Here is a 144,179-nt window from a genome sequence, read left to right as displayed (position 1 = left end):
TAAAAAGGGATAAAGAAAGATAATGGCGAAAGCTCCACAATTTTTTATTTGGAGGAATACTCTACAAAATAGGATATCTTAGACCATGTCTAAGGTTCAGCGGTCAAACAGAGGTGGAAAACAATCTAATTGAAACACACTTCGGAACAAGTAGAGCACACCCGATAGGTAAAATTCATAGTGTTTGCGTTTGATTACTTCACAAGATTGATAGAAACATAACTCGTTAGTAACTATAGACGAAGAAACATATATAAATTTATGTGGAAACACATTGTCACCCAATTTGAAGTACCACCCACCTTAATCTGAGACAATGAAACCTAATTTACTAAAAATCATATGAGAGACCGGTGCGAAGAAATGGGAATTACACAAAATTTTACCTCTATAGTGTTACATCCCTCTTTTCACGGCCCGAAAAAAAAACTTTTTTCTTAATACTTATTTAAATCAGAGTATATTTTTATTGTGGAGTTTGTTCGCAAAATATGTAGATAAGTACTTCAGAGGAAATATTTTTCATTAATATATAAAACCTTAGGATGTCGTCATCGATACAGACAGCATAACAATAAACTATTCATTACATGCCTTATAACATCTAATCATATTTATGGCCTACAAACTCCTCAAATCTTTCATTAGATTTAAACTCGTCATCCTTATGTTCTCGTACCCCTACCTGTGACACAAAGAAAACTGAGTGGGTCAAGCTTGGGAGCCTGGTGAGCACATAGGGTTTTCAACCCACAATAATTAATTCTTATAATATTATATATATATATATATATATATATATATATACACACACACACATAGACACACACATCAAATAATTAATCAGATTACTCATTTCGGGTTATCTCACTTTCTGATAAAAAAATATTGATCTCAAGGGACCTATCCTAAGGATCATCATAAGTAACGAGTAAACAATATTGCTTCATGGATTCCGTAACAATTCATGTGAATAAGGCAACCATGGGGGTGATAAAGTACATCAATTAAACAAATTGTTTATTAACACCTACAGGTTGCGAGTGTGCAACGTTCCACTGGACTGTTTAGTGTTGGAATAGTGTCTAAGGCTGCAACTATATTAGGCAAGTATTTGACCCGGTTGTGCATGGTCCTTTTGGGTTGCCTTCACCATAGCAACTTGACAGGATGATTTATTAAGAGAGAATAAATATTATTAATATATTATGAGAATAATATAAAGAATAATAATATTGTTATTTGATTAATATAAGTCATAAATTAATTGGTATTAATTTGGTGACTTAAAAAGATTAATTAAATAAGAGGGTATAAACTGTCAATTGTTTGATAGTTAAACTTTAGACTGTAAATCCATATTGGATAGATGGTGGATAGATTCTAGAAGCTATGGATAGCTTCAAATCGTCCAAGGCTATCTAAGGAATGGATTTGGATTGCTTTAAGAGAAGATTATCTAACTAGGGTTTAACTTGTAACCCTTAAGGAGTCTACATGTATAAATAGACCCTATGGCAAAGGGAAATCGGCACTTCATCTAAAGTAGAGAACCCCTGGCCGAATTCCCTCCCTTCTCCTCTCTCCCAAATCATCCTCCTTGCTATTTGGTGTTTGTAAGCCATTAGAGGAGTGACAATTGTGACTCTAGAGCTCCAAGACAACAAGATCAAACAAGAGATTCAAAGGTATGATTCTAGATCTGATTTAGTATTGTTATTACACCTAATTAGTCATTAGAAGTCTTGGATTCAAAGCATGTTTAATTAGAAAGCCTAGATCCAAGCATTAGGGTTTTGCATGCGCACATAGGAAAGTTCTTATGGCTAAAATCCATCAGTGGTATCAGAGCCTAGCTTGGTTTTCATTAAATTGTTGCTTAATTGTTTGAAACTTAACTGCAAAATTCGATTTTTGTGTTTCTGAGTCATGGACTCGGCGAGTCCCTTTGGTGCACTCGGCGAGTCCAAGCGTCAGGAATGGCCAGATTCGGGATTTCTTCATGATTATCTTATGGAAACTTACCTTAATCATATTAGATCAACCCTAATCCGATTTTTTGATATATATGACTATTATCTTGATCTAATTAAAGATATTTATCAACTAATAAAATATTTAATTTCCTTATATGATAATTAATTAATTATTTTGATTAATTTGGTAATTATCTTGCATGAAATCTTGAATAAATCAAATATAGATAATTAGGGAATTAATTGTTAACTAAAATTATTTGTTATTTGATCCTCCATGTTTTAAATGTTTAAAACTTGTCCTCAAGTTTTGAAATTTACATTTTGTGATTAAAAGTTTTAATTTAGACAATTTAAATTTCAAACCCTAGATTTTAAAAGGTTTAAAATACAACCCTATACTAATATAATATTACAAGAATAATATATATATATATATATATATATATATATGTATGTATGACTAAATATGCTAGTCTTACCGTTAGTAGGCCTCATTCACGAAGCCGATCTATAAGGTGGGTATAAGGTTGCGGCCTATAAAATGGCGCTAAATGGGTGTACACTCACACCCACCGCTTACTTGATCGGTGGAGGGTCGTTAGCCGAACGGGTAGGATAGGGCAACATCATCCTTTCATTAAAAGTATAATAAGTAATACAAAGTAACTACACATTTTTAAAATTTCCCAATCTTATTTACTTTTGGAAAAGTGAATTGATGCAATCCCATGAAATTACACTTTGCACCCTTGCTAAGAAGTTAGTGGAGCGTGTGTGGTTTACCGGCACACTAATTGGTTCTAAGAAAAGGTGGCAAAGGGTGATTCATTGTTTATCATAGTTCGATGGAGCGTGTTGTAACGCCCGGGTGTCAGGGCTAAGCATTTTTGTCAATGTAATAGTCTAGGTCAACTCTTGTAACTCTTTTTGAAGTAATAAAGATGAAATATTTGAGTATTATGTGAATTATGTGTGTTTATGTGTTTATTATTTAATTATAAGTGTATAATTAATAAATAATAAAAATAAGCGTCAAAATTAAAGTGTGAGATAAGCCCGATATCTCTACATAAAGTTGTAGACTATGTCTCAAGGTTTCCGTACATATAAAGAACGCCGAAATCCGAGTTATAACGAAGAAGTTATGGCCCGTCGAAGTTTTACGGCAAAACCGGCACGGCACCGGGAAGCGTAAATAGTGAATTTACGATAGAGTGAGATTTAGCCTTAGCAATCTAAGCAAAAGTTGTAGAATATGTTGAACTAAGAACTTCGGTAAAAAGAACGCCCAAATCTGACTTCGTATGAGGAAGTTATGATTTTTCTAAGATTCGGCTTAGCAGTGCACGACCCGAAACTCGAATTTTAGTTCGAGTGGTTTTTGGCTTACGCGACCTAAATGAGAGTTGAAGATCTCATTAATAGGAACTCAACGGCAAAAAGATGGACGAAAACGGAGTTCGTATGAAGGAGTTACGAATTCTTCGCGGTCATTTAACAGTCTAAAGGCCTCCTACTGTTAAATTTGAGATCGGTCGAGAATTAGCCGACGGAGTCTAAATGAAAATTGTAGATCTTGATTTTACCTACGCGTAGATATAAAGAACGTCGAAAACGGAGCTCGTATGCGAGAGTTATGATTTTTCTAAGTTCGAAGGCTGACACGCGATAGGGGGTGACGTGGCACCACCAGAATTGGACACGTGGCACCACCAGAAGGCCACCACATGGACCAACTCGGCGAGTAGGTCCCCCCTACTCGGCGAGTAGACCAGTCAGCACCCCTATAAATAGAGGTGCCGGGCATTCACTTCTCTTCACACCTCTCCAACATTCTTTCTCTCTCTACATTCTCTCTCTAAGCCTCCTTAAGCCCCCTAAAGCCTAGGTAAACCCCCTAGCACCGGAAGGAAGCCCCGAGGCTCCCGGAGTTTCGAGAAAAGAGCCTTTCGGCTCGGGAACGCTGCTCCAGCGAAGCCCGGTTTTCGAGAAAACCCGCTGTAAGTGAGTTATACCTACCCTAACTTTAGTTTAGCTTATGTTTTAATATATTAACGTTATTAGGAACTTATAATAAGTACTTGGGCTATTATTATGAGTATTATTAACGCTTAATAATACTCGGACTAATTAATTTGTCGTGGTTATCGTTAAACTAAACCCTAGTGGTAACGATACTAGGTTTTATCGAAGGAATATCGTTTTGAGAGTATCGAAGCGCCGTCCGAGTGCTGAGTCACCACCTTTCAGGTGAGTGCATAGTTACTTTCAACTTACACATAGATATGAAGTATTTTATATAAATTACGTGCTATGTGTGCATATTATCTGAATACTTGCTATCTATGCTAGATGAACGTTGTTATACATGTTTTCAATGATTTAAACTGTATATGTATTTTATATCTACGAAAATGTTGGGGTAAAACATGGGTAGATGTAATAGCTGATGTGTGATAAAATGATGAGAGGCCTCGATGTTGATGTTGTTGTTTCTGTCATCTAGCGGAGTATGGATGACGACCACGGACTCTTCTAGACAGTCCAGTGGAATCACTAGCAGGCTCGCAACCTGTAGGTGTTTGTGAACGACGTGTTCACCGGTGTACTCCATCCCCCACATGGTTTCCTTTAGGACATTTATTGCTGAGGAATCCCCTTAGCAGTAGTGTCCGTCCCGATGATGATCCTTAGGCTAGGTCCCTTATGATAGGTGTTTAGGGACGTAAAGTGAGGATAACGGGAACGGGTAATCGGGTTATTGTTGATTGATGAAATTAATAATCTTATTTATTGTGGGTTGAAAACCCTATGTGCTCACCAGGCTCCCAAGCCTGACCCACTCAGTTTTATGTATTACAGGTAGTGGCGCATGAGCATAGGTGTGATGTTTTGGACGAGGGATTACGGATATAGGCCTGTAGATATGAAATAATGTAGTAAGGCTTATATTGTACTGTTTATGCTTTTGATCTGTACGAACATGACATCCCGAGTCTTTTAATGAAATACATTTCTATGGAGATGCTTTTGATAAATCTTTATCATATATTTGTTTTGGGACAAATTCCGCAACACTTTCATTTAAAATGTAACTCTGATTTTTAAACAAAGCATAAACAAACCGGTCTTTTCTGGCCGTGATTTTGGGGATGTCACAGTTGGTATCAGAGCATTAGTTTAAGCGAACTAGGAATTTGTAGGATTTCTAGACTTAAACTTAGAATGCTAAGCGATGATTGTGAGGTGTGAGCACTAGCTTATTTTAGGAATTATGCCTAAAATGCTTTTATGTGCTAAATGCTTTGTGCATAATATGTTGTTAATTGTTCGGATCTATGGTCTGTTGCCGACCGGATCTGGAAACCTTATGTGTTTAGGATTCTAAACGTACGACTACGATATTAGAACTAGTATGTAAACGTTTCGAAGTGATAAGGACGATTTAAACGTCTATCCTAAATAAAGATCTAAATGCACCTTATTCGGTGTATAGATCAAGATGGCAAGGACCCGTAGCGGAAACGTAAACGCAAATGGAGATAGGAACCAACCCCCAGTGGTTCAGCAAATACCTGTTGTAGAAGAAGTTGCACCTGAGCCAGTCACGATGGCCGGAGTGCAAGCGATGATCTAGGCTATGTTGGATCGTCAAATGGAGGAAACTAGACGTTTGCTCCAGCAAAATCGAGAGGAAGGCACTATTCAAATCGAACAGCCCGAGTTGAACGAAGGGCAGACTGAGGAAGGAGACTACAGTGGAACTGTTGGTCAAGTCAACCAACCAATAATTCAAGAAAATAACCAAGATGACGGATTCGAGAGAAATGGATGCAAGTACAAGGATTTTCAGACTTGCAAGCCATCGACTTTCACGGGAAAGGAAGATCCAATCGGAGTCATGGATTGGATCTCGGAGATGGAGTTAGCTTTCATGACATGCGGTTGCAGAGGGAAGCTACAGACCACGTTTGCAGTGCATCAGTTTCGAGGAGGCGCTGACGAAACTGACATGGAACTGACATGGGCAGAATTTCTGGTACAATTCAAACGAAAGTACTGCTCAGCTCAAAACCTGCTCGAGCTAGAGAACCAGTTTCTAACCCTAAAGAAGGGGAGCATGTCAATCGATGAATACACGAACAACTTCACAGAAAAGATGGAATTTGCCTTGCGTCTTGTTCCGGACGAGCTGACGAAAATTGATAAGTACGCAAAAGGATTACCATGGGAGTACGCGGTGCTAGTGCGTCAGGCACCTACTTTGGAGGCAGCTATCTGGGCTGCCAAGTCTGTGGAGGATATCATTAAGGGAAGAGCTGCCAGCAAAGTCGAGGTTGGCGAGAAAAGGAAATTTGACGGATCCTCAAGGTCCGGTAAGAAGGGTAGATTCTCGAAGTTTGGTTCAAGAGGAGGAGGATCAGAAGCGAAGTGGTGTGACAAGTGCAAGAAAAAGCACTCTGGGAAGTGTGACGGAGGGGTCACTTGTTACAAATGCGGAAAGTCTGGGCACTATGCCAATGAATGCACGTTCACTAAGAAGGTCTGTTATGAGTGCAACGAGGAGGGGCACATTTCAAGGGATTGCCCGAAGAAGAAGGAGACAGGAAGACCCAACATACCACCGAAGCCGAAGGCAAGAGCCTTCCAGATGACGCTCGAGGCTGCAAAGGAGGCAGCAGACGTCGCTTCAGGTACCTTTCTTGTAAATGGTTTGCCTGCAAATATACTATTTGATTCCGGAGCCAACTACTCCTTTGTGTCGCATAAATTTGGTGGGAAATTAGTATTGCCTATAGAAAAACTAGATAATGCCCTGATTGTAGAAGTTGCCAGTGGCAAATTCGTACCTGTTAGTAATCGTATTAGGAACATCGTCATTGACCTAAACGGAAACGAATTCCACGAAGAGCTATTACCCATAGAGTTAAACGGTTTCGACATCGTTTTGGGTATGGATTGGCTTAGCGCCAACGATGCTGAGATTCAATGCCGAAAGAAGATAGTAAAGGTAAACCCACCCGGAAAAGAATCATTTATGGTGTATGGGGACAAATGCAGAGTGAATTCTGGAATCATCTCCCTGATGAAAGCCAGGAAATGTTTGTCCAAAGGATGTGCATCATACTTGGCATTCGTAATCGATGCCAAGAAGGAGAAGAAAGAGGTGCAGAATATACCGGTTGTGTGTGATTATCCGGAAGTCTTTCCCGAAGATCTTCCCGGATTACCACCTGATAGACAAGTGGAGTTTCGTATAGACTTGTTACCCGGAACAACACCAATAGCAAAGGCACCTTACCGATTAGCACCGACGGAGATGAAGGAGCTCATGACGCAACTTCAGGAGCTGTTGGACAACGGTTTTATTCGACCTAGTTCATCACCCTGGGGAGCTCCGGTGTTATTCGTAAAGAAGAAGGACGGAAGCATGAGGATGTGCATAGACTACCGAGAGCTGAATAAGGCAACGGTGAAGAACAAGTATCCATTGCCGAGGATTGATGACCTATTCGATCAACTGCAAGGTTCGAGCTACTTCTCAAAGATCGATCTTAGGTCAGGATATCATCAGCTGAAGGTGAGGGAGCAGGATATTGAAAAGACTGCATTCAGAACAAGATATGAACACTACGAGTTCTTGGTTATGTCATTCGGACTAACCAATGCTCCCGCAGCATTCATGGATTTGATGAACAGGGTTTGTAAACCATTCCTCGATAAATCTGTGATAGTGTTCATCGACGACATTCTCATCTACTCGAAAAGCCAAGAGGAGCATGGCAAGCATCTACGGGAAGTATTAGAAGTGTTGAAGAAGGAGAAGCTTTTTGCAAAGTTCTCCAAATGCGACTTTTGGATACGGGAAGTCCAATTCTTGGGTCATGTTGTTAACCAGGAGGGAATAATGGTTGACCCCGCAAAGATCGAGGCTGTAATGAAGTGGGAACGTCCAAAGAGTCCCACGGAGATTCGAAGCTTTCTAGGATTAGCCGGATATTATCGACGATTTATCCAAGGCTTTTCTTCGATAGCCGCTCCATTAACAGCTTTGACTCATAAAGGAGCTACGTATACGTGGAGTGAGAAACACGATGAGGCATTCGAGAAGCTAAAGAAGAAGTTATGTGAAGCACCGATACTTTCTCTACCCGATGGAGTCGAAGATTTCGCGGTTTATAGTGACGCTTCTGGAGTCGGGTTGGGTTGTGTTCTGACCCAAAGAGAAAAGGTGATAGCATACGCATCTCGACAATTGAAAGAGCACGAAAAGAACTACCCCACTCATGATCTGGAGTTGGCAGCGGTAGTTTTTGCCTTAAAGATATGGAGGCATTACCTCTACGGCACGAAGTGCAAGCTCTTCACTGATCATAAGAGTCTCCAGTATCTCTTTAATCAGAAGGAGTTGAACATGAGGCAACGACGCTGGCTAGAACTTCTCAAGGACTACGACTGTGAGATACTTTACCACCCAGGTAAAGCAAATATTGTTGCTGATGCTCTCAGTCGGAAAGTCAATCTGGAAAGGAAAAGGCCAAGAGCGTTAAGAATTGAAGTCGTCTCGACGATTGTGGAAAGTATCAGGAAAGCTCAAGAAGAAGCTTTAGAGAAAAATGACCGAAAGGAAGAACGCTTGGGAAGAACGTTAGTGTTCGGTACAAACAGTCGAGGACTGAAGGTATTCCAAAATCGAATCTGGGTACCTAAGACAGGAGGAATAAGAGATCTTCTGATGGAAGAAGCACACAAGACCATGTACTCGATTCATCCCGGTAGCACTAAAATGTATAGGGACCTAAAACCCTACTACTGGTGGCCGACGATGAAGCTCGATGTTGCGAAGTATGTGGCCGAGTGCGTAACATGTGCGAGGGTTAAGGCACAACATCAGAAACCGTATGGGAGTTTGGAACCTTTACCTGTACCCATGGGTAAATGGGAAGACATCACCATGGATTTTGTGACTAAACTGCCCAGGACGAAGAACGGTCACGACATGATTTGGGTAGTCGTGGATCGTTTCACCAAGAGTGCACACTTCATAGCAGCCAACGAGAAGTGGTCTATGGATATGCTCGCAAATGCTTACGTGAAAGAAATTGTAAGACTTCACGGTGTCCCTCTTACGATTGTATCAGATCGTGATAGTTGTTTCACGTCAAGGTTTTGGAGGAGTCTACAAGAGGAGTTAGGTACAAAGTTGTGTTTGAGTACTGCTTATCATCCGCAAACTGATGGTCAGAGCGAAAGAACGATTCAGACGCTGGAAGATATGTTGAGAGCATGTACCCTCGAATTCCAAGGGAATTGGGACGAGCACTTACCTCTGGCAGAATTCTCCTACAACAATAGTTTTCACTCGAGCATCAAGATGGCACCTTACCAAGCCTTGTATGGACAAAAGTGTCGTACGCCGTCTTGTTGGCTTGAAGCCGGAGAGAAGCAGTTTATGGGCCCCGAGATAGTCCATGAGACTGCTGAGAAGTTGAAGGTGATTAGGGAAAGAATGTTAGCAGCTCAGGATCGTCAGAAGAGCTATGCTGACAAGAAAAGACGACCGATAACCTTCGAAGTTGGGGATTCGGTTTTTCTTAAAGTCTCACCGTGGAAGGGACTTATAATGTTCGGGAAACGAGGAAAGTTAAGTCCAAGGTTTATTGGACCGTTCAAAGTTCTTCAGAAGATAGGGAACCAAGCTTACAAGTTGGAATTGCCCGAAGAACTCAATGGTATTCATAACACTTTCCATGTGTGTTATTTGAGGAAATTCACGGGAGATGTTCCCGACATAATTCCAATCTCAGAGTTAAGGATGGATGAAAATAGAAGGTTGATCGAAGAGCCTGAGGCAATTGTTGACCGTAAGACTAAGAAGTTACGACGCAAGATGGTCGACTTGGTGCTAGTCCGATGGAAACATTCGAATGGGCCGAATCTCACTTGGGAAACAGAGGATGACATGATGAGTCGCTATCCACATCTGTTTGCTGATGCATGATTCCGGGACGGAATCATCCTAAGGGGGAGAGAATTGTAACGCCCGGGTTTCAGGGCTAAGCATTTTTGTCAATGTAATAGTCTAGGTCAACTCTTGTAACTCTTTTTGAAGTAATAAAGATGAAATATTTGAGTATTATGTGAATTATGTGTGTTTATGTGTTTATTATTTAATTATAAGTGTATAATTAATAAATAATAAAAATAAGCGTCAAAATTAAAGTGTGAGATAAGCCCGATATCTCTACATAAAGTTGTAGACTATGTCTCAAGGTTTCCGTACATATAAAGAACGCCGAAATCCGAGTTATAACGAAGAAGTTATGGCCCGTCGAAGTTTTACGGCAAAACCGGCACGGCACCGGGAAGCGTAAATAGTGAATTTACGATAGAGTGAGATTTAGCCTTAGCAATCTAAGCAAAAGTTGTAGAATATGTTGAACTAAGAACTTCGGTAAAAAGAACGCCCAAATCTGACTTCGTATGAGGAAGTTATGATTTTTCTAAGATTCGGCTTAGCAGTGCACGACCCGAAACTCGAATTTTAGTTCGAGTGGTTTTTGGCTTACGCGACCTAAATGAGAGTTGAAGATCTCATTAATAGGAACTCAACGGCAAAAAGATGGACGAAAACGGAGTTCGTATGAAGGAGTTACGAATTCTTCGCGGTCATTTAACAGTCTAAAGGCCTCCTACTGTTAAATTTGAGATCGGTCGAGAATTAACCGACGGAGTCTAAATGAAAGTTGTAGATCTTGATTTTACCTACGCGTAGATATAAAGAACGTCGAAAACGGAGCTCGTATGCGAGAGTTATGATTTTTCTAAGTTCGAAGGCTGACACGCGATAGGGGGTGACGTGGCACCACCAGAATTGGACACGTGGCACCACCAGAAGGCCACCACATGGACCAACTCGGCGAGTAGGTCCCCCCTACTCGGTGAGTAGACCAATCAGCACCCCTATAAATAGAGGTGCCGGGCATTCACTTCTCTTCACACCTCTCCAACATTCTTTCTCTCTCTACACTCTCTCTCTAAGCCTCCTTAAGCCCCCTAAAGCCTAGGTAAACCCCCTAGCACCGGAAGGAAGCCCCGAGGCTCCCGGAGTTTCGAGAAAAGAGCCTTTCGGCTCGGGAACGCTGCTCCAGCGAAGCCCGTTTTTCGAGAAAACCCGCTGTAAGTGAGCTATACCTACCCTAACTTTAGTTTAGCTTATGTTTTAATATATTAACGTTATTAGGAACTTATAATAAGTACTTGGGCTATTATTATGAGTATTATTAACGCTTAATAATACTCGGACTAATTAATTTGTCGTGGTTATCGTTAAACTAAACCCTAGTGGTACCAATACTAGGTTTTATCGAAGGAATATCGTTTTGAGAGTATCGAAGCGCCGTCCGAGTGCTGAGTCACCACCTTTCAGGTGAGTGCATAGTTACTTTCAACTTACACATAGATATGAAGTATTTTATATAAATTACGTGCTATGTGTGCATATTATCTGAATACTTGCTATCTATGCTAGATGAACGTTGTTATACATGTTTTCAATGATTTAAACTGTATATGTATTTTATATCTACGAAAATGTTGGGGTAAAACATGGGTAGATGTAATAGCTGATGTGTGATAAAATGATGAGAGGCCTCGATGTTGATGTTGTTGTTTCTGTCATCTAGCGGAGTATGGATGACGACCACGGACTCTTCTAGACAGTCCAGTGGAATCACTAGCAGGCTCGCAACCTGTAGGTGTTTGTGAACGACGTGTTCACCGGTGTACTCCATCCCCCACATGGTTGCCTTTAGGACATTTATTGCTGAGGAATCCCCTTAGCAGTAGTGTCCGTCCCGATGATGATCCTTAGGCTAGGTCCCTTATGATAGGTGTTTAGGGACGTAAAGTGAGGATAACGGGAACGGGTAATCGGGTTATTGTTGATTGATGAAATTAATAATCTTATTTATTGTGGGTTGAAAACCCTATGTGCTCACCAGGCTCCCAAGCCTGACCCACTCAGTTTTATGTATTACAGGTAGTGGCGCATGAGCATAGGTGTGATGTTTTGGACGAGGGATTACGGATATAGGCCTGTAGATATGAAATAATGTAGTAAGGCTTATATTGTACTGTTTATGCTTTTGATCTGTACGAACATGACATCCCGAGTCTTTTAATGAAATACATTTCTATGGAGATGCTTTTGATAAATCTTTATCATATATTTGTTTTGGGACAAATTCCGCAACACTTTCATTTAAAATGTAACTCTGATTTTTAAACAAAGCATAAACAAACCGGTCTTTTCTGGCCGTGATTTTGGGGATGTCACACGTGTGTGGTTTACCGACACATCGAATAGGTGATCGTTACAATGAAGGCACCATGTGAATTTGCATGGTAATTCACACCCGCTTTGTGATCCTCGGTATCCCAGTCACAAATAAGAGGGGCATATCGAGATTTAAACATGCCATTGAATAGTTTCAATGAATCTCATCTGAACCTAGGAATTCTCAATACATTTAGGACTAATGGTTAGGTTTTATGGTGGAGATTTAGTGAATCGTCATTCACTTACCTTCAATTTATTTGCATGTTGGATTACGGCATCCCTTTTCTAATATGTAAATATTGTTGTTGGATCCTAGCCCTAATTTTTCTTATTGGGTGATAATTAGGGATTCATATTCTAATCTATCTTTGTCCTTTCTATTTGTAGATGTCAAACGCAAACAACGCTGCTGCTAGTTCCTTCACATTGATGAGCCTTTGCCAAAAGGTCACCTTCGATGGAACGAACTTTAGCGAATGGATAAGATACATTTGCACCATTACTCGCTATGAGGATAAGGAGTATGTCCTCGATAAGAAGCTCGAGAAAATCAACCCAGAAATCGCTACTCCGGCTGAAATTACTGCTTTTGAAACCCATGAGCGCGATGCAACGAAGGTACATTGCATCATGATAGCCACCATGAACTCCGAATTCCAAAAGTCCTATGAGGACATGTACCCGTACGAGATGCATCAAGACTTATTGGAGAGATACCACCAGAACGCGAGACAAGAGCGTTATGAGATTTTCACTAACATGATTTCCGCTAAGATGGGTCATGGAGAATCTCTTACCGTGCACCTGCAAAAGATGCAAAGGTATGTCGACCGCCTTCGCAAGTTAAATGTTGACTTTGGGGAAGACTTGGCAATCGACATGGTGCTTCACTCTTTGCCTCCGATGTACAATCAATTTAGGATGACCTACCACATGAACAAAGAGGAGGTCACCCTAAGCAAACTCCAAGGTCTCTTGAGAGTCGCTGAGAGCAACTTCAAAGACAAGTCTGTTGCACCAACTCCAAATCCACCCGCTACTCCTGTCTTGGCTATTGGTCAAGGAAAGGGAAAGAAGAGGAAGGCTTCGTCAAAGAACTATCGCAAGGTTAAAGCCCGAGATGGTGCCTCTTCTAGTGGGACCAAAGTTGATCCCGCTAAGCCCTGCCCTAACCCTAAGGAGGCAGAGTGTCACCACTGCCATAAGATAGGACATTGGAAGAGAAGCTGCCCAGAGTACCTGCAAGCCATCAAGGAAGGAAAGATCAAGCCGTCTTTCGCAGGTATATACACAATTAAATCTAACGATTCTAACCATGCTATTTCTTGGGTTCTTGACACCGGATGTGGTTATCACATTTGTTCTAATGTGCAGGGTGTAACATCCAAAATTTCAAAACAATTAAAACTTTTCAAAATCACCCATTTTATTAACATTGTTGCAAAAAGGTTTTCAATACATTATTAAACAGAGTAATTTCTCAGGTTCATATCATAAAACACCAACGTGTGGAACGGTACGATAACGCCTTTGCCTTGCCACAGACTCTTGAGAACCTGAAACATAAAACCACAACTGTAAGCCCGAAAGCTTAGTGAGATACCCCTAGAATACCAACCACATATACGCCTTTCCAGGACCTGACCTTCCGGTCCATGTGTCTCAGGGGACTTCCGTCCCTGCTGGGTAAACCTTCCGGTCCTACCCACGCCGACCTTCCGGTCCATCACACAACATAATCTCCTTCCGGCCCATAACATATTGCCTTCCGGCCCATAACATATTGCCTTCCGGCCCATAACATATATTGCATATACAACATAACGAATAATCATTTAGCAGTTCATAGACAACAATCGATCAACAGATTACATATCATAGCATTACTCTAACAAGATACCGGTCTAGCCGGTCACTATCATAACATTACCCTATGAATCAGTCAACATACTAAATGCATACATACGCCTTTCCAGGCCATGACCTTCCGGTCCGCATAGTAATGCCTTCCGGCCCATAACATGTATTGCCTTCCGGCCCATAACATATAACAACTGACAACTACCCGGATTTCCATCCGATAAAAGGGTTGGCATTGGTGCCATAAACCCTAGCGATATAGTGAGGATAACTCACCTCGAAACTGCCGACTGAACAGATAGCTCAAGCTGCTCCGATCTCTGATACGATCTCCACCTCTGGACAGTCACCAATGCACTGAACTCAATAATAACAACAATTACCAAAATACCCCTGGAACCACTGGTAAATCCTTGGTCAAAGACAAGGTCAAAGTCAACCCCTGACTGACCCTACTCGCCGAGTCAACCCTATGACTCGCCGAGTCCCCATACTCAGAACTTCACTCAACCCGCGATCTAACTCGCCGAGTCACCCCAAGACTCGCCGAGTTCAACGACTCTGAGTCCACTCGCCCTTAACTCACCGATTCCGTAAGACACCCTTTCTACACGTCGAGTATCCCCTTTTTACTCGACGAGTTCCTCCTGGAAGAATCGCGGGGCCACCCCGACTCAACTCGCCGAGTCTGAAGAACAACTCGACGAGTCCCAGTAAATCTTCAAGCTACTCGCCGAGTCTGTTCATCGGACTCGGCGAGTCCATGCCATGCAACCGCTCAAACTGCATTCTAATGGCAGAACTGCTCCGACCATTCATAGGCCTGGCCTTCCTAGACTGGTCCATCACGTAAGGTCCTCATTTTGGTGCTCATGATACACCCCATGATTCATAACATACATATTGACCTAAGGCATAAGGATTCCAATCCAAAACCTTCCTCAATTCCCGAAATGTACAGGCATGGGACATTCTGGACCTCCAAAGGTCCCAATACAGAGTCACAATCGTTTGGGGGACTAAGGTAGCATCCAATCTAATCACAAAAGGGTTCCACAAACCCTAATTCCATAAACACATCAACATAGCAGAGTATACTCGAATTCTCACCTGGATGATGTATTCTCTGTGTCCCCAATCCTCAGAATGTGACTCCCTTGCTGCTCCTTTAGCCAATTCCTTCTCTTCCTTGCACAACCACTCTTCTATAATCAACAATGGCCTATAATCCTTGCTCCAGGTGCACACAATCGATTTAGGGTTCTTCTCAGAAGGCTAAAATGAACAATGACGGCCAATGAGTCCTTTTTATACGTCCCAAACCTGAACGGTTAGGGTTTTCGCTAGACAGCGTAGACTCGCCGAGTCCATATCTGGACTCGTCGAGTCCAGTCGCGAACCCGCGACCAAGTCTGCGATCTTACTCGGCGAGTCTAGGCTCCAACTCGCCGAGTCCCCTCTTAAAACACCCCAAAAACATAATTATTACAATACTTGGAATTCCGGGCTGTTACAATTCTCCCCCACTAGAACTAGACTTCGCCCTCGAAGTCTCACTCTGAAAATAGCCCCGGATGCTGCTCCCACATATCACGTTCCAGATCACAGTTCATTTCCGATCCCCTCCGGTGCTGCCACTGAACTAACACCAGAGGTATCTCCTTATTCCTCAGAACCTCGATCTTCCGTTCTCTGATGACCACTGGCTTCTCGGCATAATTCAGGCTTGCATCCACCTGAATGTCTTCTAATGGAACCACTGCCGACTCATCGGCTATATACTTCCTCAATTGCGACACATGAAAAATATCGTGGATTTGTCTCAAATCCGTGGGCAACTCCAAACGTTAGGCCACCCGGCCTACCCCCGCAATCACATGAAAAGGCCCAATATACCGGGGCCCCAACTTGCCCCTCTTTCTGAATCGAATCACTCCTCTCCAAGGAGAGGCCTTCAGGAGTACGGGGTCACCGACCTGAAACTCAAGCTCGGACCGGCGTCTGTCTGCATAACTTTCCCTGTCGGCTCTGGGCGGTCAATAACCTCTGTCTAACCTGCTGAATCGGCTCTGCCGACTGAAGCATGATCTCTGTACTGCACATCACTCTCTGTAACCGAAAATTACCCAAGATGCAACTCTGCTCTAAATCTCAACGATCACTCGACCCATAAGGGTTAGGAAACCATGAACCACCAGATCCCCGATCCAAAGCCCGCTTTGTCCATTCCGGACTGACTGAGAGATCCATTCTCACTCTCAGAGCAACTCTCACAAGTTCTCCTCTTGCCATCACATACACATGCTGAACTAGCCCCAACACCCGCAGGTTGGAAGACCCGATACACTGATGATATCCTCGAACATCTCCCAAGATGAACCACTACATCCATCCTACACTCTGATCAGAATCACACTGAGAATTTAAGATTCTCTCTCCCCCTGCATCCCTTCTGAGCCTCAACAGACATCTCCAAACCGGATGGGTTCCTACTTCGCTGCCGCGAACACGATGCTCGAAGCCATACCCGAAATACTCTAACCATAACTCTGCTCTGCAGCTTTCATTCTTGTGAACTTGCACTCCCCTTCGGAGTTACACACCTTTCTCTTTTCCTTCCAAGGGACCCTCTTGGCCATAATGCCACTCCAACCGGTGCCACGGTGCTTGCCCCAAGCGACACCACCCTTTTTGCGTAACCGCTATTCACATACTCTGGTTCTCATTGCAGGGGCTCTCAATCCCATGCACTCTCTCCACTCATCAAAATCACTGCCTCAGCTAAACAAGATCACTAACCCGGGGCCAAACCTTCCAATGCAATCACACTGCAACATACACAATCCGCAATCTCAAACTGATCCAGCAATACCAACAGAGTCTCCAGCATGACTGGACCGACTCTCATAACACATACTAGCCACTCGAGGCTATATCTCTGTGGGTCCGTACACCCAAACTCTGCAAACCCTCAGGTTCTAACTCTGGGAACCTTCCGGTTCCAGCTCTAGAAACATGCACAACATAATCCCGTGGGATTAATGCAGTACAACCCATCACGTACCTCAAACATACAAATACTCTGATCGCATAACCCCGGTTACTTACTCAAGCTTGATCCCGGCCTTCTCTCAGGCCTCCACAATCAAATGCCCTAGGTCTGTATCCCGCCCCGCATACCCGACACTCGCTCTCGTCGTCCTATACTCTGAGCTGACAAACACTGCTGAATCCCAACAGCTAAGCACCCTCACATACTCATCGATCTCCCGGAGAATTCTCCAATTCTCCCCCACTAAAGCACTGACTAACTGCCACCGATCGTCATTAACGACCTTTCAGAACAATCCTGCACAAAGAGAACATTTACCCACTGACTGCTTCCCACAAGCATAAGCAACCCTCAGCAAAACACATCTCCTCCCTGATCAATCCACTCAAAAGAATCCGGCCTTTCAATTGTCCACTCTACGACTGCAGATGCTACCCGACATTCAACCCAGTGCCGCATCTCCACTAACAACCCTCACGAACGATAACCAACGGAATTCCCAACAATAACCCGTAACCAAACCCACCACCTGCCAAAGGATGAATACCGCATCGAAAACCGCACAAGGCTACCGGCACCAAAACACCAAACTATAACCATACCAAACCATCAGGGAACAACGAATGCCAAAGCGAAAACCTGAAGCACCAATCCATAACCATGCCAAATCCGCGAAACAACGAATACCGCATCGAAATCCACACAAGATACCAGCACAAACAATACGCCACAATCAACGCAAGGCAATCAGGACATCAAGAAAGCATCATACCCGCAGCTGCCTCCGGCACTGCTCCGTCTCCCTCTGCCGCAAGCCGATAAGCACGACCCTGAGCCCTTGGGGCTCCGCTCCATCCTGTCCTCCTCCTGAACTCCTCAAGGTGGCCGGTGCTAGAGCCTGCACCGGTCCTGCAGAAAGCTGTGGACAGTTGACCCTCCAATGTCCAACCTGCCGACACTGATAACAAATCCTCAAATCCCGAATTGGCACTGACTGCCGACAATCCCGTGCACCGTGCCCCTCCTTTCCGCACTTGCGGCATGCACCACCAGACCAGCAAGCTCCGGTGTAACCCCTCCCACACTTCCCACAAGTGTGGCCGCTCCGATCCCCCATTCTAACATCTACGGTCCTGGACCGTTTCGGCGCCGACTGCGACTACATCGGGGCCTGCCTCAGCTCACGCAACTGCAACTCAACCTCTAACTCACGCCACATGGCGGCCTCCTGCAACCCCAACAAGGTCTCTCACCTCTGCACAGACACGAACTGTCTGATATCCCCCTTGAGCGTACTCAGATATCGGGACATCTGAGCCTGCTCCGAAGCGAACTCAGGGCAAAAATTCGCCCTCTCAATAAACATCCTGGTGCTCTCAGTCACCGACTCCAAATCCTGCTTCAGCTCAAGGAACTCCTGAGCCAATCTCTCTCTCTCATCTCGTGGAACATAGCGAGTACTGAACATCTCTCTGAACTGATCCCCTGAAACCGCAGCCCTCTGCGCGTCGAAATATGACCCCGTGGTCAATCTCCACCAATCCTTCGCCCCGAGCCTCAATAGGTTCAGAGCACACCTCACCCTCTGATCAACAGGGCATAAACTCGTGGAGAAACACCCCTCCATGTCTGATAACCATCTCATAGCAGCAATCGGGTCCTGAACTCCATCGAATGTGGGAGGCTTCGTATAATAGAAGTCCCGATACTGAAAACCCCGACTAGCTCCTCTCTTGCCGTTGCTACAGCCGCTGTAACCGCCGCGGCAGCCGTCTCTGCGAGAGCCGCATATCGCTCATCAAACTACTCAACCATGGCGGTCCTGATCGACCCAAACCATTATGGCAACTCAGCCCGTAACAATGCAGCAACCTCATCACGCAAGATCTCGCGAATCCTCGCATCCCGCTCGCTCGTGCTCGTCCGATCGATAACCTCCGACGGCACCGATTCACCCGGAACTCGCTCTCCCGCTCCCGATCCTGATCCGGATCCACTATCATCATGCCTCGAAATCTCCATACTGAAGGCACCCTACCAATCTCAGACACTTCCCACAATCGTGGGATCCAACTCTCGCAACCCTACCCTAGAGACCATGGTTTCCCTGATACACATATGGGTCCTGTGCTTTCAGTAGTACGGGCCCATACTACCTTCCACACCTACCCATATTTGTATGAAGTACTACCACAATACCCTAGAGAACATGCATAACAACTATCAACCCTCACCACTAGAGGAACACTGAGAATATCCCATAAGGGACCCTAGGCTACAGGCATCACAAATCAGGCAACATTATCATGAATTCCTGAAGATCCCTAGCCTAACTCTAGCATGTTGTTCTATCAAGCTCAATAAAACAAATATCACGTATGGTATCTTGGGGTTACTTACTGGCTCCGGCTGATCGTACCTCCGCGTCCTCCTTTTACTAAATTTGAAAACCATTTTAATTTCTCTTTTTTAAAATCCTCCTCGATTTGAGACTGGAGTCACACGAATGTTTCCCCAATTCACTCAAACCTGGCTCTGATACCAACGTGTAACATCCAAAATTTCAAAACAATTAAAACTTTTCAAAATCACCCATTTTATTAACATTGTTGCAAAAAGGTTTTCAATACATTATTAAACAGAGTAATTTCCCAGGTTCATATCATAAAACACCAACGTGTGGAACGGTACGATCACGCCTTTGCCTTGCCACAGACTCTTGAGAACCTGAAACATAAAACCACAACTGTAAGCCCGAAAGCTTAGTGGGATACCCCCAGAATACCAACCACATATACGCCTTTCCAGGCCCTGACCTTCCGGTCCATGTGTCTCAGGGGACTTCCGTCCCTGCTGGGTAAACCTTCCGGTCCTACCCACGCCGACCTTCCGGTCCATCACACAACATAATTGCCTTCCGGCCCATAACATATTGCCTTCCGGCCCATAACATATATTGCCTTCCGGCCCATAACATATATTACATATACAACATAACGAATAATCATTTAGCAGTTCATAGACAACAATCGATCAACAGATTACATATCATAGCATTACTCTAACAAGATACCGGTCTAGCCGGTCACTATCATAACATTACCCTATGAATCAGTCAACATACTAAATGCATACATACGCCTTTCCAGGCCATGACCTTCCGGTCCGCATAGTAATGCCTTCCGGCCCATAACATGTATTGCCTTCCGGCCCATAACATATAACAACTGACAACTACCCGGATTTCCATCCGATAAAAGGGTTGGCATTGGTGCCATAAACCCTAGCGATATAGTGAGGATAACTCACCTCGAAACTGCCGACTGAACAGATAGCTCAAGCTGCTCCGATCTCTGATACGATCTCCACCTCTGGACAGTCACCAATGCACTGAACTCAACAATAACAACAATTACCAAAATACCCCTGGAACCACTGGTAAATCCTTGGTCAAAGACAAGGTCAAAGTCAACCCCTGACTGACCCTACTCGCCGAGTCAACCCTATGACTCGCCGAGTCCCCATACTCAGAACTTCACTCAACCCGCGATCTAACTCGTCGAGTCACCCCAAGACTCGCCGAGTTCAACGACTCTGAGTCCACTCGCCCTTAACTCACCGATTCCGTAAGACACCCTTTCTACACGTCGAGTATCCCCTTTTTACTCGACGAGTTCCTCCTGGAAGAATCGCGGGGCCACCCCGACTCAACTCGCCGAGTCTGAAGAACAACTCGACGAGTCCCAGTAAATCTTCAAGCTACTCGCCGAGTCTGTTCATCGGACTCGGCGAGTCCATGCCATGCAACCGCTCAAACTGCTTTCTAATGGCAGAACTGCTCTGACCATTCATAGGCCTGGCCTTCCTAGACTGGTCCATCACGTAAGGTCCTCATTTTGGTGCTCATGATACACCCCATGATTCATAACATACATATTGACCTAAGGCATAAGGATTCCAATCCAAAACCTTCCTCAATTCCCGAAATGTACAGGCATGGGACATTCTGGACCTCCAAAGGTCCCAATACAGAGTCACAATCGTTTGGGGGACTAAGGTAGCATCCAATCTAATCACAAAAGGGTTCCACAAACCCTAATTCCATAAACACATCAACATAGCAGAGTATACTCGAATTCTCACCTGGATGATGTATTCTCTGTGTCCCCAATCCTCAGAATGTGACTCCCTTGCTGCTCCTTTAGCCAATCCCTTCTCTTCCTTGCACAACCACTCTTCTATAATCAACAATGGCCTATAATCCTTGCTCCAGGTGCACACAATCGATTTAGGGTTCTTCTCAGAAGGCTAAAATGAATAATGACGGCCAATGAGTCCTTTTTATACGTCCCAAACCTGAACGGTTAGGGTTTTCGCTAGACAGCGTAGACTCGCCGAGTCCATATCTGGACTCATCGAGTCCAGTCGCGAACCCGCGACCAAGTCTGCGATCCTACTCGGCGAGTCTAGGCTCCAACTCGCCGATTCCCCTCTTAAAACACCCCAAAAACATAATTATTACAATACTTGGAATTCCGGGCTGTTACACAGGGACTAAGAAGAAGTAGGGATGTGGAGCAAGGAAGAATCAATCTAATCATGGGGAACAGAAGATCGTCGCTTGTCACCAAGATTGGAGTGTATTCTTTAGTGCTTAGGAATAATTTATGTTAAGATTTAAACAATTTTTGCTACTCGCCAGAAATGGCTAGAAACATCATTTCATTTCATGGTTTATATAGACAAGGTTTTAGATTTTCTTTTAATAATGAGAATGGTTCTATTTTGGCTTATCTAAATGGTGTCTTTTATTTTGAAGCTATACCATGTAATGGAATTTATGAAACTGTTATGATTGTTGATAACTTAGGAAATGATGTTTTAAACATAGATTCTTCCAATAGTATGGATAGAGCATCCTTGTGGCATTGTCGTCTTGGACATGTCAACAAGAAACGCATAGCCAAACTCCAAAAGGGTGGAGTGTTGGAGTCATTCGACCTTAGGGAAGATGACACGTGCGAGTCTTGTTTACTTGAAAAGATGACTAAATCACCCTTCACGAGTATGTGCGAGAGAGGTGAGGGTCTATTGGACCTAATACATACCGATGTATGTGGACCGTTTAGATCAACCATAAAGGATGGGAACCACTTCTACGTGACCTTTACCGATGATTATAGTAGATATGGGTATATCTATTTAATCAAGAAAAAGTCAGAAACCTTTGAAAAGTTCAGAGAGTTCAAGAATGAAGTGGAGAATCAATTGGGCAGGAAAATCAAGATGCTTCGATCCGATCGAGGAGGAGAGTACCTAAGTCTTGAATTCCACGATTATCTCAAGGAGTGTGGAATAGTTTCACAATTGACGCCACCTAGGACACCACAATTGAATGGTGTGGCAGAAAGGCGTAATCGAACCTTATTGGATATGGTTCGCTCTATGATGAGTCGTGCTTCACTACCTATCTCTTTTTAGGGGTATTCCTTAGAGACTGCCGCCCATATCCTTAACCGATTCCCTACTAAGAAGGTTACCAAAACACCTCACGAGATGTGGATAGGGAAAGCTCCCTCGTTGGCACATATCAAGGTTTGGGGTTGCGAGGCTTTCGTAAGACGAGATACTCACGACAAGCTCGAACCTTGGAGTGAGCAATGTATTTTCATCGGCTACCCGCAGAAATCCTTTGGATATCTCTTCTATAGACCGAAGGACAATGTTGTCTTTGTTGCGAGGAGAGGAGTTTTCCGAGAGCGAGAACTCATAGGCCAAGGAGACAGTGGGAGGGAAATCGAGCTTAAAGAGATTCAAGAGTCGATAGATGAAGGAACCTCTACCGCTGGCGCTCAACCCGAGGAGGAAACTCTAGTTGAACCGATTGACGAGTCCTTACCTCTTAGACATTCCGATAGAGTTAGAGTTCAACCCCAGTTTTATGGTTTTCATATTACTACCGAAGGGGACACGTATATTAGTGACGGTACACTAATAAACCTTGATGAACCTAACAGCTATAAGGAAGCCATGGCAGGCTCGGAGTCTGCGAAATGGAAAGAGGCAATGGATAGCGAGATCCAATCCATGTATGATAACCAAGTTTGGAATTTGGTTGATAATGTGCACGGACGTAAGACTGTTGGGTGCAAATGGATCTTCAAGAAGAAGACCGATGTAGATGGAAACGTACACACATATAAAGCGTGATTAGTTGCGAAGGGCTTTACTCAAACTCCCGGAGTTGACTATGATGAGACCTTCTCACCGGTTGCGAAGATAAAATCTATTAGAGTGACGCTAGCGATTGCCGCATTTCATGATTATGAGATTTGGCAAATGGATGTCAAGACCGCTTTCCTCAATGGGAAGTTGGCTGAGGATATTTACATGGCTCAGCCAGAGGGGTTTGTAGATCCGAAGCATCCGAATAGAGTGTGTAAGCTTGAGAAGTCCATTTATGGACTTAAGCAAGCGTCTCGCAGATGGAATCTTTGCTTCGATGAGAAAGTCAAAAAGTTTGGTTTTGTACGAAGCGAAGATGAATCATGTGTATATGTCAAAGCCAGTGGGAGTATAGTTAGCTTCCTCGTTCTATATGTCGATGACATATTACTCATAGGAAACGACATCCCGACTCTGCAGGAAGTTAAGTCCTGGCTCGGGAAGTGCTTCGCTATGAAGGACCTCGGAGCGGCTTCTTACATTTTGGGAATAAGGATAGTAAGAGAAAGAAGTAAGAGACTAATAGGACTTAGTCAAAACACTTACTTAGAGAAGGTACTAAAACGTTTTAGTATGGAAAACTCGAAGAAGGGAGAATTACCGATACAAAGTAATGCCAAGTTGAGTAAGACTCAAAGTCCGAGTACCGAAGCTGAAATAGCAGAAATGAGCCGAGTACCATACGCTTCCGCAGTTGGCTCAATCATGTACGCCATGACTTGTACTCGCCCTGATGTAGCCTTTGCTTTGAGCATGGTTAGCAGATATCAAGGGAATCCTGGAAGAGCCCATTAGATTGCGGTGAAGAATATCTTTAAGTACCTTCGGAGGACGAAGGAATGGTTCTTAGTCCTCGGAGGGAGTGATGACTTGAAGGTGCGAGGGTATAGTGACGCCAGCTTTCAGACCGACAGGGACAACTACCGTTCGCAGTCGGGCTGGGTCTTTACCCTGAATGGAGGAGCAGTGACATGGAAGAGTTCCAAGCAGGAAACCGTAGCTGATTCAACGTGCAAATCAGAGTACATTGCAGCGAGCGAAGCGTTGAAGGAGGAAATATGGCTGAAGAACTTCATCGGTGATCTTGGAGTTGTACCTGCCATAAAGGAGCCCATGGAGATTTTCTGTGATAATGAAGGAGCGGTTGCCTTGACCAAGGAACCGAGGGATCATGGTAGATCACGACATATCGACAGAAAATATCATTTTATCAGACATCGTGTAGAAGAAGGACAACTCGTAGTGAAGAGGATATCATTAGAAGATAACCCAGCAGATCCGCTTACGAAGGGACTGAGTAGGGTTAAGCACTTGCAGCATGCTAGGAGTATTGGGCTGAAGGATGATATTAGCATAGATTAGATAGATAGTATTAGAAACGTGTAATAGATAAATGTAATTAACATTTGATGATTAAATAAAGGAGTTTTATTTATGAGTAATGTTACTATCTTATGTTAATTGTTTAACTATTGTTTCACTTTGCATGTTTTGACTTCCAGAATAATTGAATTTATTAAGAATAATCGAATTATTCAAATTGTCCACAATCGTTCATATGTTGGAAGTAGATATGAATGAAGATTGTCATGAATTGGTGTGTAGATTGTCTAAATGGAGTTAGACATAGCAAAGGGTTGCTGCAACATTCATGAGTGCTTATGAACTGGTTTTGAGCATTGGAACAAACCCGCGCTTGCTGGAATCACCTTATGGAATATGATATAAAAGGGTGATCGCAAGACGATAATATCATATAGTCTTAAAACCTAGATATATGGTTTGTTATTTATTAATTGATTTTACATTGATAATGCGAAAACACATCTGTAACTCAGTGTTATAAAACACATTATTGTGTAGCATTGGTTAACGAATAAGTAAATGCATATAAGTCGAAGTTTATCTGTAACTTTTATCCTAAGAAGGTAAAAGCGATATCTCGGCCGCTCGATGATTTGATTTGACTAATGTGTCGGGCCCGGTCAGAACTGAATTGATGTGTTCGATTAAGTTCTATGTCGAATAAATCAGAGATCAAGAAACCTAAATGCTTGACTAATCATTCCATAGAAATGTCAGCATGATATCTAACAGAGGACTGTACGATCCCTTATCTAAAGGACAAGATTGATTAGATCAGAGTTTGACAGCGTCTTTGAGAGCTACGATTGCAAATAGAATTATACTTGTGCATATAGTTACTAGACTTATCCAAGTGGGAGACTGTTGGAATAGTGTCTAAGGCTGCAACTATATTAGGCAACTATTTGACCCGGTTGTGCATGGTCCTTTTGGGTTGCCTTCACCATAGCAACTTGATAGGATGATTTATTAAGAGAGAATAAATATTATTAATATATTATGAGAATAATATAAAGAATAATAATATTGTTATTTGATTAATATAAGTCATAAATTAATTGGTATTAATTTGGTGACTTAAAGAGATTAATTAAATAAGAGGGTATAAACTGTCAATTGTTTGATAGTTAAACTTTAGACTGTCAATCCATATTGGATAGATGGTGGACGGATTCTAGAAGCTATGGATAGCTTCAAATCATCCAAGGCTATCTAAGGAATGGATTTGGATTGCTTTAAGAGAAGATTATCCAACTAGGGTTTAAGTTGTAACCCTTAAGGAGTCTACAAGTATAAATAGACCCTATGTCAAAGGGAAATCGGCACTTCATCTAAAGTAGAGAACCCCTGGCCGAATTCCCTCCCCTCTCCTCTCTCCCAAATCATCCTCCTTGCTATTTGGTGTTTGTAAGCCATTAGAGGAGTGACAATTGTGACTCTAGAGCTCCAACACAACAAGATCAAACAAGAGATTCAAAGGTATGATTCTAGATCTGATTTAGTGTTGTTATTACACCTAATTAGTCATTAGAAGTCTTGGATTCAAAGCATGTTTAATTAGAAAGCCTAGACCCAAGCATTAGGGTTTTACATGCGCACATAGGAAAGTTCTTATGGCTAAAACCCATCATTTAGAACAGGTTGTGGTCGTCTTATATACTTTGCTAGATGACTAGTTCATCAGTACAATAGTACTATAAATTCATGGCTTCTCATCATCATTATTTTATCCTCCTCGATCCTTTTTCTACCCAATATATTATAAGTATAAAATACATATGTGATTAAATAATATTATATAATTTCATCTAGCTTACATATCAAGAACATAGATAGTAGGCACATGTTGCATTTAATTATCTAGATACTTCATATCTATGTGTAAGATGAAAGTAACTATACACTCACTTGTTAAAGTGGATGACTCGAAATTTGGGCGGCACTTTGCCTAGCACTTTAGCTTTTCCTTTGATGTGACATAGGAATAATTATCACTAAGTTTTAATCTTATATCTTTGTGACTAATGATAGTCAAGATTTCTCAACAATTCCAATCTCTACTAGTCTATAGCTTATTAGGAGCAACCATGTAAGCTTATATCGGAGGTAGCTTCTGTTTCATATACATGGTATACTGGTTGGAAATCCCACTTTAATCACCTTACTAAATCTATCTCACACCCCAAACCGAAACAACAGAAACGTTCGGGGGTGGAGGACGTCATATGTAGTATCACAACAATTGAATAATAGTAATCAAAGCAACAACAACCATAGAATTAGTAGTATAGTGTTTACATTTCATTTGAATGATACACAATAGATACCAAAAGTAAATAACAAGTAAAGACTCGAAGCTGATGAGCTCCATCTTCTTGAACCCGGTGCGCGTACCTGTCTACTAATGTCCTGAGAATACAAGTAGGCTTTGAAAGAGTATCAGCATAAAGATGGTGAGTTCATAAGCTTTTTGTTTTGGAAAACGGTTCTTTGTTCTTTCGAAAATTACATTATGTTTCTCATGGAAACCTTATATTTTTTGATGTAATGGATGTTAAGTAAAAATGATTCTTACTAGTTCCTCCTGTGAGTACTTAGTGTATACAAATCATATACAATCCAGATCGAACAAACAATCGATTGTGTGGTTCTGCCCGAAGCCCAAAACCAAACAAGGAATAGGAAAAGAGGCGGAGACCACGCATTCCACTGGTTGTCGGATCCTCATGTACATAATCCTGAAGTATTCACTATGTACTTACAAAGTTGACTATATTAATCCTTTGATATCTGTTGAAAATGTTCCTCAAGAAAATCCAATAGCTTTTTACGAAAAGAATGATTAAACCCATTCTTTCTATAACTTCTTGGTTCATACTAGTTACGCATAAACCAATATCCAATAGACGGTTAATTGTGTGGATCTGCCCTAAACCCACAACCAAAAAAGGAACAGGGAATGAGGCGGAAACCACACATTCCACAGTCTATCGGATATTCTTCATACGTAACCCGGATGCATAAACTTAGGAATTATAGAATTAATAATGAATATTTGTTAATTGAATAATTAACCAATTGCTGTAAAGTACTGATGTTTACCCTGGAAAATCCTATATTTTCCCTATGTGTGCGTTAATGAATTATTTGTTCCAATTCGTGGTGTACAAGTATCTACCATACTTATGTTGTTTAAGCATTGTTCTGTTTGAAAACCCTAGTTACCACCAGTAATGTATAATAGTCTTACTACATAAATAAAACTAGTTGATAACGTGTTATTCTGTATCGCGAAAGTGTTGTTAATACCCTCCTGTGATCACTTAGTACATACAAGTGAACGAGTCGTTGTTTCACTTGTGGATTCTTATAACCATACTATGGGCGTGCAACATTTCGAAGTACTCGGACGTACGTCGTGAAAATGACGTTTTTCACCCTAGGCATGCCTGCCTAACTGTGGCTAGCAGTTCAGGTGCGGGATTGTCACTCCCGTATAGATTTATACACACTCACGCTCTCCCTCCAGGAGACTCTGGTTACAAGGCGTCTCACACTGTAGTTCTCTCAAGGAATCCACGAATAATACTAAGAAAACCCTTTTTGTTATTAACATGAAACCCTTATAAAATAGTATCTTTTTTTTAGAATTCATAAGTTTGTTTCCTTTGTTCTGAAAACTATATTTGAAATGTTTATATCTTAACATGCTTATAAAGTTGTCCGCAAATCCAATAGTAACTATGTTCATCATGTTTCGTAAATTCTATGTTCAATGTATACTAATGATATGAAAATATAATAAACCAAATTATATTTTTAAACACAAGGTTTCTTGTGCTTTTACTTGTATTCTCCCCCTGACAACATTAAAAACTCAGAAAATGTAGGGGTATGAACTCACTGTTTTGACGTAGGATTCAAATGTAAGATCGGTATGGATGCTGAGTGTCAACTAAAGCCTCGAACACAGTTAGACCCTATTTAACATGTAATGACACATATATAATTCAAATTAGGGTGTTTTATGACTAGACATGATAGGAAACAAATCTAGGAGCTTGGATACACTTGAACTAAGTGTAAAAATCACATGTGATTGACTGGGGGAGGTGTATGGCCATCTTGAGGGCGTGTACGGCTCATGAGTGTGCGGCCGTACACTCATGATGAGGGGTGTTTTTTTGAGGTGTTTCCAAGGTTCTACAAGCATCCAAGGAGTGTTCTAGGTCCCATACTTAGTGGTTTTTCAAGTTTAATGCCAAATATGAACATCAAAGTGGGTGTTTACGGTTCTGGAAGGTGTGTGCGGCCGTACAAGGGGTGTGCACTCTTCATCCTTGCCCAAAATGTCGATTTTTCAAGAGAATCAAGGCTAGGGTCGTGTCCAACTAGAAGATAGAGGCCAAATTATCACTTTGGAGGGCCTTTAAGGTGTGCACGGCCACCCTTATGAAGGTGTGCGGCCGTACACCTTCAAAGGATGAAGAACAATGCCTAAAGGTCTTTCAAGCATAACGAGCTAAGGGATGAATTACTTACATTTTTTATGCCTTTGGAGGGTTTTTGGATGAAGATTCTAGAGAGAGAAAGTAGCAATGTGCAGCCAAATGAAGGAAAGGATGAATGAGAGGGGTCTCCTCATATTTATAGGGGTGGGTGACCCACCACCCCGGGTGTACGGTTGAGGGGTGGGTGTGCGGCCGCACACCCACGTGTACAACCGTACACTCCTCCCAAGAGGGTGTATGGCCCGATTTTGCTACTTTTCGACTTTACAGTGCATCCCTAACCTCAACCTTTGTTGTACTCAAGCTTAGAACACTTAAACGGACACTCAAACAGTGTTAAAAGGTGACGGATTCGATTTTAACCTTGATAAAAGTTCCGGGTTGTCACAATATATCCTAGACATGAACCCCATAAGAAAATCAATCAATATTATGACATGGAATTACTAATTCTTGTTTATAGGTTCATAATAACGATAATGAACTTAAACATAAGTTACGCTTAAAGTGGAACAGTTATACCATAACTTATAGAGTTTGTAGCAAAAAGTTGAGAATTGTGCGGGTGGAACTCCAACCTCAAAGCTTCTATTTTTTGGTCTCTCTAATCCCACAAGGCGTCGCTACAGTATTTAGGAACTATGGAGTATCGGGGCTAGGGGTGCGGGAAAGTTCCTAAAGGATATGGGATTGAATGGGTGGGGAAATGGGTTGAAAATCGACCTCCGTATATAGGACTATAGGGGTCGTGACGCGTCTTATGGTTAATGTCTCTCCTCTCGCCGCTGGCCACGTGTTAGGTGTAGAATGGTATGTGTGTCCTCCCCCCCCCCCATTTGGAAGGTATGCACACCGCGCGACTGCAACACGCGTGAATTTTTATTTTGCTTCTAATAACGGTATCTTTCTCATATGAGCTCCATTTTCGACGTTCTTTATATTCATGCATAGATATCAATATGTACCACAACTTTCATTTAGATTCCTTCGAGTAATTCTCACCTTATTTAACATTTTACATTTCTAAAAGGCTTAGACTGCTAAAGTCCATATAAAATTCATAATATTTTCATATGAATTTTGTTCTTGACTATCTTTATATCGAATGACTCCTAATCACGAGATCTTCAACTCTCGTTTAGATTGTTTTGACTAAGACCCAACCGATTTTAATTTCCATTTCTAAATTGACACAACTACACTAAAACTTCTAAAATAATAATTTCCTCATGTGTAGTCAGATTTGGACGTTATCTATATGCATGAGTTCGCTTTTACGATTACTACAACTCTCGTTTAGATTACTGACTAATAAGCAACCTATCTATGACTCACTATTTACGACACATTTTGTCGTATAGGGTTGAATGTAAAACTTCAAATTATCATAACATCTTCATATAAAGTCAGATTTAGGCATTCTATATATGTATAAAATTATCATCACGACTACTACAACTTCTATTTAAATTATTTGTCTTGAATAATCTTTTATTTTTTACGCTTATTTTAGTGTTATTTATTAATTTTCAAAATATGTTTTTATACAAGTATTTTATACATAACACACACACACACACACACACACACACATATATATATATATATATATATATATATATATATATATATAAACACAAATAATTACCTTTCATTGATTCATATAAAAGATTACAATTATTGACCAACATAAATACATCTTTTATAACTAATGCCTGGTGAGAAATGTTGGAGTTACATATAGCCCACCCTCAATCAAATGAAAAAATAGAGTTAAAAAAATATAATAGTCATAGCTAGACAAAAAAAAACTATTAGACGAAGCTAAAGGTAAATGGATTGAGTAGCGACCAAGTGTGATGTGGTCATATTGAATAGCTCTCCGAACTGGACAAATAAAACACCATTTAACCAAATGTATGGATCAAAAGCGGTTATAAACATCAAAATCAAACTCATATCTCAATGAATAGTTGACATTAACAAAGACCAAATAGATGCATACCTACTCATCAAACTGGATCTCTTTAATGAACGATGTGAAATCGTCAAATTGCGCCAAGCAGCATACAAAAAAAAGTAAAATACTACAACAGTCAAGTCAAAGGAAAATCATTCAAGATCGGCAATCTCGTCCAATGAAAAAATAAAGCTAGCCATGAAAAACCAGATGGCAATTTAGGCCCAAACTATGAAGGACTATACCGTGTAAGAGAATCCTATCATAACGACTCCTATAGCATGGAAAATCTTGACGTTCACCTAATACCTAGAAAATGTACACATCATGGCGACTAATCATTTGGTAACAATGTAGTATTGCAATCAATCCCCTTTTATCTAGAAGTGACTAGTAGAGGATCAAGAAGCTACAAAAATCACCATAATTTATAGAAAAATCGTTAGAATGAATTTTATATATTTCTGAAAACCTAAGAGTAGGAACTACATTTAATAAATCAAAACCTTTCTGTAAAAGTGAGTTTAAGTTAGGTAAAAACGGACTTAAACAGAATACTATTTAGTGTGTACAAATACATCAATTGTTGAAAAAAAACTAAAAATGAATTGGATATGTATAAAAAGATCAAGTGTGTGAAATTTGTGTAGGATAATATTGTAAAGGTGTACTAGCTTGTTTGCTTCATATTTAAACTCATCTTTTATGTGAGGTGAGTCTTCACTCTTGTACGTGCTTTATACTTGTATGAAATAAACTATGTGTGATTGTTTATGCTAGGCTAAGTGTTATAATGGTTGGGTACTTAGTGGATGATTACCATGTCGAGATATAGTGATATCAAGGTTGAGTGTTATACCTAATTATATGAGAATGATTGTTGACTGTTATACATGATTATATTAAAATGATTGTTGAGTGTTATCTATGATTTTATGAGAATACTTTTGAGTGTTATCCATGATTGTAATTGACTAATTATTTTTATATTTTCTTGTCTAGGTTGTGAGCTCAATAAGTGTTCCCTTACCCGTTGTATTAAAGGTTTTTCAGGATCTCTAGTGGAACGCCGTTTGATCGCTCGGTCCTTTTAAAATAGTATGGGACATTACCAATGTTTTAATTAAGTCTTCCTATAGTGTTTATAGATTTTATAATTTAACCCTTGTGTTTTATAATTTTCCTAAAAAGTTCATATTTTATTAAAGTATATTATTCTTTTGGGGAAAAGATTAGATAACTCTTTTATTTGATTAGACGGGATTTATTTAAAAAAAAATGGCCATGACAACAAGCATACCAAAGCCGCATTCCACTTAATAAAGGCTCTTAATTTAAACCTAATTCAACAAGCCCATTTTTATAATGACACAAAGAAGGGAGAGGACAAAAGCCCCATTACGCATACTAACTTCCTTCTTGATCTAAAGGCTACTAAAGCCAACATTAATCATCTTAACAAATCATTTAGGTAAAAAAAAAGTTATAACCATAAACAAATTGTTTTACATAAAAGCAAGAACATTCAAAAGAAAGTTTACAGAACTCTTATCGCTATTAGTCAGCCTCTTTAGACATTCTCCCATCCACAATCTAAGTTATTGCACTCCCATAACGTTCAGTCCAAGTTCAGTAACACAGTCCATAGTGACCATGTCAGCAAGAGCATGAGTCATTTCCCTCTAGCACTAAGAAAGAGGTGGTATTCAACACATGAAACTTGAGCACGGTCGAGTAACTAGACAAACCAAGGAGAATTAAGAGCACGACTTAAAAACCTGGACAAGCTAATACTAAAGGACCAATTCAAGACTTTCTAAGAAAACTCCAAATCATTAGCAATTTGTTTATTTTCACTAAAAAGAATATTGAACCAATCAATCATTTGAAAATTTCAGCCAAAGCATCAATGAAACGTTGATCCTTAATAGAACGATCAAGCTCGACTTCCCTAATTTGGTCTGCAACAGCCTCCAGTCTTGATTCCAAAACTTCACAAGAGTCTTGAGTATGCTCAACATCTAGACCTCCAAAGTGATTCCCCTCAATATCATCTCTCAACAACTCATTTACATGCTTCTCTTCTACTCAAGAAAGGCAATATCGACAAGAAATTTCCACCTCCAAATGACACACCCACTTAAAGCAACGACAAATCTCCATTAAAACCTCCCCCTTCCAATGATTTTGACACTTGTCATGATTCAATGAGTATAAGGATAAGTAATAACTTTTAGTAGGAGGATATTAAACATATATATCTCTCTCTCTCTCTCTCTCTCTCTCTCTATATATATATATATATATATATATATATATATATATATATATATAGGCTAAAGTTATTCTATTCAAACTACTTATTATACATCTGTCGTATGCTATGAGAATAACTAATATAATAAATTGTTTAGCAATGTGAATACGTTCAACCTTACAAAAATATCGTCATTTTCATGCATTCTGGTTAATTATTATTTTTTTTGTTCTCACACATCGTTTTTCACTCATTTTCATTCTGACAGAATACGACCCAATAAAACATTCTTACAACATTCTGACAGAAATAAGAATAATAATAATAAGTGTATAATAACCTTATAGACGATTTAATTAGTGAGAATGTGTGTTAATGACAATAGTTTTGTAAGATTGAACGTATTTATATTATCAAATAATATATTTTCTTTATCATTCTCATAACATATATACTATAAATGTATAATAATTAGTTAGAATACTTGAACCTAGCTCTCTTTATATATATATATATATATATATATATATATATATATATATATATATATATATATATATATATATATATATATATATATATATATATATATATATATATATATATATATAGAATAAATAAATAAAATTATTAAATTAGAATTAGAAGGGTAAAAAGTAAAATGTACATTTACAACTAAGAAATATAGACAAAAACAAATCTAATACAAGTTTGAGTACTAAAGATGTAAATTTGAAGTGTTAAAATTGAAATATAAAATTTAAACCTTGTTACTAAGATGGCCACAAACAAAATACCTTATTTTGCAAGGAGTTTTAAAACCGTCCTATTTTTGCAAAGGATTTATAAATGAGCCATATTTATGTAAAAAGTTCTTCCTAATATATGTCTTGTTCTTCGTATTGCTTAAATGACGTACAACAATTAGGAACAACCTTTTCTACGTAGTGTCGACTGTATGGGCCAGAAAACAGCACATTGTAGAGGATGTGAAGTCTTCATGGTCCTTTACTCTTTTCTAAATTTGCTTGGCAAAACTGAATTTTTTTGTATTTCATAAGTACGTCAACGTGAGCTTTCATTGGTTGTGTATTGTTTGAAAACGTGCAAACACGCTTTCTATCTAAAAAGAATGCCAACGCTATTTTTTACGAATGTTGAAATAAACCCAAATATACATGCAGTGTTACTATTTCCCATGTGCTTACTTCCAATCTAGGGACCTTTTGGTATTTTGATCTTTGACTTTTGGTTTTTGGTTATGGTATTGAAATTTAGGCTTCTTATTTCTTAAATTCTTTAATATTGTTAACGTTTATATGGCTGACAATTTCGGATCCAAAACAAACATTAACATGGATCCGTACTAATAAAATATTGAAAATAAGAAAAATAATAAAAAAAATACTGAAATTTGAGGTTTTCTTAAGTTTTTTTCCGGCAAAAACAATGTTGTCCAAGATGTTTAAGTGGTACAAACTATGTAATTCTATAAAATTAAAAGAAAAAAATACCTACTAAAAATTAGGATGGGACCCACCACCAAGTGGGGTCCATACACCCCACTTGTTACATGTTACCTTCGCTATAGCTTATTGATCGTAGAGCTCAAATCTACATAATACTATCACGATACATGCATAATTCATTTCATATTAAGATAATGGCCAATATGATGGAATCGAGAAATTAAAGAATAAAAAAAAGTCGTTTGAATGTATCATTTTAAAGTATAATTTTGTTTTCTAAAATAATTAAAAAGTATTTTGATTATAATAGTTAAATGTGACTTGAGAATTGATGGTCTAAACGTGTAATGCCCAAAACTTCGGGTTAGACATTTAAGATATAATAGATGATGATTATAATATAAATCATCGGTTAAGATTATAATTAGTCGTGCGTGTTGCAAACTACGTATTATAAATCCATTTTAATAATTTATCAACAAGTAATGAAATGTCAATCTTAATAAAACATTATTTAGGACAAATAATCTTGACGAAAAATGTAGGAGTTGTGATGTGAATCGCGTACACATAAAGCACACTCAGATCCGACTTCGAATGCAGAAGTTATGGACTTTCGAAGTTTCTCGTTCAGTGTATCATAAATAGTAAATTGGAGATATGTTGCTTATTAGCGTAAGTAATCTAAACGGAAATCGTAGGAATCAAGAAAGCGAACTCGTGTATATAAAGAATGACCAAATCTGACTTCGTGAGAGGAAATTATGATTTTTCTAAGATTCAGTGCAGTAGTGTGCAACACTGATATTGAAATTTAGAAGGATTGATTGTTAGTGTTAGATGTATTTTATATGCATCTTTTAGCATGTTATTCTTGGTGTTTATCTATAAAAAGCTAACTATCTCCCTAATGGTATTATAAATTATGTGTTTTTCATTATATATGCAGAATGTCCGTACTACTCACGTTTGTTATGATTTTCAGGGCCATTTGGAGCACATGGACGAATACGTGAGTTCAGGATGTGTTATTGGAAGCTTTGGAGCTCAATTGGAGATGAAACTAAGGAAAGATGATTAGGAATGATAAAGAATAGCTTGAAGGAAGAATTACAACCAAAAAAAGGAAAAATAATGAACATGCGATTGCATATGATGTTCATGCGATCGCAGGTTTGATCACAAGGTGATCGTATGTTTGGTCCCAGAGAAGCTTTTAGGATTTTTCATGTCAATAATTTAGATGGAAGAAATAAAGGAAAACATGTGATCGCAGGTGGTATATATGCGATCACATGTTACTCAAAAAGCCTCAAAATAGCAATACACTTCATTAAACTGGCTTGGCACATGTTTTCATGAAAACATGTGACCGCATACATGGGTACCTACAATCGCATGTCCGCATGTTTTCCTTGTTGGACGTATAAAAGGCCTCCAAAAAGACCCCAGTAACCTAATTCATGATTCCAGACGACTAAGAGGCGATTTTGAGAGTTTTTCAAGTGCTAACCGCAGATCTGAAGAACACGATTCAAGTTTTACTGTATGTATAGAATGTCATGGTGAGAATATGTGGCAGATTGGGGAATGTTAATGGAAACCAACGGACTGAGGCTCATGTGATCAAGCGGGCACCTGAAGTCGTGCCAGTACTTAAACCCATCACAATTGCATGAATTCAAGAAATGATTCAGGCAATGCTAACAAAACAAACTAGACAACTACTCCAAGGAGATAGGAGTGAAGTCACTGCACCGGTTATCAAACCCATGATAAGTAGAGATTATTCTGAAGAGGGATGTTATAGTAGGACCATATATCAAACCAAACCGCGAATAGATAGGAAGGAAAACACCAGAAAAGGGGTTGACAGAAATGGATGTAGTTATGAGGAATTCATAGCATCTCGACCCCCAAGTATTTCTAGAGAACCAACGCCGGTGATAATTATGGAATGGATCCATGAAATGGATCCATGAAATGGAAATTGTATTTGAAAGTTGTGACTGTAACAACAAACGAAAAAATGATCCTTACATCCAGACAACTGAGGATTGTAGTTTTGAGCTAGTGGAAAATGGATGGCTAATGATATGCCAAATGGAGAAGCAAGGAAGATGTCATGGGAGGACTTCCTTGAAAAATTAAAAAGTGAATACCTCTTGTAACGCCCGTAGATCCGGTCTAGTCAATTTAGAGATAATAGGGGTCGAAAATGACTTTTCGACAAAACATTATTTAGAATAAATAATCTTAACACAGTTGTAGTACATGTTACAAGGGTTCCATACATATAAAGAATGCCGAAATCCGAGTTATCACGAAGAAGTTATGACCCGTCGAAGTTTCGCGATAGAACCGACACGGCACTGGGAAGCGTAAATACTGAATCTATGATAAAGCAATATTCCGCCTTCGCAGTCTAAACAAAAGTCGTAGAGTTCGTTAAACCGAGAGCATCCATAAAAAGAATGCCCAAATCTGACCTCGTATGAGGAAGTTATGATTTTTCGAACTTTCGGCTGAGCAGTGTACAGCCCGAAATTCAAATATTAGATCAAGCAGTTTTTGGCCGACACACCCTAAATGAGAATCGAAGATCTCGTTAATAGTAGCGTAACGATAAAAAGACATACGGAAACTGTAACGCCCGTAGATCAGGGCTAGTCACTTTATAGACGATAAGCATCAAAAATGACTTTTTGATAGAAGATTATTTAGAATGAATAATCTTAACTAAGTTGTAGTATATGTTACAAGGATTCCGGACATATAAAGAACGCCGAAATCCGAGTTATAACGAACAAGTTATGACCTGTCGAAGTTTCGCGACAGAACCGACACGACACAGCGCGACGTAAAAAGTGAAATTACGTTAGAGCGATATTTAGCCTTAGCAATCCAAATGAAAGTCGTAGAATATGTTAAACCGTGAGCACGCATAAAAAGAACGTCCAAATCTGATTTCGTATGCGGAAGTTATGATTTTTCTAAGTTTCGACTTAGCGGTATGCAGCCTGAATACTCGATTTGAGATCGAGCGGTTTTAGCCAAAACAATCTAAATGAGAATCGAAGATCTCGTTAATTGTAGTGAAACGATAAAAAGATAGGCGAAAACAGACGTCGGATGAAGAAGTTATGAATTTATAACGAAGTTTTCCTGTCCCGACCTACTAAAATAATATAATAAAAATAAAGTCAAAATTAGCCGACGGAGTCTAAACGAAAGTTGTAGAGTGTAGTCTCACCTACGCGTGGATATAAATAACGTCGAAACAGAGTTCCTATGAGGAACATATGAATTTTTGAAGTTTATTAAATATTTTCGATATTAAATTTAATTATAAATTTTCGATATTATCCAAGGGGGGGGGGGGGGGGGGGAGTCATCGGGCTTATCCAGGTTACGCCCAGTGTAACCTAAGATTACACCCAACGTAATTCGAAGTTCCAGACCCTATAAAAGGGAGTCGAGTGCATCCGATTCATTTGCTCATTTCTCTTCTTTGTCTCGCGTTTTTGCATCGTTTTTCGTGCAAGAAATATCCCGAAGCCCCGGTATCATTCCCGAGCCCCGAAGCAAGTCCCGAGGCCCCGAAGATCCCGAGAAGTGCGATTCCCGAGCCGAAGCTCTGCCTGCGAGAAGCCAATTTTTGTGAAGATTTTCCAGATCTACCGAAGAATACTACTTTTACAAGCCGTAGTGTTGTCTGATCATCTTCTGATCAAGTGAGTGTATAGTACCTTTCATAAACACGATTTTAATACAAGTATTGTTTGAATGTATTAAGTATATGTTTGGTGTGAGTGTGTAGTTACTTTCTTCTAATGCATAAATACGAAGTATTTACTATGAAATACGTGTTATGTGTTTATATATATATATATATATATATATATATATATATATATATATATATATATATATATATATATATAATGGTGTTGATTTGAAGGGGGTACCTAATCTCTTTCAAATGCACGATTTTATACAAGTATCGATTTAACGTACTAAGTATATGTTTTATGTGAATGTATCGATGTTATCTTCTAATCTCATAGATATGATTTATTCTCTATGAAATATGTGTTATGTTTATGTGCCTCATCTTTTATCTGGAATGGGTTTTGAATGAACATACTATACAGGTTTTAAACTATGTCTAAAAATGTATATTTTATCTAATAAAATGTTGGGTAGAACATGGGTAGATAGTTGTCTTGTGATAAAAGGATGAGAGGCATCGATGTCATTGTAATCCAGTCATCTAGCGGAATTTAGATGACGACCACGGACTTTTCTAGACAGTCCAGTGGAACGCAAGCAGGCTCATAACCTGTAGGTGTTAATGAACCTGGGTGTTCATTCGCTGTATTCCATCCCCCTTATGGTTGCCTTATTTGACTTATATTGCTGAGGAACCCCCGAAGCATGTGTTGTCGCCCCGATGAAATATTCTTAGACTAGGTCCCTTGTGTTAGTTGTCTTAGGGACGTAAGGTGAGAATAACGAGAATGTGTAATTGGGTTATTATTGGTTGATGAAATTAAATTAATTATTGTGGGTTGAAAACCCTATATGCTCATCAGGCTCTCAAACCTGACCCACACAGTTTTCTTTCCGTTACAGGTAATGACACAAAAGTACAAGTCGGTGGACTTGACGAGAGATTTTGGATTATAGATCAGTAGTTATAAATAACTGTTGTAAGGTTTATTTTATATTGTTTATGCTTTTGGCATGTATCGAACATGACATCCCGAGGTTTTATTATTTAATGAAAATACATTCTCTTTGAGAAATGTTTTGATAAATGGTTATCATATTTTTGTTTTTGGGAACAAATTCCGCAACAGTTTTCCTTAAACGATTACTCTGATTTTAAAAATAAAGCATAAACAAATCGGTCTTTTCTGGCCGTGAAATTGGGGATGTCACAGAAACAGACGTCGGATGAAGAAGTGATGAAATTTCAACAGACCAATCGTGTCCCGGCCTGTTAAAAATATGACTTTTAAAATAGATTCAAAAATAGCCAACGAAGTCTAAACGAAAGTTGTAGAGTACGTTCCCACCTATGTGTGGATATAAAGAACGTCAAAAACAGAGCTCGTATGCGAAGGTTATGATTTTTAGAAGTCGGAAAGTGAATTTGCGAAATCTGATGCGAGATTGATGACATGGCCGAATCCCAGCCGTCCGATGAGCTTGCTTTGGATTCAAACACCTGGCCTTTGCATTACGCCCAGCATCTGGAACCAGGTACGCCCAACGTACTTCGGTCTTGTGTGGTCCGAGAAGCGAACACGTAGCCCCATCCGAAGAGCACCACCTGACACCCTTATCCGAACTACGCCCCGCGTAGTGTTGTACACCCAGCGTAACCAAAGGCTCGCGCCTATAGATAGGTTGCGAGGGCTGCCGAAGAAATCACACCAAAATTCATTCTCTCTCTAGTTTCTTTGTCTCTCTAAGGTCCCTTAAGCCCCCTAAACCCTAGGTAAAACCCCTAGCACTCGAGGGAAGTCCCGAGGCTCCCGAAGTCCCGAGAAAAAGGGTCTTTCAGTTCGGAATCACTGCTCCTAGCAAAGCCCGATTTTCGATAAAACCCGCTGTAAGTGAGCTACGCCTACGGTATTTTTAATATAGTTTCTAATTAATTATATTAACATCATTAGGACCTTAAAATAATTATTTGGGCTATTATTATGAGTTATATAGTGTTGTTTAACACTTATATAATAATAATAACAAGTAGACTATTAAATTAGTCTCGGTAAATACTGAACTAAACCCTAGCGGTAATGATACTAGGTTTTGTCGAAAGAAATTGTGTTAAGAGTAACGAAGTGTTGTCCGACTACTGAGTCACCACCGTATCAAGTGAGTGCATAGTTACTTTCATCTTACACATAGATATAAAGTATTTTATATAAACAACATGCTATGTGTGCATATTATCTGTATACATGTTATCTATGCTGGATGAACTATTTTATACATGTTTTAAATAATTTAAATTGTATATGTATTTTATATCTACGATAATGTTGGGGTAAAACATGGGTAGATGTAATAGATGGAATACGAGTCTGATGATGAGTTGAGAGGTGTTATAGACCACGAGGTGAGGGTGAGAGGTGGACGATGTGAGAAGCCTTTTCCCAAACGATGGCCTCGTCATTCAGTAGAGTATGGATGACAACTACGGACTATTCTAGACAATCCAGTGGAACACTAGCAGGCTCGCAACCTTTAGGTGTTGTGAACGATGTGTTCACCCAGTGTGCTCTAAACCCTGGAGTCCATGCAGACTTGGTACCTAAACCTTGGTTATCATGCAGACTTGATGCCTAAACCTCGGTGATCATGCAGACTTGATACCTAAACCTTGGGGATTCTGCGGACTTGATGCCTAAACCCTGGCGACTATGCAGATTTAGTGCCTATTGTGTAAACCGTGTCAACGATGGACTCTGTGCCGATTCCTTAGGATGATCCTTAGGAATAAATGAACGAGGAATAGCTGATTCTTAGGGTAGATCCTTAAGAGTAAAGAAGATAATGAGGATGGGTAATTGGGTTGATTGTTTGATGTTTAAACATAATAATTATATTACTATGGGTTGAAAATCCTATGTACTCACCAGGTTTCCCAACCTGACCCACTCAGTTTATTTATATCACAGGTGTTGATATGAAGTTACATTACACTGAGAAATTTAAAAGATATGTAGATCACTAGTGTAAATGAATGTAAGTTCTGTTTATGCTTATGTTTCTATATTGACAATGACATCCCAAATGTTTTAAAATGAATAGAATACGTTTCTTTGGAAATCTTTTGATAACGTATTTATTGTGTTTTTCTGGGAACAAATTCCGCAACATTTTTATTATAAGAGATACTCTAATTTTTATAAAGCATAAATAAAAATCGGTCTTTTATGGCCGTGAAAATGGGGATGTCACAGTTGGTATCAGAGCATTAGTTTAAGCAAACTAGGAATTTGTAGGAAATTTCTAGACTTAAACTTAGAATGCTAAGCAATGATTGTGAGGAGTGTGTCTAATAAAATCAGGTAATACACCTGAATAGGCACAAGCACTAGCTTATTTAGGGAAAATCCCTAAAATGTTTTATGTGCTAAATGATTTATGTTATAGCTAAAAAGATGCCTTATATGTTGCTATTTGTTCGGATCTATGGTCTGTTGCCGACCGGATCTGGAAACCTTATGTGTTCAAGATTCTAAGCGTATGATTACGATATTAGAACTAGCATGTAACGTTTCGGAGTAATAAGGAGATTTATACGTCTATCGTAAATAAGATCTTTCCTATCTTAAATTCTCAACTCGGTACACCGAACGTCTACTTGGGTGTATAAAACAAGAGGAAGTTGACAACCTAAGCCTAAGAATGTGATGGGTCATGCATCGGTCGTTGCGCCTGCACCCGAACCTATCACAATGGCAGAAGTTCAGGAAGTGATGCGAACCATGATAAACAGAGAAAATAGAGGAAATGAGATGGCTTATGATAATGAATAATACCCATTAGAAGATATCATAAGAGAGGTATCTTGCCTTTAGAATACGTCTGATAAAATAGCAATACGTCTATAGAAGTAGGGTACATCTGAATGTACACATTTGATCGGCGGGATGATAGAACGATTGGTGTAATTCCTAAAGTTTTCCTGTCATCTAGAATGTCAATCACCAACCGAGTTGAAGCATAATTGATGATTGAAGATATGCACGGAAGAAGTCCCAGTAGAGTCTAGGGAAATTTTTATTATTTGGACACACTCGTATGTGTTAAATTGTTTTGTGATTTTAGGACTTGGGGACTGCGAGACAATACTTAGGATGAGTATGAGTAGGTGTAAAAGGTAGTAGATACATATACTACCGGAAGCACATGACTCACGTTTGGATCAAGGAAAGTCACAAGGTTACCAAGAAGCTAGTAATTAATACCGTTTTATTCAAGTATGTCGGTACCATCATTTCGGTAATGACTAAGAAGATTGTTGATATTCTGACCCTAGTAGTCACATCAAATCGAGTCCGACTAAGACAAGTATGTTACGTGATTTGGAGAACCAAGTCTGATGTAGCATCTGACTTAAGATAAAAGCTTAAAGTGAAAGATAATCAAAGCGACCAGTAGAGGTATCACAATAGTTGCTTGTAGCTAGAAATGCTACCTTTTAAGATGTGATTAGAACATGAAGGAAGGTATAGTCTGTTCTAGAAGACTCTAAAAGACCTAAGTCTAAGCTTTGCAACATACGATGATAGGTCATTAGAATATGATGCACCAATCCATCATAGTAATAAAAGAACTTATCATTGGTTTGTTAAAGAAGATGTCTCCAATAAAGATCGAGATCATAACATGAAGATCATGATTGGGAGTCTAACGTGAGATAGGGAGCAAGTGCAAGATCAAGCACCGCCTGCAGTCAAGGGAGTCCAAGAGTTAGATACTCGTTCGAAGCAACATAGAAGTGATGATTATTACCTATGATGAAGAGATAACGTATGGAGTCATCATGTGAGCCCTGTTTAGTTGATGAGTCTGGGACGTAATCATCCTATGGGGGAGATAATTGTAACGCCGTATGGAGTCATCATGTGAGCCCTGTTTAGTTGATGAGTCTGGGACGTAATCATCCTATGGGGGAGATAATTGTAACGCCCGTAGATCTGGGCTAGTCAATTTAGAGATAATAGGGGGTCGAAAATGACTTTTTCACAAAAGATTATTTAGAATAAATCTTAACCAAGTTGTAGTACGTGTTACAAGGGTTCTGTACATATAAAGAACGCCAAAATCCGAGTTATAACGAAGAAATTATGACCCTTCGAAGTTTCGTGACGGAACCGACACGGCACCGGGAAGCGTAAATAGTGAATTTACGATAGAGCGATATTCAGCCTTAGTATTGTAAACGATATTCGTAGTGTTCGTTAAACCGAGAGTGTCCATAAAAAGAACGCCCAAATCTGACTTCGTATGAAGAAGTTATGATTTTTCGAAGTTTCGGCTTAGCAGTGTACAGCCCGAAATTCAAATATTAGACCAAGCGGTTTTTGGCCGACACAACCTAAACGAGAATCGAAGATCTCGTTAATAGTAGCATAATGATAAAAAGACAGACGAAAACGTACTTCAGATGAAAATTTATGAATTTTTAACGGACCAATCGTGTCCCGGCCTCTTAAAAATATGACTTTTAAAATATAATCAAAATTAGCCGACGAAGTCTAAACGAGAGTTGTAGAGTACGTTCCTGCCTATGCGTGGATATAAAGAACAACAAAAACGGAGCTCGTATGCGAAAGTTATGATTTTAGAAGTCTGAAAGTGAATTTACGAAATCTGATGCGAGATTGATGACGTGGCCGAATCCCAGCCGTCCGATGAGCTCGCTTCGGATTCAAACACCTGGCCTTCGCATTACGCCCAACGTCCGGAACCGGGTACGCCCAACGTACCTCAGTATTGTGTGGTCCGAGAAGAGAACACATAGCCACATCCGAAGAGCACCACCTGACACCCTTATCCAAGCTACGTCCGAACTACGCCTCGCGTAGTGCTGTACGCCCAGCGTACAACTGAAGGCTCGCGCCTATAGATAGGCTGCGAGGGCTGCCGAAGAAATCACACCAAAATTCATTCTCTCTCTGATTTCTTTGTCTCTCTAAGGTCCCTTAAGCCCCCTAAACCCTAGGTAAAACCCCTAGCACTCGAGGGAAGTCCCGAGGCTCCCGAAGTCCCGAGAAAAAGGGTCTTTCGGTTCGGAATCACTGCTCCAAGCAAAGCCCGTGTTGTTTAACACTTATATAATAATAATAACAGCTAGACTATTAAATTAGTCTCGGTAAATACTGAACTAAACCCTAGCGGTAATGATACTAGGTTTTGTCGAAAGAAATTGTGTTAAGAGTAACGAAGTGTTGTCCGACTACTGAGTCACCACCGTATCAAGTGAGTGCATAGTTACTTTCATCTTACACATAGATATGAAGTATTTTATATAAACAACGTGCTACGTGTGCATATTATCTGTATACTTGCTATCTATGCTGAATGAACGATTTTATACATGTTTTAAATGATTTCAACTGTATATGTATTTTATATCTACGATAATGTTGGGGTAAAACATGGGTAGATGTAATAGATGGAATACGAGTCTGATGATGAGTTGAGAGGTGTTATAGACCACGAGGTAAGGGTGAGAGGTGGACGATGTGAGAAGCCTTTCCCAAATGATGGCCCCGTCATTCAGTAGAGTATGGATGACAACTACGGACTATTCTAGACAATCCAGTGGAACACTAGCAGGCTCACAACCTGTAGGTGTTGTGAACGATGTGTTCACCCGGTGTACTCTAAACCTTGGCGATCATGCAGACTTGATGCCTAAACTTTGGTGATCATACAGACTTGATGCCTAAACCTTGGTGATCATGTAGACTTCATACCTAAGCCTTGGTGATCATGCAGACTTGATGCCTAAACCATGGCGACTATGCAGACTTAGTGCCTATTGTGTAAACTGTGGCAACGATGGACTTTGTGCCGATTCTATAGGATGATCCTTAGGAATAAATGAACGAGAAATAGCTAATTCTTGGGATAGATCCTTAAGAGTAAAGAAGATAATAGGGATGGGTAATTGGGTTGAATGTTAGATGTTTATACATAATAATTATATTATTGTGGGTTGAAAACCCTATGTACTCACCAGGTTTCCCAACCTGACCCACTTAGTTTATTTATATCACGGGTGTGTTGATATGAAGTTACATTACACTGAGAGATTTAAAAGAGATGTAGATCACTAGTGTAAATGAATGTAAGTTCTTTTTATGCTTATGTTTCTGTATTGACAATGACATCCCAAATGTTTTAAAATGAATAAAATACGTATCTTCGGAAATGTTTTGATAACGTATTTATCGTGTTTTTCTAGGAACAAATTCCGCAACATTTTTATTAAAAGAGATACTCTGATTTTTATAAAGCATAAAAATTTCGGTTTTTTCTGGTTGTGAAAATGGGGATGCCACACCTCTCGAAGAGAGACCTTCTGTAAATATGTACTGAATTCCAGAACCTAAAGAGATGAGAGATTAGCGTCAGCCAGTATGATGTAGGTAGAGAAATTTACTAATGGTCTACCAACGAATTTTGGTCCAATGGTAAGCTAGAAACTACGTTAGAAGCAGCCAACCGAGTTGCCAAATCCTTAGAAGATGTTGTCAAATGGATAATCTCTGACAAAGAAGAAGTTGGAGGGAAAAGGAAGAATGAAGAATCCTCGAAATCTAATAAAAAGAGTACGTCAGCAAAACCCAGCCCCAACAGCAAGAAGCCTAGGGAAGGCAATAAGGCAAAATTGTGTGAAAATGTAGATAGAAGCATTATGGAAAATGCAAAGAAGATGTGACGTGCCTCGGTTGTGGAAGGATTGGTCGCTACTCTAGGCACTGCACCCAAATCATATGTTACAAGTGCGGAGAAGCAAGACATTTCAAATATAACTGCCCAAGAAATAAAGAAGTTGCACAAGCATTTCAGATGAGTCTTAAGGCTGCAAAGGAGGAAGCATACATCGCTTCTGGAAGTCAATACAAGGAAACTGCTTATCTAGGAATTTTAAGAAAAAGATTGGACATTCCACTTAAATAATATTGTAGTATGTAGCCTGATATATGAGGCGTAGAGCATAATAAACTTTGAATATGATTGTAATCATTCCATAAATTAAAAAAATCTCTAATTATGTTATACTACTCGATCGATCTGTTAAGTTGCTATGTGATTTCGTTCTCGTATGGTGACTTGGGGATCCATGAGACAAATCTTGGGATGGGTATGAGTATGTGTGAAAGGTAGTAGAGGCCTATACTAACAGAAGCACATGAATCACACTTGGATCAGGATGAGTCACAAGGTTACTGAGAAACTAGTATATGATTCAAGTTTATTCATTCTCATCTTTACCTTTGTTTCGATAATGACTAAGAAGACAATTTTCATTCAGACCATGATGGGAATAAAGAACTGAGTCTGAATAGTATAAATCTACGAAGTCAGTCAATTGCTTCCAAGAACTATGTCTAGTATAGTAACCAACCTTTGTCGACAAATCGGAGGAAAAGATCAAGACAATTGATAGAAAATTTTCAGCCACCGTTAAAAAGCAAGCAATCAGTAGCTAGAAGTGCTACTTGCTACAATGTGGTTGTACCATATTAGAACATGAAGGAAGGTTTCTTTAGTAGTAGGAGTTTCAGAGACAAAGTCTAGTTCAAAATGCGTCGCAATCATCACACAAGAGAAGGTCATTACAATATGACCATTCGGTCTGTTATTGTAGCTAGAGTAAAGATCTCATCTAAGTCTGAGTCTTCAGAAAAATTTGAGAATGAGCAGGATCCTCCAATAAAGATCAAATTTATTACTTGAATATATGTACGGAAGGTCCAATAGAGAATTAAGATACGGGTGCGAGTTGAGCACCGCCAACAGAAGCCCAAAAGTTTGATACTCGTTGGGAAAATGGTAAAAATTGTGATTTTTATAGAGGGGATACACGTAAGTACGTTAGTAGTACATTGGTTTTGTTGGATATAGTGTCTAAGTCCATAACTATATTTGGTATGTACTTGACTCGACCTGGCATGGTCCATTTGGGTTGCACTTCACCCGAACAATTTATGGATAATCTTTTGAGAATAGTACAAGTTATGATTTATTAATATATTATAAGTTCTAATATATTAATATAAGATCATATTATTTAATTAGTACTGATCTATAATTAATCTAGGATTAATTTAGAGGTCAAAGATATTACTAATTAAATATGGGCTTCTATATTTATATAGTGTGGGCTAATGCTTATTTGGAATGGGCTAGGCTTGCATGGAAAGTCCATGGATACTCCATGGAGCTTTAACCCATGGATCTCATGGAAATGAAGAGAGATGAGTATCAGGGTTTACATGGATGTAACCCTAATCCACCACACTATATAAATGAGGCTTTGGTTCTTGAAATCACACTAGTTGAGGTGAGTAAAGCAAGAGGGCCGATTTCAAGATAGTAGTAACTATTCTGTCAAAGTTCCAGGTTTGTGGTGATTTGTGATTTCCATTTGAGGTATCCACACTATTGGTGCTAGGCTCTAAAACTCCAAGCAATCAACTACTACTACAAGGTAAGTATTTCTACTAGCTTTATTTGATTCATGTTCCCCATGCCATGCTAGTTAGGATATGAACCTTGGAAAAATAATTATTTGCATGTATCTTAGAAAAACATAGATCCAAGGTTTATTAGGGTTGCATGTACACTTAGGAAGTGTTAGAATGCTCAAAACCCATCAGTGGTATCAGAGCCTAGGCTTGTTTGTTTGATACTTAATGCAGAATATCGGAAAAAGTCGAAAAACTTGCCGTCTGCCTGATGAACTCACCGAGTCCTTGGGGGGACTCTCCGAGTTCATGTGTATCTTCATCCTACTCGACGAGTTCGTTCATGCACTCGGCGAGTAGGATCCACAGAGTGTAGATTTTCGACTTTTGCTGCTGGAAATGGACTAGAAACACTACCCTAAACTGTTTTGGTGTTATAAAACTTGTTTTAGATGGTGTAATGTTTTTTCTAATCCATTTACAATGGCTAATATCAATTTTTCATGCTTATATGTTTTCATATGGTCTTGAAACTTTGATATGGATATTCATGTTCTTGATCTTATGGAGTTAGACGATCATAGGAATTACTTGTAACCTACTTGGTAGTTTAATTCTTGATCATAATGTGTTTTAATGGAGTCCATAACTTGTCCTCAAGTTATGGAAAACCAAGAGTCACACTTGAATTAAAAACCATTAAAAGAATACAAGAGTTAGAAAAATGAAGAGTCTTCATTTTTATTACTCTATTTAACTCATAAGTTACAAGAAATGAAAAGTTTTGAAAGTTTACGAAACTTGCCCTCAAGTTTTGGAACAAGTAAAGTCATATTAAAAACTTTAGTTCCAACCCTAAGAATTTTAAAAGTTAAAATTTAACCCTTATACTTATAATGTTATAAGTTAATAATATATATATATATATATATATATATATATATATATATATATGTATGTATGTATAAGATCAAAGTCATCTTACCGCTAGTACGCCTCATTCACGAAGCTAGTCTATAAGGTGGGTATAAGGTTGTTGCCTATAAAATGGGAACTTAATGGGTGTCCACTCTCACCCACCGCTTGCTTGACTGGTGGAGGGTCGTTAGCCGAACGGGTAAGACAAGGACTTATAAATTTTCATTAAAAGTATGATGAATTTTATAAAGTAACTAAATGTTTTATTAAATTCCCAATCTTAGTTACTTTAGGAAAAATGTGAATAAGGTGCTAATCCATGAAATTACACTTTACACTTTGTCTAAGTCGTTAGTGGAGCATGTGTGGTTAACCGACACACTAACTTGGACTTAACAAGGTAGGTAAAGGGTGACTTAATATTTATCATAGTATCGATGGAGCGTGTGTGGTTAACCGGCACATCGATTGAGGGGTAATTTATTAAGGGTACCAAGTAATTTGCATGGTTACTTCACACCTCGTTTTGTGATCCTCGGCATCCCAATCACAAAACTTGGAGGGCACACTCGAGATTGAAATATGCCTTTGAAAAGTTCATTGAATCTCAAAAGAATCTAGGAGTTTCTAAAAAACCAAATTAAATATTTACCAATGTTATTACTTAGATTACGACATACCTCTTCTAAATATAATATTGTGATTGGGTCCTAGCCTTAATTCTACATTTGGGTGTTTTATTAAGGACTATCTCTATATCTAAACTAATCCTTCTTTCTTCTCTTATCAGATGTCTGCAAACAACGCTGCTTCTGGCTCTAATCCTAGTGGCTCTTTTTCTCTTATGAACATGTGTGGGAAAGTCACTTTTGGTGGATCCAACTTTAAAGAATGGATCATAAACATCAAAATGATTACTCGCTACGAGGACAAGGAATATGTCCTCGATAAGGAGCTTAAGGAGATTGATGAGACAGTTGCTACTCCTCAAGAGATCGCAGAGTTTAGGGCACATGAAAGAGATGCCACCAAAGTTGCATGCATCATGATGGCTACTATGACCGCAGATCTCCAAAAATCCTATGAAGATTTCTACCCCTATGAGATGCACCAAGACTTGATGGAAAGATACCATCAAAGTGCTCGTCAAGAGAGGTATGAAATCATCTCCTCCATGATAACAACTCGCATGAAGGATGGTGAACCCATCACGGGCCACATGCAGAAAATGCAAAGATTTGTGGACCGTTTGCTGAAACCAAATGTGAACTTCCCTGAGGAGCTTGCAATAGATATCATTTTGCACTCCTTACCTTCATGTTATGATCAATTCCGCATGACATACCACATGAACAAGGAAGAGGTCACAATCAGCAAACTTCAAGGACTCTTAAAGACCGCAGAAAGTGGTCTTAAAGGTAAGGCGATTGTTACTCCTACTCCTACCAACACCGCCCCTGTCTTGGCAATCGGGAAAGGACGACGGAAGAAGAGAAAGAGTTCTTCGAAGGGTACCAAGGTTAGGACCCTTGATGGCTCTTCTTCAAGTGGAACCAAGAAAGGTTTCATCACTCCTTCTTCTGACCCAAAAGAGGCTGAATGCTTCTATTGCCATGAAAAGGCACATTGGAAGCGGAACTGCCCAAAGTACCAGCAAGATGTGAAGGATGGGAAAGTTAAGCCCAACCATGCAGGTATTTACACTATCATTTCTAATAAATCACCCAATTCTAACTCTTGGGTCCTTGATACCGGTTGTGGTATTCATAATTGTTGTGACTTGCAGGGACTAAGAAGAAGTGAGAATGTGGAGCAAGGAAGGATAAACTTAATCATGGGGAATAGGAAAGTTACACCTGTCACCAAGATTGGAGTTCATTCTTTGTCGCTAAGTAGTGGGTTAAATTTAGATTTGAATAAATGTTGTTACTCGCCAGAAATGGAAAGAAATATTATTTCCTTTCATGCATTGTATAAACAAGGGTTTACCTTTTCATTTAATAATGAAGTTGGTTCTATTGATGCTTTCTTTAATAATGTTCTTTATTTTAAAGCATTACCTTGTGATGGTGTGTATGAAGTTGTGTCTATTGTAGATAACCTAGGAAATAATGTGATGTGTATTGATTCTATTAATAATAATAACTTGGATAAAGCATCATTATGGCATTATCGTCTTGGACATATAAGTAAGAAACGCATAGGCCAACTCCAAAAGGATGGAGTCTTGGAGTCGTTTGACCTAAAGTCAGATGATAGTTGCGAATCATGCTTACTTGGAAAAATTGCAAGGTCACCCTTCACAGGATCTTGTGAGAGGGGTGAAGGTTTGTTGGAGCTTGTACACACGGATGTGTGTGGACCATTCAAACATGCCACAAGGGATGCTAATCGTTATTATTTGACTTTTACTGATGATTACAGTAGATATGGATATGTCTACTTAATCAAGCATAAGTCAGAGACTTTCGAAAGGTTTAAGGAATTTAAACAGGAAGTCGAGAATCAATTGGGCAGGAACATTAAGATGCTTCGATCCGATCGAGGTGGTGAGTATCTTAGTTCAGAGTTCCTCGACTATCTTAGGGAATGTGGGATTGTCTCACAATTGACACCTCCCAGGACACCACAGTTGAATGGTGTAGCTGAGATGCGTAATCGAACCTTGTTGGATATGGTTCGTTTCATGACGAGTCGAGCTTCGCTACCAATCTCATTTTGGGGGTATGCCTTAGAGACTGCCGCCCATATCCTTAATCTAGTCCCTACAAAGAAAGTTGCCAAAACTCCTCACGAGATGTGGACTGGCAAAGTACCTAAACTAGACCACATCAAGATTTGGGGTTGCCAGAATTTTGTAAGGCGCGAGACTCATGACAAGCTAGAACCCCGAAGCGAGAGGTGTATTTTCATCGGCTACCCACAAAGATCCTTTGGTTACCTCTTGTACAGACCTAGTGATAATGTGGTCTTTATAGCAAGAAGAGGAGTCTTTCGAGAGAGAGAGAGAGAGAGTTTATAAGCCAAGGAGACAGTGGGAGGCAAATTGATCTTGAAGAAATTCAAGAGTCAAGTGGTGAAGGAACTTCAAACGCTAGCCCTCAACTTGAGGAGGAAACTCCTGTTGAGCCAATTGATGAGTCTGTACCTCTGAGATGTTCCGCAAGAGTTAGGAATGCACCTGAGCATTACTATGGTTTCCATATTACTGCAGAAGGTGGGACACTTATTAGTGATGAGACACTAGTAGGTCTGGATGAGCCTAACAGCTACACGGAAGCCATGGCGGGCCCTGAGGCTGCTAAATGGAAAGAGGCTATGGATAGCGAGATACAGTCCATGTATGAGAATCAAGTTTGGAACTTGGTTGACCATGTACCTGATCGTAAGGTAGTTGGGTGCAAATGGATCTTCAAGAAGAAGACCGACATGGATGGTAATGTACACACTTATAAGGCACGACTGGTTGCAAAGGGTTATTCTCAAACTCCGGGAGTTGATTATGATGAAACCTTTTCCCCAGTGGCCAAGATAAAGTCTATTAGGGTTCTATTAGCCATTGTTGCATTTCATGACTATGAAATATGGCAAACGGATGTCAAAACCACTTTCCTTAATGGAAAGTTAGCTGAGGATGTTTACATGGTTCAGCCAGAGGGTTTTGTCAGTACAGTGTACCCCAATAGAGTGTGTAAACTCGAGAAATCCATTTATGGATTGAAACAGGCACCTCGCAGATGGAATCTTTGCTTTGATGAGAAAGTCAAGGAATTTGGCTTTTCAATGAGTGAAGATGAATCTTGTGTCTATATCAAGGCTAGTGGGAGCATAGTCAGCTTTTTGGTACTGTATGTGGATGACATACTACTCATAGGAAATGACATCCCAACCCTACAGGAAGTAAAGTCCTGGCTTGGGAAGTGTTTCGCTATGAAGGACCTTAGTGAAGCTGCCTATATCCTAGGGATAAGGATTTTGATAAACAGGAGTAAACGACTAATTGGACTTAGTCAAAGCACCTATGTGGACAAAGTGTTGAAAAGATTCAACATGCATAACTCCAAGAAAGGTGAGTTACCCATTCAGAGTAACGCTAGATTGAGTAAGACACAAAGCCCTAGTACTGAGGTTGAGATAGCAGAAATGAGTCGACTACCTTATGCTTCAGCTGTAGGATCAATCATGTATGCTATGATGTGTATTCGACCTGATGTAGCTTTTGCAGACATCGAATAGAAGAAGGAATCCTCGTGGCAAAGAGGGTATCATCGGATGAGAACCCAGCAGATCCCCTCACGAAGGGACTGAGTAGGGTTAAGCATCTCCAGCATGCTCGGAGCATAGGGCTGAAGGATGATATAAGTTTTAGTAGTTAGATAAATTATGAAATTTGTAAAGTGTAATTGACATTCGATAATGAATAAAAGGTGCTTTATTTATGAGTAAAGTGTTGTTATCTCTTGTCGATCGTTTACTATATTTCTTTTGCATGTTTTGACTTCCAGAATAATTATGTTTCGTATATCATATTATTCAAACCTCCACAGTCGGTCATATGTCGGAAGTAGGTATGAATCAAGACTGTCATGATTGGTTGCAGAGGTCTAAGGTGTTGGACATGGCTACAACAATCATGAGTGCTCATAAGTTCTGAGCATTGGACTCAACCCACACTCACTGGAATCACTTCATGGAATTTTATCTCGAGTGATCGTGAGACGGTAATATCATATAAGTCTTCAAACCTAGAGATGTGATTTGTTACTTACGAGTTGGTTATGCATTGGTTGTACGAAAACGCATTGGTAACTCGATGTTATAAAACGTGCCTTTGTGTATAATTCAATGAGTGGTAGAACAAACATATGAGTCGAAGTTTATCTGTTCCTTCTAGGATTAGAAGCGATATCTGGGCCTCTCGATGATTTTGTTTTGACCTATGTACCGGGCCCGGTCAGAACTAAATTGATGTGTTCAGTAACGTTCTATGTCAAACAAATCGGAAATCGGGAAACAAATGCTGGACAATAAGTAAGACCATGTTCCATGTATTTGTTCGGCTGATATCTAGAACAGAGGATTATATGATCACTTATCTAAAATGGAGCGTTCTAGTTCAACAGAGTTTAAAGAGCTACGATTGCTGATCGGTTCCTGAAGTCACACTTGCAACTATAATTATTAGCCTTATCCAAGTGGGAGACTGTTGGATATAGTGTCTAAGTCCATAACTATATTTGGTATGTACTTGACCCGACCCGGCATGGTCCATTTGGGTTGCACTTCACCCGAACAATTTATGGATAATCTTTTGAGAATAGTACAATTTATGATTTATTAATATATTATAAGTTCTAATATATTAATATAAGATCATATTATTTAATTAGTATTGATCTATAATTAATCTAGGATTAATTTAGAGGTCAAAGATATTACTAATTAAATATGGGCTTCTATATTTATATAGTGTGGGCTAATGCTTATTTGGAATGGGCTAGGCTTGCATGGAAAGTCCATGGATACTCCATGGAGCTTTAAACCATGGATCTCATGGAAATGAAGAGACATAGGTATCAGGGTTTACATGGATATAACCCTAATCCACCACACTATATAAAGGAGGCTTTGGTTCTTGAAATCACACTAGTTGAGGTGAGTAAAGCAAGAGGGCCGATTTCAAGATAGTAGTAACTATTCTCTCAAAGTTCCACGTTTGTGGTGATTTGTGATTTCCATTTGAGGCATCCACACTATTGGTGCTAGGCTCTAAAACTCCAAGCAATCAACTACTACTACAAGGTAAGTATTTCTACTAGCTTTATTTGATTCATGTTCCCCATGCCATGCTAGTTAGGATATGAACCTTGGAAAAATAATTATTTGCATGTATCGTAGACAAACATAGATCCAAGGTTTATTAGGGTTGCATGTACACTTAGGAAGTGTTAGAATGCTCAAAACCCATCAGGTTTCAGCTACCCTAATTATGATCAAGAAGAGCACGACATGGTTAATCGTCGTAGAAAAAGGGAAGAGAAAATATTGAGTTCAGAAACTGTCGTTGCTACTAATATTATGACCCCCATATGTCATCTGGTACGCAAGTACATTGGTATAACAATCTAAGAACTTTTCATGATCTTGATCAGACTGCCTTCTGTCTTACGAGAAGATCACTTGTTATAAGCACAAGAAGCAATACTACCTTGAACGTATTATAGTCATCATGACAATCAGAAATTTATTTCAAGCAAAAAGAAAACTACCAATCATAGAGACAAAGAAGTCTAGGATTTAATTGTTGTATGTAATGAGCAAAGCGAGGGTTCGAACCCAAGTAGGGGAGACCCAAAGTGCGAAATGCAACTCGGCCTCGGATTCGACGTCAAGATCCTGAGAAGTTGTAGCACTAAAAGGTAAAAAAAAGGATTATTAGCTTCAGCAACTTTTATGGATGTTTTGGTTAGAAAGTAAGAAAATGACATTAAATATTGTGAGGAAACTTGAAACCTTTACCTACGCGTATAGGTAAATTGAACGATCTCGTCTTAGATCTTAACATCAAGCCTTCCAGGATTGTAGGAACCACGATATGTTATGAGTAAGAATTGACCAAACGATAAGAGTATATCTTCCTAGGTATCACACATAGGGAATTGATTCAGAACATTCCCATATACTCATTGTCAAAATAAATAAGAGGTATTTAGATTTGGGACCATTCTCTGATCTTCATCATAATTATTTATAACAATAATGTGAAGACGGTATAGTCTGGCAAGTCAAAGCCCCAAAAGGAGGCACGAAATAGTTAGATTTGTAGATCTTGTTATGGACAAGGAGATATGGTTTTGTAAAGAACTCATCGAGATTAGGGCACTTAGATAAACCCTAATAGAGTTAATGGTGTGAAATTAGGTCGACTGAATGTTAAGCTATCATAAAGGAACCTAAAAGTTTATGTTTAACATAAAAAGAAACGGTTAGGATAGTACTGTGTGAAAACAAGTACTAAGGAAACTCCTTGCTTGAGGATTGGCAAGCGACTTAGAAATTGTTATTCAATGTCTTTTTGCTGATGATTCTAGGACGTAATCGTCCTAATGGGAGATAATTGTAATGCCTTCAACTTTGAGCTATACCTTTAAGATATAATAGATGATGACTATAATATAAATACTCAATTAAGATTATCATTAGTTATGTGCGTTACAGACTACATATTATAAATCGATTTTAGTAATTTATCGATAAGCGATGAAATTGAACTCTTGATAGAAGATTATTTAGGACAAATAATTTTGATGAAAAATGTAGGAGTCGTGATATGAATCATGTACACATAAAGCACACCTAGATCTGACTTTGTATGCAAAACTTATGGACTTCCGAAGTTTCTCGTTAAGACAGTGTATCATAAATAGTAAATTGGAGATAGGTTGCTTATTAGCCTAGGTAATCTAAACGAAAGTTGTATGAATCACAAAAGCAAACTCGTGCATATAAAGAACACCCAAATCTGATTTAATGAGAAGAAGTTATGATTTTTCTAAGTTTCAGAGCAGTAGTGTGCAACATTGATATCAAAATTTAGAAAGGTTGATTTTTAGGAAAAAACAATCTAAATGTGAGTTGAAGATGTCGTTTGTACCTATATTTCAATATAAAGATAATAGAGAATGGATATCATATGAGAGAGTTATGAATTTTTAGTGGACTTTAACAGTCTAAGCCTATTTAAAACATGACTCCGAAAATAAATCAAAACTAGCTGCAAAGTTTAAATGAAAGTTGTAGATCTCATTGATAAGTACGTTTATTTTATTTAGGTGTAACTTTTAATTATAATCGTAGTCGTTATTATTAAATTGAGATTTATCAGTGATTCCAATTCACTATATTGATTGATCTACTTACGGGAGTGATGTCTAGGTTGGATTTAGTGAGGTGTTTAAAGTGAGATTTCCAAACAGTATACTCTACATACCAAACAGACCCTACATCTGATATGACCCTACCTGGTTATTCCTTACTTGATAGATGTTCATGTAGAACTAGGGATTATTGAAGAATCTAGACTATAATTATTATAGTCACCATGAAGATGAAACTAGACTAAGGCTTAGTGCTTTATACGTCTAGGTCTCTTTGAAAGTGTGAAGTGAAGCGTTGCCGAAATTCTCTGTTGACCCATTTCATCTAGTGAGTGCATCGTCCCTTTCATGAACATCATTTTAACGTAAGTATTTATTGAATGTATTAAATATATGTGAACTATATCATTATTTCCCGGAATATGTGGTACGGATATATATATATATATATATATATATATATATATATATATATATATATATATATATATTTGTGTGTGTGTGTGTGTTTATATACAAGGTGCAAACCAGATACGATTCTATATATGTTATAGTATGTGACATCCTCATTTTCACGGCCAGAAAAGACCGATTTTGTTTATGCTTTATGAAATTCAGAGTACCTCTTTTAATAAAAATGTTGCGGAATTTGTTCCCAGAAAAACAAGATAAATATGTTATCAAGCATTTCCGAAGAAACTTATTTTATTCATTTTAAAACATTTGCGATGTCATCGTCAATACAGAAACATAGGCATAAACAGAACTTACATTCATTTACACTACTGATCTATATCTCCTTAATCTCTCAGTGTAATGTAACTTCATATCGACACTTGTGATATAAATAAACTGAGTGAGTCAGGTTGGGAAACCTAGTGATTACATAGAGTTTTCAACCCATAATAATATAATTATTATGTTTAAACAATCAAACAATCAACCCAATTATCCATCCCCATTATCTTCTTTACTCTTAAGGATCTACCCTAAGAGTCAGCTATTCCTCGTTCATTCATTCCTAAGGATCATCCTAAGGAATCGGCACGAAGTCCGTCATTGCCACGGTTTACACAACGGGAACTAAGTCTGCATAGTCTCCAGGGCTTAGGCACTAAGTCTGCATAGTCGCCAGGGTTTAGGCATCAAGTCTGCATGATCACCAAGGTTTAGGTATCAAGTCTGCATGATCACCAAGGTTTAGGCATCAATTATGTATGATCACCAAAGTTTAGGCACCAATTCTACATGGACGCCAGGGTTTAGAGTACATCGGGTGAACACATCGTTCACAACACCTACAGGTTGCGAGCCTACTAGTGTTCCACTGGACTGTCTAGAATAGTCCGTGGTTGTCATCCATACTCTACTGAATGACGGGGCCATCATTTGGGAAAGGATTCTCACATCGTCCACCTCTCATCCTCACCTCGTGGTCTATAACACCTCTCAACTCATCATCCAACTCATATTCCATCTATTACATCTACCCATGTTTTACCCCAACATTATCGTAGATATAAAATACATATACAGTTTAAACCATTTAAAACATGTATAAAATTGTTCATCCAGCATAGATACCAAGTATACGGATAATATGCACATGTATCACGTTGTTTATATAAAATACTTCACATCTATGTGTAAGATGAAAGTAACTATGTGCTCACTTGATACGGTGGTGACTCGGTAGTCGGACACCACTTCGTTACTCTTAACACAATTTCGTTCGACAAAACCTAGTATCATTACCGCTAGGGTTTGGTCTAATATTCACCGAGACTAATTAATAATCTAGCTATTATTACTATTATATAAGCGTTAAACAACACTCTTATATAACTCATAATAATAGCCCAAATAATTATTTTAAGGTCCTAATGACATTAATATATTAAAACATAAGCTATACTAAAGATAGGTTAGGCGTAGCTCACTTACAACGGGTTTTCTCAAAACCGGGCTTCACTGGAGCAGCGTTCCCGAGCCGAAAGGCTCTGCTTCTCGGGCCCGTCAGGCGCTCCGGGGCTTCCACCTCGTGCTAGGGAGTTCCCTAGGTTTTTTTTTGGGGGGGGGGGGGGGGGGGTTAGGCCTTAGAGAGATGTTCTAGAGAGAGGGGAAGAATTTGGAAGGTGTGAGGAATGAATGGAACCCGAAACCTCTATTTATAGGCTTCTTGGAGCGTCACCACATCGTAGTGTTGCGTAGACTCCAAGGTTTTGCCTGGTGCTGACACGTGGCGTCGCACATAGGGTGGAAATCAGCCAATTTTAAAAAATTCATAATTTTCGCATACAAGCTCCGTTTTTGACGTTATTTATATCCACGCATAGGTACAAATAAGATCTACAACCTTCATTTTGACTCCATTGGCTAATTATCGATCGGTCTTATATTTAACAGTACGAGGAGATTAGATTGTTAAATGACCGCGAAAAATTCGTAACTCCTTCGTACGAACTCCGTTTCCGCCTGTCTTTTTACCGTTGAGTTCCTATTAATTAGACTTTCAACTTTCATTTAGGTTGCGTAGGCCAAAAACCGCTTGAACTAAAATTCGAGTTTCGGGTCGTGCACTGCTAGGCCAAATCTTAGAAAAATCATAACTTCCTCATACGAAGTCAGATTTGGGCGTTCTTTTTTTGTATGTTCTCGGTTTAATGTATACTACAACTTTTGTTTAGATGACTAAGGCCAAAAAGTCTTCTATCATAAATTCACTATTTACGTCTCCCGGTATTGTGCTGGTTTTGTTGTAAAACTTCGATGGGCCATAACTTCTTCGTTATAACTCGGATTTCGGCGTTCTTTATATGTACGGAATCCTTGAGACATATTCTACAACTTGCTTAAGATTATTTATTATAAATAATCTTCTGTCGAAAAGTCGTTTTTGACCACTATTATCTCTAAATTGAATAGCCCAGATCTACGAGCGTTACAATTATCTCCCCCTTAGGATGATTACGTATCAGAATCATCAACGAAACATGGCAGTATAATGACTCCATACATTATCTCTTCATCCTAGGTAATAGTCGTAACTTCCTTGTTTCTTCGAATGAGTATCTAACTCTTGGACTCCTTGATTGCAGGCGATGCTCGATCTTGCACTTGCTCCCTATCTTATGTTGGACACCCAATTATGACCTTCAAGTCAGAATCTCGATCCTCACTGGATACAAACTTAAGATAAGTTATTTGATTACTACAATGGAACGATGTGTCATATTCTAATGACCTATCATCGTATGTTGCAACGCTTAGACTCGGGTCTCTTAGAGTCTTCCAGAAAAGACTATACTTTCTTCATGTTCTAATGCGATACAATAACATTTCAACATGTAGCATTTCTAGCTACCAACTTCTTTAACAACGAGTGCGATCCTTCTATTAATCACTTCGACTCACTTCAATCTTCTGGCTTAAGTCAGATGCTACATCGAAATGGTTCTTTGAACCACGTATCATACTCATCGTAGTCGGTCTCAATTTGATATGACCACTAGGGTCGGAATAAGAACAATCTTCTTAGTCATTACCGCAATGATGGTAACGACATACTCAAATAAAACAAAATCAATTAGAAGCTTCTTGGTAACCTTGTGACTTTCCCTGATCCAAGTGTAAGTCATGTGCTTCCGGTAGTATATGCATCTACTACCTTTCACACCAACTCATACTCGTCCCAAGTATTTTCTCGCAGTCCCCAAGCCACAACAAAATCACATAACGTATTAACACACCAGGTAACAAAACGAAGTCTTTATTATTTCTTGAAACTATTACATAGGTGTTCAAGTTCACCCTAGACTATGCCTCTAATAGGCTTCACCATATGATTATATCCCCTTGGTTAGTTCATAAATCGATCTTCGGGTATGAATTCCTCATCCTCGATTCCTTGCGTTGTTTTTTGCCTCGCCGAGGATCATGTGGAATGCCCTTGGCCTTGGTGGCGTGTTTGGCCTTGCTGCCTCGTTTTTCTTTGGACAGTCCGTAGAAATATGCCCTTCTTTGTAACATCCATAGCACACCTTCTTGTTGGATGCACACTTGCTGGCATAATGCCCTGTCTTTCCACATTTGTAGCAAGTCACCTCCTCGCTACATTTCCCGAAGTGCTTCTTTTTACACTTCCCGGACCACTTGGCTTCACCTCCTCCTCCTTCTTCACTCTTTGAGAATTTCCTTTCTTTGTTGTATTTTGAAGATCCTTCATGCTTCCTTTTCTCGCCAACTTCAGCTCTCTCCAGACCCTTTTCCCTAATCTGGGTCTCAACATTCCTGGCTGCCCAGATGGTGACTTTCAAAGTGGTTGCTTGCTTAAACATTGGGACCAAAGTCTACTAGTAATCCATGGGCAAACTTGTTAACCTTGGAGAGTTCGGTTGGGACTAGGTAAGGAACCAGCTTCATCTTTTTTGCAAAGCTTGGAGCGTATTTTGTAACGCTTATTCTATAACAACCCGAAATTTCATGTCACTTCTTGTACCACAACTTGTAATCCAATCCGATCAACCAAACGTCATTTTCAATTTCGTTTCCAATTTCGTCATTTTATTAAGTCATTAATTTATATTGACTTAAAATGACTTAATGGGTGTCTTAATACGTTTAGAAATCACTTTAACACCCCACGTTAGTAATCGGAATAATTATAGAATCGGCCATATCGAGTCACGACAATTTGGTCGGGTACGACCAAAAGCCCCACTTAATGTCAGTATCGGGTAAAATTTCGTCGTGTTCAATTCCCGAACACTATATAAAGTGTTTTAAGACTTCATTTGAAGCCTTTGGCCAATTTCTCACTAAACTCTCACAACCTCTCTCCTCAAGCTAGAATTAAGGTCCAAATCTCAAGTTTAAGGCTTCAAATCTTTAAGGTAACCTCCCTAGCATGTTATTCAACATCTTTAGCCTTCAAATTGATGAATTAATTGAGTTTTGGGACCAAGAACATGAGTTTACAGCCAAGGAGTAAGCTTGGGCCGTAAACTCATATTTATGGGGGTTTTGAGCCAAATAACCCTTTCAAATCATAGTTGGGACTTAGATATGACCTTAAGGCTTGCTAAACTAGGCTTGGAACACCTTGAACATGATTTTTGGGGGACAAAAGTGAGTTTACAGCCAAGTCATATTCTTGGGCCGTAAACTCCACTTAAAAGGGGATTTAATGCCTTAAAACATGTCCAAATGCCTTAAAACTCAACCAATGGCCTTGTGGTAAAATCTAGATGCATCTAAAAATAGTTTAAGGGTTTGAAACATATCAAAAGTGTCATTTATAGGAGTTTACGGCCTAGGAACATACCCTTGGCCGTAAACTCATGAAACCATGTTAATGATGCATCAAATACACTCAAATGCCTTGTATAAATTTCTAGAATCACATGTGATTGTTTTAAGCATCAAAAACTATCTTTTTCATGGGTAAAGGAGAGTTTACGGCCTTAGAACATACCTCTAGGCCATAAACTCCAATAAGTGTGTTAAATGATGTTCTAAATTCATAACAAGGCTTGGAAAATTAGTTAGAATCACATGTGATTGCCCTATGAAGCTCAAATCAATTTTTCCTTGGCCATAGGTGAGTTTACGGCCGTAAACTCTTATGGGGTGGCCGTAAACTCCCTCTTGAATGTTGTAAATTCTTTCCAAGTGTTCCAAGGCATTTTAGATAATCCATTCTAGCAATCCCCATGTCCATTTAAGCCCTTAGATCATCAAAACCACACCAACATGAGTTTACGGCCGTAAAATCATGTGTGGGTGTGTTTTGTGGTTGTAAACTCATTAAATGTTTACTTATGGAGAGTAAACTCAAGTCCCAAGTCCCTAGTGCCATTACAAGTCCGAAGATATCACCCGGGTCACTCCAAACGCTCATTTTGAGGTGTTTAACCTCATTGGAGTGTAATGTTCCATATGATTAGTGAATGTATCCCTAATTGTATATATATGGACATTATTTCATTTTACATAGGGTCATCGCGAATAAACAATCCCCGAATCAACGTCTAGTATCCAAAACCGACACATTCCCGAGTCCGGTGAGTTCATACCCCTACCCTTTTTCACTGTTTTTCACTGTTTTCAGGGGGGGACACAAGCAAAGTACAAGGGTTTTCTTGTACTCAAAACTTATTTTCATGTGTGTACTTCACATTTCATATGCTTTTAATATTGATTACACAACTGATAACGAGTTGAATACATAGATTACTTAAACATTTATTTGTGAAATGAGTTTATAAACTGTTATGTTTTATATATTTCACAAATGGTTTCCTCATTTTATCAGTTAAAAGCATAACTTATAACACATGAATAATATATTTAGTACACTGTCATGTCCTCGGTAACATTCCACAGAAATACGTGAATGGAGGATTACCCTATTATTACTAGTAAATTTGTTATTCTGTATGATTGGAGACACGTCCTCGGCAAACACTCCACAGAGATACGCGAGTGGAGGACTACACCCGTAACCAGAATCTCTGGAATTTAGAGAGCGTGACTTGAGTGTATAGATCTATACGGGGCTGACTACCCCACACCTGGCTGCTAGCTACAGCCGAACCAAAATGGTTCAAGGGTGACGAAAGTCATAAGGATTGTGGACTACTTATTGCCACAAGGCTGTGGACTACTTATTGCCACAGGTTCAGTCTTTAGTATGGTTATGGAACTCGCAACTAGGATAACAGAGATTTACTTATAGTAATAATGAACCACATACTACATTTTACAGATAACCAGGATTCAGTTTACATCTTTTACAAATGATAACCAACATTCAGGACGTTATGGGACCTTCCTGGGAAGTCTTGTACATAACCAGGTCTAACAAAATACATATTTTACATTGAAAACCAACATACAGGAAAGCATGGGGCATTCCTGGGTAACATTCACATAATCAGAAAAGAGTAACCAACTGAATAACATTACATCTTTTACAATAACCACCCTTCAGGATAGTATGGGACTTTCCTGGGAATACACTGATACATTAAAGACATAAAACAATGAATCGGATAACTAAACCATACCTTACTTTTATGAAACAACAACCAACTTTAAGAAAATATGGGATTTTCTTGGCGTGTGTTACATTTTCAGAAACAGAAAGGAAACATAAGCATTTTCACAAAACTACTTATGAACTCACCAGCGTTATGCTGATTTTCAAACTGCTTGTGTTCTCAGGTCATCGATAGTACAGGTACCCGAAGACTTACTTGGTTAAGGATCGTGTGCGTGCAAGGCTCGTTCATTTTGATTATGTCTATATTATGTATCACAACTGTATAAACTGTGTCTTTTGAAACAAATTGTAAAACTTTTAATATGTAATGTAATGTTTGTTTCACTTTACTTACTATGTACATTGGATTTGATACTCAACGTGGAGTCAACCCCGGAAATGTTTCCGCCTTCGGTTTTCGGGGTGTGACAGATTGGTATCAGAGCCCTTGTTTATAGTGAATAAAGTATACCAAACCTTACATGGTATAAAACTATAAACACTAAAAGGGCCTAAGTGCTCTGAAATAAAAGTATCTCCAGACTACAAGTATTTTCAAAAATATACAAGTATACCGAACCGTTGAGATCCGTATCTATAAGTAGAACAAAATATAAGTAAATGGGTGTTGTGTATTGCAGTTAAACCTGGGCAGTTATGTAGTCGTGTCTAGGGTCAATATAGTCTGGCCAACTATATTCATTCGAGACACGGCCAACATGTGCTTGGGAGTGATTGTGGTATGCGGCATGCCTAAAACTTACCCTAATACCACAAACATCGAGCCAGTATCGTAACAAACCATGAAATACTATGGGAGTATTTCTCGAATAATCATACATGTATAGACCCCCGATCATTCCATTAGCGATAATATACTTGCTTCAATAACTCTTTCCTGCTTTACTGCTTAATTGGAATAAATACCTGTCATATCTCTCGATTCAGAGGACTTATCCTCCTCTCTCTTTATTGATCTTATTAGATCAAGATGCCTCCCAGGAAGAGACCCAGCTCCAACAACCCTCCGCCACCTCCTCCTGAAATCGATCCCGTGTTATTTCAAACAGTTGTTACCGCTGCGGTGGCAGCTGCCATGTCCCAGCTAAATACCGGTGGTTCAGGAGGTAGTAATCAAAGTCAAGATGGTAATCAGGAACGCCGTAAGGAGGGTTCCTATAAGGACTTCATGAATGCGAAACCTTCTTTCTTCAATGGCACTGGTGGTGTCATTTCCTTATCCCGATGGTTCGAGAGAATCGAATCCATCTTCGAAATCTGTGCCTGTGATGAATCCGATAAGGTCAAGTTCGCAGCTTGTACCTTCCTTGATAAAGCATTGACTTGGTGGAATGGCCGAGTCAAATCCTTAACTCTCCCTGTAGCCAATGCCATGGGCTGGGAGGCTATGAAAGAACTCCTCCTTGCTGAATATTGTCCCCGAGGTGAAATGCAAAAGCTAGAGCACGAGCTCTGGAACCTGAAGATGAAAGGTTCCGATATCGCTACCTACACTTCCCGATTTGATGATCTTGCCCTTCTTTGCCCTGGTCTAGTCACCCCTGAAAGCAAAAAGATCGAGAGGTTTATTTGGGGGTTAACTAATCCGACAAAAGGTCATGTCTTAGCTGCTCGCCCAGATACATATGATAGTGCTAAGACTTTAGCACAAGCCATAATTCACCACAGTGATGATGTTGAGGAAACCACCACTGCTACCCCTGAGTCTACCAAAAGCAGTGGTGAGAAAAGAAAATTCTGGAAGAAGAAGAAGGGTCAATCTTCCCAAGGCTCCTCCAAAAGACAACAAACAGTAGCAGTTCATGCTGCTACTACCCCCATAGCTGCTGCTTCTGTTGTGGGATCCACAGCACCAACTCCTACCAGCCGATATGTTGGTAACCTCCCTCTTTGTGAAAAATGCAAGTATCACCACAACCCTGGTCCCTGTCGAGAACTATCCTGTACCAATTGTGGTAAGAAGGGACACACTGTTCGATACTGCAAAGCTCCGACTCAATCAACAAATCAATCCTCTGGAACAGGCGTTGGTCAAGCCTGTTATAACTGTGGTGAAGTCGGGAACTTTAAAAGGAACTGCCCCAAGAAGACTACTGCTGGCAACACCGGAAGGGTCCTTGCTATGGGACGGGAAGAAGCAGTCGCCGATCCCAATGTTGTCTCGGGTACGTTTCTTCTCGACAACTCGTATGCTAATATTCTTTTCGATTCGGGTGCTGAAAGAAGTTTTATTAGTCATGCATTCAAACATAACCTAAAACATAATTCCCAACCTCTAACCGAAATATTTACCGTCGAAATGGCAAACGGAGAGAAAGAAAGTGCGAGTGAGGTATTCGTAGGTTGCACTCTTACCTTAAACGACCATTCATTTCCTATCAATCTTATGCCCGTATCCATAAAGAGCTTTGATGTTATTATTGGCATGGATTGGTTGAGTCCCAATCATGCAGATATCCTTTGCTTCGAAAAAGCCATCCGTCTTAACCTTCCTTCGGGTCAAACTCTAGTGATCTATGGCGATAAACTCGGTTCCAACCTTCGTATCATTTCCTGCATCAAAGCTCAGAAACTCCTGCGAAAGGAGTGTATTGCATTCTTAGCCCATGTAATCAATGAGAAACAAGAAGTTAAAGACCTCGCGAGTATCCCCGAGGTCTGTAATTTTCCTGATGTGTTTCCTGAAGAGCTTCCAGGAATTCCTCCCGAACGTCAGGTCGAGTTCCGTATTGACCTAATTCCTGGGGCTACTCCTGTAGCGAAGTCTCCGTATCGCTTAGCTCCAGCAGAAATGCAGGAGCTATCCAGTCAACTTAAGGAGTTGCTTAGCAAAGGATTCATTAGACCGAGTTCCTCACCCTGAGGAGCCCCGGTTTTGTTTGTCAAGAAGAAGGATGGATCCTTTCGTATGTGTATTGATTATCGTGAGCTAAACAAGTTGACTGTCAAAAACCGATATCCTCTTCCTCGAATAGATGACCTTTTCGATCAACTCCAGGGAGCCAGTTACTTCTCTAAGATAGACCTTCGATCAGGGTACCATCAGTTGCGAGTTCATGAAAGTGATGTGCCCAAAACAGCTTTCAGGACTCGATATGGATACTACGAGTTCGTAGTGATGCCCTTTGGTTTATCCAACGCACCGGCAGTGTTCATGGATCTGATGAACCGGGTGTGTCGTCCTTATTTGGATAAGTTTGTCATAGTATTCATAGATGACATACTCGTCTATTCCCGAAGTGAAGAAGACCACAAACAACACTTGAGGCTAGTGTTGGAAACCCTGCAATCCGAGAAGTTATACGCGAAGTTTTCAAAATGTGAGTTCTGGATACGGAAGGTAACTTTCCTCGGGCACGTGGTAAGTGAGGAGGGTATTCATGTCGATCCTTCCAAGATTAAGGCAATAGAAAATTGGTCAGCACCGAAGACACCCACAGAAATCCGACAATTCTTGGGTCTCGCTGGCTATTATCGAAGGTTCATCCAAAACTTTTCCAGAATCGCCAAACCTCTAACCACTCTAACACAGAAAGGTGTACCCTTTTGTTGGGGTAATAAACAAGAAACCGCATTTCAGACGTTAAAGAAAGCTTTGTGCAGCGCACCTGTCCTGTCCCTACCCGAAGGGACAGAGGACTTTGTTGTCTACTGCGATGCGTCTACTCAAGGTTTAGGTTGTGTGCTTATGCAGAGGGGAAAGGTAATTGCTTATGCCTCTAGGCAGTTGAAAACACACGAGGTCAACTATACCACACACGACTTGGAGCTAGGAGCCGTAGTTTTTGCATTGAAGATTTGGAGGCATTACCTTTACGGAACCAAGTGCACGATCTTCACCGATCATAAGAGCCTGCAACATATCTTCGACCAAAAAGACTTGAACATGAGACAAAGGCGATGGGTAGAATTACTCAGTGATTATGAGTGTGAAATCCGTTATCATCCCGGCAAGGCCAATGTGGTAGCAAACGCCCTTAGCCGAAAGGAGAGTACCAGCAACAAAGTGAAGAGCCAGTCGATAACCATCCATTCCAACCTACCCATGCAAATCCGAGAAGCTCAGTTAGAAGCCCTGAAACCCGAGAACATGACAACTGAAGCTTTGAGAGGAATGGAAAAGAAACTTGAGATTAGAAGCGATGGAGTCCATTGTTTTATGGATCGGATCTGGATTCCCAAGTCCGGAGGATTTAGAGAGTTACTCATGGAGGAGGCACACAGAACCAGATACTCTGTTCACCCGGGCTCTGACAAGATGTACTTAGATCTCAAGAAGCAATATTGGTGGCCAAATATGAAGGCTGAGATAGCTTCATTTGTGGGCAAGTGTCTGACTTGCGCCAAGGTAAAAGTTGAACATCAGAAACCCTCGGGTCTGCTCCAGCAACCTGAGATACCTGAATGGAAATGGGAGATGATCACCATGGATTTCATCACCAAACTACCCAAGTGCTCAAGTGGGTATGATACCATTTGGGTGATTGTCGATCGTTTGACAAAATCAGCTCACTTCGTTCCAATCAAAGAATCATACAAGATGGAAAGACTTGCACGGATATATATTCAAGAGGTAGTCCGACTGCATGGTGTACCTGCATCCATTATCTCTGATCGAGATAGCAGGTTTACTTCCCGCTTTTGGCAATCTCTCCAGAAAGCCCTTGGAACCCAACTAGACATGAGCACGGCATACCATCCTCAGACTGACGGTCAAAGCGAGAGAACAATTCAAACCCTGGAGGACATGCTTAGGGCATGTGTCATTGACTTTGGAAAATCGTGGGACGCACATCTACCTTTGATCGAATTCTCGTACAACAACAGTTACCACACCAGCATTAGGGCTGCCCCGTTCGAAGCCCTATACGGTCGCAAGTGCATATCCCCTCTGTGCTGGGCCGAGGTAGGAGATACACAGTTAGCCAAGAGTCGAGTCCCCGACAGCGCACTTACTGGTCCTGAGATCATCCGTGAAACCACTGAGAAAATTATCCAAATCCGTGAACGACTAAAGGCCTCGCGCGATCGTCAGAAGAGTTACGCTGATAATCGTCGGAAACCACTAGAAATCCAGGTTGGGGACCGTGTTCTGTTGAAGGTCTCGCCCTGGAAAGGCACTGTACGTTTCGGTAAACGTGGGAAACTTAATCCGAGGTACATTGGACCTTTTGAAATCATCGCCAGAGTTGGTCCGGTAGCCTATAAGCTTCATTTACCTCACGAACTTAGTAACATCCATCCCGTCTTTCATGTTTCAAACCTCAAGAAGTGCCTATCCGATGAAACCCTAGTGATTCCATTAGATGAGATTGAAATCGATGAAAACCTCAACTTTGTGGAGGAACCAATCGAAATCATGGATCGAGAAGTCAAACGTACAAAACAGAGTCGCATCCCATTGGTGAAGGTTCGCTGGAATGCCAAGCGAGGACCGGAGTTCACTTGGGAGCGAGAAGACTCGATGAAACAAAAATATCCACAACTCTTTCTAGGTCCATGATTTGTATTTTTTTCTCTTATCTCTTGTCTTGAATTTCGGGACGAAATTCCCTCTAACGGGGGGATAATGTAACAACCCGAAATTTCATGTCACTTCTTGTACCACAACTTGTAATCCAATCCGATCAACCAAACGTCATTTTCAATTTCGTTTCCAATTTCGTCATTTTATTAAGTCATTAGTTTATATTGACTTAAAATGACTTAATGGGTGTCTTAATACGTTTAGAAATCACTTTAACACCCCACGTTAGTAATCGGAATAATTATAGAATCAGCCATATCGAGTCACGACAATTTGGTCGGGTACGACCAAAAGCCCCACTTAATGTCAGTATCGGGTAAAATTCCGTCGTGTTCAATTCCCGAAAACTATATAAAGTGTTTTAAGACTTCATTTGAAGCCTTTGGCCAATTTCTCACTAAACTCTCACAACCTCTCTCCTCAAGCTAGAATTAAGGTCCAAATCTCAAGTTTAAGGCTTCAAATCTTTAAGGTAACCTCCCTAGCATGTTATTCAACATCTTTAGCCTTCAAATTGATGAATTAATTGAGTTTTGGGACCAAGAACATGAGTTTATGGCCAAGGAGCAAGCTTGGGCCGTAAACTCATATTTATGGGGTTTTTGAGCCAAATAACCCTTCCAAATCATAGTTGGGACTTAGATATGACCTTAAGGCTTGCTAAACTAGGCTTGGAACACCTTGAACATGATTTTTGGGGGACAAAAGTGAGTTTACGGCCAAGTCATATTCTTGGGCCGTAAACTCCACTTAAAAGGGGATTTAATGCCTTAAAACATGTCCAAATGCCTTAAAACTCAACCAATAGCCTTGTGGTAAAATCTAGATGCATCTAAAAATAGTTTAAGGGTTTGAAACATATCAAAAGTGTCATTTATAGGAGTTTACGGCCTAGGAACATACCCTTGGCCGTAAACTCATGAAACCATGTTAATGATGCATCAAATACACTCAAATGCCTTGTATAAATTTCTAGAATCACATGTGATTGTTTTAAGCATCAAAAACTATCTTTTTCATGGGTAAAGGAGAGTTTACGGCCTTAGAACATACCTCTAGGCCATAAACTCCAATAAGTGTGTTAAATGATGTTCTAAATTCATAACAAGGCTTGGAAAATTAGTTAGAATCACATGTGATTGCCCTATGAAGCTCAAATCAATTTTTCCTTGGCCATAGGTGAGTTTACAGCCGTAAACTCTTATGGGGTGGCCGTAAACTCCCTCTTGAATGTTGTAAATTCTTTCCAAGTGTTCCAAGGCATTTTAGATAATCCATTCTAGCAATCCCCATGTCCATTTAAGCCCTTAGATCATCAAAACCACACCAACATGAGTTTACGGCCGTAAAATCATGTGTGGGTGTGTTTTGTGGTTGTAAACTCATTTAAATGTTTACTTATGGAGAGTAAACTCAAGTCCCAAGTCCCTAGTGCCATTACAAGTCCGAAGATATCACCCGGGTCACTCCAAACGCTCATTTTGAGGTGTTTAACCTCATTGGAGTGTAATGTTCCATATGATTAGTGAATGTATCCCTAATTGTATATATATGGACATTATTTCATTTTACATAGGGTCATCGCGAATAAACAATCCCCGAATCAACGTCTAGTATCCAAAACCGACACATTCCCGAGTCCGGTGAGTTCATACCCCTACCCTTTTTCACTGTTTTTCACTGTTTTCAGGGGGAACACAAGCAAAGTACAAGGGTTTTCTTGTACTCAAAACTTATTTTCATGTGTGTACTTCACATTTCATATGCTTTTAATATTGATTACACAACTGATAACGAGTTGAATACACAGATTACTTAAACATTTATTTGTGAAATGATTTTATAAACTGTTATGTTTTATATATTTCACAAATGGTTTCCTCATTTTATCAGTTAAAAGCATAACTTATAACACATGAATAATATATTTAGTACACTGTCATGTCCTCGGTAACATTCCACAGAAATACGTGAATGGAGGATTACCCTATTATTACTAGTAAATTTGTTATTTTGTATGATTGGAGACACATCCTCGGCAAACACTCCACAGAGATACGCGAGTGGAGGACTACACCCGTAACCAGAATCTCTGGAATTTAGAGAGCGTGACTTGAGTGTATAGATCTATACGGGGCTGACTACCCCACACCTGGCTGCTAGCTACAGCCGAACCAAAATGGTTCAAGGGTGACGAAAGTCATAAGGATTGTGGACTACTTATTGCCACAAGGCTGTGGACTACTTATTGCCACAGGTTCAGTCTTTAGTATGGTTATGGAACTCGCAACTAGGATAACAGAGATTTACTTATAGTAATAATGAACCACATACTACATTTTACAGATAACCAGGATTCAGTTTACATCTTTTACAAATGATAACCAACATTCAGGACGTTATGGGACCTTCCTGGGAAGTCTTGTACATAACCAGGTCTAACAAAATACATATTTTACATTGAAAACCAACATACAGGAAAGCATGGGGCATTCCTGGGTAACATTCACATAATCAGAAAAGAGTAACCAACTGAATAACATTACATCTTTTACAATAACCACCCTTCAGGATAGTATGGGACTTTCCTGGGAATACACTGATACATTAAAGACATAAAACAATGAATCAGATAACTAAACCATACCTTACTTTTATGAAACAACAACCAACTTTAAGAAAATATGGGATTTTCTTGGCGTGTGTTACAGTTTCAGAAACAGAAAGGAAACATAAGCATTTTCACAAAACTACTTATGAACTCACCAGCGTTATGCTGATTTTCAAACTGCTTGTGTTCTCAGGTCATCGATAGTACAGGTACCCGAAGACTTACTTGGTTAAGGATCGTGTGCGTGCAAGGCTCGTTCATTTTGATTATGTCTATATTATGTATCACAACTGTATAAACTGTGTCTTTTGAAACAAATTTTAAAACTTTTAATATGTAATGTAATGTTTGTTTCACTTTACTTACTATGTACATTGGATTTGATACTCAACGTGGAGTCAACCCCGGAAATGTTTCCGCCTTCGGTTTTCGGGGTGTGACATATTCTTCCCTTCTTCAGATTCTGGATCTCATTGTTGATTTCCAAAAGATCCTGCTCAGAGCAGTATTGCATCTTCGGCTGCACCAGAAAATCCTCCCAAGACATCTTACTAGCTTCTCCCTTAGGCATTGAATCAGCTAGTAGCTTCCACCAGCTCAGTACTCCAGACTTTAACAAAGGGATCGCGAGAGCGGTCTTCTGTCTGTTGTTACACTCGCAACTCTCAAACATTGTCTCCATCTTGGAGATCCAATCCATAACTTCCACCGGTTTTGGGCTTCTAGAAAGACATGGTGGTTTGGATGCCATGAAATCCTTGTACTTGCATCCACGTCCGTCATTTCCTTCATCCTGATTGTTTCGTCTAACTATCAATGTGTTGGCTTGACCAACCGTCCCACTGTAGTTTCCTCCTTTTGACTGCCCGTCAGTCAGCTCGGGCTGTTCAATAGGCAACGTAAGTTCCTCTTGATTTTGTTGAGGTAAACGCCTTGTTTCTTCTATTTGACAATCCATCATCATCTGGATCATCTCTTGTACTCCGGCCATCGTGATTGGCTCAGGAGCGACTACCACAACAGGTATTTGCTCAATCACTGGAGGTTGATTCCTGTTTCCATTCACGTTCCCGACTCCACTTCAGGTTCATACCATTTTGATTTATACACCGGATCATAGGTTCGGTGCGAAATGATGAGAATTAAGATAGGAAAGATTTTATTTACGATCGACGTGTAAATCTCCTTATCACTCCGAAAAGTTACATGTCGGTTTTAATACCATAATTAAACATTTAGAAACCTGAACACATAAAGTTTCCATATCCGGTCGGTAAAAGACCATAGATTCGTTCATATACAGCATATCATAAATCATTTAGCACATAGAAGCATGTTAGGCGTTTTCCCTAAATAAGCTTGTGCTTATGTCTATTTAGGTGTACTTCCTAAAATATATTAGACACACTCCTCACGATCATTGCTTAGCATTCTAAGTTTAAGTCTAGAAATAGATCCATATTCCTAGTTCGCTTAAGCTAATGCTCTGATACCAACTGTGACATCCCCATTTTCACGGCTAGAAAAAATCGATTTTGTTTATGCTTTATGAAAATTAGAGTACCTCTTTTAATAAAAATGTTGCGGAATTTGTTCCCAGAAAAACACGATAAATACGTTATCAAGCATTTCCGATGAAACGTATTTTATTCATTTTAAAACATTTCGGATGTCATCGCCAATACAAAAACATAAGCATAAACAGAACTTACATTCATTTACACTAGTGATCTATATCTCTTTAATCTCTCAGTGTAATGTAACTTCATATCGACACTTGTGATATAAATAAACTGAGTGGGTCAGGTTGGGAAACCTGGTGAGTACATAGGGTTTTCAACCCACAATAATATAATTATTATGTTTAAACAATCAAAAAATCAACCCAATTACCCATCCCCATTATCTTCTTTACTCTTAAGGATCTACCCTAAGAATCAGCTATTCCTCATTCATTCATTCCTAAGGATCATCCTAAGGAATCGGCATGAAGTACATCGTTTCCATGATTTACACAACGGGCACTAAGTCCGCATAGTTGCCAGGGCTTAGGCACTAAATCTGCATAGTCGCCAGGGTTTAGGCATCAAGTCTGCAGAATCCCCAAGGTTTAGGTATCAAGTCTGCATGATCACCAAGGTTTAGGCATCAAGTCTGCATGATCACCAAGGTTTAGGTACCAAGTCTGTATAGACGCCAGGGTTTAGAGCACATTGGGTGAACACATCGTTCACAACACCTAAAGGTTGTGAGCATGCTAGTGTTCCACTGGACTGTCTAGAATAGTCCGTAGTTGTCATCCATACTCTACTGAATGACGGGGCCATCATTTGGGAAAGGCTTCTCACATCGTCCACCTCTCACCCTCACCTCGTGGTCTATAACACCTCTCAACTCATCATCAGACTCGTATTCCATCTATTACATCTACACATGTTTTACCCCAACATTATCATAGATATAAAATACATATACAATTTAAATCATTTAAAACATGTATAAAATCGTTCATTCAGCATAGATAGCAAGTATACGGATAATATGCACACGTAGCACGTTGTTTATATAAAATACTTCATATCTATGTGTAAGATGAAAGTAACTATGCACTCACTTGATACGGTGGTGACTCAGTAGTCGGACAACACTTCGTTACTCTTAACACAATTTCTTTCGACAAAACCTAATATCATTACCGCTAGGGTTTAGTCTAATATTCACCGAGACTAATTAATAATCTAGCTATTATTACTACTATATAAGCGTTAAACAACACTCTTATATAACTCATAATAGTAGCCCAAATAATTATTTTAAGGTCCTAATAACATTACTATATTAAAACATAAGCTATACTAAAGATAGGTTAGGCGTAGCTCACTTACAACGAGTTTTTCTCAAAACTGGGCTTCGTTGGAGCATCATTCTCGAGCCGAAAGGCTCTTCTTCTGGGGGCCGTCGGGCGCTCCGGGGCTTCCACCTCGTGCTAGGGAGTTCCCTAGGCTTTTTTTTTGGGGGGGGGGGGGGTGTTAGGCCTTAGAGAGATGTTCTAGAGAGAGGGGAAGAAGTTGGAAGGTGTGAGGAATGAATGGAACCCGACACCTCTATTTGTAGGCTTCCTGGAGCGTCACCACGTCATGGTGCCTCTCACCACGTCGTGGTGTTGCATAGGCTCCAAGGTTTCGCCTGGTGCTGACACGTGGCGTCGCACATAGGGTCGAAATCAGCCGATTTTCAAAGATTCATAACTTTCGCATACGAGCTTCATTTTTGACGTTCTTTATATCCACGTGTAGGTAAAAATAAGATCTTGAACCTTCATTTTGACTCCATCAGCTAATTATCGACCGATCTTAAATTTAACAGTACGAGGAGATTAGACTGTTTAATGACCGGAAAAAATTCGTAACTCCTTCGTACGAACTCCGTTTTCGTATGTCTTTTTACCGTTGAGTTCCCATTAATGAGACCTTCAACTCTCATTTAGTTTGTGTAGGCCAAAAACCGCTCAAATTAAAATTCGAGTTTCGGACTGTGCACTACTAGGCCAAATCTTAGAAAAATCATAACTTTCTCATACGAAGTCAGATTTGGGCGTTCTTTTTTTGTATGTTCTCGGTTTAACTTATACTACAACTTTTGTTTAGATCACTAAGGCCAAAAATTCTTCTATCATAAATTCACTATTTACATCTCCTGGTGTTGTGTCGGTTTTGCCGTAAAACTTTGACGGGTCATAACTTCTTCATTATAACTCGGATTTCGGCGTTCTTTATATGTACGGAATCCTTGAGACATATTCTACAAATTGGTTAAGATTATTTATTATAAATAATATTTTATCGAAAATTTGTTTTTGACCACTATTATCTCTAAATTGACTAGCCCGGATCTACGGGCGTTACATAATATATAGATAGTATGATTACATGATGATGAATAATCAAAGTATGATTAGTAAGAAAGATAAAGGAAATCTTAATACCTAATATTCTATGTTAAAATTAGAATAGGATTACCAACACTTGACCATTATAGCTGGTCTGGTGAACTACATTGCTAGTGTAGGCTGACAACCTACAAACGTAGATGAAAGGTAATATCATATTTATCAAATTACTATAACGGTTCATGTGCCTTTATGACTTATATTGGCCAAGGAAGCCCCTAGATATGTAGTCAAACCCTTTAAATGGTTCATTGGGTAAGATAAAAGTTTCATGATTATCATGGACTAGGATTTAAGAGGATTGATTAGGATGGGTAGAGGATTCTATAGTTATTCAAACCTTATCTATATTATTTGGTAACTATTCGTTTTGTAGGTCTGATAATTAATAAATATTATCATGAAAATATTATGGGATTGAAATCCTCATGTATGTTACCAGGTTTTCAAACCTAGCCCATTCATTTTATATGCATCACAAATATTAAGACTTAAGCTACTGGAACTTGATTAGGATGTTGAGTAATTAAGAGACAGTATGCAATAGAGTTCAGAACCATTAGGTTTTTACGCGGTAACTTATGTTTCTGTATCGATTATGACATCCTTAGAATTTTATTAAATTGAGACAATCACTTATACTCAAAATGTTTTAAATGTACTGGGAATTTCTACATCAATGATAATATAATATTAAAAGCGTAAAGAAAGTTTTAATTGGTTCTAAAAATTTAAAGGATGTCACATAATGAATATCGACCCAACCAAGAAAGTAAAAAAAACTTAAAAACTGATATCAACAGGATAAATGTTTGGAGTAGGTTGATGGTCATTAAGCCTGAATCTCTATACAACTGGTAGTCAAGGTTTCATTATACTATCGTTTTTCAAGCTCGTGAATAAAAATATCCACTAATGTCCGGGAATAGGTCTTATTGATCAGAACCACATTAACACAACAAAAAAGATCATTTTAAGCAATGAGAATAATCGTCGCAATTGATTCCAGAAATTGTCGCTAAAGGTATTAGTGACAACATGTCATCGCAAATGGTTCGTCGCTATTACTCTGTATCTTATACTCATAAACCATTGCTATTACAGTCATCGCTAATAATGATTGTTTCTATAAAGCTAGTCGTCGCAAATGACATCGTCGCTATACTATTTTGGTACACCAATGGGAGCTTTTCCGGCCAAGGTTGTCGAAAGCACAAGTCATTGCAAATGAAGCATGTCATTGCAAAAGGTGTCACCGCTAATTCTTTATTTTTATTATAAAAAATTTGTATTATTTATATTATAAAAATAAAAGAAACAATAATAATACATAAATTATAATCTAGAAATCTGCATTACGTTAATATAAAATAACATAAAATAAAATATACTACAGTCCCTAAACGATCTAATCCAATCCATAACAATTTATCAAACTACCAAACTACCAAATTCATAACAAATGAATTAAGCACTTAACAAATAAGCAAAGTACCAAACTACAAAAATTCACTATAAAATGCATCATGTCCTTAACAATATAGCAAAGTACCAATTTCATAATAAATGCATTAAGCCCGTAATAATTTTAAAATTACCAAGATACCAAATTCTTTAAGAGTTTAATAAGTATGCTAGTTTGCTGTGGTGCTTGTGACTGTGTCTGCCACTAAGAGGGAGCACTAGTACCCGCTGCGGAAGGAGGTTTAGGCCCGATGCCTCTCACATGTCCCTTCGAGCACCTAACACCTTATCAAATATGCCTATATAATTAATCGAGCTCGGATCATCACCGAAGGAGGTTACCCACATATACATACATTATACACACATATATTCTAGATTACATACAAATCACATATACATAGATTAATCACTACATTACACATTTTACTACACATCTTGCATACATATACATACATTATACACACATATATTATTCATTATACCAAATACACATACAATGATGTAACGTCCCAAAAATCAAAGTAAAATTTTCATTTTTGAAAACACAATTCCATAAATCTATAAGTTACCAAAACATTGTTTACAAATCATAATAAGTCAAAGTATCGAACCAGAGTATCAATCAACATAAACTCCGGAATGCTGTGTACAATCACGCCTTCACTTTTCCCTGCTCATCAGAAGTACCTAAAACATTGAAATCCAAACTATAAGCAAAAACTTAGTGAGCTTCTTAAAATAACCTACACCAAAAAGAATAATGATACACTATAAGCATGCAATAGGGTTTGTTGGTCCTTGACCTCAACCCGATCATATCGGGTTTGTTGGTTTAAAACACAAATCAGTAAAACCTCATCCCGACCATCTAGGGTTTGTTGGCATATGGTCTCAACCCAACAATCCAAGTTTGTTGGCATGTGGCCTCAACCTTACCATACCGGGTTCATTGACCTCCAGTCTCAACCCAACCATATCGGGTTTGTTGGAACGTGGCTTCAACCCAACCATCCATATGTCGACATATACACAGACAAACCACACATAGAACTATCATAGCAATCCTACATCCTAGTACACATAAATTCAATAAATGGTCCGGCCTTGGTGCATTAGAACCATTGGCATAGTGAGAGAATTCACCTCACATCAAAAGGATGAGTGCACACTCACACCGGCTCTACCGCTCGCCTAAACAATCAACTGGGACCCAATTACATACTGATAATTCAAAATACTCCAAAAGTCCCCAATGCAAACTTAGTCAAAAAGTCAACGATCAATGGTCAAACTTGGTCAACCGATATTGATTACACGGCTTACTCGGCACATACGCCCGATGTACTCACAATCTAAATCAGGCCTCATGCAGTGTACACTCAGCAGACGCCCAGGTATGCCTAGTGTACGCAATGACTTAACAAACCAACTTTTAAGGATTTAATCCCTAAAGCCACTTTGTTTAAGTCTCAGATCTAGTCCCAAATGTCACTTCAAACCATAAAGTTTCCAACTTTATGTATCTACATGCCTAAGTCGAACCCAACAACAAAACCCTAACTATTCATAACCAGTAAAGTTCTTAATAACTTGCATGGGGGAAACCAAGAGACCACGATCACATTTTTATGACTTTAGACATGTAAAAACGTCCAAAAGGACAACCCATATGTTCTATAGCATGCCATGCATAAGAAGGTAAAAGTTTGGGAACAAAAGCTCATAATATCATCATACATACAAGATCTATCAAGTTAATCACCAAGGTATGAACTTTATACCTTCTAGAGATTTAGAATGATGCAAGACTTCCATATCCATTCTTGCTTCAAGCTCTCATGCTTCACCACCACCTTCTTCTTCCTTTGAAATACCCAAAAACACACTCTTAAGCTTCAAACTGCAACAATGGGGCTAGGGTTTGCAAAAAGGAACATTTCTATTGATGGAGGCTGGAAATGGGATGATGGAATGGAGCTTAAGATTCAATATATATGGTCCAAACTCTAAAGATTAGGGTTTATGTCTAGACAAAGTACGCCCCGCGTACTCAAAGTACGTCCAACGTACTCCCAAAACGTCATCATTTCGCCTAACGCCCCCTTACGCCTAGCGTACCATCTAGGTACGCCCATCGAAAGGGCCTAAGTTGCAAGGATTACAAATAAAGGGTAGAAAGGGAAGCTTACCAGGATTTGAGCGTAACAAATGAAGCACATACACATAAAATGTTACATATATAAATAGTGGCGACCAGTTGGAGGGAATAGTGGCGACCAGTTGGAGGGAAAAGATCACGAGCTTTCTGGGGGAGCTTTAGCGGTGGCGGTATCGCCTCAATTGTTGTCGTCGCTATTGATCGGTATGATGATCAAACCATAACCGTTGGATCAAACAAAAATCGTAGGACGATCATGATTCCTTATCGCGTTGCTCACACCGATTGCTGATAATCACTATTAGTGACGCCCCTTTTAGCGACAACACCAATGTCATCGCTAAACGTGTGTCGTAGCTAAAATTGGGGTCGCTATAGTAACTTTTCTTGTTGTGTAAATACTATGTCATTGTATATGTGTGATTATTCTCGTTAAGGCTTATGTTTAACTTTTTACCTTATTTTGGCTTTAATAAAATTCTATTATGTTGAACTTTTTATTTTTTTTTAAACAGAAATCCATTAGTAATAATTAAATATCGTAAACCAAAGTTAAAACTACATATTTATTAATATAAATACGAAAAATATGATTTTTTTTCATTTCTAACATATGATGGATTGTAATGACATGTCTATTATCATATCCGTTTATCCATCACATTGTATCGTTATATTATAAACACATGAAATTCATTGGGACTGAAATTAGACTTGTGGTTAGGTCAGTATGCCATCTATCATCTTTGTTCTTTGATGGTATTTGCACGTGCTTGTGAAGAACATTTAATGGCGAGAGGTTACCTGTTTCTTTCTATATTGGACTGCCGTCTGGACATTACTGAAGTCTTCTTTGTTAGGTGTGTCCTGTTGCCTACTTTAGATGGCCGAAACTTCAGTGATTTATTTATACCCATCTTCTTGATCATGGCAAATTTACACTGCATTAACGTGTTCATAAATCTCATTTTCTTGATCTTGATGATTGTTATTTGTCTAATAAAAGCAAACAATATTAGTCAACATATTATATATTCAACTATCCATGGACACAAATATTGTGACTGTGCATGCAACTTGTGTCATATATATAACTTTTAGTTACGGATCATGATCAGTTTGATATTTCTACTTGCATGATATATTTATTATTCCTTGTTCTTTTTAATAAATTGTAATTTGTTTTAACAGTCTACAATATGTTGGCGTTTAATCTACTTGTAATCAGATTGGTCCAGGTAAATATGAGGCACGGAGGAAAAAATAAAGGCCTTCAAAATTACCAAGATTTTATGGTCCAGTTACTAAAATTTATGACAAATTTATAAATTTGGTGTATATGGTTTGTCAAAAATTAGGACTTTAGTCCAAAAAGTTTGGAGTTGCTAGTCCAAAAAAGTTATTTTATTGTGAATGTGGTCCAAATTATTTAAAAATACATAAAATGACCGATTTGCCCTTATTATTTTTTTCCATTTTTATTTAAAAATTAAAGTATATATATATATATATATATATATATATATATATATATATATATATATATATATATATATATATATATATATAGAGAGAGAGAGAGAGAGAGAGAGAGAGGTTCATGTGAGACGGCCTAATTTTGTGAGACCGTGAGACGTAATCCTAGCTATTCATTTGGTGATAAAACAAAAAAAAAAATTAAAACGCAAAATAATTGAAAATTTTCGAATTTTTTTTTCTCAAATATTATTTTCGGAACTTATATTTTCCAAAAAAATAAACAAATACCAAAATAAATAAATAAAAAATACATTTTTTTACATATTCTAGTAGAATAATATATTTGAGAAATCTAGTATAATATTCTAACATTCTAAAAATTACATTAGAATAATTACAGTGTAATATTCTATTAGAATATTTCACGTATTTTAAAAAAAACGGTAATTATTTTATTTTATTTTTTATTATTTTTAGGTAATTAAAGTTCCGAAAATAATAATTAAAAAAAGAGTTTTTGGATTTTTCCTTTTATTTTTCATTTTAAAATTATTTTTAGATTTGGTTTCACGGTCTCATAAAATTAGCATGGTTTCAAATGAACCTGAACCTATATATATATATATATATATATATATATATATATATATATATATATATATATATATATATATAGTAGCCGTTTACCCGCGTCAAGCGACTGGTACGAATAGTTTTTTTTTTTTCAGAAATTAGTTTCACTCGGAAATATATTATATTTTAAGGAAAACACACAAATTCATATTGTTATAGGCGGTTTTGTAACAACGAATAGTTTTGAGATGACGATTAGAATCATTTCAGTGAGAATAGTTTCAAATTCAAATGGCTAACGGATCCAACAGACATGCTGGTTTGATTAAACTTTATATTTTTCACCACAAATGATTTACTTGAAAAACCAAGATTTTTTTTTATTTTTTTAATATTGATTATTAATTACATGTCTTATAAATAAATAATGAATATTATTATAAATTTATTATTATTTGTTAACGTTTGTTCAATTTTATAAAATAGTATATTTTTTAGACTAAAATATATTAATTGACAGATTTAAAATATAGTAATTGACAGATTTAAAAATGGATTTTATATCTAGGATATCGGGATATAACTAACCTTTTCGAGATCTAAGGTTTTGTGGCTTTTAGAGTTACTGTTTTTTTGGTTTTACACATAGGATTCAGGTTTCATTATGGTGTATTATCGTGATGGTGAGTGGTGTGTGTGTGTGTGTGGAGAGAGAGAGAGAGAGAGAGAGAGAGAGAGAGGGTGTACTGTTGGTGCCTTCATGATCGTTTCATTTGTGGCAGGAAAGAGAGTGAGAAACAGGCGGTGCGACGATGGAGCCTTGAGGATCGTTCCACTCTACAGATGATTTTCCCTACGATCGAGTGTATGTGAGATAGAAGCCTAAGACTTCACATTGAGTATTACCTGTGTCTTCTGTTGGATTAGTGTCTAAGTCCATAACCATTTTGGTATGTACTTGACCCGATGGTGCATGGTCCTTTTGGGTTGCGTTCACCAAAGCAACTTGATAGGATGAATTATGGAGAGAAAGGATTAAATATGATTTATTAATATATTATGGGAATAATATATTAAAGGAGAAATCATATTGTTTAATTAATATTAGTCAATAATTAATTGGTAATTAGTTTTGTGACTAAAAGAGATTAATTAAACTTAAGGGACTAGAATTGTAATTATAAGATAATTGCAATTTGGGCCATGGATTGCCTTGAATCAAGGGGTGGACGAATTCTATGGGGAAACCCATAAGGAAATCGTCCATGGGCTTGATTAAAGGAGTCTATGGGTTGCTTAGGGCTTAAGCAACCAAATTAGGGTTTCCTTGTTAGATAACCCTAATAGCCTCACTATATATAGAACCCTTAAGGCTCAAAAAACGTGGGGAAGCTTCTTGCTAGGGTTTCACACGTTTTTGGGCAGCCTCTAACCTCTCTCCTCTTCATCCTCTTGCTTATGGTGTTTGTGAGCCATTAGAGGAGTGACACTTGTGACTCTAAGCCTTCCAAAGTTAATATTGATTTCCATATGCTAGAATTAGGGTTTATAGTCTTGGATTCAAAGCATGTACAATAGAGAAACCTAGATCCAAGCATTAGGGTTTGTATGAGCACATAGGATGTCTTATGACCAAAACCCATCATCTTCTTGGGGGGGGAGAGAGAGAGAGAGAGAGAGAGAGAGAAAGAGACGTAGGAGATGAAGGAGAAGAAAGGGTCGAGATAGTCATACAAACCAGAAAAAGTGTGGAGATGAAGGCGATGGAATAGAAATACACCAAATATTGTGGAGACTGGCCATAATCCACATATATTTTCCAACATCTCGGATTCAAGAAACTCAACTGGGTCAAACTCATTCTATGCGAGCTTTATTTTGGAAGCTGAGTTTGTTTAGTTTAAGATAAGATATAAGGTATAAGACTTAGATATAGCACAATTGACTCAAACATCTGTAATATTTATGGATATTTGTGAATTGAATAATTGTACTCGGTGCTATATCATTCGTACAATTGAAATTTAATGTTTGACTTTAATGTTTTAATGCATAAAGTTATTCTACATGATGAAGTAATGGTTTGTACCTCTTAAAATTCAGCATTTGATGCTAAATGCTTATTAAGGTACTAGCCATCTACCCGTGCCAAGCGACAGATGTGAATAGTTTTTTTAGAAATTAGTTTCTAGATGCAATTAGTTCTTTAGCGCAAATAATTAGCTGTTTTACCTTGCATAAATCCTTGTTTCCTAGGATTCCAATCATGTGAGCTCGGATTCCTCGTAATTTGTTTTTATGAAATTATTTATCTTCAATTCATCACATAGATCCAATATCTAGAGAAGCTTAATAGCTTTGTTTAAGTAAAGGTATGAACAAAAAATTACTCATATAAATGCACAGTTCATCTTGTAAACAAGACAAGAATTAACTGTTTAGATATCAAATATGATTTAATGTATAGATATAGATGAGATCCATTATCTTAGGATCTATTGTTGTAATCATCTATCTATCTATCTATATATATATATATATATATATATATATATATACCTAAGGGTATTCATGGAAAAATACTTCAGTTAACTTGGTAACAGAGCCGTGATCCCTACATCTAAAAAAAACCATCTTCTTCCAGCATCGACTCCCTAACCTTCTATCAAATAGTATCTCTTTAATGGCTTCTCTCATAAAATCATCCACCATTGTTACCGCTATCTCTTGAAAGTTGACTCGTACTAATTTCTTGCTATGGAAGGCTCAAGTCACTCCTATCCTACGCGGAGTCAAACTCTTTGGACATCTAGATGGCACTACACCAGCACCTACAGCCACATTGACCACCGGAACTAGTGTTGCCGGAAAAGAAACAATTGAAGCTACAAAAATAACACCCAATCCCGACTATGAAACATGGGTGATTCATGACCAAGCCGTCATCGGAGGTCTGTTATCTTCTATGACTGAGGACGTTCTTCCCTAACTCATTCGTTGTATCGACACATCAGAACAATTGTGGACTGCTCTCCACACCATGTTTTCGGCTCAACATCGGCGAAATTCCATTTAGATTCGCATACAACTTTCAACCACCAAGAAAGGAGACATGAGTGCTGCCGAATACTATCAGAAAATGGTTGGATTCGTTGATACCATTGCCTATATTGGTCAACCAATGAACAATGAAGAATTCATTGGGTACATTCTCGCAGGTCTAGGACCAGGACACAGTGACCTGTTTACAACGATTACCGTTCTGAGAAATGAACGGAAGGTTACCCTTCCTGAATTTTATTCATACCAAATTGCACATGAAGCACAAGCTACAACCATGGGCAACACAGTTGAGTTCACTTCTTCAGCCAACAACGTATCTCGACAGGAATCCAACAACAACAATTCCCGACGCAACTACAACAATTACCAATGAGGAAACTACCGTGGCAGCTATGGTCGTGGTCGTGGTCGTGGTTGAAACAATAATGGACCACGTTGCCAAGTGTGTGGTATACCTAGCCATAGTGCATTAAATTGCAGGAATAGGTTTAGCCATGCCTACCAAGCTGAGGAGAACCGAAGTGGAAACAGTGTGACCATGGGAAACTATAATCCCGACACCGCTTGGTACCTTGACACAGGAGCTACAGACCACCTTACTAGCGATCTCGATAGACTCACTATGCAAGACCGTTACCATGGGAAAGATCAAGTCCAACTAGCCAATGGGGCAGGTTTGTCAATTCTGCAAATATGTCACTCAAAAATTCCGAGTTTGTCTTGGCCTTTAGTTCTTAAAAATGTCCTTCATGTTCCTTATCTTAACAAACATCTTTTGTCCACTCAAATACTTGTCTCTGATAATAATTTTTTATTGAACTTTACCCTAATGTTTTCTTTGTTAAGGACATTGCCACGAAGAGAACACTTCTACTCGGTAGAAGCAAAGGAGGTCTTTATCCCATTCCAGTTAGTCGCTCCTCTCGTCAAGTTTTATCAAGTGTCAAGGTCTCTTCATCTCAATGGCATCAGCGGTTTGGTCATCCCACTCCAACGGTCGTCAAGTCAATTTTTAATTCAAATAAATTAGGTTGTTCTTTTAATAATGATGTGTTTGTCTGTAATGCATATCAACGTGCAAAGAGTCGTCAACTCCCTTACAATAGTTTTGTTCGTGTCACCTCTTCTCCACTTGAGCTTGTTCATACCGATGTTTGGGGACCGACTCAAGTGTCAAGTGGAGGTTTTAGATATTATGTTAGTTTTTTGGATGATTATAGTAGATACACTTGGATTTATCTCATAAAACACAAGTCTGATGTCGAACAAGTTTTTTATAAATTTCCGAACCATATTGAACTTTTGTTAAACCTTAAAATTTGTACTGTTCAGTCTGATTGGGGTGGAGAGTATCATCGTCTCCACAAGTAATTTCAAAAAATTGGAATTGATCATCGTTTCTCCTTCCCTCATACGTCACACCAGAACGGTGTGGCTAAGCGAAAACACTGCCACATATTTGAAACCGATCTAGCCCTTTTAGCTCAGTCATCTCTTCCTCTTCGTTATTGGGACAAAGCTTTCTTGACTGCCTGCTACCTTATAAATCATATGCCTAGTCGTACCATAAACAACACTACACCAATCACACGACTTTTACAAGTCCACCCAGATTAATCTTTTCTTCGTGTCTTTGGTTGTATATGTTGGCCAAGCCTAAGGAAACACAATACTCACAAACTTAATTTTCGGTCGAAAATTAAGTGTTTTTGTTGGATATAGTTCTATGCACAAAAGCTACAAATTCTTGGATAGAACCACGGGAAAAATATACATCTCTCAAGATGTCATTTTTGACGAATCTCGGTTCCTTTTTGCCTCCTCAGATTGTCATGCTAACCCATCGTGTGTATCAAAAGCCACTTCTTTTCCTCAGTCAGAACTAACAATTACAAATGACCATATACAAAATTATGACCTATCTCTTTTATTGGCTAACGAATCGAATGCAGCTACAACCAAGTCTTCTCCTCTATATCTCTCCATCCGTGCATATTCACTGTTCACCACTACATACTCCCACAACGGTTCAAACTGAGAAAACATCAACCATCATCGATCTAGATGAGTACACACCAGATACTCCATCAACACCTATTGCACCATTATCTCCTGTAACGCCCGCGTTTCCAGGCTAGGCATTATCATTGATGTAATAGTCTAGGTTAACCCTTGTAACTCTTTTTGAAGTATTAATGATGAAATATTTGAGTATTATGTGAATTATGTGAATTATGTGTTTATTTTCTTAATTAATATAATTTAATGAATTAAGAATAAAATAAGCGTCAAATTTGAAGTATAGAATAATCCCAATATCTTTGCATAAAGATGTAGTGGTCGAAACAAGGATTCCGAAGATATAAAGAATGCCGAAATCCGAGTTATAACGAAGAAGTTATGACCTGTCGAAGTTTCGCGACAGAACCGACAACGCTGAATGACGTAAAAAGTGAACTTTACGTTAGAACAATATTTAGCCTTAGTGATCTAAACAAAAGTCGTAGAGTTCGTTAAACCAAGAGCTTGCATAAAAAGAACGCCCAAATCTGACTTCGTATGAGGAAGTTATGATTTTTCGAAGTTTCGACTTAGCAGTATGCAGCCCGAATACTCGATTTGAGATCGAGCGGTTTTTAGCCAAAACAATCTAAATGAGAATCGAAGGTCTCGTTAATAGGAGTAAAACGATAAAAAGATAGGCGAAAACGGACGTCGGATGAAGAAGTTATGAATTTATAACACAATTTTCCTATCCTGACCAACTAAAAATAAATAATAAAAATAAATTCAAAATTAGCCGACGGAGTCTAAACGAAAGTTGTAGATCGTAGTCTCACCTACGCGTGGATATAAAGAACGTCGAAAACGGAGTTCGTATGAGGAAGTTATGAATTTTTGAAGTTTATTAAATATTTTCGATATTATATATATATATATATATATATATATATATATATATATATATATATATATATATATATATATATATTCCGATATTATCCGAAGTGGGGGGAGTCAGCGATCTTATCGTCGTTACGCCCAGCGTAATTCGACCTTCCAGCCCCTATAAAAGGAGGTCGAGGGCAACCGAGTTTATTGCTCATTTCTTCCATTTTTCTCGTGTTTTTGCATCGTTTTTCGTGCAAGAATTGTCCCAAAGCCCCGGTATCATTCCCGAGCCCCGAAGCAAGTCCCGAGGTCCCGAAGATCCCGAGAAGTAAGATTCCCGAGCCAAAGCTCTGCCTGTGAGGAGTCCGGTTTTTGTGAAGATCTTCTAGATCTGCCGAAGAATACTACTTCTACAAGCCGTAGTGTTGTCCGATCATCTTCTGATCAAGTGAGTGTGTAGTTACTTTCTTCTAACGCATAATTATGAAGTATTTTATACGAAATACATGTTCTGTGTATAATTTTGTTGTTATGTGCGTGAACGTATATTCACTCTCTTCAATCTCATAGATCTGATTTGTTTTCTATGAGATACATGTTATGTGGGTGTGCCTCATCTGTTATGTGGAATATATATTGAATGAAAATGCTATACAGGTTTTAAACTATGTATAAAAATATATATTTTTATCTACTAATATGTTGGGTAGAACATGGGTAGATAGTGTGTAATAAACACATGAGAGGCCTCGATGTTGTTGTTGTTGATCTAGTTATTTAGCGGAGTATGGATAACGACCACAGACTCCTTCTAGACAGTCTTGTGGAACGCTAGCAGGTTCATAACCTATAGGTGTTGTAAACGATGTGTTCACCGGTGTACTCTATCCCCCTCATGGTTGCCTTTAGGACATCTATTGTTGAGGAAACCCCTTAGCAGTAATGTCCGTCCCGATGAAAATCCTAGATTAGGTCCTTTGAGATAGATGTTGTTTTAGGGACGTAAAGTGAGGATAACGGGAATGGGTAATCGGGATAGTGATTGGTTGGTGAAATTAAATATAATCTATTTATTGTGGGTTGAAAACCCTATATGCTCACCAGGCTCCCAAGCCTAACCCACTCAGTTTTATTTGTATTACAGGGAGTAGCGCAAGGGCGTAAGATGGATGAATCATCGAGTTGTTTTGTTTACAAGTCTGTATATGTATATATTTGTTGAATGACTTGTAATGTTATCGTTTATGCTTTATGGTATGTATCGGAACATGACATCCCGAGTTTTGATTATATAATGAAAATGCATCTCTTGATGAAATGCTTTGATAAATGTTGGGTAGCAGATTTATTTTGTGTTGCGTCATTGGGCTCGGTTAATAGTCCAAGTTTTGTACTCCGGTTTGGGCCTGTCCAACCGTGAGCTGATAGGGTTAGTATATAATAATGTGCTTGCATGCATATTAGGTTAACGATTTTAAAACAATTTATAGCATTACGATAGCTTTACAGATTTTCTTCATCGTTCTTGTAAACCCTAATCCTCTACAGTAGAAGTTCTTTATCGAGCTCTTCTGAGGATTGATTATTAATCATTCGACATCTTTGATCCATTATTATGTTCTTGTTGTTTACTCGTTTATTTCTTTACCTGTTTTATAGATCTAATCGATCTTCAAGTTAGTTTTCTACTTATCAATTGGTATCAGAGCAGGAGGCTGTGTAATCGATACACTTCTTTTCTGTGAAAAAGGTTTCGATTAGGGTTATTCCGCATTTATTGATATTTATTGAGCCGTCATCTCATAATTGACGTATCTCGATATTTATTATTTTGCCCTAATTTGATATATTACAAGTCTGATCTTTGAACAGGTTATTCGATCAATTATGGACGAGTCGCAATCCAATCCTATTAATATTTCAAACAGCATCGGATCAACAACGAAGATTCCCATCCTGTACACCCATGATTATGAAGTCTGGGCGCATCACTTTGAAGATTATGTTATAGGATCTGAGGATAATGGATACCCCATCTGGGAAGCAATCGTTTCTGGACCCTTTTCTCATTCAGCAACTTCAAGGATTATTAAAACTCAAAAGGAGTATAATGATCTTCTGAAAGATGTTAAAGATATTGCGCAAGACGAAAAAGATAAATTTCAGTGCAATATCAAAGCGTTAAGATTGATCAGATTCGCCCTTCAGTCCGATACTTTCAGGCTGGTGAGCTCATGCACGACGGTAAAAGAAATATGGGACGGGTTACGTGAATTGTACTCTACAGATGAAGATCTTGAACACTCCATTCAAACCTTACTCTTGTCTGAGTTTGGTGAATTCAAGCAAGGAGCCGAAGAAACTGTGACTCAAACGTTCGATCGCTTCAATCATCTTCTTAGCAAGATGATCAAACATGACATCGAAAGGAAGCTTATTGAGCAGAAGGTTACATTTTTGAACGGTCTCAGATCAGAATGGAGAGCAGTTGTGTCCACAGTTAAAGCCCACGAGCAATTTAAATCATATTCTTTGGCGAAACTGGTGGGCATTCTAAAATCTCAAGAAAAGATCGTGCTACAGGAGAAAAGTGTGGTTTCAAGCCTAGGTTCGTTGGCCCTCCTGTCCAAAAGTAAAGTTGTGATGGATGAAGAAGACCTCAACTTGGAGGACTATGATCTCACTTCTGAGGATTTTGCTATGATGGTGTCGAACCCCAAGAGGTTCATCAAAAAGAGATTCCCCACTAACAAGAACCGAAACTGGCAGGGGAGTTATAGCTCAGAAAAGGTCAAAGAAGAACCGAAGGCTGAAGAATCAAAAAAGGAACCGAAGGCTGAAGGAGATTCCGGAGTAAGCTGCTGCTATTGTGGAGGAAAGAACCACTATGCAAAGGATTGTGTCCTCAAAAAGATGGCAGAGAAGGATGAGGAAAAGGATGAAGAAGCTTTGCTGCAGAAAAAGCTAGATGAGATCAGAAAGAAGAAATCTACTGCTAACCCCTCTATGAATGCGTTAATTGTGCAGGGTTCGGTAGCTGATGATGAGTTCGGACGCGTGGAGGTCTGGTCAACCGACTCTGAAGATGATGAAGTGAGGAAGCCTTCTCATTGAAAGGATTATGTGGCGAAAGAAGAAAGCAGTGGAGGAAGATGCTTGATGGTATCCGATGTATCTCAGATGAGGAGATACAACACTGATGGTGGGAATGATGACACGAAGGAGCAACAGAACTTGTGCTTTACAGCCAAACCACTCAGCGTGCAGTTCAACGAGCTCGATGAACTGATTAAGAAGGTACAATCAGTTTTTGTCTCATTTAAAGTCCCACAATGCTCATATGAAAAAGAATTAAAAAGTGTTAATTCAAGAATCTCTCATCTAGATAGTAGTTTAACTCAAACTCGAGTCACCAATTCTAACCTAACTGACCAATTAAGCAGGGTGTCTTCGAAGAGTGAGGAACGGCGCATGTGGATAGAACTGAAGGAGTCGGAGTTAATCAAAACAAAAGATGAAAACATTTATTTACAAAGAGACAATTTAAAGCTTTTGAAACAGCGAAATGTTTTTTGTCTGATTGCTAAACGTCTTTACACTAATATTACTCAGCTTCATTTGGATTGTGAAATAGGACAAAAGATTCACCGCATGATTTTGCCCTTCCTTAAGTTTAAGGAGGATGAAATTGATGCTGAAGCGTATAATTGTGAAAGTGTTATTTCATCTGAGGATGTGAATCCGACGTACATGTATGGACTGGACAAAATCGAATCTTTCATTAAATCCAAGGACCATAAGGACATGCTTAAAAACCTTTTGGATGAAAATGATAAACTGAAACTGAGAACCGAAACCATACAAAAATTTGACTTTTTAAACGCCAACTTGAGCTCAGAAAATAAAATTGATGTTGAAAATGCATCTGAGCTTAATGAGGATGACAATATGAGCGAAATTTCTGTAGAGGACACGGTTGACTGTTCAGAATTTGTAAAAATCTAACCTGAAAACCACAAGAATCTAATTTCAGAAAATTCAGTGGAGTTCGCTCGTATGTCCCAACAAAAGTCCCCGATTCTTGCAGAGAAGGCAGTAGTATATCAGAAAGTAAGAACCACTCCAAATCAGGAGTACAAGGTCACAGGCGTAACCAAACATCAGACTGCTAAGCTCACAGCTATTGTAAACGAAGACAATGCTGATGGCTGTGACGAATTCTTCTGCTTAGCTCCCATTAACAATGCTGATGAAACGGTAGGTTTATCTGAAAGAACTTCATGGAAAAGCAAAGGCAGATATGTGCCAGAACCTTTGAATAAACCTGATAGCTTCGATGTGCCAAGTACTAGTGGTACGAAAGATGTTCCTCAAGAAAATGAAACTCCTACAAAAGAAGTCACATCCCCAAGTGAAAACTCTAAGGTCGGTCCCACCAATGATCAAAAGCAAAGGTTCGGTTCTGAGAACAAAAGAGATCAAAACTCTAAGGTCGGTCCCACCAATGATCAAAAGCAAAAGGGTCACCTAGAGTCTTCAACCAAGAAGTCATCTCAATCTAAACCCTCTCATTCTAACTCATCTAATTCTTCTAATTCTTCCAATTCTTCTCCACCTCGTTCTAAATTTCATTCTGTTCCTTCTCAAAAATATCAATCATCAGTTGAACAAAAAGGAAAACAGAAGGTTTCAGTGGTTAAACCAGAGTCAAAACCGAAAGCATCGAATCCCAATAAAATTAAAGTTTTTACCATCAAAGAGAAAGATGAAACAACACTAATAAAAAGAACATATTTAGTTGACATCTCTCTTACTATTCTTGTTCCTATGAAAGGCTCACGTGGACCCCAAGAAGCTTTGGGTTCCTAAATATGCTTAATTTTTGCAGGTTATCAGTGACGAGCAGTTTGACGAAGAATGGTACATTGATAGTGGCTGCTCGCGTCACATGACAAGAAGGAAGGAAGAGCTAAGGGAATACCGGTCTCTTTCAAATGGTGGAAACGTCAAGTTTGGAAACAACTCCTTCGGCACCATAAAAGGCTATGGAATGATTACAAACGGTGATTTCACGATAAGGAAGGTTGCATACGTGGAAGGACTACAACACAACCTCATCAGTGTATCTCAGCTTGTTGGAGGTACCGGTCTCAAAGTCTTATTCGACGATGAGGGTTCTGAAATAATTGAGAAAAAGACGAAAAGAGTTATTCTCAAATCGGAGCGTAAAGCGAAATGTTTCCTCTAAACCTCAAACCCATCAAAGGAAACCCAGCTATCTGCCTGTTATCAAAAGCACAATCTGACGAAAGCTGGCTGTGGCACCGAAGGCTCTCTCATCTCAACTTTAAAGACATCAACAAACTTGTCACTAGAGGCCATGTTCGGGGTCTTCCATTGCTCAAGTACGATAGAGATCATTTGTGTGTTGCATGTGAAATGGGGAAGCAGAGTCGTCAAAGTCATCCATCTATAATAAACACTAAAGTTGTTGAACCACTAGAATTACTTCATATTGATTTGTGTGGTCCATCATCTATCGAAAGCATCGGTGGTAGCAAGTATATTCTTGTTATTGTTGATGATTTTTCGCGTTTTACATGGGTGTTCTTTCTGAAGCTTAAATCTGAAGCGACTCATAAGCTAAAGGTGTTCATCAAGCAGATTGAAGTACAACTGAAGAAGGTCGTTCGCAACATCAGGAGCGACAATGGTCTGGAATTCAAAAATAGAGAATTCGAAGAATTCCTGGCAGAAAAGGGAATTAGTCACAACTTCTCAACTCCCTACACACCTCAACAAAACGGGATTGTCGAAAGACGAAACCGATCTTTGTGTGAAGCAGCCCGAACCATGCTAAGTTTCGCTTCCTTACCTCTTTATTTTTGGGCTGATGCTATTTCTGCTGCTTGTTTTACACAGAACAGGTCATATCTCAACAAACGCTTCTCTCTCACTCCTTATGAGATCATCAACAACAGGAAGCCAAACGTGAAGTTTTTCCATGTGTTCGGTTCACGGTGTTTTATCTTCAATTCTAAAGAAAACCGCAACAAGTTCGATGTCAAAGCTGACGAAGGGATATTTATGGGCTATTCTCTTACTTCTAAAGCGTACAGAGTATTAAACAAGCGTTCGAGGAGAATAGAAGAAACTTACTACGTGACTTTTGATGATAGCTATGTCAAAAAGCTAAGGGCCAACGAAGACACAGCTGGGGAAATCTTTCCTCAAACTGGCCAAGTCACAGCATCGATCGCTAATCTATTCGAGAAGTTCATGGAGCTATTTGATGAACCAGAGAAGGCCACTCTCTCTGAAGCCAGTGCAGCGGACAACAAGGTAGATCACATGAAACAAATTGTTGAAGACGCTGCAAGGAGAATGAATGAAGGAGGATCAAGTTCAGACGAGCCTCAATCACCCAATGCTTCAGTCGAGGGGGAGGATCCACCATCATCATCTCAGTCGAGCTCACAAGTTGAGGGGGAGCTAAGGTCTCAAACTACTCCCGAAAGCACTTTGCCAACCGAAAGCACTTCGCCAACCGAAAGTGCCTCACCATCCGAAGGTGCATCAACGCCCGAAAGCTTAGCACCACAAGCAACCACTGTAGCTCAAGATTCTCAAGACATTCCTGTAAGATCATCTATCGAGGGGGAGCATGCTGATATGTCTTACGACTATGAAAGCCAGTCCGAACCAGAAGAAATGATAAACGCTGAATTAGATCCAACCTTTGATCCAAACTACCCTCCTCTCACCAAATGGACCAGAGATCATCCTGTCTCTCAAGTTGTTGGTGATGTATCTGAAAAAGTTCTGACTCGATCGCAACTCAAGGCAAAATAGACTTCCTTGTTTTCAAAAGTCGAATTCTGCATGTTTAACTCATTCGTATCAAAAGTTGAACCAAAGACAGTTAACACTGCTCTTGATCACTCCGATTGGGTTCAAGCTATGCAAGACGAACTGAATGAATTTGAAAGGAACAAAGTTTGGCGACTTATTCCAACTCCTCCAGATGCCTCGGTTGTTGGTCTCAAATGGGTCTTCAGGAACAAAATGGACAAGGAAGGGAACGTTATAAGGAACAAAGCTCGTCTGGTTGTGAAAGGATACTGTCAGGAGGAAGGCATTGACTATGAAGAGACTTTCGCTCCTGTAGCTAGGCTGGAATCAGTAAGAATATTTCTAGCCTATGCTGCCCACAAAAACTTTGAGGTCTACCAAATGGACGTCAAGTTTGCATTTCTTAATGGAGAACTCGAAGAAACTGTGTATGTGGAGCAACCTCCTGGATTCGTGAATGAAAAGTATCCTAATCATTGTTACATTTTGGATAAAGCCGTGTATGGACTGAAACAAGCTCCGAGAGCCTGGTATGAAACGCTGACTAAATTTTTAAAGATGTCCAAATTCAAACAAGGTTCGGTTGACCCAACCTTCTTTCGTAAAAAGGAAGGTAACCACCTTATGATCGTTCAAATTTATGTCGATGATATCATCTTTGGCTCAACGAATCCTAGCCTAACAGCTGAATTCAGAAAGCTGATGGAGACTAAATTTGAAATGAGCTTAATGGGTCCTATTAACTTTTTCCTTGGTTTAAATATTAGACAGGGACCCGAAGGCATCTTTATTAATCAGGAAGCTTACACGAAAACTCTCTTAGCAAAATTTGGCATGATGGGAGATTCAAAAGTAAAAGTTCCAATGGCGTTCGGCACCAAGCTCACTCCATCCCTGGATAAACCGGCCGTTGATATCATGTTTTATCGTCAAATGATAGGCTCTCTAATGTATCTTACTGCTAGCAGGCCTGACATAATGTTTTCTGTGTGTTATTGTGCTAGATTTCAGGCAAACCCACGCGAACCTCACATGCTTGCAGTGAAGAACATTCTACGATATCTCAAGCGAACTGCCTCTTTAGGTCTATGGTATCCTTCCAACTCAGGCTTCTTCGTTCAAGCCTACTCAGATGCAGACCTTGGAGGATGTGGACTCGACAGAAAAAGCACCACTGGCGGCTGTCAATTCCTTGACGGGAAGTTGGTTAGCTGGCAATCAAAGAAACAAACATGCGTGTCTTTGTCTACAGCTAAAGCTGAATACATAGCAGCTGCATCCTGCACCTCTCAAGTGATTTGGATCCAGAGTCAACTTCGAGACTATGGACTCAATATGAAAAAGATCCCACTATATTGTGACTCTGAAAGTGCAATTAAGATCTGTCATAACCCAGTGCAACACTCCAAAACCAAACACATAGCACTGAGGTATCACTTCATCAAAGATCATGTGGAAGATGGAAACGTTGAAGTACACTTTGTTAGGACCACTGATCAACTGGCTGATGTCTTTACCAAAGCTCTTCTTGAAGCGTCATTCAACAAAATACTACAAGGGCTAGGTATGATGGAATCAGAGTCGGTACCACAAACTACCTCTCAAACTCAAACGTCAGAAGCAAAATACACCGAACGTTCGGGTTCGGTTGAATCATCTGCACTCACTCATCATTTCAAAGGTAGTTTTCCTGGTTGTAAATTTCATGTACAAAGTTACTTCTCTTATTGTTCAAAGTATTTTCTTTTTGAAAGTCTAAATTCCTTGGTTTTCCAAAAAATTTCAAAACCGAAATCAACCGAACGTTCGGGTTCGGTTTTTCAAAATTTTTCAAAACCGAAATCAACCGAACGCTCAGGTTCGGTTTTTCAAAATTTTTCAAAACCGAAATCAACCGAACGCTCGGGTTCGGTTTTTCAAAAATTTTCAAAACCGAAATCAACCGAACGCTCGGGTTCGGTTTTTCAAAATTTTTCAAAACCGAAATCAACCGATCGCTCGGGTTCGGTTCTTCAAAATTTTTCTCAACCGAAACCAACCGAACGCTCGGGTTCGGTTCCAAAGTTTTTTTTTCTTCTTCAATGTTTTTCTTTTATTTTCCAAAAAAAAAATTTATTTTCTTTCTTAGTCTTATTTTTCTTATTATTTATCTTTTTTTTATATCAAAACTCCAAAAATATTTTGTTCTTCATTTGCTTTTTGTCTTTAATTTTTATATGTGTGTTCGTTCGTTTATGGGGAAATATTTGTTGGATTAGTTAAGTGTCCCTAGAAGCATGCTGTTGTATGTGCCCAAAGCCTCATCAGATTCTGAATAATAGCCTTAATAACTTGGTATACACAAACTTTGTCTTCCCAATTAGGCTATTACTCTCTTATTCTAATCGTGAGTTACCTAACTCTCTTCTCACATGAGATAAGAGTTTTCTGCTTGGTCCTATTTTTCACAGAAGAGGTACTTTGATTTCTTACACCATCTCTATTACATTTCTCCATTAAATTCGTTTCCTCAACGTAACCCTTTAGACTCTCAGAAATTACCACTGAGGTTTATGGTTACTCAAAAACTGTGTTTATGATCTTAGTTTCGTGCCACTACGAGCTGAGTGAAACCCAAAATTCAATACCAAATCTGAATTGACGGTGAACAATTAATTTGCTCAAGTTTTCACTAATGAATTGACGGACGTATCCCCATGAAATCTCAAGTTTTTCTTTTGTATGATTCCTATGAAATTGTTAAACACCAAAACATTTCTTCCCTTGGGATCCAGTTTTATTTTTTTGAGATTTTATATTTTTCCAAGCCACTTTAAAATCATTTCCTACCTACTTGTTCAACAGACTACACCGGTCTCACAAGTACTTTGTTCACTTTCTATCTTATTTCAAGATTAGGACTGTTGAATCAAAGCCAAAGCCATCCTAAGGAGCCTAATTAAAAGAAGCCTTTCAACACTTCTTAATAAGTGTTTGATCGTTATTCAACGGGGAACCACACTAACACTTTAAGGTCTCTCTTGACTTTGAAGGAAGAGATTCGTGCCCGGGATCATTTGTTTCGTGTCATTATTGACATCACAATTATTCCTAAAAAGATTTGCTTTATTTCTTTTCTTTTCACACCCTTAGCACGAAAATCTTTGATTTTCCAACATTCTGGTACTAATAATTACAGGCTTTTTCTTTGGATCGGTGATTAATTATAAAGATGTGGTCAAAATTAATCCACGTGGGCGTGTTATTCAAAAGATGCCGTTACATATTAAAGGGATAAGATGAAAAGTTGCTGACTTAGGCGGGAGATTAATTGATTTGATTTCAAACGGCGGAACAGGGAAAGCGTGCGAATTTGAAGCGTCTAAATTGACGTCGCAGACGCGTGTGCGAATTTGAAACGATTCCTCTCTGGCACAGAAAGGCGCGTGTGGATTTGAAACGGTTTAGTAGAAACGGCGCTTGATGGGAGACGTGTTCTTCGGAATCTGACACTCTCTCTCATGCGTGATCATCGGTTCCACAACTGTCACGCATCAGTCACTCCGAAAAACTCTTGATATTTCGATGGAAGATTTGGGCAAATTTTTCTCTCTCCTTAAACCCACTATAAAAAGCGACATCCTCTCCCATTTACCTCTTTACTGCATCAAAATTCCGAAGAGAGCAAAAATTCCCTGAAACCTAACTGTTCATCATCTTCTTCCCATCTTCAACAATGGCAGATTCATCATCCGTTCACGCTACTTCTCACATCCTTCCCATTCGCCCTCAACAGTGTCTCGTAATCGATTTAACCCCTCAAGCATATGACTCCTACATGTTCCCAATCATCGAGTGCTTGAAGTATTCGTCAATAGCACCTGCACTTTTGAGGTTGGAATCAGTGCCCATGGAGCTCTTATCACAGATTTATGCGACTGCACACTATGATAAAGTGGTCGATAGGATCTTCTTCGAGGTTTCTAATCACAAAGCCTCTATTTCCAAGCAACGATTTGGCTCATTGCTAGGGTTTGAAACTGACCCTTCAAGGGTTAATCCGGAGACAATTCCGTTGGGGCACCTCTTCAATATGTTCTACAATATGGGGTACACGGAGGCGCTCACCTCCGTCGCAAAGTTCAAAAAGTCTTGTTTACCGCCACAGTGGAACGGATTGTTCACTGTGCTTTTCAAGGGTCTCTCAGAAAGTAGCTCAGGTTCAGATGGCTCCAGTCGACTCTTCCTGTCCATTCTGTACGGATTTTACAACGGCGTCAACGTCGACTATGGGTTGGTTCTCTGGCAACAACTCATCCAAAGTCTATCTTCTTCTTCACGACATTCTGAGGTGTCGTATGCAAGGTTTTGGACCCTTATTACTAAGTGGGCGATGGATAAGCACAATGTCCCCACTGTTGCCGGTACACCGATGTCTTCGATTGGTACATTCCATACCACGAAGATCATCGTTTCAGATGCATCGAAATTCCCTTTCAATGGTTCCATCCCGGAAACCATGTACGCTGATGTTCCAGCTGACAGCAGGATCATCCGGACCTATAAGGAGTTCAAGAAGTCTGGTCTGAGGGATCTCACGCCGGAGATGCTAAAGTCCATTCACGATGCCGATAAGCCTGCTCCGAGAGGTAAAAAGGAAGATAAAGGCAAACAGGTGGCCAAAGGGGCTAAAGGCCCTTCTCCTAAAAAGAGGAAAGCTACTAAAGCTGCTCAGTCCCCGCAGCAGAAGAGGCGAAAGACTCAACCAAAGCGAAGGCTCATTATCGCTTCCTCTTCAAGTGAATCGGAGGGAGAGAGTTCGGATTCTGACGACTCTCCAAGAGGCAACACACCTCCAAGGGGCAACACACCACCCAAATCCCCTACCCCTGATATGCAAATCCATACCTCTCCACTTCCCTCTCCTACTCAAACAATTCCTTCTTCCATTCCCACCATAAACCCCTCTACCAACATTCCTAAAACCTCATTCCCTATACCACCACCCATTTTCACCGATGCAACAACAACATCTACTGCAAAGGTTACAACCAACGTATCTGATACGGGGGTTCATACCGATGCAACTGAACCACCGCCAGCAACCGAAACCATACACACAACCGAAACCCAACAACCACCCGAACCTACCCCCACTCAACAACCACCCGAACCTACCCCCACTCAAACTCAACCTGAACCTACTCATACCACAACACCACCAGCTTCACCGCCACCACCATCTCCAGGTCATGCCTCTGATGGAGATAACCCTTTCCTTGGCGGGGAGAACATGACATTTGATTCGGTCGACTACAGTCTGTTTCAGGTGCAAAGCGACGATGATGAGGATGCTCCGGTAACAAAGAAGCACCTTAAGGAGCTGCATGAGAAGGTCGACTTGCTCATTGCTTCCTCCTCCAATTCTCAATCATCTCTCTCTGAAGCTGCTCTTCAGAAGATTGTTGATGCCTTCTCCAGGGCTCAGCATGATTCGGTCGCTTCTGCCACCGCTGCCATAGATGCCTCGACGAAAGCTTGTGAGGCTGCGACCGAAAAAGTCGATAAACTATTCTCTGACGCCTCTACCTTGTTACAATCTTTGCAGGAGAGTGCCACTGCTACCAAGACAACGTTGGAACCAATTGTTCAACAGTTGGTCACGTTTGTCTCCATGGAGTTGAAGTCATTTGCCACACTTCGCCAATCGCTCAGTGACGACAACTCTGCCCTTCGTACCTCTATCGACGAGCACCTCTCTAAACTCCAAGAGGATCTAGCCGTGGAAAACTCGTTGATGGACGTTCTAGCAAGGAAGACCACTGCCCTAAAGGTCAAGAGTGCTCAACTTTCCAACTCTCAGCAACAAATTGACGCTCTTCGATCCGAACGGGAGGTCATCAGGACGTGTGTTTCGGATGTACACTCAGCTATATCCAACATCCTTGAAGCACACGATCCGATCCTGAACCATTCTGTGAGGCGTACCCTTGCAGAGAAACTTGCTCCTGCCCTGGATCTGCTAAGTAAAATTGAAGGGCTACCCAGTTTCGTGTCCACTCCGAAACAAGGGGGAGAAAAGGAGTCCGGATCGCAACCACCTCATTCCTCAAAGGCAACTCACACAACCGAACCTCCTCCTACAGGCCAAGCCTCTGGTTCGGGTGTGAAGGACAAAGGCAAGAAACTTGCAGAGGATGAAGAGGAAGATGATCAAGAAACCATTGCCGACTTGCTGAAACGCAAAAGTCATCGCAATGTTGAAGATGATAATATTCATGTGGCGAGAGAAGCTGAAGAAGCTGAACGCAAGCAGAAAGAAGCCCACGACCTACTCGAGAGCAGGAAGACTCTTTTCCCTGCTTGGACTCTCGAGAGGATGATAAAGGAGGCAATCGATACTCCGAGTATCTTATGGCTTGAACCGGTAATCTCCTTTGACTGCTACAACTCTGTCGACTCTCAGTTCAACATGCCCTTAACCCGAAAGGCGTTCATCTTTCACGCATTTGCCAACGTTGCTGAGCTCCCTCATCCTCATCCGGAGGTTGATCGGGAATTGATTGAGTTCTATCTGAAGGCCTCTCAACCCCAGTACCAAACCTGGAGCGCTCAGAAGATCATCAACGTTCGGGTTCTGAAGCCATACACTGAAGGGAGATTTATCAATGTTCGGTTTAAAGTGCTCAGAGGGTCTGCAAAAACCGAACATGCCATATCCTTAGCAGATCTAACGAACCTCAACCCCCATGACTGGATTGTTCTGCACAACATCCTCTTGACTAATGAAGCCGAATATGGTCTGATCATTGACCATCTCAAAAGGATGTTGGTGTGCTATATCATGGAGGTAGCCCTGATGGATCAGGAGATTGCAAGTGTCTTCAAGAAGAAATAGAAGATCTCTCCTATTGGCTCGGCCAGTGATCTAAACCAGATGAAGATGGGAAAGATTGAACCAAGGCGAAACTCGGTCATGTTCACTAGGCGTGAAGGACAGAAATGTCTCTTTGCCTTAGCGGATAAACATCTTTATACCACTGCTTGTCTTGAGCATGTGCTGGGGATCATCCACAGGTGCAAAGAAAATACAGCGGATGATATCAAATACTTTGACGACATGATTCAATGGTACATCCGATTCAGACAGACAATCCTCGCCCTTATCTCGCGTCTGTTTGAGACTGTAAAGAAGAAGGCTCCCGCTGCTGGCCCAAGTAAGAAGACAAAGTGATCTCGCTCCAATTTGACGCAAAGGGGGAGATTGTTGGGTAGCAGATTTATTTTGTGTTGCGTCATTGGGCTCGGTTAATAGTCCAAGTTTTGTACTCCGGTTTGGGTCTGTCCAACCGTGAGCTGATAGGGTTAGTATATAATAATGTGCTTGCATGTATATTAGGTTAATGATTTTAGAACAATTGATAGCATTACGATAGCTTTACAGATTTTCTTCATCGTTCTTGTAAACCCTAATCCTCTACAGTAGAAGTTCTTTATCGAGCTCTTCTGAGGATTGATTATTAATCATTTGACATCTTTGATCCATTATTGTGTTCTTGCTGTTTACTCGTTTATTTCTTTACCTGTTTTATAGATCTAATCGATCTTCAAGTTAGTTTTCTACTTATCAATAAATATTATTTTATCATGTTTTGTTTTGGGAACAAATTCTGCAACACTTTTAAATCAAAAGGATTTACTCTGAAATTATTTTAAAAAGCATAAATGAAATCGGTCTTTTCTGGCCCTGATTTTGGGGATGTCACAGTTGGTATCAGAGCATTAGTTTAAGCGAACTAGGAATTTGTAGGATTTCTAGACTTAAACTTAGAATGCTAAGTGGAATTTTGAGATGTGTGTCTGTTGGATTTTAGACACGAGCACTAGTTTATTTTAGGAAAGTTGCCTAAAATGCTTTTATGTGCTAAATGTTATATGTTGCCATATATGATATTATTTGTTCGGATCTACGGTTTGTTGCCAACCGGATCTGAAGGTCTATGTGTTTAGGATTCTAAGCGTATGTATACGATATTAGAACTAGCATGTAATCGTTTCAGAGTGATAAGGACGATTTGAAATCTATCGTGAATGAAGATCTAAATTTCACCTTATTCGGTGTGTAGATCAAAAATGGTGAGAACGAGGACTGGCGTTGGAAACGCGGATGAAAACAGGAATCAACCGCCAGTGATTGAGCAAATACTTGTTGTAGCAGCAGCACCAGAACCAATAACAATGGCTGGGGTGCAAGCCATGATTCGAGCTATGTTAGCCAAACAAAGGGATGAGATGCGACAGATGTTGCATGATAATAGGGACGAACCTATCATGCCTATTGAGGAACCCGAATTGATTCCCGAGCAATCGGAGGAAGGGAACAATAGTCGCATTATGAGTCAAGTTGGGACTCAAGGAGAACGAAGGAACAATCCAGAAAGGAGAAACAACAAGGATGGGCGAATGTACAAGAACTTCTTTGGCGCCAAGCCGCCAAGTCTTTCTGGGAGCCCAAAGTCTGTTGAGATAATGGATTGGATCTCCGAAATGGAGATGGTATTTGAAAGTTGCGACTGTAGCAACAAACAGAAGACTGTCTTTGCAGTTAGACAACTGAAGACTGGAGTATTGAGTTGGTGGAAGTTGTTGGCAGATACTATGCCATGAGGGGAAGCCCTGAAAATGTCATGGGAGGAGTTCTTGGAACAACTAAGGGTGCAGTATTGTTCAGAGATAGATCTGATTGATCTGAACAATGAGTTCCAAAACTTGAAGAAGGGGAGGATGAGCATAGATGACTATGCTACTGCATTCACTGAGAAAATGAAGTTATTTCCGTACCTAGTGCCAACAGAACTCTCCAAGATTGAGAGGTTTGCTAATGGACTGCCTGCCGACTTCGGTCCGACAGTCAAGATGGCAACTACTCTGAAAACGGCTGTTCGTGCAGCTAAGAATGTGGAGGCCTAGCAGAAGGAATAGGGTCTAGAAAGGATAGAAGTTGGTGAAAAGAGGAAGTTCGATGGAACTTCAGGGTCCAATAAGAAAAACAAGTTCTCGAAGTCTGGTTCGAGGGGAAGTGGAGGGGAAGCGAAATGGTGCGACAAATGTAAGAAGAAGCATCATGGAAAATGTGAGGTAGTGGCCACATGCTACAAGTGTGGAAACCCAGGGAACTATGCCAATGAATGCACCCTCTCTAAGAAGGTTTGCTATGGTTGTGGTGAGGAGGGACACATGTCGAGGGACTGCTCGAAGAAGAAGGAGGCAGCTAGACCCAACATTCTGCCAAAGCCAAAGGCGAGAGCATTCCAGATGACACTAGAAGCTGCTAAAGATGAAGCTGATGTTGCTTCAGGTACCTTTCTCGTAAACAAATTGCCTGCCCAAATTTTATTTAATTTTGGAGCCAACTACTCCTTTATATTGCATGAATTTGGTAGAAAACTAGCTTTGCCTGTTGTTAGACTAGATAATGCCTTATTAGTCGAAGTTGCCAGTGGCAAGTATGTACCTGTTAGCCATCGTATGAAAAACATCTTAATTGATCTGAATGGGAACAAGTTCCACGAGTAATTATTGCCAATCGAACTTAATGGTTTCGACATCGTATTGGGAATGGATTGGCTTAGCGCCAATGATGCCGAAATTTTATGCAAGAAGAAAATAGTGAAAGTGAACCCGCCTGGGAAGGAATCGTTTATGGGGTATGGAGATAAACGCAGAGTAAATTCTGGAATCATTTCTCTAATGAAAGCCAGAAAATGTTTGACCAAGGGGTGTACATCATACTTAGCATTCGTGATCGATGCTAAGAAGAAAAAGAAGGTGATGCAGAACATTCCCATTGTGTGTGATTATCCGGAAGTATTTCCCGAAGATCTTCCTGGATTACCGCCTGATGGACAAGTGGAATTCCATATTGACTTGTTGCCCGGAACAACGCCAATTGCAAAAGCACTTTATCGATTAGCACCAACGGAGATGAAGGAGTTGATGATGCAACTTCATGAGTTATTGGACAAGGGTTTCATTAGACCTAGTTCATCACCCTGGGGAGCTCCGGTGTTATTTGTAAAGAAGAAAGATGGAGTATGAGAATGTGCATTGATTACCGAGAGTTGAATAAGGCAACAATAAAGAATAGATATCCGTTGCCAAGGATTGATGACCTGTTCGATCAGCTACAAGGTTCAAGTTATTTTTCAAAGATTGACCTAAGGTCAGGATATCATCAGCTGAAAGTAAGAGAGCGGGATATAGAGAAGACTGCGTTCAGAACCCGATATGGACACTATGAGTTTTTGGTTATGTCGTTTGGAATAACCAATGCTCCAGACGCATTCATGGATTTAATGAATAGAGTTTGTAATCCGTTCCTAGATAAATCTGTGATAGTGTTCATAGATGACATTCTGATTTATTCGAAAAGCCAAGAGGAGCATGGCAGACACTTGCGAGAAGTGTTAGAAGTATTGAAGGAGGAGAAGCTGTATGCTAAGTTCTCCAAATGTGATTTTTGGATTCGTGAACTCCAATTCTTGGGTCACGTGGTCAACCAAGAAGGGATAATGGTTGATCCAGCGAAGATTGAAGCTGTGATGAAGTGGGAACAACCGAAAAGTCCCACGGAGATCCGAAGCTTTTTGGGATTAGCCAGATATTACCGAAGGTTTATCCAAGGCTTTTCTTCGATCGCTAGTCCATTAACAGCTTTGACCCATAAAGGAGCTAATTATGCTTGGAGTGATAAGCATAAAGAAGCATTCGAGAAGCTAAAGAAGAAGCTATGCAAGGCACTGATATTTTCTCTACCCGATGGAGTTGAAGATTTCGTTGTTTATAGCGATGCGTCTGGGGTTGGATTGGGTTGTGTTTTGACCCAAAGAGAAAAGGTGATAGCATATGCGTCTCGACAGCTGAAAGAGCATGAAAAGAACTACCCGAATCATGATTTGGAGTTGGCAGCGGTGGTTTTCGCTCTGAAGATATGGAGGCATTACCTCTATGGCACAAAGTGCAAACTTTTCACTGGTCATAAGAGTCTCCAATATCTTTTTGGTCAGAAGGAATTAAATATGAGGCAACGACGCTGGCTAGAATTACTTAAAGACTACGACTGCAAGATATTTTACCACCCCGGTAAAGCTAATGTTGTTGCTGATGCTCTTAGTCGGAAAGTCAATCTTGAAAGGAAAAGGCCAAGAGCGTTGAGAATTGAAGTTGTCTCGGCTATTTTGGAAAGTATAAAGAAAGCTCAAAGCGAAGCTTCTAAGAAGAATGACCGAAAGAAGGAACGTTTGGGCAAAACGTTGGTGTTCGGTGTAAACAGTCATGGACTGAAGGTGTTCTAAGATCAGATTTGGATACCTAAGACAGGAGGAGTCAGAGATCGTCTGATGGAAGAAGCTCACAAAACCATGTACTCGATTCATCCCGGTAGCACTAAAATGTATAGGGACCTAAAACCCTACTACTGGTGGCCGACGATGAAGCTTGATGTTGCAAAGTATGTGGCTGAGTGTGTGACTTGTGCGAGAGTAAAGACACAACATCAGAAACCATACGGGAGTTTAGAACCATTGTCTGTGCCTATGGATAAGTGGGAAGACATTGCTATGGATTTTGTCACTAAACTGCCCAGAACAAAGAATGGTCACGACATGATTTGGGTGATCGTTGATCGATTCACTAAGAGTGCGTATTTCATAGCAGCCAAGGAGAAATGGTCTCTGGAAAAGCTTGCGAATTCTTACGTGAAGGAAATTGCGAGGCTTCACGGTGTTCTGTTAACGATTGTGTCGGATCGTGATAGCCATTTCACCTCGAGGTTTTGGAAAAGTCTACAAAAGGAATTGGGTACCAAGTTGTGTTTAAGTACAGCTTACCATCCGCAGACTGATGGTCAGAGCAAACGAACGATACAAACGCTTGAAGATATGCTGAGAGCATGTACTCTGGAATTCCTAGGTAATTGGGATGAACATTTACCTTTGGTAGAATTTTCCTACAATAATAGTTTCCACTCGAGCAATATTAAGATGGCACCTTACCAAGCTTTGTATGGACATAAGTGTCGTACGCCGTCTTGTTGGCTTGAGGCTGGGGAAAAGCAGTTTATGGGACCGGAGATGGTTCATCAAACTGCTGAAAAGTTGAAAATAATTAGGGAAAGAATGTTAGCAGCTCAGGATCGTCAAAAGAGCTATGCTGACAAAAAGCGAAGACCGATGACTTTTGAAGTTGGGGATTCGGTTTTGCTTAAAGTCTCACCGTGGAAGGGACTTATAAGATTTGGTAAAAGGGGAAAATTAAGTCCAAGGTTTATTGGACCGTTTAAAGTTCTTCAGAACATTGGAAACTAAGTTTACAAGCTCGAACTACCAGAAGAACTGAATGGAATTCATAACACTTTTCATGTGTGTTATTTGAGGAAGTTCACGGGAGAAGTTCCCGACATGATTCCACTTTTGGAGTTGAGAATCGATGAGAACAAAAGGTTGATTGAAGAACCAGAGACAATTGTTGACCGAAAGACTAAGAAGTTGCGACGCAAGATGGTCGAGTTAGTGGTTGTCCGATGGAAACACACGAATGGGCCGAATCTCACCTGGGAGACGGAGAGTCACATGATGGGTCGCTATCCGCATTTGTTGATGTGTGATTCCAGGGATGGAATCATTCTAAGGTGGAGAGAATTGTAACGCCCGCGTTTCCAGGCTAGGCATTATCATTGATGTAATAGTCTAGGTTAACCCTTGTAACTCTTTTTGAAGTATTAATGATGAAATATTTGAGTATTATGTGAATTATGTGAATTATGTGTTTATTTTCTTAATTAATATAATTTAATGAATTAAGAATAAAATAAGCGTCAAATTTGAAGTATAGAATAATCCCAATATCTTTGCATAAAGATGTAGTGGTCGAAACAAGGATTCCGAAGATATAAAGAATGCCGAAATCCGAGTTATAACGAAGAAGTTATGACCTGTCGAAGTTTCGCGACAGGACCGACAACGCTGAATGACGTAAAAAGTGAACTTTACGTTAGAACAATATTTAGCCTTAGTGATCTAAACAAAAGTCGTAGAGTTCGTTAAACCAAGAGCTTGCATAAAAAGAACGCCCAAATCTGACTTCGTATGAGGAAGTTATGATTTTTCGAAGTTTCGATTTAGCAGTATGCAGCCCGAATACTCGATTTGAGATCGAGCGGTTTTTAGCCGAAACAATCTAAATGAGAATCGAAGGTCTCGTTAATAGGAGTAAAACGATAAAAAGATAGGCGAAAACGGACGTCGGATGAAGAAGTTATGAATTTATAACGGAATTTTCTTGTCCCGGCCTACTAAAAATAAATAATAAAAATAAAATCAAAATTAGCCGACGGAGTCTAAACGAAAGTTGTAGATCGTAGTCTCACCTATGCGTGGATATAAAGAACGTCGAAAACGGAGTTCGTATGAGGAAGATATGAATTTTAGAAGTTTATTAAATATTTTTGATATTATATATATATATATATATATATATATATATATATATATATATATATATATATATATATATATATATATATATATATATATATATATTCAGATATTATCCGAAGGGGGGAGTCAGCGATCTTATCGTCGTTACGCCCAGCGTAATTCGACCTTCCAGCCCCTATAAAAGGAGGTCGAGGGCAACCGAGTTCATTGCTCATTTCTTCCATTTTCTCGTGTTTTTGCATCGTTTTTTGTGCAAGAATTATCCCGAAGCCCCGGTATCATTCCCGAGCCCCGAAGCAAGTCCCGAGGTCCCGAAGATCCCGAGAAGTAAGATTCTCGAGCCAAAGCTCTGCCCGTGAGGAGTCCGGTTTTTGTGAAGATCTTCCAGATCTGCTGAAGAATACTACTTCTACAAGCCGTAGTGCTGTCCGATCATCTTCTGATCAAGTGAGTGTGTAGTTACTTTCTTCTAACGCATAATTATGAAGTATTTTATACGAAATACATGTTCTGTGTATAATTTTGTTGTTATGTGCGTGAATGTATATTCACTCTCTTCAATCTCATAGATCTGATTTGTTTTCTATGAAATACGTGTTATGTGGGTGTGCCTCATCTGTTATGTGGAATATATATTGAATGAAAATGCTATACAGGTTTTAAATTATGTATAAAAATATATATTTTTATCTACTAATATGTTCGGTAGAACATGGGTAGATAGTTGGTGTGTAATAAACAGACGAGAGGCCTCGATGTTGTTGTTGTTGATCTAGTTATTTAGCGGAGTATGGATAACGACCACAGACTCCTTCTAGACAGTCTTGTGGAACGCTAGCAGGTTCATAACCTGTAGGTGTTGTGAACGATGTGTTCACCGGTGTACTCTATCCCCCTTATGGTTGCCTTTAGGACATCTATTGTTGAGGAAACCCCTTAGCAGTAATGTCCGTCCCAATGAAAATCCTAGATTAGGTCCCTTGAGATAGATGTTGTTTTAGGGACGTAAAGTGAGGATAACGGGAATGGGTAATCGGGATAGTGATTGGTTGGTGAAATTAAATATAATTTATTTATTGTGGGTTGAAAACCCTATATGCTCACCAGGCTCCCAAGCCTAACCCACTCAGTTTTATTTGTATTATAGGAAGTGGCGCAAGGGCGTAAGATGGATGAATCATCGAGTTGTTTTGTTTACAAGTCTGTATATGTATATATTTGTTGAATGACTTGTAATGTTATCGTTTATGCTTTATGGTATGTATCGGAACATGACATCCCGAGTTTTGATTATATAATGAAAATGCATCTCTTGATGAAATGCTTTGATAAATATTATTTTATCATGTTTTGTTTTGGGAACAAATTCTGCAACACTTTTAAATCAAAAGGATTTACTCTGAAATTATTTTAAAAAGCATAAATGAAATCGGTCTTTTCTGGCCCTGATTTTGGGGATGTCACATCTCCCATTACACGTACACCAAATCCTGCATCCGTTTCACCAACCCCTCAAATTGTCAATGCACCATCAACGAATCTAATTGATCTGAGTAACACAGTTGTCTCTACTCCTGGTGTTACCACCAGAAGTCGTGTTGGAAAGGTTTTTCCTCGACAATTCACTGATGGCACTGTCCGGTATGATCCAACAAAGTGTGCCTTCACCACTGTAACACCACAGTCATATCACTTGGCCCTATCTGATCTAGCTTGGCGAACAACCATGGAGTCCGAATTTGCCGCACTTCAACAAAACAATACATGGGTTCTCGTACCACGTCCCACTGGTGTGAATATTGTTGGATGTAAATGGATTTTTAAGCTTAAGCAACATTCGGATGGTACCATAGACAAGTATAAAGCACTCTTGGTAGCTCATGGTTTCACTCAACAATATGGTGTTGATTATATATATACTTTCAGCCCGGTTGTCAAACCAACCACAATTTGATTGCTTTTGTCTTTAGTTGTGTCTTGGGCTGGCATCTTTGACAAATAGATATAAACAATGCATTTCTTCATGGGTTCCTGGATGAAGAAGTCTACATGCAGCAACCACCTGGTTTTGAGGACCCTCACCATCCTACGTTTGTGTGAAAAGTGCAAAAAGCACTCTATAGACTCAAACAGTCCCCTCGTGCATGGTTTTCTCGCCTGAGTGCAAAACTGCATCATTTTGGGTTTTCCTCCTCCAGAGCAGACACATCTCTTTTCATGTTTCGCACAACTGAAAGTTTTATCTATATGTTGGTCTATGTTGACGACAATATTATTGTCGGGTCCTCACAACTGGTTGTTGACAAATTAATTAAAGCTTTGTCCTCATCTTTTCCTCTTAAAGACCTTGACCACCTTAAATATTTTCTGGGAATTGAAGTACTTCACAATTTAGGGGGAATCATGTTAATGCAACACAAGTATGCCACTGATTTGCTACAAAGAGCTAACATGCAGAATTGTAAAAGCATTTCAACTCCCATGTCAGTAACAGATAAACTTGCTTGTAACCTTGGAATGTTTCTCAATGATGAAGATACCATTAAATATAGAAGTATGGTTAGTGGCTTACAGTATCTTTCGTTAACAAGGCCTGATATTGCTTTTCCTGTCAATAAGGTGTGTCAATATCTTTCTAAACCCACTAATGTTCATTGGGAGGTAGTAAAGAGAATTTTTACGATATGTCAAAGGCATGATAACTATCAGGCTTAGAATTCAAAAGTCACCCTCTACGTTGTTGAGTGTGTTCACTGATGCAAATTGGGTTGGGTGTCTAGATTATCGAAGGTCCACCGGAGGTTTTGTAGTGTTTCTAGGACCCAATTTGGTCTCGTGGAGTTCACGGTAGCCGCCCACAGTGTCTAGGTCAAGCACAGAAGCTGAGTATAAATCTTTAGCAAATGGTACAACAGAAGTCACTTGGATATAGTCGTTACTTAAGGAGTTGGGTGTTCATCAAGCTCGAGCACCTATGTTGTGGTGTGATAATTTGGGAGCTACCTATTTGACAGCTAATCGAGTCTTCCATGCCCGAACAAAGCATATAGAAGTGGATTTCCATTTTGTTAGAGAAAAGGTAGCAATGGGAGCTTTGGATGTCCGTTTCATATCTTCTAATGATCAACTTGCAGATGGTCTTACTAAACCTACAATTCGAGATATGTTGAGTAGGTTAAGATACAATCTAAACCTTATGACGGTTAAGATTGAGGGGGAATGTAAACAAGATAAGAATTAACTGTTTAGATATCAGATATGATTTAATGTATAGATATAGATGAGATCCATTATCTTAGGATCTATTGTTGTAATTGAAGGGTTTTGAGCATTCTAACACTCCTATGGTGTACATGCAACCCTAAACACCTTGGATCTATGTTTTCTCTATTATACATGCAAACTTGAACTTTCCAAGGTATTACCCTAACTAGCAAACAACCATTAATACTTAGGTAATATAAACAAGTTAGAAGACATACCTTTTCATGTAGCTTGATTCTATGGAGATTAAGAGCCTAGTGCCTCAATTGTGACACCTCAAATGGTTCACACAACATCACCAACATCTTGGAATAACTTGAGAGAAAAGGTTCCTATGCTTAAATCGGATAGCCTTCATGTGTACACATACTAATGCCAATTTCTTGAGCCATGGGGTCCTTATATATGGTGGATACTGGGGTTACACCATGTAACTCATGTCTTTCCATATTCTTCGTGCTCCATGGGTTTATCCCAACATGAAGAACTATGGATCATAAGCCTACATATCTAAGAATTAATGATTTATACAGTCAATCCCCATATATTTAATTAGTCTCCTTTTGATCACATACTAATTCTAAATTAATTATTGATAAATACTAATTGAATAATATGATTTCATATTAATATATTAGAACTTATAATATATTAACAAATCATAATTATCCTTTTCTCACAAAATTCTATCCAAATTGTTCCGATGCCATGAAACCCAAATGGACCATGCTAATCGGGTCAAGTACATACCAATTATAGTTATGGACTTAGACACTAATCCAACAATAATCATCTCTTATATATATATATATATATATATATATATATATATATATATATATATATATATATATATATATATATATATATATATATATATATATATATAGATAGATAGATAGATATCAATACCTAAGGGTATTCACGGCAAAATACTTCTGTTAACTCGTCTTATTCTTCATATATTCTTCAAACATACGAAGTGCCGAAGCATCTTTTTGCAAGGTCTATAGCCTTTTTTCCAATGTCAAATGACACCCACATGCAACCAAAACTTAATTAAGAAACTCAAAACCCCAATTTATCTAGTAATATAACCCATTTTTATATATGTAACTAGAAAAGGGCACGCGGCTCTACCGTTTTTGGACTAATGTGAGAAAAGTATTTTTTTTTAGATCATAATGTGTGTGTTGCAACCCACCTCATCTTCAACATGACATCAAAATATTTTAGAATATCAGGACAAGCAGTCTCCCCAAATACCGAAGAAGTAACCACTATATCTCCGAAAACTAGAACGATAGAATTGTGTTGTTGGTTCAAGCAACAAATACAGTGACCGGAAATGATCACCTTACTTCAAATATAAGACTATTCGAGATAGCATTTATGTATCTTTGTTACCGATTTCCTTACGTTGATGTCAACTGGAAACACAAAATTGCATCATCCAATAAAACCTCTGCAAGATATATAACAATAATTTCATCAAGAAAATTAATAGAACATAAGACAAACATTTCTTAAGGATAACAAAATCCAACCAACTTGTTGATTGTTTAAAAAAAGACAACTTCGTGGTTCTAACTTCAATTGTTTAATTCTACAATTATAATCAATGAAACGAAAAGCTTACCAGATGTTTGGAGTGAATCATGAAAGTTTTGGTTTCCCTGTTGCTGGGCCAGCTTCCTTGATAATCTGTTAAAATCATAGACAAATTAAGGTGGACAAACAGAACAAAATAGGAGAATGATTGACTTATCGGTATGTTTTTAGTACAAAAAGAAGGCAGCATACTTTCATTTTATTAGTTACAACATACAAAATGAAAGTGCAATTTTGTAATTGGGTAAAGACTTCGTAATTTGATCTCTTAATATGAAAGAAAAAGAAAAACGCAAAGCTTATTATAACATCATCCTTGTCAAATATGAATTTGACATAATTTCATCTTTAAATGCTTAAGCATGTTTAGGGCAGTGTTGATTATTGAAAATCACAGTAAAAGAGAAACCAAAAATGTATGCATTTAAAATTTATAAATAACTTACCCAAATAATGTTGTATAATATAATAATAATAATAATAATAATAATAATAATAATAATAATAATTTGTAGCTACCCTCTCAAATTTGTTATTAAAATATGGTTCTCTCTCTTCTCATTTCCCTCCAGGTTCTGTTTTTGTTCTTCTTCAACCGTTACTGGTCCCCAAAGAAGAGGGTAGTACTTACAATGGATATTGAACTTTGAAATTACAAAAAACATAATTTATGAACTTATAAATCCTAATAATAAGTGAAGAAATGGAGTTCTAAAATACAATCACAAAAAGTTGGATATGTTTTCAGTTGGTTCAACTTTCCTTTGTACCTGACCTGATATGAGATAGATGATGTAAGGATGGCTTCAATAAGTTGATTTGTTTAAGAGTGTGTATGGTTGAACTCATTATTGTAATCAGAATGCAATGTTATAATTTTTTTTTTTGTAAAATAGAGCCTCACTTTCAGGAAAGATTAATCACAACAACAAATTAGCATACAAACAAAAAAATGGAGGTAAAATACCAAGTCATATGAGCAGAAATCAAATTTACAACCCGAAAATGGTGTTTTGCACTTATCTCGCAACAAATTTGTTTTCTTCTTCATGCTTAGACAACAGTTGAACACTTTTAGCAACAAAATTTATGGATTTTTTTGTTGCATCATATGTAGCTCTTTCAAATTCATACCCGGATAAGATTGGTTTTCAATAACTCACTGCATACAAAGTTGAGAAAGAAGTTTATCTACATGAACAAATGAAACATTAGAATACGAGTAAATGACCATTTTACCCTTGTACCTAAACGGGATGCCAAATAAAATAACAAATGACTATTTATTTATGAACTGTATAAATTTAAGTGTAAGGATGGATTAAATGGATTTAGATAAAGGATAGTAAGTTAAAATGGAAGGTCTAATATTTAGTAAGGTAAATCCATGAACTACTCATATTCTATTGTTTGGTAACTGAATTTATACAGTTGACAAAACAGTGACGATGTTGCCACTGTCTCTCTTCATGGGAATATTTACCATGAATAATTGAAGCATGATCCCCCTTCTTGTCCTTTTCAACAGTATTCCATGCCTTAGGCAGGAAACCAAGGGCATGTTGCTTCAACTATTTGTACTTGTTTGTCATTGAAAGTCAACATTTGCTCTGATGCAACACCAAAAGCAAGCAAAATCACAATAAATTACTGAAATGGAAAGATTGCATACCTTATAGACAAGGATGTTCTCAATTGTTATCGGAACAGAAAGCAAGGAGAAGTTTATCAATTGACCATGTAAATCGATTCAACATCCAACATTAAAATTCAGGTATAATTTTGATTAAATGCAAATTATGAAAAATTATGAAGGTCAGGTGCATAGTAAAAAACTATCAGATTTGGTCCGGCGAAGCAGAGTGGTGATTTTTCCAGCTAACATAGGCTCACAATTATGTGAAATTCAACCTCATTTATGTAATCTTAATATATAAGATTTTAAGAAAGGAAGCATAGATTGGAAGAATTGTCACTTACAGGATCTAAGTTTTTGTTTTTTGTCAAATAGAAAAGAATTGTTGGAAAGCTACTTATAACAACAACCAATTGAATAAACAAAAACGCAGCTCGATCCTTTAGGAAAACAAAAATACAAAATGTAAAAGAATGCAAAAATGTTAAGCTATCAACGCACAGAGAAATCTAAGGATTGCGCTTCAAAGTAAATTTAAATACAACAAATTAAAACTAAAATCAAAATGTCAAGGTATAAAATCCATTAATAAATAAATAAATAAATAAAATAATAATTCTAACTAACCTTCGTCGATTTCAGGTCAGTTCGACGGGAATGAAACGAAAGAATAGAATCCTAATTACTTGCTTACATGTATTTTGCCAATTTCATGTTCAAACCTGTGTGAAACAGAAAAAAAATACAAAACTAAGTTACTTCAATCATTCTCCAAAGCATAAGCGAGAGACAATAGTAGGTAGGGGACGATGGAGAGAGGGGGAGACTTTGATGGCTCAAAATCTATCAAATTCTTGACTTCAATCATGGGTTTGAGGTGTCTTTCGTCTTTCCTACTATACATCATCATTGAGTACATGCACAACCACTAAAAATCGATTTAGGGCTTTCCTATGCAATTGGGTGTGGTAGCCCTGGTCCGACGTCTTCTTCTCCCACCGGTGTCGATATCAAATGGAATCGACAACAGATGACGTCAAGGCACCTGGGTTGGGAAGCTTGGTGATCGGCTCGACAGAGATGGATGTCGATGACGCTGTAGCTAAAGGGGTAAACAACGGATGTATGTGGAAGCAGTGATGTTGTAGCTGAGCGATGCTTCTATATACATAGAGGGGTAAAATATCATAAGTCGATGAAGTTTCTGGAGACAAGGCTCCGAAGAAAACATCGACTCTTTGAAGGAACGGTGGAAGGATAAAGGGTATGAATGGCAAGACACCTCCAATCCATCTAGCCGATTCAAAATCGGAACTTAAGAGAGGCGGTGGGAAGGATCCGAAAGAACGCCAGCAATCGAAAAGTGATTGGTTGGGAAAACAGTGAAGAGAACAGACGTGAAACACGTATACAAAAAATCAATAAAATGGCAGAAAGTGCCCAAAAAACAAAAAACGGAAAAGAAAGCCAGAAGTAGACAGACGACCATAAAAGAAGGACTATTTGTGCCAAAAACCAGCATGTTTATTGTTCCTAACTTTCATTTCTTTTTTATATATATATATATATATATATATATATATATATATATATATATATATATATAGAGGGGGGGAAGAGAGAGAGAGAGAGAGTTAGGATCATATATAACCTTTAAATACTGTGTGAACGTATGACCAAATGTGGTCCACTCATTTTACAATGGCATTATTGTAATTTGATTAATTAAATTAATTACTATAAAAACTAATTACCTATAATTTTGGAAACATAATCAATTCAAAATACACAATTTTAGGGATTAATCGCCAATCACCTGCTATGCGTCTCTCTTTCTCGTTAACCTACACTACGATCGTCTGAATTTCGTCCGGTCTCCATCGATTACCTCTCCAACCTGTCCATGTGATTTCATTTCTCAATCCAATGTGATTCAATGTTACGATGGATTTTTTGATTCATGTGTTGTGGATTCATGCCTAATAGTGGAAATCGGTGAGAGTTGTTGATCAATTGTACCGATAATTTTGCGGCGAAGGTATTTTTCTGTTGTCCTTTTGATGAGGGTATTCTTAAAAATCTATAAAGGTAATCTTTATTATGTGATTTACATAAAATTTGTTTAATTGAAAATTTGTTTCTACTGTTATTATTTAATATTTGTTTTATGCAATTGCCTTTTCGTTCATTATGTAGTTAATGATAATGATTCCAGTTTTTGATTTTTTTGGTTTTATATTTTATAATCAATTTCCTACTTCTATTCTTGAAGCATGAAGCATGATCCATGTCCAACCCATTCATGAATTGTTAACTGGCTTGACTTTCTTATTTAATTTAGACTCTTTCATGTTTGCTATATTTTTTCTTGAATTCCTCCAAAAAATAACATTAGTACCAATTCAACTTGCTGAATTACCGACATGAAATTATCTCGGAACCACATATCTATTGATTTGGAATTAATAAGTGAGGGATGTATTCGATTAAGAAATCCAAAAAAATATCTAGTTGATGTTATATGTTAGGGTGTTTGTGTGTAAGTGGTCAACTTCTTATTTAAAGTATTAGGAAAATGGTGTCTCCGTTGACAAGGATGTTAATGATCAAAATTTTCACTGTTGAATATTCAAACTAGGATCTTGTGGTGTGGTCTTGAGTAAATATCCTATGAAATCCATTTTGAATATCTTATTAGTTCGTGTGGTTTTTAGTTTAACCAAATATCCTTGTTTTTTTAATCCAAATATGGTTGTTGGGATGGAAACGCAAATACTATTTCCATTCCATTCCATTTTGGTTTTGTTATTAGAAATTGGAATGGTGTGTGTATTTGACTTAAAAAGTAGAACAAATACATACATGACCTTGTTGCTTTCATGGCTGGGATGTTTTCAAGGCTTCTGGGTTGAATATGAATGAAGATACGATCAAGGAATGGGTTTCTAGAATGTGGAAGCCTTTGACAAGAATTATTGTTCTTTCTTATACATTTTTACTCGTTATCATTCTCAACCATTCTTTTTCATTCTTTTGACTTGTTTTTGATGGTCATAAACATGAGATAAAGCTTGTTATTCGCATACCACTCATTCTCATATAATTCAATTTCTTGGCATTTATTCTCACAGAATGTTATGATCATGGACTTGAATGTAACAAAGATAAATGACACATGAAGGGGGGCATGATGATCAACAACCTGAAGGCTGGATGATGGGTTTTCAAGAAAGGACACTAGATTATCTTCTCATCCTACTCCTCTTACTGAACAAGAAATAGGTCCACACCATCTAGTTACTTATCCACCTTTTGAGAAGCAAGAGAGACCTATAGCACATTCATTGTTGTTGTTAGCTCCTCATTGATCCATAAAGTTTCTGCAACTATACATTATTTTCATTGTCACGAGAATGATAGATTTTCAATTGTAAACTATCTACATCCTTATAAAAATTACAATTTTTTATATTTAAATTTTAGGCTCTTCTTTTATTTTTTTGAATTATTCATCAAGAATGTTCTTTTATTATTTCAAGAATATTAAATTATTCTTTAAGAATGTAAGTTATGCATTTTAAATTAAGCATTATTCTTTGAGAGTTTTAAAGTATTCTTCAAGAATGTTCAAATATTCTTCAAGAATGTTCAAATATTCTTCAAGAATATTTTTTATGTTCATCTCATTAATGTCTTATTCTACAAGAATGTCATATGAGAATATCATTCTTATTATCACGAATGAAGCTTTAACTTAAAAAAAAGATCAATTCTTAACCATTTTCATGATATATATATAAGAAGCTTTATTTTTTTTTTATAATATTGATTGTTGTTACATCAATTATAAGAATTCTTAAAATATTGCGATTGTTAAACATACGAATGACATAAAAAATCAAATTTTATAAGCGGTGAAAATAAAACCTAATTCTTAGAGAATGAAATGTATTATGGTTTTTTACTACTGCATAAAAAAATTCCGCACACAAAGTAAATTTATATTTAATATCCCATGAAAATCTCAAAATCCATATATATATATATATATATATATATATATATAAACCATTTTTATGATTTTGCATTTATAGTTAATTAAATGCAAATATATACATGTTATTAATATGTACCTTGATATCTTAACTTTTCATTTTTTTTAATCAAATGGACAAAAATTAATAATACATTCACATAATATTTATAGTTCATATTTAATCCTAACTATATATATATATATATATATATATATATATATATATATATATATATATATATATAGAGAGAGAGAGAGAGAGAGAGAGAGAGTTAGGTTCATATATAACCATTAAGTATTGTGTGAATATATGACTAGTTTTAGACCAATCATTTCATAGGTGTATAATATTAACTTTGACTATTTTTAATTATGGTAAAATAATTAATTCACTAATCATTTACCTATAATCTAGTACTACTCGTATTTATCTCGGTTCTTCATCCCCAATTATTTTTAACCCATCGACAACAAGCTATTCGATAGAGATGTAAAATTGAAACAATGCCTTATCCACTTCTCCATCTCCGATTCATCATCAAGCGTTAACCGGCCATCGTCCATTACCGAAGCAGTCTCCTGCCACTCTGCCATCGTCCATAAGTGGTGCGATCGCCAACTGCTCCCCTATTCTCGATCATCGACACACTTCGACCTCTCCGCCATTCTCAATTACAGATGCAAGCTGGTGTGTTATTGCTGATTTCTTGGTCTTATATTGTTGATTTATTATACATTGGTGTGTTATTGTTTATTTATGATTTTTTTTTGCAGGTGGTCATACGAAGGGTTGTAACATCACCTCCCTTTTCTATTTTTCCTCATCCTATTGGTAGCGATCTTGCTTTCTCAAGCTCTCTTTATTCCCCCTTTCCATTTTTTTTGCATAACTGATATATAAAAAGAATTTGTAGATCAATAAGCATATTTTTATATTTTTTTTATAGGTATTTGTAATTATTTGTGAAAGAAAACATTAATGTTGGAGTCATATACAATATATGAAAATTAGATAAGAAAGCATGCAATATTTTGTACATACTGCTACCTATTGTGTGGATTTGTAGTCACCTATTTTATGGTTATGGTTCATGTTGTAGCAGCAATTAGATTATGGTTAAATGAGTATTTTCTTAAAAACATATTTTCGATCATAATGGTGAGTTTTTTTAATAACCATCTAAATGTAAGTTTGATTCAATACATGTAAAATTATTTATAAAGTTTCTATTGACATGTTTATATCTTTTCCAAGTTTGAGATTTGTTGGTTATCTAGCTATATGCACTGTCATTAAACTTTGTTCAATGTGGAATATGACAGTAATAGAAAATTAATTTTTTTATTAATCAATACATTCTTATAGAATTATTTTTTGATTCTTAAAGAATGAATTCTGATTCTTATATATGTAATTTCTTATTTTGATGTTTATTATTGAGTATTGTCACATTGTTTTTTATAATAATTTTACATGGTAGGTATTATTTAAAAATAATGAGTATATCATATCGAAGGGAAACGATTAAAATGTCGATCAACCATAATTTATGTTTAAAAATTGATTTTTTTGGAATGTATGATTTAGTTATTAATCAACTTTTTGTAAATAATCTTTTGAATTTAGACTGTATGTGTATCGGCCAACTTATAATCAGAAACATACATACAGGGGAGAAGAAGGAATATTTTCTGCGGTACTTATATTTGTTGGAACATACAAAGACAAGAAAAAGAAAAAGAGGAGAGTGGGGTAAAAGTGACTTAAAAGAGATTGGTTGTATACAAAGGTTGCGGTGCTATTAACCTTGATATCAGTTTTTATTCATACATTCTCCAAGAATACTTGTATTCTTAAAGAATTGCAAATTGTATTCAACAAAAATTTCTTATACAAGTTATATATTTTATTTTCCAAGAATATAATCTATTAAATTGATGTACAGTACTATGTAATAAAAACTTTGAAATCAAGGACACCGGATAATCTTCTCACCCTGCTCCTTTTACGGAACAAAGAAGAGCTCTACATCATGTGATTCCTTATCTACCTTCTAGCAAACCAACACACATATAACACATTCATTGTTGTAGTTAGCTCCTCATATTGTACAAAATTCGAGCCATAAGTTTTATGCAATCATACGTTACTTTAATTATCATCAAACTACTAGATTTGCAATTGTAAATTGTCTTCGTCGTTATGAGAATGTTATATTTTTTATATGAATTCTAGGTTCTTATTTTATTTTTTGTCTTATTGTTCAAAAAAAAATTACTATTTCAAGAATGTTGGTTATGCACTTGGAATTAATGTCTTATTCCTAAAGAATGTTAAATGATTTTTCAAGAATGTCAATTATAACATTTAATTAATGTCTTATTCTATAAGAATTTCTTTGAAAAAATCATTCATAATCATTCTTATCATCAAGCATGAAGTTTTAATTAATAAATCAATTCTCAACGATTTTTATGATATATAAAAAGTTTTACTTTTAAAAAAATATTTTTAATATTGTATCAACCCTGAGAATTATTAAAAGATTTTTATTTTTAAGCATAAGAAGGACATAAAATAAGCCACAACTGTGAATTCTTAACTGTTCTTATGATTAAGAAAAAAATCAAATATTATAGATGATGAAAAAAAAACCTAATTCTTAAAGAATAAAGTATGTTTGATGTTTCTTGAGTACTATGTAAAAACCATTACGATACGTAAATAAAAATAAAAAATAATAATAAATTGATATCCATGAAAATTCACCTTCCATATATTATTTTTAACCATTATTACACCTAATTAAATGCAATTATATGTTAATAACATGTGCTCTTATATCCCAAGCTTTCAATTCTTTTAATCCAATGGCCAAGAATTAGTCACACATTCATACAATATTTGAAGTTCACATTTAATCCTAAATATATATATATATATATATATATATATATATATATATATATATATATATATATATATATATTAAATGGCGACAATGTCGGCCAAATTCCTTTTCTTGAATAATTTTAATGATATAAAAATAGTGTTCTATGGTAAACATGTCATTTCCAAAATAACTCATATTCAATGTTTTAAAAATCGGTTTTTTAGATGAACCGGTATAGTAATCGGTTCCAGATTCAACCGGTACGACCACCGGGTCAACTGGTTTCTATATTTTTTATTTTTTTTCTTATTTTCCTACACATACATACATTTATAAATCATGAATTTGATCTTTACAAGTTAATAAATTAAAAATACACATAAAAATAAGTTGTAGATGATCAAAATACATTAAAATAACGCATAACCAAAACTTTTAGTGTTTTATATCAATCCATATACGTCAAAAAGAAAATAAAGTATAATAGCGAAACAAAATATTGTTTTAAATAAATACAAACATATTAAAAAACTTTATAAAATTACCATATGGTTTTATTTAAAGAAAACTAAAGAGATTTGAAAAAAAAAATCACCAAAGTTTATAATGTAAATAGTTTTTTTTTTCAGGTGTTTTTATTCGGTTTAACCGGTTCAACCGATTTATTTTGACTGCTGCAATCGGGTTTTTCTAAAAACTGACCAGTTCAATCCGGTTCAGAAATCGACGTAACACTGGCGCTACTTGAACCGTTCCCTCCCCTGGTTTTCGGTCCAAACCGGTTCGATCGACGAGTTCAAAACGGTTTTTAAAACATTGCCCAAAATGTATTGATAAATATCATTTACTATGATTTGGTTCTGTTTGAAGTATTTAAATGGTGTATTCAATCGTGTGTCAGACAAATAGTGTTTTTTCAACAAATATTTTAAATATCAATATTATTACATGGTTTTGTGTTTCAAACAAACTAAATATATAAATAAACAGTTAGTCTAAAAATCGGTGTTTGTTTACACAATATATCTATGTTATTCTTTTTAATATTGCACATCGTTACAAGTAACTCCTCCACCAGTGCTTTCAAAATGATACTTAATAGTTTTTTTTATCTAGTTATTTTTAGATCCATACGATGTACATTTTTTCCTTCGTCAAAAGATAATAACTTATTTTGTACTAGGTTATAACTCGTGTAGTACACGGGTTGATTATAAAAAAAATATTTAATTGAAATTTGTGAAAAAATAAAGCATAGTTCGTGTACAACTCTACTATTATATGACAAGTTTATAACCCGTATAATATACGGTTGATAAATTAAAATAAGATAAATAATAATTGTAATAAAATAAATGGAATAAGAGATTATTTATAATTGATTATTTCATATAATTGATTACCAAACATTTTGAATTTCAAAATCTTTATAATAATGCTAATTTTAAGGGATTTAGAAGAAGATTTAAATTTAAATGTAAAATCATTAAAAAAAGACATGTGTTAGTTTTTGAGAATAAAAGAAAAAAATTCAAAATTATAGAAAAATCACACGTGGCAAATTCATGATTTTTTTATTAGAAGAGAGAGATTTGAATCATATTATCTTACCGTCTTCTCAACCAATTTATGTTAGAAAAAATACAACAAAAAAAATTGTGTACCATATAAAAAAATCAAACCCAACATCTTATTTGCAAGGTAAATTACAAATCCAAAATGAACAAAACGATAAACGTTAAACAATAACCATAAAAATATGCAAAATACCAACCTTCTCATTGCTTAAATTGCATCTTCATTTTTATTTCATTTTTAATCTCAAATCTCATCTTGGTGTTTTTCTAATTGCATTCCAAATCCATAATCACTACGCACATAAAATTTACAAACAAATATATCTATAAAATTCATTGATCTAAAACATAAAAGGATCTATAACATATACAAATCATCTTCATATTAAATTGCAATTTTGTTATGGTCTTTGCTAATTGTTGTTTGGAGTTATCTATTATTTCTCTATTTCACTTGCTTGTTATAACATAGATAAACCAACTGGCAAGTATTTTATTCAAATGTTTACACAAGTAACAAACCACAATCTTGATATCATCTAGCGTTGAATGAGCCATATGATATTAAAGCCTCAATATTGGTGTTTTTTGTGAGTTTTCTAACTGCAGGAGGTTTTTTTCTTGATTTTATATATTTTTCCCCAGCCGCCATTTCGTAAAGAACATGATCATAGGACTTGAGTTCGTCTTACAGATTTCAAAATATGTGTTCATAGAATTTTATCATGCTAGCTAGCATATGTATCAACAAAATTCAAGTTTGCCGAACATGAGTACATGTTAAGAAGGTAATATGAGAAAGTATGATCAAAATAATATCTGGAATGCTTTATGATTTGCTATTAATATACCTCTGATAGAGTGGAAACAAAAGTGCATTAGATTAGTGCAATCAGGTTAAGAAGATATCTGTAAATTGCAATCATGAATCTGTCAAAGTTATTTTCAATGCTTTAAGCAACCAATTTAACAAAAAAATGGATGAAAAGTGATCTGGTAATACATTGAACAAAAGTATAATGTAATAGAAGTTACTTGATTTTTTTTAGTTCATGCCACACAAGAAATCTTGATAGGAATCTATAAAACATCACCTGAAGAGAAAAAAAGAATGCAACAAATGAGTCATTTTAAATGTGATGCAACATAGCGTCCAACTTTATAAAAACATAGAAAGTTTTAGTTGAGTGTTTTTACAGAGTAAAAATACTCAAACCCCAATCTAGACTGCAACTCAAGATGTCATCCTTTTTTTGCAGGGCATGGTAAAAAACTAAATAAACAAGTGTTTGGACACACATTCTACTATGACTACTAACATTAATTAAATAAAAACAAAAATTTATTCTCTAATTTAAAAGGTGGTACAAAAATCTTTAATATGTGTTGCACTTGACAATGCTAAAAAAATTACCTGTACTATTAGCATAAGCTCCATAATCTAACAGGATGGTGTACACAAGAACTTTCCATTAAACCATTAGCCTTTGTAAACGAACAATCAAAGTACCTGTTATGACCCACAAATTATAATTGAAAACAATCACACAGAAAAATTACAACTATTGATAGCTGAAAAATTATTACTAACAACAATCACATAAAAAAAATTACAACTATAGATATTAATGATGTTAACAGACAAATCTAGAGAAAAGCTAATTGCCGGTCTCACCAATATGTTGAGATCTTTGCATATTCTTTAAAATTCAAATAAGACATTCGAACAATGACATAGTACTCTGCTTCAAGTATGCCAAGATGCTCACTATCAATGTCCATAATTTTCTTCTCAAACTCAACAGTCTTATTGTGGAGTCCTTGGGTTCATTATCCAAGATCTGGATATGAAAATGCTACATAATATCAAATAATCAACTTTCTCTCAAAATTCAAATTTAAGCAAGCATTTCTTCCCAAAACCCAATAGTTTGAAAGCATGAATTGTGATCTTAACTTTGGAAACATAAAAATTTCAACTTGGGAATCAACATAACAAAAATAAATGGTATTTCAAAAGAAAATAAAGTAAATGATCAAAGAATAAAATGAAAAAATTATTCCAATATGAGCATTCTTCAGGGAAACTATTCTGGAAGAACGATATGAAAAAGCATATCAGATGATTCCATTTTGGCAATACAGTCCTTCAAGTTTCCTGTTGCAGCATGACATCATTATTTGTTTATTTAAATGCATAAATTAATGAAAGACACTACCTTTTCAATGAGACTGAGATCATCTACATCGTTATTTTTTTATTTAATTGTGGTGGTGGCGCTTAGGGCTTTTTTACAAAGAGAGATGGAGGAGCGCTGTTGGCACAAAACATTTCATGGTCAGGGAACAGGGGAGCTTTGGGAGCTCTAAGCTAGGGTTTTTAACCGAGATTACAGCGAGGGAGATAAAGTTGCGTCTTCCGCCAATACAGAAAACCGAAAAGTGCAGGAACCCAAAATCGAAACGAAACTTAAAAAAAATATATATCAAATTAGGGCTAGAAAACAAAAATCGTGTTAGGGCTCTTACCTGGTACTACCTAACGGGGAATGATGTCATTTTTTCAATCACAACCACTTCCATAAACCTTCTGTTAATATGAACCAGCAAACCTACATGGAATCAAAGATGCACACATCAAGCTTACACACACACACACAGAGAGCACAACAAAATTGGAGAATGTAAACACCTAAATATGGAGTAATTTGTAATGGTTAATGAATTTGACTAAGTATGGGATGAGTCTCTTCAAATTATTGGTTATTCCTGAAGAAGAGGGATTTTCAGAAAAATAGGAGCAGAGAAGTTGCTCTTCTATTGAAGTTGCGGGCTTAGAGTGAGTGGTTCCACATTAATTCTTGTTCCTTGTTTGGTTGTGGATTTGAGGCAGAGTTACTCAGTTGACTGTCTTATTCATCTTAATTATCCATTACTTGTATATGGCAGGAAATCGTAGTGGTACCAGGGGGATCGTGGTATAAACTATCGACACTAGTTATCAAAACACTTTCATTGTATGTACTCGTTCATAGCGGTACGATATGTAGGAGTGTTAACATCAAAGGGAAAACAGAAAACACTAGAACAGTTCCAGAGAGTACATTGTCGAACACACTAAGAGTACATTGTCGAACACACTAGGGGTACATCATCGTATAACAGAGGTTTCTTTCAAACCGGAAAAAACTTTGTTCAGTAAAGAGTCCGTTACTTTCATTCGTCATGGATTGGCATGGTCCTCACCATACTAAGTTCATATGTTTCTATCGCCTCGACCGTCAAGTTCGCGAAACCTTCGTCATTCGTATCGACAGTCTGACCTAAACCTCAGTTTTATCTTTCGTATTCTAAACCCTGAAGTACTCGTGCGAAGAGTACTTTGATCTCCGAAGCCTTATTGCCAAATGTCCGCAGACCGTCACGAAATGCCACTCACCCAGCAGACCAAATTCGAGCACAGAGGCTAAGGACGAATACAGCCCACCTATTACTATTCAGTGTATACGCGAGGGTGGTATATGATTATGATTACACAGATTTAGTATGTTTGTTTCCGCCCTATTTCTTGTTCCTTGTTTGGTTGTGGACCGGGGGCAGAGTCGCACATCCGACCGTCTTACTAATCCTAATTATATACGACTTCTATACACGAGGTAATGATAGATGGACCAAGTACGAATCCTAACCTAAACACTAGGGCAAAGTTGCCAGGTCTATGAGTGGGTATTCTGCAAATCAAAGGAGCACAACCCCAGTAATACTATAAGAAAGCTAATTTTGGTACGAAATTCCCTCTAACGTGGGAATGATGTGACAACCCGAAAAAAATTTGCTTTAAAAACCCAGTCAGTCAACTCAACTGAGTATCAGACTTATTGCTAATAGTTTCAGCCTTGTTAAAGATCATTCTAAGGAGTTTTAGCCTAGTACACTTAAGGAATAAGTGTTGGGAAGTATATGTTAAAGCCACAGTACAAAGATCAAGCCATAAACTCATCAAAGGGGAGTTTACGGCCAAGACACCAAGAGTTTACGACCGTAAACTTGGCCATAAACTCACCCCTATATATATGGGAACACTTCATTCTTCTCATTCTTTCATTCCCTTGGCCAAAAATCTCCAAATCCTATCAAGTATCATCGGGTTTTTCGTCTAGATCTTCATATATGTAAGTGTTCTAACCTTTGATTAGTTGATATCTTTCATTAACTAGTATCATTCCATGATTCCATCCATGAAATCATTCCATTTTGTTAGATCTTCAAGTTACACCAAGAACACCAAGAACACACACTTGTTCTTGGTGGCCGAAAACTCATCAAAGGCCCTCCAAAGTGTGAGTATTCCATCTATCATCTAGTAGTGTTTAAACACTAGATCATGGTATTAAACTTCATCAAACTGATCATCAAAGAGTGTTTACGGCCAAGAGTTTACACCTTGGCCGTAAACCCTTATAAATGTGATGTTTTGAGCCTTAAACACTTCTAGACCCTTGCCAAACCTTAGAACACTTGAACCTTTGAAACTCCTTGCCTTTATGACCCAAGATGAGACCATTTAGAGAGTTTACGGCCATAGTGTTTATGGTGTGATCGTAAACACCTCAACACCCTCCAATAAGATAGTTTTGCTCATCCTCTTGTGGAGAAATGGTCCCTTAAGTTTCCCTGGCATTCAAACACCCTCTTATGCACATTAACATGAGTTTACGACCATGAGTTTACACCCTGACCGTAAACACCTTTTATTGTCCTTAAACACCCCTTAGATTTATCACATGTGATTCCTACACTTGGTCAAAATGTTTCCTAGTCCCGTGAGGTGTTTCCTTGCATTTGGTTGCTTCCAAACACTATATTTATGTCAATATATGCCAATATATGTCATTTAGGACTCGTTAAGTCTCGGGACTACATTCGTGGAGCTTCTCATCCTTACTTACACATTCGTTTGAATCACCCACATCAGGTGAGTTCATACCCCGTAATCAATCTTTTAAACTGTTTTAAATGCGTTTAGGAGGGGGGGGGGAATACAAGTTGAACACAATGTTAATTGTGTAAATGCTTTGTCATAAACATCTATTAAATGATTACTTATGTACTATTAAGTGATCAAAATGTTTCAAAAACTCTTTTAAAGTTATGTTACTTTACAGTTTACAAAACTCTGTTTTTAAAGTACAATCATAGCTTAGTAGATAAAATGAGTATTTTCTTCAAGTCAGTGTCAGTCAATTAAACATACTAGTAAACTATAATAGGTATAGTTTAGAGGTTCAGTTCATACTATAACAAGTACAGGGAGGAACATGTTATAATAAGTACAGGCAGGAACATACTATAACAAGTAAAGGGAGGAACATACTATAACAAGTACAGGGAGGAATGTACTATACAATAACAGACAAACAAATCAAGTATTACTCACTTATACAATGTCCTTAGTACTCTAGGAAGACATTGTATCCTTAACTCATTGTTTGTAGCAAATTAAGGTATTAATATATCTTTCCGGGTTTGTGTTAACGTTAGTACGATTACACGTACTTAGGTTAGCAGGCTCGATGTAACGACCCAATTTTCAAGTCCAAAAATTTCATTTTTGTTTAGCTGACTCATAAAACATTCATAAGAAAATACTATGAAATCACATCATTTCATAAAACAATGTATCATGTCTGAAAACCCAAGTCATAAAAGTGGTAACATGTCAAAGTACAATCCCTGAATATCCATAGTGCGGAAAAACAAAGAGTGTGTGTATGATGTGCTACTACCGCGCCAGCTCCTTCCCCGTCGTTGAAGAGGTATCTGCAGTGTTCTAAAAGGCGCGCCATGGCACGCGCTAAGGCGCGCCATGGCGTGAGGCGTGGCTCCGCCGTTACGAAAAACCTCAGAACGTTGCTGTTAGGCGTGGCATGTGGCAAGGCGTGATATGGCGCGCCATGGCGTGTTATGGCGCGTTTTTTTCGTTTGAGACACAGTTTTTTGCTCTTTGTTATGTCTTTTCTAATCGGAGATACGGGTATTGTGGTTTTCGTTAAATTTTTGTTACTAGTTATTGTTCTAACACTTATAAAAAGTAGTTATATTTAATATAAATTTATATTTATGTGGTAATATAATTTTAAATTAATACAAAATCGCCGCCTTACATCACGCCTTGAAAAATGCCATGGCTCGTCATGGCTCGTTAAGCTTGAGGCTTGACCATGCCGCCACTCCACGCCTCTCGCCATTTAGAACCTTGGGTATCTGAAACCAAAATTGTAAACTGTAAGCACGAAGCTTAGTGAGTTCCCCCATCGTACCGCATACCATACAATCACATAGCATACATACTGTCGGTCAATTCTGGGATGCCCAACATACCCGGTACGACCATTCTAGGGTGCCGACCTACCCGTACGACCATTCTGGGGTGTCGGCCTGCCCATGCGGCCATTCTGGGGTGTCGTCCTACCCATGTCAAGCCATTCTGGGGTGCTAACCTACCCATGTCAAGCCATTCTGGGGTGCTGACCTACCCATCAGTCCTAACAACCGACCCTCGGGGACTATTCTACCCCCTATTGCTACTATCACATATATAATAACATAAACATACTACCAGACATATGTAAGGTGTCCGAACTACCCTTCGGTCCTAACAACCGAACTTGGGGACTATTCCCTTCCTACTACCACTAGCACATATAACGTATCTTGCCAACATATAAGCATATCATCACATATTGTCAGACATACCTGGGGTGTCTGACCTACCCTTCGGTCCTAAAAACCGAACTCTACTACTATCACATATAACATATCATGCCAGCATATAACATATCAGGTAGTAGCAAACCTAGATGATATCACAAAGACAATCATCTAATCATACAACTCCTACTGGTGGGCCGGCATTGCGGCCGTAGACCCACCGCTACTGGAAGGTAACTCACCTCATACGAGTAGCTGTTGTAATCTGTGCGGGAAACCTTTGTCTGCTGCTGCTCCGGAAATCCTCCGACTACAATCCCCACAGAACACTCAGTCAGAAACTGATATCTACTCTTAAGGTAAAATGACTATTTTACTCCCAACCAAGTCCAGGTCAAAGTCAAATTCCAGCTAACCCGACTCGCCGAGTTGGGCCGTCAACTCGTCGATTCCCTTTCCGTTACTCGTCTTTATCTACGACTCAGCTCGTCGAGTTTGGCAACGACTCGACGAGTTCCCCTCTTTTACGAACATCAACGAACCTTCTTCTGACTCGCCGAGTCAGATGAACACTCGTCGAGTTCACCTTCATCTAATGAACAAGTCCAGACCTTGACTCGCCGAGTTGTATGAACAACTTGTCAAGTTCATCTTCAAACATAAGAAGATTGCTTTGGAATCGCCGAGTATGTTCTAGCACTCGTCGAGTCCCATGAACTCCAGGTCTAAAACTAATTCCAATGTGTTGGGTCACTCTCTATGTCCTGCTATAACCCTTCTAACACCCAACTGAGTCCTTTGACCCTCAACAGATATGAGACTCAAAGCCTTGGACTCGTCGAGTCCCAAGAACGGACTCGCTAAGTCGATGACGTCCACACCCTAAATCCTCGATTTCTGATGTACAAAACTTGTCCAAATGATAGATCCAAGCCCCTAATCTCGATCTAGCACGTAAATTTACGAACTTTACGTGCATGCATGGTACTTTTGAGCCAAAAAGGCTCTAAAATGGCTCTTTTGTAGCATGGGGCCTTCCTTGGGTGCAAAAGCAACCCAAATCTGCCTTGTAACCCTCCCCAAGTGCTAGATCCAAAGTCTTGACCCCCAACCATGTTTATAATCATGGTTGGCTACCTCATATGGCTTAAAAGCCCTAAATCCTTCCCAAAAAGGGATCTAACAAACAAGCAAGCAAGGTACAGACTTTATACCTTTCAAAGACTGCAAATGATGAACCAAACTTGAATCCTTCAGTATCCTCTTGATCCTTCTATGCTCTTCCTTCTTCCTTGAGGTCAAAACCCACAAAAATCACTCAAAAGCCTTAGATCTTGCACCAAAACACTTAGGGTTTGCTATGGAGGGTTTCTGGGAGCATAAAAGGGCGATGGAGGCTGTATAAGGTTGCTTAAATAGGGTGCAAACCCTCAGATTAGGGTTTTGTCCGGTCAGAGCCTACTCATCGAGTCCGGGACCCGACTCGACGAATCCATCACTTAAATCCCGCGTCTCATCCCGCTTCTACTCTGTGAGTTGGGCCTTCAACTCACCGAGTCCCAGGCCAAAAATAGAAAATTACTTAAATAAGATATATACCAAGAATCAGGTGCTACAAATCTCCCCCACTTATTTTAGACTTCGTCCTCGAAGTCTGCTGCCCGTTCCCGGAACAGCTCTGGGTAATGCTCCATCATCTCATCCACCGGCTCCCAATTCCATTCTGAGCCCTTCCGGTGCTGCCATTGCACCTTCACGAGCTCCACTCTCTTGTTCCTCAGATCCTTCGACTTCCGGTTGAGGATTGCCACAGGTCGCTTGATGTAATTCAGGTTGTCATCGACCTGAATATCCTCTAAGGGTACCGTTGCTGAGTCGTCTACCAGGCACTTCCGCAGCTGGGAGACGTGGAAAGTGTTGTGGATCTGGCTGAGTTCGGCTGGCAGATCCAACCTATATGCACCTTGCCCACCCGGGCTAAGACCCTGAACGATCCAATGTACCTGGGGCCCAACTTGCCCCCTTTCCTGAATCGGATGACGCCCTTCCATGGCGACACCTTTAGGAGAACCATATCCCCGACTTGAAACTCCAGGTCCGATCAGAGCTTGTTGGCATAACTTTTCTACCGACTTTGAGCAGTCTGAAGTCTGCTCCGAACTTGCTGAATCCTCTTTGTCGTCTTGAGCACCACTTAGGTGCTCCCCATGACCCTCTGGCCAACCTCACCCCAACATATTAGGGTTCTGCACTTCCTCCCGTATAACATCTCGAAGGGAGGACGATCAATACTCGCATGATAGATATTATTGTACGCAAACTCCGCCAACGGAAGGTAGGTATCCCAGCTACCTCCAAAGTCGAAAACACATGCTCGCAGCATGTCCTCTAATGTTTGGATGGTCCGCTCGCTCTGACCATCCGTCTACGGGTGAAAGGTGGTGCTAAAATGCAAACGAGTACCCAGCTCGTTATGAAACTTCCTCCAAAACCTGGAAGTGAACCGCACATCCCTGTCTGAAATCACCGATACTGGCACCCCATGCCGCGCCACTACCTCCCTGATATAGATGTCGGCCAACTTTTCGACCGAAATGCTCTCCAGGATCGGAATAAAATGAGCGCTCTTGGTCAATCAATCGACGATGACCCAAATCGAATTCACTCCCCGCGCGGTCCTGGGAAGCTTCGTGATAAAATCCATCGTAATGTCTTCCCATTTCCACAGCGGGATATCCAACAGCTGCATATTGCCGTATGGCCTCTGGTGCTTGGCCTTGACCTTCCTACAGGTCAAGCACCGCTCCACGTACCATGCTACATCTCGTTGCCCCAGGATGAATGGAGAATCGAGATTTGTGTGCCTCCTCCATCAGAACCTAGCGCACACCCTCGTGGTACGGCACCAACACCCTACGGTGTAGTGTCAGTAATCCTCGACTGTCATAGGCGAAGGAGGAAACCTGCCCCACAATCCGCTCTCTCTTTCGATGTTCCTCCTTCATGGCCTCCTGCTGGGCCTCCCGAATCCGCTCCAGCAGTGGAGTCACCACTGTCATCCTCAGGCAGATATCCCTGATCAGTGCTGCCTTGCGGCTAAGCGCATCTGCTACCACATTGGCCTTCCCCAGGTGGTAGAGGATCTCACAGTCATAATCATTTACCATATCAAGCCACCGACGTTGCCTCATGTTCAGATTTGGCTGATCCATGAGATACCTCAGGCTCTTGTGGTTCGTGTAAATCGTACAACGAACCCTATAGAGGTAATGACGCCAAATCTTGAGAGCGAACACAACAACCCCTAGTTCCAAATCATGTGTCGGGTAGTTTGCCTCGTGAGGCTTCAACTGTCTCAAAGCGTAAGCAATGACATGCCCTCTCTGCATCAACACTACACCCAATCCCGAGATGGACGCGTCACAGTACACGACGAAATCCTCCATGCCCTCTGGCAGGGCTAATATTGGTGCCTCGCACAATCTCTGCCTCAAAGTATCGAATGCAACCTGCTGCTCAGACCCCCAAGGAAAGACCACGTCCTTCCTCGTTAATGTGGTCAGGGGTACGGCTATCTTGGAGAAATCCTGGATGAATCTCTGATAGTAGCCGGCTAATCCTAGGAAACTCTGAATCTCAGATGGAGACCTCGGAACCTCCCATCTCATCACGACCTCCACTTTGGCCGGATTTACCAAAATCCCGTTCTGGTTGACAAGGTGCCCAAGAAACTGCACCTCGCGCAACCATAACTCACACTTGGAGAACTTAGCATACAAGTTCTCCATTATCAAAGTTTCCAGAACCTCTCGCAGATGCTCCCCGTGCTCCTCCTGCGTCTTAGAATAGACCAAGATGTCATCGATGAAAACTATCACATACCGATCCAGCATCGATATGCACACGCGGTTCATGAGATCCATGAACGCGGCAGGAGCATTGGTGAGCCCGAAAGGCATCACCACGAACTCATAGTTGCCATAGCGCATCCGGAATGTAGTGTTTTGTACATCCTCCTCTCTGACCCTCATCTAATGATATCCTGAACGAAGATCAATCTTGGAGAACCAAGATGCTCCCTGTAGTTGGTCAAAGAGGTCATCAATCCTCGGGAGTGGGTAACGGTTCTTCACTGTTACCTTATTCAAATCCTAATAATCTATATACATCCGATGCGACCCGTCCTTCTTCTTCACAAACAGAATCAGGGCTCCCCAGGGAGAACTACTCGGTCTAATGAATCCCTTGTCTAACAGCTCCTGCAGCGGTGTAGACAACTCCTGCATCTCAGGAGGAGCCAATCGATACGGTTCCTTGGCTATCGGAGCCGCACCAGGGACTTGGTCGATCCTGAACTCCACCTGTCGCTCCGGAGGTATCCCAGGCAACACCTCGGGGAATACATCTGCAAACTCTCGTACCACGGGCACATCACCCATTGTTGCCTTTCCCGCCTAACGGGTGTCCATGACATAAGTGTTGGAATAGTGTCTAAGCCCGTAACTATATTTGGTATGTACTTGACCCGGTTGTGAATGGTCCTTTTGGGTTGCCTTCTCCAAAGCAACTTAACAAGGTAATCTAAGGAGAAAGAGAGAGTATTATGATTTATTAATATATTATAAGAATAATATATTAAAGGAGAAATCATATTTATTTAATTAGTATTGGTCATAAATTAATTAGGAATTAATTTGGTGATCAAAAGAGATTAAATGAATAAAGGGGTATAAATTGTCAAATGTATGATAGTTGAGTTTTAGGTTAAGGAAACCTAATGCGCTTAAGGGGGAACAAAATTATGATGGGTATCCATCATATTTTCATCCAAGGCCTTATTCCAGAAGGTTCCTTGGGCTGCTTGGTGGCTAAGCTGTCCATTAGGGTTTAGACTGAAACCCTAGTAACCTGTAAGTATAAATATGACCCCTAGGGCATTGAATTCGGCTACCACTTGATTCTAAGAGATCCCTAGGACGATTTCTAGCCTCTCTCTCCCTCTCTCATATTGCCTTCTTGCTTGTGGGGTTTGTGAACCATTAGAGGAGTTGCATTTGTGACTCTAAGCTCAAGAGAAGAAGAAAGAGAAGATCTAAGCCAACAAGTGAAGAGGTAAACATCTACATCTGATTCTATATGTTATTTTTGTTGTTTATATGCTAGATTAGGGTTTGTAAGCATGTTCAATAGGGAAACCTAGATCCAAGCATTAGGGTTTGTATGAGCACATAGGAATGTTTCTTATGCATAAAACCCATCAGTGGTATCAGAGCTTTGATTGGTTTCAGTTGTATATGATGCTTAACTGCTTTATTTGCTGAAAATCGAGTTTTTGGACTCTGCCCGACTCAACTCGGCGAGTCAGTATCTAGACTCGGCGAGTTGACCCCTACTCGGCGAGTCCAGGTCTGACTCGGCGAGTCAGTTCGTCAGGCAGAGGGTATTTCGGGTTTTAGCTGCTATTTTGACTTGGATTTAATGCTTAAATTGTTTTATGAAGTTAAAATCCGAATTTTATCTTAATTAAGTGTTTATCCTTGCCAAAATAATAGATAATTTCAAATCTTTTAATATTAGTTGTTTATGTGATAAATATGGATTATTTAAAATTATTTGGTAAGTATCTAATGACTAACATTTAAGATTAGGTCAAATATAGATAATTATGAAATTAATTGGTTAATTTGAATTATGTGTTATTTGATCCCTTGTGTTTTGAATACTTCAATACTTGGCCTCAAGTTATGAAATTTGAATTTATGATTAAAAGTTTAATTTTGAGTAATTTAAATTTCAAACCCTTAGAATTTTACAAGTTTAAAATTCAACCCTATATTATTATATATTATTACAAGTTTAACTAATATATATGTATAACTTAAAATGCTAGTCTTACCATTAGTAGGCCTCATTCACGAAGTCGGTCTATAAGGTGGGTATAAGGTTGCTGCCTATAAAATGGCGCTTAATGGGTGTACACTCACACCTACCGCTTGCTTGACTGGTGGAGGGTCGTTAGCCGAACGGGTAGGATAGGGCAACCCTCTCCTCATTAAAAGTATAATGTTAAATATAAAGTAACTACATGTTTTATAAATTCCCATTCCTAGTTACTTTAGGGTAAAATGTGAAAATGATGCTAATCCATGGAATTACACTTCGTACCCTTGTCAAACGTTGATGGAGCGTGTGTGGTTAACCGGCACATCAATTTGGGGATGACATTGGTAGCGAAGGGGGACTCGATGTTTGTCATAGATCAATGGAGCGTGTGTGGTTTACCGGCACATTAATTAGGTGATAGAGACATTGAGTGCACCACGTTGATTCGCATGGTTATTCACAAATTTGTTTGTGATCCTCGGCATCCCAGTCGCAAATTTGAAATGCATATCGAGATTTAAACATGCCATTGAAAAGTTCAATGAATCTCAAAGATCTAGGAGTTTTCAATACATTTAAAACCTAAATTGCTTTTTCATTTTTCATGGTGAGAATTAGTGAATCGTCATTCACTTACCTTCAAATTATTTACTTTTAGAGTACAACATCCCTTTCTAAGTTGTAAATAATGTTGTTGGATCCTAGCCCTAATTTCTCATTTGGGTGTTTAATTAGGGATTCATTTCTAATCAAACTTTGTTCCCTTCTTTTTCAGATGTCTGCAAACAACAACAACAACAACAACAACAATGCTTCTGGGTCATTCTCATTGATGAACTTGTGCCAGAAAGTGACATTTGATGGTTCAAACTTCAACGAGTGGATGAGGTATATTCGCATGATCACACGCTACGAGGACAAAGAATATGTCCTTGATGAAAAGCTTGAGAAGATTATCCCAGATGTTGCTACTCTTGAAGAATTGGCCGCCTTTGAGGCTCATGAGCGTGATGCCACGAAAGTTCACTGCATCATGCTGGCCACCATGAACCTCGAACTCCAAAATTCCTATGAGGACATGTATCCATATGAAATGCATCAAGATTTGCTGGACAGGTATCACCAGATCGCGAGGCAAGAGCGTTATGAGATCATTACTAACATGATCACCGCTAAGATGGGGAGTGGAGAATCCCTAACCTCTCATTTGCAGAAAATGCAGAGGTATGTTGATCGTCTTCTCAAACTTAATGTTAAGTTTGATGAGGATTTGGCTATCGACATAATCCTCCACTCCTTTCCCTCATGCTACAATCAGTTTAGGATGACCTACCATATGAACAAAGAGGAGGTCTCCTTGAGCAAGCTCCAAGGACTCTTGAGGACTGCTGAGAGCAACCTCAAAGACAAATCCGTTGCACCGTCCCCTGCTGTGGCCGCTCCTGTGATGGCAATAGGTCAAGGAAGGGGCAAAAAGAGGAAGGCTCCATGTAAGAGCCACCATAAGGGGAAACCCCGTGATGGTTCGTCCTCAAGTGGGACCAAAGCTGGCCCTGCTAAGCCCTCTTCCGATCCCAAAGAAGCAGAGTGCTTCTATTGCCACCAAAAGGGCCACTGGAAGCGAAGCTGCCCACAATATCTGCAGGACATAAGAGATGGGAAGATCAAGCCCACTTTTGCAGGTATGTATTCTATTAAATCTAATAACTCATCATTTGCTACTTCATGGGTTCTTGATACAGGGTGTGGTAACCACATTTGTTTTGATATGCAGGGCCTAAAAAGAAGTGGGGAGATGGAACATGGGAAGATGAACCTGATTATGGGAAACAGAAGGTCGTCGTCTGTGACCAAAATCGGTGTTTATTCTTTAGTGTTAAATAATGGGTTAGGGATAGATTTAGAGAATTTTTGTTATGCACCAGATATGGCAAGAAACATTATTTCTTTTCACGGGTTGTTTAGACAAGGTTTCAGATATTCTTTTGATAATAGTAATGGTTCTATTAACGTTTATTTGAATGGTGTCTTTTATTTCAATGCATTACCTTGTAATGGGATTTATGAATCTGTGATGATTGTTGATAATTTAGGAAATAATGTTTTGAATATTGATTCGTCTACTAGTCTAGACAAAGCATGCTTGTGGCATTGTCGCCTTGGCCATGTCAACAAGAAACGCATAGCCTAACTCCAAAAGGATGGAGTGTTGGAGTCATTCGACCTTAGGGACGATGACACGTGTGAATCTTGTTTACTTGGGAAGATGACCAAGTCACCCTTTACTGGCATTTGTGAAAGGGGTGAGGGTTTATTGGATCTCATACACACCGATGTATGTGGGCCTTTTAGATCCACCACAAGGGATGCTTGCCGCTTCTACGTGACTTTTACAGATGATTATAGCAGATATGGATATATCTACTTGATCAAGCAAAAGTCGGAAACCTTTGAAAAGTTCAAAGAGTTTAAAAATGAAGTGGAGAATCAGCTGGGCAGGAAAATCAAGATGCTTCGGTCAGACCGAGGAGGAGAGTACCTAAGTCTTGAATTTCACGACTATATAAAAGAATACAGAATCGTTTCGCAATTGACACCTCCGAGGACGCCACAATTGAATGGTGTGGCTGAGAGACGCATGGTTCGTTCTATGATGAGTCGGACTTCGTTACCAATAGCTTTCTGGGGGTATGCCTTAGAGACTGCCGCCCATATACTTAACTTAGTTCCCACCAAGAAGGTTTCCAAGACTCCTCACGAGATGTGGACAGGGAAGGCTCCCTCGTTGGCACATATCAAGGTTTGGGGTTGCGAGGCTTTCGTAAGACGAGAGACTCATGACAAGCTAGAACCTCGTAGTGAGAAGTGTTATTTCATCGGCTATCCGCATAAGTCTTTTGGCTACCTTTTCTATAGACCGAGTGACAATGTTGTCTTTGTTGCTAGAAGAGGAGTTTTACGAGAAAGGGAATTGATAAGCCAAGAAGACAGTGGGAGGCAAATTGAACTTGAAGAAATTCAAGATCAAAATGATGAAGGAACCTCTGACACTGGCACTCAACTTGAAGAGGAAACTCCTGTTGAACCTGTTGACGAGTCCTTACCTCTTCGACGTTCCACTAGGGCTAGTGTTCCACCCCAGTTTTATGGTTTTCATATTACTACTGAAGGGGATACATTTATTAGTGATAGTACACTAGTAAAATTGGATGAACCTAGCAGCTATAAGGAAGCCATGGAAGGCCCAGAGTCTGCGAAATGGAAAGAGGCGATGGACAGCGAGATTCAGTCCATGTACGACAACCAAGTTTGGAATTTGGTTGATAATGTACCGGGTCGTAAGACAGTCGGGTGCAAGTGGATCTTCAAGAAGAAGACGTACATGGATGGGAAAGTGCATACTTATAAAGCGCGATTGGTTGCGAAGGGCTTTACTCAAACTCCCGGAGTTGACTATAATGAGACCTTCTCACCAGTTGCGAAGATAAAGTCTATTAGGGTGATGCTTGCCATAGCTGCATTTCATGATTATGAAATATGGCAGATGGACATGAAAACCGCTTTCCTTAATGGAAAGTTGGCTGAGGATGTCTACATGAATCAGCCAGAGGGTTTTGTCGATACGAAGCATCCAAATAGAGTATGCAAGCTTGAGAAATCCATTTATGGATTGAAACAAGCGTCTCGCAGATGAAATCTTTGTTTTGACGAGAAGGTAAAAGAGTTTGGCTTTCTGCGAAGCGAAGATGAATCTTGTGTGTATGTCAAAGCCAGTGGGAGTATAGTAAGCTTCCTCGTATTGTATGTCGACGGCATACTACTCATAGGAAACGATGTCCCAACCTTGCAGGAGGTCAAGTCCTGGCTTGGGAAATGTTTCGCTATGAAGGACCTCGGAGAGGCTGCTTATATTCTGGGAATAAGAATAGTAAGAAACAAGGAAAAGAGACTGATAGGACTCAGTCAGGATACATACTTGGACAAGGTACTAAAGCGTTTTAGTATGGAAAATTCCAAGAAAGGGGAGTTGCCAATCCAAAGCAATACCAAGCTGAGTAAGACTCAGAGCCCGAGTACAGAGGCAGAGATAGCTGATATGATTCGAGTACCTTACGCTTCCGCAGTAGGCTCTATCATGTACGCTATGACTTGTACTCGCCCTGATGTGGCCTTCGCTTTGAGCATGGTCAGTAGATATCAAGGGAATCCTAGTAGAGCTCATTGGATTGCAGTTAAGAATATTCTTAAGTACCTTCGGAGGACCAAGGGATGGTTTCTAGTCCTCGGTGGGAGTGATGACTTAAGGGTACGAGGGTACAGTGACGCTAGTTTTCAGACGGATCGGGATAACTTCCGATCGCAGTCGGGCTGGGTCTTTACCCTAAATGGAGGATCAGTGACTTGGAAAAGTTCCAATCAAGAGACCGTAGCTGATTCAACGTGCGAATCAGAGTATATTGCGGCGAGCGAAGCGTCAAAGGAGGCTATATGGTTGAAGAAATTCATTGGAGACCTTGGAGTTGTGCCATCCATAAAAGAGCCGATGAAAATTTTCTATGATAATGAAGGAGCGGTTCCCTTGACCAAGGAACCGAGAGATCATGGCAGATCTCGACATATTGACAGAAAATACCATTTCATCAGACATCGGGTAGAAGAGGGACTCCTCATTGTGAAGAGGGTATCATCAGAAGAAAACCCAGCAGATCCCCTTACGAAGGGACTGAGTAGGGTCAAACACTTGCAGCACGCTAGGAGCATTGGGCTGAAGGATGATATAAGTTTGGATTAGATAGGAAATGTGTAATAGATAGTTTGTACTTGATATTCGATGAATAAATAAAATGTGTTATTTATGAGTAAAGCTATTATCTTGTGTTGGTTATTTATCTATTGTTTCCATTTTGCATGTTTTGACTTCCTGAATGATAGGATTATTCAAAAAGGTCCGCAGTCGGTCATATTTTGGAAGTAGATATGAATGAAGACTGTCATGAATTGTTTGTAGATTGTCTAAAAGGTTTTAGACATAGCAAAGGTTTGCTGCAAAGTTCATGAGTGCTTATGAATATGAGTTGAGCATTGGATTAAACCCGAGTTTTCTGTATCACTTCGTGGTGTTTTACCTTAAGTGATCGCAAAGCGATAACATCATATAGTCTTAAAACTTAGAGATATGGTTGTTGTTTGCTGGTTGGTTATACATTGATAATATGTAAACGCATCAGCAACTTGATGTTATAAAACACATTATTGTGTGTGATCCATTAGTAAATAATAGATGCATATGAGTCGAAGTTGATCTGTTCCTTTTATTCTATGAGAATAAAAGTGATATATTGGCCACTTGATGATTAGGTTTGACTTATGTGCCGGGCCCGGTCAGAATGAAGTTGATGTGTTCAAGTAAATTCTATGTCAAACAAATCAGAAATCAAGGTACTACTGCTGGACAATAAGCATTGCTAGCATGATATCCAGAACAGAGGATTATACGATCCCTTATCTAAAGGACAAGTTGATCAAAGTTGACAGCGAAGTATAAGAGCTACGATTGCTAATCGGATTCTGAAGTCATATGTGAGATATAGTTACTAGACTTATCCAAGTGGGAGACTGTTGGAATAGTGTCTAAGCCCGTAACTATATTTGGTATGTACTTGACCCGGTTGTGCATGGTCCTTTTGGGTTGCCTTCTCCAAAGCAACTTGACAAGGTAATCTAAGGAGAAAGAGAGAGTATTATGATTTATTAATATATTATAAGAATAATATATTAAAGGAGAAATCATATTTATTTAATTAGTATTGGTCATAAATTAATTAGGAATTAATTTGCTGATCAAAAGAGATTAATTGAATAAAGGGGTATAAACTGTCAAATGTATGATAGTTGAGTTTTAGGTTAAGGAAACCTAATGGGATTAAGGGGGAACGAAATTATGATGGGTATCCATCATATTTTCATCCAAGGCCTTATTCCAGAAGGTTCCTTGGGCTGCTTGGTGGCTAAGCTGTCCATTAGGGTTTAGACTGAAACCCTAGTAACCTGTAAGTATAAATATGACCCCTAGGGCATTGAATTCGGCTACCACTTGATTCTAAGAGATCCCTAGGCCGATTTCTAGCCTCTCTCTCTCTCTCTCTCATATTGCCTTCTTGCTTGTGGGGTTTGTGAACCATTAGAGGAGTTGCATTTGTGACTCTAAGCTCAAGAGAAGAAGAAAGAGAAGATCTAAGCCAACAAGTGAAGAGGTAAACATCTAGATCTGATTATATATGTTATTTTTGTTGTTTATATGCTAGATTAGGGTTTGTAAGTCTTGGAATCAAAGCATGTTCAATAGGGAAACCTAGATCCAAGCATTAGGGTTTGTATGAGCACATAGGAATGTTTCTTATGCATAAAACCCATCAATAAGCGACATATCCTGCGCAACCCTGTTGAAGGTAACGCCTTGCCCTCACTACCGAACATAAAGATGGCCCTCGTTGTGGCCTCTCTCCCTGAATCACTAACTCTCCCCCTCCTGGGGCCCTGACTCACACCAACTGTTGTGCGCAATCTATCACTGCCCCATTAGGGTTTAGCCAATCCATGCCGATAATAACCTTGTTCCTCCACAAGGGTATGGGAACCAAGTCTACCAGGTAACACTCCTCGAACAATCTCAAAATACAATCTCAAAATACCTCTGATGCTCGCACCGGCCGGTCGTCCGCAATCTCAACCTCTAAACGGCAATCCAACATGCCCGAAGACTCAGGAAACTTCTTGCTAAGCGCAAGAGAGACAAATGATCGGGTAGCACCCGAATCAAACAATACCTGAACTGGGATACCATTCACATGGAACGATCCTAAACAGAGCACATACATAACATATCAAAATCACAGCAGCATATCATAACAACAAAAATAAGAAGTCATACTTGTCACCACATCGGGTGCAGTGTGTGCCTCCTCGGTAGTCAACTGGAAGGCCCGTATCCTCACCACTGGAGCCTCAACCTTGGCCTGCCGGCCATCAGTAATCCGCAGGGTCGCTGGAGCTGGCGCCTTCACTAGCGTTGTTGTTGTCAACTAAGGGCAGTTGGCCTTCTTGTGGCCCCTCTGGTTGCAGTGGAAACACAGCAACTCAGACGTCTGAATAACCGGTGTAGGGGCGGTACAATCCCTGCTGAAGTGCCCCGTCTTGCCGCACTTGTAGCAACCTCGACGATCCCAATCTATACACCCCTCATGTGGCTTACCGCATTTCCTGCAGTGGCCTGGTCTTGTCTGGTTTTTCGGCCTACCGTCTGATCCCTTGGGCTTCTTCCCCGAAGCCCCAGTCGTCTACCCCTCCTCTACCTTCCTCTTTCGGACATGCTCCATATCGATTTCCCTCTCCCTTGCCCTGGCAATCATGGACTCTAGGGTAGGGCAAGCTGAAAAACTAACATGCTCCCGAATGTCGGCTCGCAGCACGTCATGATAGCGGGTCCTCCTCATGCCCTCATCTTCCGCATACTGGGGAACCAGCAACCCCCTCTCCCGGAACTTGGCGATGATCTCCGCCACAGTCTGCATAGTCTGTCTCATGTCCAAAAACTCCATGGCCAGCTACTGAAGCTCTACAGCTAGCGCAAACTCCGCCCTGAATCTGGTCACAAAGTCTAACTAGGTCATATCCTCAACAGCCAAGGCTCCCAATGAGTCACCAACAGACTCCCACCAATCTTTAGCTCTGTATCTCAAGCACCCTGCTGCATATCTCACCTTCGACCCCTCGGGGCAGAAGCTGGTCAGCTGTGCAGACTCAATGTCCGCAATCCATCGTCTGGCAGCAATAGGGTGCTTCGCCCCGTGGAAGTCTGGCGCGCCACTGCCCCTGAAGTCCTTAAAGGATAGTGTGCGGGATCCTGACTGGCTGGTTGCCATGTCACTCCTGAACGCCCTAAGGCGATCCTCCATCAACTCGACAATCCCTTCCTTGATCGACCCAAATATGACTGGGGTCGCATCTAGGATTCCTCTAGTGATCTCAGACGCGATGAACTCGCGTAGCCTCTCATCCACTGGTTTAGAGCCTGATCCCGAACCCGATCCCTCTCCTGAGCTGCCAACTGTTGGCCTCAGACGTAGTACCACCATTCTGCAATACATCATCACTACCGTTAGTGATACTGGTACATCTAGAGGGATCACACCCATCACAAGTTTCTTGGTCTTGCCTCAGCCTTCCTCAATTCGAGTACGGATCCTCTGCTTTCAGTAGTACAGTCCGATACTACCTTCCACATATATCAGTACTTTCCTTAAGGACTGCCTTGACTCCACTAATTCCCTTTTACCACTGCTGATCTCTGCTACTCTCATCCTAGGCTTACCCTAGGGAACCTCTGACTCCACCCAAATCGGTCCTCAGCTGCT

At 38.9% G+C, this 144,179-nt stretch overlaps 2 long non-coding RNA genes across 2 annotated transcripts; both read right to left on the bottom strand.

Moving 5' to 3' along the window:
• Window positions 1-78,111: 78,111 nt before the first annotated feature.
• LOC145070919 (uncharacterized) lies at window positions 78,112-111,926 on the bottom strand. Its single transcript, XR_013690145.1, has 3 exons — window positions 111,636-111,926; window positions 80,624-80,760; window positions 78,112-78,348 (listed from the first exon to the last, which is right to left on the bottom strand). It is a non-coding gene; the product is annotated as an uncharacterized LOC145070919 (long non-coding RNA).
• A 409-nt stretch (window positions 111,927-112,335) lies between these two features.
• On the bottom strand, window positions 112,336-116,031 carry LOC145070918 (uncharacterized). The gene is made up of 4 exons (XR_013690144.1): window positions 115,292-116,031; window positions 114,512-114,638; window positions 113,057-114,190; window positions 112,336-112,882 (listed from the first exon to the last, which is right to left on the bottom strand). It is a non-coding gene; the product is annotated as an uncharacterized LOC145070918 (long non-coding RNA).
• Window positions 116,032-144,179: the final 28,148 nt, after the last annotated feature.

Source organism: Lactuca serriola, chromosome 8 (assembly GCF_051521515.1).
Source record: "Lactuca serriola cultivar US96UC23 chromosome 8, Lser_US96UC23_V15, whole genome shotgun sequence".
Classification (NCBI taxonomy): Eukaryota; Viridiplantae; Streptophyta; class Magnoliopsida; order Asterales; family Asteraceae; genus Lactuca; species Lactuca serriola.
This window is presented reverse-complemented; position numbering and strand designations above follow the sequence as displayed.